This window comes from Andrena cerasifolii, chromosome 1 (assembly GCF_050908995.1).
Source record: "Andrena cerasifolii isolate SP2316 chromosome 1, iyAndCera1_principal, whole genome shotgun sequence".
Lineage (NCBI taxonomy): Eukaryota > Metazoa > Arthropoda > Insecta > Hymenoptera > Andrenidae > Andrena > Andrena cerasifolii.
This window is the reverse complement of record NC_135118.1, coordinates 9,133,406-9,277,584: the sequence shown is the minus strand read 5'-3', so window position 1 is coordinate 9,277,584 and position 144,179 is coordinate 9,133,406.

Below are 144,179 nucleotides of genomic sequence, written 5' to 3'. Positions count from 1 at the left end.
TTTTTCACATTTTATCTTTACTTTATGTGTAATGAACGTGGAAGGAAGACGAAAAGACAATTAAATTTAGAAAAACAGAAATAATATCTGCACCTATTTATTTTTCCAATTTTATTGTATTTTATAACTGTATAAATTAAAAAGATGATTCATTTTACTTTGCTTGTACTATTTTTTTTTAAATAAAAACTCAAAATTAACAAGTTTAAATGGAAAATTAAACGTTTCTCGAAATGCGGCACCACTCCCGCACGTGCGGCGTCTCTCCTAAAAACTGGATATTTTTAGTTTCAATTTTTGTAGGGTGCCAAATATTAAAATTTTGATTTTCTTTAACGCCAGTAGTAGGACAAGATATTTAACTAATACTATGTATCCTTGGAACAAATTTCCATTGCAAAATTTACACACGGTGACAATTTTGCATAAGGTGCGGCAACTGTCCCACAACTACCCTACCACTTTAGCGGTAATTTGTAATTTAATCGAACCACTTCGAAAACTTTCTGCATCGTATTTCAGAAATATGTGCTTGCTCCAGACGCTTAATTGCTTACAATGCCACTGTGCAGTCAAAACAACAAATACACGGTTAGTTAGTAAAAAAATAGCATCGCTATAACAATCAAGAGTTCTGTAGCAGAGTAAGCTGGGGTCTCATATATTAGGAGAGGTCGTCAAATTCGGTTACTACACCCCACCTATTGAACTTCAAATATTCTAAACTCAAACGCCCTTTCCCCGTGAAGACAATTTCAGCATTTTGAAGAAAAAAAATCACCAGCACTTGAAAGTATTTGTCCATCCAGTCTCTCAGGCTCTCTGGCCAGTATTCTCTAGCAGCCCGTTTAAACACAAATTCTCCCGAAATTCCTCGAGCCATCCGGAACACCATCATCGATCGTGCCGCCTAATTAATATTATTCCCCATGCTCGCCTTTGTTTCCGACGGAACCATTCCGTCGAACGCGATATTAAAACGAATAACGAGCTCTCCGGCGTGGGGCTCCACTGGATACCATCTGGGAAAATGATACGGAGAAAATTTTAACATCCGCCTTCGCCCGTGTCTGTATGCGCACGGCTACGCGGCTGGATAGCGTGTGGTACACGCGTGTGAGGCGGGTTTTTTTTTTGTTCACCTTTTGGTCCGAGAGAATAATTAAAGGCACAAAAGAGTACGCCTAGCGAATTACTCCCGGCCGCTGCGCCACGATTGGACGGTTATTCTCATTCCGAGATTCTCCCGGAACAGGGGGTCCACGTCAGACGCGGAAACGTTCAAAGGGTTTCCGCGGTGCGCGGGAGGAAAAAACTAATTAACTTTTCGGAATAATTAAGATAAGACCCGCTGGAGATCCGGGCCGAAAGCTCGCCGCTTCCTCTTTATTCTTCACGCCCGAGGAGTCCAGCCGAATCGGGCGGGAACGGCTGCTGGAAGCTGGCGATCGGTCGATTAAATCGTTTGCATGAGAAGCAACGCGGGGCTACCTCTCGTTCGACGGGATCCTGCCGCCGCCCTGAGATTCCACGATGTTGGCACAGTAAGGTAGTGGAGGGAAGGTAGCTAGGTATTTCAAAAACAATTGTAAACACTGGTTCTCTTCGGAACGACTGCGAAAGACTTTGACGTAAATATTCTTTGTTTGTGATTTTGCAATGACGCATTTGCAAATTTTACACTATTTTAACTACGTATTGACAATAGGGTCTATGTTTCTATAACACTTTTCACGCATTCTCAGAATGACCGTCGATATCAGAAGGGTAGTGTTTTCTCTTGTCCACTCTTTTGCCATCTTGACAGTGGTCAACACTCGCGACAAATTTCCGGAAAGACTTGAATGTGCCTACAGCCGTTCGCGACACGCAAGTTAACTCGTGCACAGGAGAGTATTTCCACTTTCGCGTATGCATGTAGAATGGCCGCTTTGCAAACCAGCTCGTAAGAATGCGAGTTAGAAATGGAGTTCAAATGTTTAAAGTGTTGATTTATTTATAATAAAAGAACGATTGAGCACAAAACATTGACAGCTTACTTCGTTTAGAAATTTTATCTGTTGTTAAGTTCAGTTTTAACCTGGGATCGAAAGAGTTCTGGAACTTTTTAATAGGTTCTATCGAAAGCATGTACCGCGGAACTTTGTTAAAAAATGTTCTCACATTATAAGTTCTCAGGAGTATCGATAAAGAAAAATTTTTGAAAAGAAATGTTTAAGTTGCAATAGAACTTATAAAGAAAAAAAGCATTTACAGATGCTCACGCATGCAACACTGACATAAAACCCCACACTTGATTCGCGCAAACGGACCGAGTGAGCTCCCAATCTATTACCTGAAGTTTGAGGCTAGAGACGTGTAGACGCACGCGACACTTCTTGCTGCCATTCGTTCTCGACACGAGTGTACGACACTGTTCTAGATTAAAAAATTGCGATACGTGTGGACACTGCTAGACATAAGTGCCTTGATCTAGACACAAAACTGTCGTCATGTATACGTACCTTTACACTTGTTCTGAATCACCCTGAATTAGAGCTGTTACTTTTTCACCCGTCGGGTACCCGGCTACCCGAAACAACTTCAAGCAATTGCATGTTTTATTGTCTGTGGTATTGTTGGATGTTAGCCAAAAATGATCGAACAATACGCGACGGGTCAAAAATTAATAGCTCTATCCTGAATATATGCAGGAATATGCATTTTATATAAACATAGGTTTACGAATGTTTTATGGGACATTTACAACAAAAATTATGAACTGATAACTGCCTAACTTATATCTCTCGCGGTGGGTATAACGTGAGAATAAGTTGACGATAATTATATAATCTTTTTTTTTCTGCGCGTAGAACACGCTGCCGTAGCTTCAGAGTTGGGCAAGATGTAATCTAATTACAAATTACGATTAAAATGTAATTGTGTAATTGATTACACCTTATTTTTGTAGCCGTCAATTTAGGTAGTTGACAAAATTGTGGTCACCTACCTAAATTAACAATTACCGACAATAATGTGCAATCGAATACTCAATTACATTTTAATCGTAATTTGTAATTCGTAATTAGACTGCATTTTGCCCAACTCTGCATAGCTTGGCGAGAAATACCCGAGACATCCTGTGTAATTATTGTAAATATTAGTTATTGGAATCATAGTATACGTTATTTTTGTGAAGGAATTAATGCTCTTTATTGAAGAGGAATGAAAGGGTGCCTAATGCTAAAGAATGAACTAAAGTCGCCTGGATACCGTAATACTATCTGTCTACTTAGAAAAAAATTCAAGTCCCGATTTTCAAGCTGCGCCTTAATATTCTCTAGCTTCTGTGTCAATGTTGAGATATTTTCCGACAAATTAGACTTCCCTTTCAGCTGCGAGCGGAAAGAACGGAAAAACGAGGGAGGAAGGGGCTCAGGCATAATATAACAGTTTCCGCGGGGCGGAAATGGCATGATTAAAATATTGAATTCGTGGAGGAACAGCGAGAAGCGTTCGAGTAAGAAAGTCTGGCGCGAATTTCAATAAAGGCCGCCATTACCGGTAGAATTCGCCTGGCGAGCAATTAAAGATATTGCTATTGACCAACTCTCGATGAAGTTAAATTAAAGTGAAATCAGAGCTAGCACGACAGCTATGGACTTTGCGATTTTTCTTCTCCAACTCTCCGGATAAGGTAAATCACCCCATTACTGCGAGCGAAAGATTACGATCATTTAGAGACAAATATGTTTTATTGATCCACAGGAAAGATTCGCGAGAAACTTGCCGTTACAGTTCTGAAATTGAATTCTTGGGTAATAAGTGAGTTACGAGCATTCTCTTTCATATTGGGTCTGCTAACGATTATCTTAGACTCTTATTACTTAATTTCTTAAATAATAATAAGAGGATATTCTATACAAGTTATAGATGTATGTCTCCGAAGAAGGTCCAAGACCAGATTAAAAATATGAATTTACTTCTTGTATTAACTATTCTATCCTTATTACTGGTTATGACAAGCGATGGTTTTAACTTCTTAATTGCATTTTCTTTTATTAATCTTGGTGAGCTGCTGCGTATTGTAATATTCCACAACATTGTCTATTCAAATCTGTCTGCTGTTGCGCTAATTAATATTAATAACTTCATGACCATATATATATATATATATTAATCAAGTGTTCATTCAGTATTCATGAGTTCTATACCACGTTCGATCATGAAATCTGGTATAATATTTCAATTTTCAGCCGGTCAGCTCGGGGCATTTAATTATTCGCCAGTTTCAAAGAAGACACGGGAACATTTTAGTCGATAACGGAGATCGAATAACTAATCAGGACTAACAATAAGTAAGACTGTACGTACAGCATTCCACCTAAGAGTAGACCTACGCCCCTACCGATTTGCAACCGATCTGCGCAGCCCCGACGGATCTGACCCGCGCGATTGGTCACAGCGCTTTCCCCGCCGGGTTTCTACCAATCAACAGTTACATCCCTGCGCGGAACGGGTCTACTCTTAAATGGAACGCAGTAGTTGGGAGTCCAACAGCTGTCGCGTGAATCTCCCCTGAATTTCAAATCCGCTGCGCGCATTTCCCCTCTCGTCTGAATAATTTCTAGCAGAACGCAGGGCCAATCTACGCGCTCTGCCGAAACTTATGCGTAAGATTGACACGTGATCTTCAGCAGTGTTGCGCCGCGCGAGGCCGAAAAGTGGCAGAAAATAGAAGTCTTATCCGCGGAGGAAGACGGCGCAGGAGGAGCGGATGGAGCCGGTAGCCGCGTTGAGGCTCGGTCCTCCGTTGATAATTAGCAAGCAAGCTGAACGTAGGACTGATAATTCTCAACAATGGTTCATTACCGTCGTTTAAATGTGCACGACAAGTGCATTCGAGTGGTTGTGCCTGGCGGCAGCGTCGTCGGAGGCACCGGATAGCTGCCTATCTGGCCATTTCCATACATCTTTCATTGTGTTCTTTGTCGCGCCTAACTACAGATCCGCGGACTGACATTTTTATGGTGGAACAATGGGGGGCGAGGCTAATGCCAGGGACAAGGAGAGAAGACGGCGGCTGGGAGCGTGACGGAACGGGAGAAAAAGGGGGTTGGAAGAGCGAAACTAAGGGAGATGAGAATATAGATAAAGATAGAGACGGGGAGGACACGGCGGGGAAGGGCAGGCGGGGTGGAGGCCGATTTGACGTCAACCAGAGCATCGTTATCCGAGTAAATAGGCTGTCAGTGTCGTCGACGGCCCCCGACGGCCCCCGAACATAATCCACGATTCCGTATTGTTGTACTTTATTCCCCGAGTGGTCGAGGACCGAGCACGAATGCCTACAATCCTCTGCGACCGGTAACCTGCCCCAATCCCCGCGTCACCGACGTCGGAACGGAGGAACTGCCTTAAATCCTCCGGAGGAATCGAAATTGATAATTCCGCAGCTGAAAGCTTGCGGGCCCCGCCCGCCGCTACGAGGAAATCGTCGTCCCGTGGCTTTTTCTCGTTCTCTTTCTTCCTTCGAATCCAAGATCCAATCAGCTTCAGGCGGAAGCGAATTGTTCTCTGGAAAATAAACGACAACTGTTAAAATCCCTGGACGTGGTGCGTAGAAGGGTGCGGTTTCGCAGTGCTACTGGGCATCGACTGATCTCCCGCGCTGTGTAGGCATCGTCTGAAATCTGGTACCGCCACGAAATATTGCTCCGGCGTTTTCGATCCGTCGCGCGAACAGGTAGGTAGCATCTGTTAAATGAATAAAAAGTTTCACGGAACGTCCGCCAGGATGCCGAATCAAGTCTCCGTGGAAGCGTGAAAGAGGAATTCAAGGACGGAGGCACGTGTTTCGTAAATAAATAATTAGAATCTCCCTTCGGCGTCAGCGCCACCTTCCTTTTTCCGCCCTCCCTTCAGAGATCCGTCTTCCCGAGCGGGTGAATGGCAGTGATTGGCAGTTAATGACGACGTTTCACGGGCAACCCTCTGCAGCCTCCGATATCCAGCGTCCCCGTGTCGGGCGAGTGTCCTGCGAGCGTAATTTCTAACGAGTCGCCCCGTGATTTTATTCTCAAGGATCTCAAAAACACGGTCCAATTTCGCCGCGGCCCGTCCTTCTGGGAATCGATCGAAGAGACGGCGAGATTGGGTCGTTGTGCGGACGTTGATTGCCGATATTGTAAGATGCCGAGGCGAACTCGATCATCCGTTTAGGGGAAAGATCAAGGAACTTTCATTTCATGTATTACTTTTTATTTCCCATCTTGTATAGAAATAGCGTTAAGGGGTTACACACGCTCTGGGCGCCTAATAATTGATCACTTTTGGGATTTTTTTTATCGAAATGTGCGATATAAGTCGAAAATTTTATAATTGTGTCTTGTTCTTGGGACCTTTATTCATATAAAAAAATTTATTTGACACACTTCTGTCATATATTTCCGTTTGTTTTCTGCGGTTGTATCAACCTCTGCACCAAGCAGGGGGCCTCCTTATCAGCATGATAACTTCGACAATTTACAACCTTTTTTTAATGAACTTTACGTTAATTTATGCAGAATGATATTCTCTAAGGGCCATCGGAACATTTTTTAAATTTTTATTGTTTATTTTTTTTTACCATTTAAAGATCGAAATTGTAGACGAAAAATCGACTGCTTTCTTCAAAATGGCATAATTTTCTTATTTTCTAAAAATTCAAAGATTTGGCCCGATGGCCCTTAGAGAATGTCATTCTGCATAGACGAACGTAAAGTTCATTAAAAAAGGCTGTAAATTGTCGAAGTTATCATGCTGATAAGGACGCCCCCTGCTTGGTGCAGAGGTTGCTGCAATTGCAGAAAACGAACGGAAATATATGACAGAAGTGTGTCAAATAATTTTTTTGATACGAATAAAGGTCCCAAGAACAAGATACAATTTTAAAATTTTCGATTTCTATCGCACATCTCGAGAAAAAAAATCCCAAAAGTGATGAATTATTAGGCGCCCAGAGGGTATGTAACCCCTTAACCCGCGAGAAAGCGCGTGACTAATTGGAACGCGAACAGGCGCACACGGAGGTTTCCTCCGGGTTTTAATTATGTTAACAATACAGCACAAAAAATAAACTCTATTCGCATTTATGTAAACAATAAGCTAAGGGAATACAATAATAACTATTTGCATGAAATAGTAAAATTTTTAGCTGTACTATATGTGTACATATAATATTACTGCATACATAACTACAGAGCTTGAATACAAAATTATCTCAACCAAAATTAAAGAACTAAATTATTAGTATAATCTGTAATTGTCATTGCTGCGTCGAACGGAACAAATCGTACCTAACTTTCTCAAGAATTTTATTACTCTAAGCTATGCCATAAACTGCCTGGAAATTGAAATAGTGCCAGCCAATTTAGTCTGGAAAACTATTTAAATTTAGCCGTAGAATATAAATAAATCTAGCGCACAGGCTGAGTCACACGCACTTGATGCGCGCGATCTGATAAAACATTCTGCAAAATTACCAATTCAACAGTGAGAACAATGAAACATGGTTCAATCTAAAGTAAATTAATAAAGAGGAAGGTAGAAAGTACCTCATAGCCTTACAGGTTGACAATCTATAGTTATTTAACGAAATGTCTGGCACCCGGAGGAAACCTCAGTGTGCGCCCTCTCGCGGGTTCAGCAATGTAGATGACAGTTGTGTAGGTTTTGAGCTACTAGAAAGGAACGGAACTACAGAATCTGACCACTTTTGAGTAACTAAAATTTGATGAACGTCTCTACATGGATCAAATTTCACATCTCCGCATCCCAATCAAGGAACGTTTTATTGTACGAGTATGTGTGTACAATTGCGAGTACACCTTGTACAAATAATAGATTTATTTCGCATAATGAAATAATGAAACAATATCCTCTGTACCTGCCATTCACTAGAATACCTACAGTGTACATTCACAACCAGATTCGTCACTCGCAATTGACAAGCCTAAGGGTGCATGCACTTCCCCAGCTACTTTCAATCATCCAAACACCCAACTTTACTGGCTCCTCCATATTCCCGCGTCTCATAGAAATGCAAAGACAGTGCCGGCGTTCAAAGGTCTCATACAAGTTACTCCGTGCTGATACTGACTGGCACTGCCTGTTTCTATTTACCTACTCAGAGTTTCTCATTTGATTTCCAGTATATCCAGCGCAACCTTTCAAGCTTTTTACCTGATTAACTCGATTCCATTGCGGAATTTGCATGGTAATAGCGTGTCGCTGAAAGTCGAAGCACCGAAGCTGTCCTATTTAAATTAAGAAACGATGAATCGCCGTGTGGGTCGATGCAATCGTCGAACGAGCGAAATGAGAACGGCTGCATCTCTTAATGGCGCCGCAGTGCATCGGCTATATTAGCTACGGCATAGTTAGGGTTTAATAGCGAGTGTTATTGATTATAATATCGCATGATTGGTACAATCACGTCGCATTGTGCCTATCAATGCACGACATGCAACCGGTTGGTTCGTTGTGGAGCAACCAACGCACGGAAACGAGGGGCATCAGGCTATTTCCTATTAAACCGTTTAGACCCGGTGGATTGCAATCGATAGTTGCCCACTTTGAACCGTCGATGCAGAAAATTAAAGGGGGATTACAGGGCGATATCGTTTTCTAATTTGACGCTTTGATTGCCCAGAAACGTTATCGTGAAGATGTCTGTGCAAGAGATGCTAAATTCTTGAATGAAGTGTTCGTTAGAAGTACATTTCTATCCCCACCGCCTTTCATGCGGCCACTAATAATCGCCTGTGAGCTGATAGGTGGTCAAGAGACACACAGGAACGCTCAGAATATGGCCCAAAAGCAGAGGAAAAAGGGGAAGGAAATAATGAACGATGGTAAGTACTTAGGTGCACGTATGGAGCACATAGGGCTTTTTGTTTCTCTCGCCTACCCCTCGTATCGACTGCCTCGGAAAGATCAGAAGAGACGAAAGGATGGTGCTATATCTTTGTCCCGCGTACATTTTTTTTGTATGGACGGCCATGTAATATACAGAGTGTTCTGATTTCGTGAGAGGGATCAAAGCGTTCGCCAAATTGAAGAGAATGACTCGGTATGAACTTCACCCCTTATTCGAAGAGTACCTAGGGGTCATCCTTAAATTACGTAAGGCTTTTTTGGGGGGCAGGGGGTCCCGAATTTCTTACGTTTTCTTACATGGGGGGGGGGGAGTCAGGTAGCGTCTTACGTAATATTTTTTAACCTAATTTTCAGTAAATACAAATTCCATCATTAATGTTCCGGAACAGTAGTTTTAGTTTAAATTTCCCGAAACTGAGTTCAACGAATCATGTAAAACTTTAAAAGAAATCTAATAACTGACAAAATTAAGTGTAAAAAATGTTACGTGAGGAGGGGGTTGGAATATCAAATCTTGCGAATTCTTATACTGGGGGAGGGAGGGGGTAAGAATGCGCCAAAATTACCCTTACGTAATTTAAGGACGGCCCCCTACCACACTAAACATCATTTCTTCTTACACTGTCGAAGAACTTTCATGTTCCTCAGCGTATAAAGTGAAGATAGCAGTAAACTTAAAAGAGTATCTTAATAGTAGAGTTACTATTGGGTTTCAATCTACGGAAATAGATGTGAGCGAAACAAAAGAGAAGTGACAAAGCAGAAGCTAGTTACGTAGGGCACCGCTTGGGAAACAGAAAATGATCTCCACTCCAAAAGAAGAGAAGTATTACACGCAACTCGTAGGACCCCCACTGAATTAAATTATTTATAGCAAAAGAAATTACACCGAATCCCACTAATGTTGGAAATAATCAACATGATCAGATTGTACAGGACACCCTGTATACATGTTCATCTACATGGTTCGATTGAATAATCTCCGCGCGAGTTCCTCTACCCGCAATATCGCGCCTGATTATTTATCACCCGCGAGACTTAGTCATCAAGCTGCCAACACGTAGAAAAAGGAGGAGAAGAAAATCGAAGGGAGAGGGTGCGGAGAATGGGACCGCAAATCGGGGTAGTGCTTTTCGTAAGGGTGCGGGCGGTACGTGACAACTGCCGAAGATATTCGCTCGCGAAAGAGTATAAGCTTAATCCTGCCGCGACAGCGGCAGAAATATGGGGCCATATAGTCTCCATATATCATTCGAGCCTTCTTCGACGTATCCTCCACCTCCCCGCTGTGTGCGGCAGACTTACATTAGACGAGAAAACAAGTGGTCGATGCTTGGTATTAGGGCAGAAAACTAGAGCTTTGTAGGCAGAAGGAACCTAGTGAATAACTTAGGGTACACTAAACCGATGCGTGAACGCGAAATGTACTGTTCGTGGCGACATCAGGTTGTAGATCCGTCTAAACATGCTCAGATCCTTCGCAAACCAGGGTCCAAAAACTGTACAGAATGCCGGATGGCATCCCCGGGCTTTTGATTCCCGATACTAAATTGTTCTCGCCCCTGTTGTCTTTGCAACTCTCGCTATGTCAGTCACTTGTTATTTCTCTTCTTGACTACGCCGATGTCGTGTATGGCCCCTGTCTCTCTACTCGTCTCTCGTCTATACTTCAACGTATCCAGAATTCGTGTCTTCGTTATTCCTATAATGTCCGTAAGTTTGACCATATTTCAGGGTTTTTCCTTCGCTCCATGCTGCATCGTACACAAGGCTCTGGAATCTGAGACACCTATCTATCTAAGTGAATTGCTATGCAGTAACTCTTCTCAGCACTCTGCTTATGCACCATCTACTAGGGGTGGTGCTGACCTATCTGTATCTGCTCAGCGTACAGTCACAGCATCTTTCTACTATTTATCCTGCTGTTACTATAATTCTTTTCCTTTGGAAATTCGTTCTATGTCCTCTATCCCCACTTTTAAATGTGCTGCCCATTCTTTTATTCTCGTCCACTATCCGTAACTCCCCTTGTCTAGTAGTTCTCTCTCTCTGGCGCTTCTGTTGTTTCGCTAGCTTTATTTCTGACAGATAATGTTTTGGGGTTAGGTTGCAAAGCAGCAGGTATGCTGAACCTCGCCCCTTTATCACATAATTTATGTAATTTGTGGTGAATAATGTCGATTTATTATTATTATTATTATTATTATTATTATATTTATTCCAGCCATAAAGGTGTTGGAGATTTAATTCCAATCATCGTTGAATCGTTAATTCTGCTTTCCAAAAAACTGCTTGGAACACGGGGATTCGTAAGTCTCGTTTTGAGCGGAGCACACGGCGGCCTTGTTTCGCGCAGTTGATCGCGACAAACGAACGTCGGGAACGTACTCAGCGTTTCCATCGACTGAATCTTAATTATTTGCAATTTTACGGACGGCAGAATATAATTATAATAGGAGCAAAGGCTCGTGTCGCCGTTGGGGTCGCGGCCGCAGTTACCTGCCCCCTGACCCCAACTCGTTTCCTGTTTCCACCCCCTTCCGGAGCCCCGATTCGCCGCGCTCTCCGCGCTTGCACTCAAACGTGCTCTCTCCTTTGCTCCATCCCTCTTTCTCTGCGTCGTCAACGACCCTCCTCAGGACCGACGGCGGCGGCGGCGGCAGCGGCGGCGGGCGCACTTGCCACAAGCATTTCATCAGAAGCGCCGTGTAGTTCCACAGACCACTTAACTCATAAATGAGGGATTATTTCATCGTGTAATCGCGTATGGGCCAAAAAGCATTACAATTAACGCTAACCAACTGCTCGGCGGCGACGTCTACCCGCGGCACGGCGACGTCAAATGGAAATGTGCCGCGGGGTTACCGTCAACGTGGACTGACTCCGCTGTTACTCGTTGCCTAGGATCGGAATGCTCCGAAAGGACTCATCTTTGTAAAGAATTACGCATCATAGAATCGATCGCCAGGAGACTTGTTGTCTGCGACACCGTGGGACTTAGGTAGCTTAGAAGGCCATTGCGAGGCTGCCAACTGATGTTTAAGATGTAACTATTGGGGAGAGAAAACTGGAGGCACTCGGAAGAAACTGGAGAAAAATGGAAAAAAAATTAAACATGCTAAAAACGAAGGTCCTTATATGAAAATGTTGAATATATCAATAGCTGAGCAGAAAAGTGCTTCCTCATCTTTTCAAGGGATCTTCTACTTAGGTATTCAGCAATGTTTGTCCTTCCTACAGGCATACAGATAATCACCACAGGTTTGCCTACTGTTCTTGACGATCGAAGATCGTTGAACCTATCAATATTCTTCTAATTAAGGGAAGTTCTGATCGCAGTGGTCCCGTATTCTAGTTCCTCGAAGACCACAATCTTCAAATTTACGTTTTTTAACTACCTCCAACTTTATCTGGGGATCTCAGAAGTGGATACTCATAGTGATTTCTCTACCTACAGTATTTATCGGTCGGGAAATTTGGAGATCACGTTCACACACGACCGACAGGGTACTCGCGGAAATATACGGGCATGGCACTCGAAAAAATTATTTCGTGTTGCTCGCTGGAGAGGCCGTTCCGCTTGGCAATCTCGCGAGAACGAGGGTCAAGATTAATCGACGGGACACGTCTGTATTCCCGGTTTGGCACGAGTCACGCCAAACGGAATCCTTTCCATCTTCCTCGAAGCGTATTGAGAGCCGTATGGCGCGCGCGCACGCACGCGGGCCTGCACGTGCACACAGGTATAGGCAGGTATACCGAAAGAACAACAGTCAAGCACAGGAGGGTCGAGCTAAAGGGTGTATGATTGATCGCGTCGTGGCATGCCAGATAATGCAATTTTATTTCATTTGATTCCGCGGGGGTAATTGCTATTTTGGCGCCGAACAGCCGACGGGGTGATGTATTGGACCGACTCGTCCTTTCTCATCGCCTCCTTCCTCGCGCGTACTTATCCTCTCCACCTTTCCTCGCCTTTTCTAGTCCCTCTTTCTATCTGCCATCGTTCCATTCGTGCGATATATTAACTCCGAGCGGGATTATTGCGCCAAGGGTGGCGAACAGCGGATCGATCAGGTGGAGGAAACGCGAAAGACAGCGAAATCGTCTGGTCGCCATCTCGTCGAGGAGATTATGGGGACTGATAAATCACGGGGCAAGTCTGCTTGCTGTCGAGTAATCCTCCTTGTCGTTTTGCTCGCTAGGGTCGCGCGGCTCGTTGCGTTTTCAGGCAGATTCGCTTCGCGCAAAGCCAATAGATGTGCAACAAAAAACGAAAAACACGCGCTCCGTGAATCTTTTCAGCCACGAAATCGGGTATGTAAATTACCAGAGACCCGGAGATACTTTACTCTCTTTTTGGAAGCGACTCGAGGGGGAGAGTTCAATTTCGAGCAACGCGATAAGTCCGTACTGGGGCCAGGAGGAGTGGCACGATTATTACTATTGCCATTATTGTTGCGGTTACATCGACCACGATCACTCAAACTCGTTAAAACTTTCGGTATTAGTACCGACTTCGGTCTGCATTTCACCCTCCTTTCCGTGCACTTCCAGTTTCTCTGTTCCCCGCCGCTCTCCACGCTACGGTCAACTTCCACGCACGCCCCACGTACGCCTGCAAGCCCGATCCTTCGAGCAGCAATCGCTGAGGATCTCGTGTAAATAGAAATGATAATTCGTTTATCGTATTTATGTTTACCTATCTAGATCGACGGAGGTTTATTTAAAAAATAATACTCTTTATTTCTACATTATCGGCTCGACAAAGGCAGGAAAAGTTGAAAAGTTGAAAAAGTTGAAAAAGTTGAAAAAGTTGAAAAGTTGAAAAAGTTGAAAAGTTGAAAAGTTGAGAGTTGAAAAGCTGAAAAGTTGAAAAGTTGAAAAGTTGAAAAGTTGAGAGTTGAAAAGTTGAAAAGTTGAGAGTTGAAGAGTTGAAGAGTTGAAGAGTTGAAGAGTTGAAGAGTTGCAGAGTTGCAGAGTTGCAGAGTTGCAGAGTTGAAGAGTTGAAGAGCTGAAGAGTTGAAGAGTTGAAGAGTTGAGTTGAAGAGTTGAAGAGTTGAAGAGTTGAAGAGTTGAAGAGTTGAAGAGTTGCAGAGTTGAAGAGTTGAAGAGTTGAAGAGTTGAAGAGTTGAAGAGTTGAAGAGTTGAAGAGTTGAAGAGTTGAAGAGTTGAAGAGTTGTAGAGTTGAAGAGTTGAAGAGTTGAAGAGTTGAAGAGTTGAAGAGTTGAAGAGTTGAAGAGTTGAAGAGTTGAAGAGTTGAAGAGTTGAAGAGTTGAAAAGTTGAAAAGAAAAAATACGTCACTGCTGAACCGTTGTCTGGGAAAAGACTCTAAATATTTTCGGTCGATAATTAGCGCTATGAGGGTAAGGCTCCGCAACCAGAGACAACTATGAGCTATTTCATTAACTGAACGTTTAACAATCTTTTATGGAGAAATGGTTCATTTATGGCACGTAATTTGTTTTAAAGGATTTATTCCTTTGTGAAGCAGAAGACGCAGAAACATGAATATTTGCCAGGGCTTGAAAACTGTTATAATGTCGATTTCGGTTCTCCAAACGGGTATAAAGCACCTTTATTCGGAATAACTGTTATGGAGAACTGAAATTTCCAACTATTATCTGTTTCGGTTACGGTTCCTATTTCCCTCCTCATATCGGTTCCATAACTGTTACTTTTTCGGTTCTATATCGGTTCCGAAACGGTTCCAGAATCAATTCTTGTATCAACTTTTCCCTAATTGATATCATTAATTATTATAGCTGCAGATTATTGTATGTGTGCATATTTTTTACAAAATGCTTATAGAAAAAGGAGAAACACCTATTCATATCATTGATTTCTAATAAAGCGTTGAAATAAATAAATCAGTTACATATTTTTTACATTCACAAACACACTATATTATTCAGAATAGGAAGTTAAAAGTTTCTCCTGCTCCTATAAGAATTTTGAAAAAATATGTTCATATACAGTGATCTGCACCTACAATAATTATTATTATTAATGACATCAACTAGGGAAAAGTCGATACAAGAACTGATTCTGGAACCGTTTCGGAAACGATACAGAACCGGAAAAATAAGGGTTACGGAACCGATATATGAGAAAGGAAATTGGAACCGTAACCGAAGCAGATAATAGTTGAAAATTTCGGTTCTTCATAACAGTTGTTTGGAATAAAGTTTCTCCATAACCATTTTAATCAGAACCTTTATATAACAGTGTTAAACACTAATTTTCGGAACCGTTCGAACCCCTGACATTTGTCGCTCTGGAAACGTGATAGCTTCTTTGTACTTAATGCATTTAAAAAAAATACCCTTCTATCCAGAGGACGACGCTTAAGAAGTATTTACGAAGCGGTAACTCGGTGGATGCCAGGAAAAAGATGAATCCTTCGTTCATCAATCGTACCGCAGGCACGTCGAGGGTAAAAACGACCGGACACTTGGATCGTGAACCGAATCTCCGTCCCGTGTTCGAGGACTCTTCCGCAGCGTTTAATTTCAGGTTCTTCGCGGATATATTGGACGCGCGTCCAATTCTTTCGCCGTTCTTCTCGAAGGACGGCGCTCGTAAACACACCGAGACTCGACGGGACCGTGAAGTATGAGGCTAGCGTGCGGACGTTAGAAAGTATCTAGGAATACGGAATTAATCGCCTGTTTCTCTGCCATTCCGCTTGCACTCGCGTACGCAGACACTCGTACACACACGTAGTGGCATACAAGCCCAAACCCCCGACGCGGAACAGTTTGCCCGTGGATAGAGCTGCGGGGCGTTACGTGTGGAGTGGAAGCCGCGAGCTCGTAGAAAGAAACGGCGATATAAAAATAGATACGAGTCGATGGCGACGGCGGAGGGGGAGGGGGTTGGGCAGAAAAAAGGGAGACGGAGGCTCGTGCAAAAAGATACGAGGAACGGAGAGGAGAGGAGAGAGAAACAGGCGGGGAATGTATGGAGATTCGGAGTCATGCGATTCAACTATAAAACTCGGCGAGTTTTGCAGCTGGCGAGGCGTCGTACCTACCGCCCTCCTCCACGCACCCCTGTAACCCCACCCCCACGTCCACACTGCTCACCCCTTTCCTTTCCTTTTCGCCGTTCCGCAGTTATTTACGGTTTGATTCGCCTTATCTTCCCTACCACCCCCGACCACGGCGTCCCCGTTCTCTCGTTTCTCTCTTCGCCCGGAAACTACCTGAAGGAAGATAGCTAAACCATCCCCACCCCTCCACATCACGGAGGTGTCTGGTGCAACACACTTATTAATTGCTGTACCGCCGGGCTCGATATTCGCCGTTCCCTTTCGTCCTGAAATCGGGACTCGAGCTCTTCCTACGGTGTGCCATTCAAGACACGGAGGGTTCTTTGCGTTGCGTATGAAACCGGGACGGGAACAGTTGATACCTGATAAGTGTTGCGGCCTGCTGCTGCGATGCTTGGTGAACAGGGTGTAGTAGAAGCTTATCCAGTTTAATTTACGAAGAAATTTTGGGGATCATGTCCCCACAACGAACTATGGCCTGAGCTTTGCGGGTATACGAGTGTACCCTGAAACAGTGTTCAGTTGATGTTGACTATAATTTGATGCAGACTCGTTCAATCATTCGCAGACACGAAATCTATGTACTGTACTAATTCCTTAACGCTGTAGGAATCGTACAGTGGATTACGCCTTTAAAGCAAATACTTGCGGCCTCGTTAAGGTAACAATGTTCAAACAGATGCTACGGTTTCTGTGTAACGTTCCCGAACCCAGCTTGCGTTTGTCTCGAGTAGGTATACTTTCTTCTGCTTTTACAAAGCGAATGCCGTGCATAAATAAAATGTATGTTCAGATGCTAGAAAGGATTAACTGGACTCCACTAATTGTTGCGGCAGACGAAACGGGGATAAGTAGGTACGAGGGTCACATAATTCACAGCAATTGATTGCGATCGTTGTATAAATTAACACACGTTTATGTAACAATACCCATGGTGTTCCTTCTTTCCTGCTGCAATCTTCTTGAAACTAAAGGTTTTACCAAGAACTGCAAGCTTCCGCCACGTTCCCTACAAGAATTCGCCAAATTACATGCAACATACGCTGGAATATTCAGTATGAAGAGTAATTTGCGCGTTTGCAGAGGCTACACCTCGCCATAGCTTAACTAAATCTGGATAATAACGTCAAAGCAGCGTGCCACGCGGAGGTAATTAGAGGCACGGATGCTCCGGTGAATGTCGGACAGATGTGTTCCGCGCGATTTATCCGCCCTATTGAGACGCCGACCTTTCGCTGATCCTCAGAAGGAGGATTCAGCTGTTGGTCCAAGAGGACACTGACCACTGGAGACGAGGGAACGGCGTTAAAGGGCTTTTGAAGGGGCTTGGGCAGGACGACTTCCGGTCGTGGGCCAAGACGCTTGTCCAAATTTCGGAATAGACGATAAACAGACAGGATAGGAGAACATCAGAGGGAAGCTCAATGGCTCCCGTTTCTAAGACACCGCGAGTCCTCCCAGCTCTCAGCGTGGATATGCTCGCGCGTGTATACACACAGTGTAATTGAATGCATACACACCAGTCGCTGAGACACCGGCTCACACCATGACGATGGATACATGGACCGAGAACGATCGTAGCCGGGGTATAAACGCGTCTAGCCCGGATCTCAATCTTGGCTAGAAATGTAATTACGCTCAATGGACAGACGGTATTCCTGGTAACGGATAAATTTGTATCGAATGGAATTTCCCCTGGATCGTCGCGCACTGCCGAGATCCTCGGGGCTGATAGTCGCGGGAGAGGCACGGAGACACACTCGGCCGGAGCGGAGACAGAGAAAAGAAAAGATTGGCTCGGCTCGAGTGGCGAGGCACGGCTCTAACGAGACCAATTACTGGTGGAAGTTTTAGAACAGCCTAAGGCCGCGGGGTTCGTCTTCGCGATCTTCGAAATAGAAAGATGGAGCGGCTGTGCGGGGTTGGAGAGGGGCGGGAGGGGGATGGGAGCCGGCTGGCGCAAACGCTTTCGTTATCAGTTGGCTCTGGCAGCGAAGCCTATCCATCCATACCACAATGCGGAGATATTAATTATGAGATATTACGATAAGACGCGAACAATACGCCCGTATTGAATGAGAGATCCTCCTTCTGCCGTTCTGTCGCGCGGAGCGGAGTGTCTTACCACCCTCTTCAATGCTGGTTCAAGGAATACACACCAGCAAAGGCTCTCAACACACGTACCCCGGGAGCCTGTGCGTGAGCCACCTGATAAGCGAGTGCGTGTAACTACAGCCGATTATAGATTTTCCGGAATCGCCTAAACCGAATGCGCCCCGCTGCACTCGACGGATTTATGGCGGCAATATTAATCGCGCGCTCCCCTGATCGCCGCGATAATCATTATCGGTAGTTACCCACTTGGCCAATGGACATTCAGATCCAAATAATTGCTAGTTAACACAACTATTACTGATTCCGTAGATGCCAAACTACGTAAATATGGCAGACAGAATGTTTAGGTTCTCGCCTGATCAACCGATTTCGATGATTTCATCAACATTCGATGCGTTCGTCCAGGGGTGTCGAAATGCGGAGTGCAATAATATTCGATACCCTGGTGGTTTCAGTTGAGGTCTTTAAATTGCCTAATCCGAATACATTTAGAACCTCTTAAAACACCCGCCCCACTCCCTGTCCCCAGTGGTGTCTTCAGGGGCGATTCGGAGGCTTACATTTACGATAGATAGCGGGGGATACTCGCCGTCGAAACTACGAAGCGGATCGATGGGGGCCTCGCCACGTGGGGTAAAGGGTTCGTGATTACGCGGGCTTCGGGATAAGGACGCACTTCGGTTCCTTTTACGACCTCTTCTACCATGGATTTACGACTTATCGCGCGGCGGTGAACGTCCGCGATCATCCGCGGGACGGCTCTTTAAGACTCAAGATTCCTGGATACGATGATGCGGCTCGGTCTGCCATGAAAGCTTTTCGTCTGTACCGACCGCGTGCCTTGCCGTCCCATGCGTTTGGATACCATTTATTGCAGCTGATATTCTTGGCTAACATCCCGTGTTGCAGCGTATTAGTGAAACGAAACCGTACAAGACCAGACGGACTCCTCGATTCTAGCAGAATTTGTAGTTTATGGTGGTGTCTTCACGTGAGGTCGATAGTAGGCTTGGCATTCCTGGATAAAAATTGCACGAGCGGTCTTAGGCGATGCTAAGAATGTACTAGGAGTCCGTGGAATATAGGTCGTAGCACATAACCTCCTAAGAATAACCTTTAGAGGTTAGGGTATAGGCCCATAATCGTCATGATAAGTGGTCATGTAATGCCCCAGTTTATACGTATCATATCTCAGACATCTATGCTGCACCCTTTCCAATATTTACTTGCACTTAGCTTGGTGGTATTAAAAAGTACCAGTCCTCTCGTAGCATCATCTACAACGGGATAATGGCTTGAGAAATAGAGCAGTGGCGCGGTAGAGGCTCCCAAATCACAAGTTCCAGAATTGACTTTTGTAAACAAGAGCCTTCCAGCGTGCGCCAAAAACTACTTGCCGACACGCGGGGCACACTTACTTCACCCTTTCTCACCCCTCTTACGAAAACGTCTGTTTATCGAGGACATTACGTATGCATCTTTTGGGGTAAGATTCCCGAGGCACGTGGCGAATCGAGGAAACTTCGGGTCCTCCTTCCTCGACAGTCACCGATATTCGCCTTCGATTCGCGGAGGGTGACATTCGCCTTAGCATTTAGGAATCTACAGATACCCCGCATTCCCCGATTCCGTTGGGGTCGAGAGGGAAACTTCTCTTCTTGTCATTCTCCATTGAGCTCTGTTTTCTCTGCCGCGGAATCGGTCGGATTCCTAAGACGTTGCACGTGCCCGATTTCATCCCTGATCCAACCCCAACAGCGGCAGACCCTCGTCTAAGAGAGAAATTCAAATTCTTCCGGCCGTCTCTCGGATTCCAAGACGGCTGGCACCGATTATTGACATGTTGCTCTCCCGTTATTGCATTACATCCTTTCCCCGAATCACGAATAAAAGAAACACAGTTGAAATACGCGTCATACGTACGCGATCCAAGTGGATACTTCGGACATTTTCTGAATGCAATTCGCGACGATTCCCGGGCATCCTCGATGACCGCTCGCAAATTCACGCAGGAAATTCAAATTCTTCCGACCGTCGTCCAGATTCCAGGCTACGGTCTATTGAAAATACCACTTTGACACGACCGGACAGTGGACACGCCGGCAGAATGTCAGCGGGCGAGCGGCGCCTGAATAGCACGAACGGTGGACTCCTTCATGCGCGCTCCGCCCGTTCGATTTTTGCGTTGTAGCGGCTCACCTTGCGTTTTATACGGATGCTTTATAAATCGTAATCGAATAAATCGTTATCGTTCTAAATGCTCGGTAAAAACACTCTTCTGCGTTGAAAGCAGTGGGCGATCTTTTCGACTAGAGCACTACACACGTAATTGGATGAAGGATGATATCCGCGCTGGCTGTAGTTGAGATAACAGAAGCCAAATGGCGGGAGACATCGACAGCGGCAGGAATTCGGATTCGACAGCAGTAAACCAGTACTAAATCTTGAACAATCAAACGTCCATTGTTTGCCTAGCTCCGTCAGTCGGCGGAATACCAATTCCCCGGTTTCGTGTATTGGCGTGTACACGCAGAGGAGCCTCGACTGCGTGGATGCTACAGCGCACCATACAAACCTCGCATCTCGCGCGTGCACACGCGGGCAAGTTCGAGGACGTGTATACATAAGCGACGGTTATATCGTGCGTCTCCAGCGTAGCTACGACCACCGCCATGGCACGTGGCGCGATCACAATGGAGAATTTGACTGCTTTTGATTTGAAGGGAAACAATGGAGGCAGACGCTACTTACTTGCGAGCGGTTATTTCGGCAACCCTGCTGCCTATAATCTTTGTAGATTACCGTCAACCCACGCTGGGGAAGAGTCGTTGCAGTTTTATTGTCCATGTGTATTTTCGTTCAATCTCTGCCGCGGAGTAACCCGCGAAATTTGCGCGTTCCGCACTTTACTGCCTGTATGCCGCGTTAGTAACCGTTCGGTGACTTCATCGACCGCCCGATTCGGTAGTTCGTAGATTATCCTTTCGATATTTCCCTGTCGACGACTTGATGCTGTACAGTCACGGAACGAACGTTTTACTGCGGCCAACTTTCAGCTGCTCGAGCGCTCTTTTAAGTTACCGAGCGACTTTCACACTTCTCAAATGGGTTAAGGAATTGAAACAACGATTCCTGCGCTCCTCCCTTTTGTCAGCCATTTCAGTTCTAAGGGAAGTGACGGTGTACCTGCTTATGTGTATGGTGATACCTTGCGTAGAATTTGTTTCTAGGTAGGGTAGTTCCGGGGGAGATGGCCATAGTTTCGTTGGGAGTCTCCTATAGTCTACCTATTTGAAATAAAGCAACGAGCGTGGCATAGAACAAAACTTTGACCTTTTGTCTATATATCCCTTAATAGCAATAACCGAGAAATTATTATTTAATGGATAAATTTCACAAATAAAAAAGAAGGGTTATTGGCCATCTCTCCCGCAGTGCCAGGGAAAGATGGCCATATGTAGCTTCCAGGCTAACCAGTTGAGGGCAGGACCTGGTTATCACCGATTTTGACAAATTTTCGTCCGCTTTCGTGTTCGACCGCTCAAGTCTTCTTTGGGCCTTTGTTATAAGTCTTTTAATTCACACGTATGGCAAATAGTGTGAAACACTGTGCCATTTTCGTGGATCCAATAAAACCTGTCCTTTTTTCGATTTGGCCTCATAGGGCGAGCAAAACCGTATGCACTACACGATTCTTCCCCCGTTCTAAAGTAACAATATTCACTTCTATCCACGACGTAACGAACCCCTCGGAACCAAACAACTTTTGTCTCAAACATTTCTTCCTATCTTAAATATTATAGAAGTTATTCAGATGACTTGTCTTAGGTGGCTGATCATGTATACACAAACATTATTTTCAACGTTATTTTCTCTACGTTTCTTTGGTTCGCATTTTTTGCATTTATGGATTTTCTATATTCAGAGTAAGTCTTGTCTTCTTCTTGTTGCTTGAAGGAGACGTAAGCACCCACACTTTTGGTTACAGCCGAATATGAAAATGATTACAATCAGCCACGATCTTCAAAATATAATAGAAACAGATACTGCTAATAGATATCTTCGTGCAACTTACATTCTAATTGCCAAAACACTATATAGTCCACTAAATCCTCTTTAAAGACAGTCGAAAATAAGATCAGAGCACTTAGAAACCGAATAAATTGAATAATCCGCTGGAGCGTAGTATTTCGTCACGAATCTCTGTTGACTAGCAGTTGAATGTGGCAGAAAATAATTGCTGCAATGTGTACGGTTTTGTACAGGTTTCCCCTGTGATATTTAACAGAATATGTCACGCCTAATGGAACGTTTCACATGTCGAAGCTGCCTGACGACATACTTCTCCTTCCTTTCGTGTTTATAATTGTGAGATTCAACTTATTAGACCGACATAACAGTTTTTCATAAAAGATGCGGACTTACAGGTGCCTCTCTGAATTTCTTAGACGATTGAACGGAGCAACCAGCCGCGAGTCGGCGCGAGAACTTATGAAAACAACGTTCCGGCGAATTGGCAGCGTTCATTTTTTCATCCGCTGAAACCTGCCAGGCTCTCGAATCCACGGAAATCAGGTTCGCGGGTCGCGGTAGCATACTCGAAGCCCGGCCTTTGTCTCGTTTCGGAACTGGTGCGGCGTGCAAGAAAAGGAGAAACGGTTGAAAGAGCGGCGGCGGGAGGGTAGGGGGGGGGGTGGTAGCAGAGAAAGAGCGGGGGAGGCTATTACGTAGACGTAATTCAAAAGCGGGAACGTATGCTTCATTTATTAAAGAGATTGCCTCGAAAGATTGCTGTTTCGCGCATGGCTACGTCTCTGGCGGTGGCTGGTGCTCTCTCCCTTCCGCCGCAGCCGTCATCATTATTGTGTCGGTGCCGCTGCGGCAGGCATTCCGAATTACGCCGCGTTTATATTCAATTTGTTTCTAGAAATTACAATTTGTCGGGAATTGGCGCGTAGACGACGCGAGAGGAGACGCGGAGCGTGAGCTCGGCGTGCCCCCCGGCTCTGTCGGCAATCGTCGAATTATTTTTCACGCTTGATTCCCCAGATCGGGAATTTAGACAAGCGAGGAGAGCGAAGCGCGCCTTTCCGCGCTGTAACAAGTTGATCGCGAGAGGTCAACGAGTCTATATGATCGTCAGAGAAGAGAATATTTTTTCGAGACATACCACTTCTGTATATGCATAGAGGTTAGGGGTCTCCTCGTGCGGAGCAAAGAGGATAAGATAGAGTGGAAGCAGAAATATGCGATGTAAGCGACACCTGTCTGTTCAGGCTCAATATTATTCAGTTTGCGGGTAGCAGAGTGGGAGGTGAAGCCAAGCCAAACATGACACCTGTTTGTAGCCATTGGTAGCCATTTGCAGCTGTTTGTAGGGGGCTTGGGATATTCGTTGATTTAAAAGTGAAGAAAGTGTAAAAAATGATCCGTTGTCACGTTAAAGGATGCCATAGATCACAAGCCAAAGACAAAAATCAAGACTTTTTCTCAGAACCTGCGAATTTATTGATGTACGTATAATGATTTCAAGCAATAACCTAACTGTCAATGTTATTAAGTAATGAAGTTTATGGAATTAGTATCAATAAAGAAATCTCTTTTCACCTTCAATTACTTCCTTATAGTTCTACTTTATGTGTAATTTTAAAAATTAATTTAACTTTATTTATTATGTATTATTTATATATGTATATGTAATGCGATGTATGTAATATGTTTGTAATGTTCATAATGTAATTCACCATTAATAAATTTTGACATTATATAAAATTTACAGTTCTTTTCATTATTTCTGCTTTAATTAATATTTTAATTAATTCACTTTTTACTTTAAAATTTTTAAATATTGCCTCTTTTATCGAAATTTCGAGGGCCTGAAACACCAGAGGGCGCTGAATCTAGTATATTACTTTTTAATACGGGCTCTTATGGGATGCTTCCACTCTATCTTATCCTCTTTGGTGCGGAGAATGGAGCGAGGATTTGATTCCAAAGAATAAACGAAACATCAAGAACGAAGAGTAAGATATGCACTACAGATTCAACTTGTATCGTACTTTTCTCATTGTATAGACAGATTTTTTTGTTTTTTATTATTCATAGCACTGTTAGTATCTGGGTAGGGAGACCGGGGCTAAACGTTCCGGGGGTAAGTTGTTCCGACGGTTATATCTTCAAAATGAAAAGAGCCTTGTACCTACTTTAAATTATTTTTTCCGTGTGAGTTGATCACGCCACTCTGTCGCCCGTTTTAATAGCGTCCGCGACAGCGAATCGTGTGGTTGTAAGCAGAGACCTATTAGTCGCGTACCAGATAAGTAAATATTTTTCTATCATTATTTTTTGGTCTATTCCGAATATTCAATGTCGATATTATTGATGGATTCGTCCTTATGGATCAAATGACATTTAAGAACATGTTGTAATAGTGTTTATCGTTTCAATATACGTATAAGCAAAATATTTTCTCAAATTGCTACACGTACCGATAGGGGCTAGTCGAGGCATTGAGAGCAAAAACGGACTAACCCACATAAAAGAAAAATGAATTTTTCCTATTTTATATGATTAGTATAGCCTATTGGAATACATTATTGCTACTAACTCAATTTCGGCAAAAGATGTGGGTTTGTCCGTTGTCGCTCTGAATGCCTCAGTTGTTACCGCGACTTGGGGCACGTTGTTTCGACCAGCCTCAAATAAATGACTTTCTATGAAAAACCTATTACAATATGTTAAATGCAAGCTTAAAATACTAAAATATAATAAATTTTTCAAGAAATTAGTCAATAGCGAAGAAAATAACTACACTATTTTCCAGTCATTTTTTATGTTTTCTCGAAATCGGAACTTTTAGCCCCGGTCTCCCTACTTTGATAGACTTTATAGTTTAGTTTACTGTCCAACTGATATAAAACTAAAATTTCTTGGTGAATCATATCATCAAAACCATAAAGGCCTATTTTTAGACGGGAAGCAATCTATAAACTGTTGAATGGAAACACGTTTGTCACTAACAATAGTAAATGTGTTGAATGTTTCCTTGATTCTGTTACAAAGAATTTGTCCATAATCTAGAAACGATATTAAGCCTTGCTACACCACGAAACTTGTAATACGACACAGAAAATTAGAAAGATTTGATACCCCTCTTCAACAAGTAGGTAGACGAAGGTAAAAGTTACGGATTTCTGTCGAACATGTTTCAAAATTTGATTACGTTTCTAAAGCACTCGTCTGATAACTTTTACTCGAAGAAATGTTCAGAGTAATCTCTCTAGCGGGAAGTTACACAGAGATGCGCCGCTAATACGTAGTCACATCGCATCGGCTCGCAAACTACGTCTGACCAATGGCGATCCTATATCACTTCCCCGCTTGCATTCCACTTCTCGCTCTGATGCCGGTCTTACGATCAATCATACTTCCAAAGTGTCCACTATTTTCAAACTGTCTAACAGTAATTAATCGATGATCCTATTAAAAATCCATACCCAATGCTAGTAATTGTTCTACCAAAGGGTTTTTAAAATTCCCATCTTCGTGTGAAACGAACAAATTCCTTCCTAGACTGGATTTTACCGGAATTAGCAAAATACCATGTACATTATATTAAGAGTGACTGCGAAGCACGTTACACGAAAATACGTTTGAAGGGAGAAAAACGAAAGTCGCTACACGGTGAAATGTATTTTAGTAGACGCGGGTCATTGAAATTAAGCTCGGTGGTCTCGGCAAGTGTGGAGGCAGCCATTACCCGGCAATTTGGGATCATCCTCGAGACGTCAGAAGAATGGCGAATATACTTAGTCGACGTGCACGGATAAACATAATCAGCGGTGGATGATCTCGAGGCCACTTGAGGGGTACACTCGGATCCGGCTACCCTTGCGTGAAAAAGAGGGAGGAACGGCGCGGGCGAACGGAACGTCGGGGTCTCGTTACAAGTCGAGGGGGATGGTAAAAGATACTCGATTCTTTCAATTACACATCGCGTGCGCGCGGATCGGTTACGAGCCCGATTCGAGTGCCAGTCGGGAAGCTGAAAAATTTCAGGACACATACACTAAACACGTGCTTCGCTCCTGAGCCTCCTCGTAGGCCCTGGTACGGTCGGGCCGGTAGAAGGGGAGGGGGGCAGAAAGTATTAAATAATTCCCGCGGAGACTTGATTTTTCGGTCGGTCGCGCGAAAGGAAGTGGCGCACAGTGGTGCCTTTTCCCGAAAAGCTGGCCAAAGTTAATTTCTGAAGTGAATAGCAGCTTGTTGGTAGTACGGCACATTTAATATATATATCAGTGCAACAAATGCCGCTTGAAATTTTAAAATATTCATTTTTAATTCATTTTTAAAAAATTCATATGTAAAACATTTTACCATTAAGATACGTGTTATAAACATACATTTTGCACATGAACAATGCAAAGTATCTTTGAACTTACTCTTGTACTTCCCTTCTCAAGATATCCTAAATCTTACTCATATTTTAGTACAACGGAAGGAAAATAGTTATTTTATTCACCGAACTTCACACAGTGACAAGTTTCTTGACTTAAAGTTACACGTGAAGTATGACATCCAACTGAATAATCTTGCACATATTTGCACTTTTTTAAGATATCCGCATTTAAAGTGCCTATTAGTATCTATCTGCGCTCTCCGTGAACGAACCCTTTCAAGTCTGCACTTTTTGGTTTGTGGGAATTTTCTTTATGGTCCTTCTGTTGTCAAAAACTGCGTCCTCCCAATAGGGTATTTTACAGAAGAGGTCCTGGAATCATGCCACAAACTGTGTAAACTGTACAGGAAGGGTTAGAGTCTTAAGCCATCACGAAAAAGAACGCATCAGGATATTTTCCAAAGATTATTGCTCCACTCTGACCCATATATTATGCTTTCTGCTGCCATTCCGAAACACACGAAAAAACAAATTCTCTGAAGGTTCTCGAAATGGTAACTCAGAAAGAAAGTGTAAATGAAAGCATAAAGAGTACAAGTACGATATCCGATTTATCAGAATCTAAATAAATGTACCCAGATATAGGCAATAATTTTTATTATATGAATAAAATAGCATATTCTCATTTCAAACAGCATTTATAATCCTGACTTTGTTTATTATTATTTTCAACAACATATTTGAACTATATAATCTTCTATAATCGTACGAATGCCGCATTTTTCATGAAAATCGAAAAAAATAAATGAAATTTTCACAGTAATTAATTTCAAAAATGTTTTAAAATTAAGATCCCTATACTAAATTCGACATTTTGATTATATAATTTTAGGCGAACATCGGAAAATTACCACAATTTCCGCAAAAATTAATTTAAAAACCAGGTTTATGCCAATGCTATTAGGTCTTCGATATTGAAATTTGCATTTCGGACAAGATATTCGTAATCAGCGACCCGAAGAACAATTTTCGTGCAGATCTATCAATTTTTTAATATGCACATCCGTCATATTGGATTCGCTATTTTATTTTAAAAAATTTGAAGTTCAGATTCGTAAACAGCGACCCCAAACCCCCCCGTGCACTGATTTCTGACTAAATTGAAGTACGTTTTGAGGGGTTTGCCGCTTTTCAGCGATTTGGAACCGCTGTGCGGCGCGGCTTTCCCCCGGTGAACTCCAGTTGCCTGGAACGAATCAAAAGTTGCGATGCACGAGCGAGGACCGGCTAAATTGCCCCGATTAAAAAGAAATGCTCAGCCTGATCTGCTGCGCCGTTTTCCACGGATCTCTTTGGAGGTTCCGCTATCGATCTCGCTTCACGTCTGGTGTCGGATCTTAACGCGCGCGCTTCGCGTTCTTTTAAATAGGAACTTGCGAAATATTCATGGACGATATTCAAGCCCCCATTCAAATACTCGGTTCCGCACATAGACGCTTAGACGCGCGTATCGCGCGCGCACACTGGTCCTGCAGACGGGCACACGTGCACACACTCGCCCCCTCCAGGCCTCGGAGGTCGACCGAGGCGTGGGTGTATTTAGGTTGGCGTACGTTCAGATAGACAGGGATGGCGTGTAAAGGGGGTGGAGCGGGCACGGGAGGGAGGGATGGGGTGGGTCGGCGCTGGACGGGGATGAGACGCACGTTAACGCGGTATCCGCGGGTTTCGCGCTCTGGCCCGCCATAAAAGAGCCCCCACCGTCTGCGCATCGGTGTATCTTTAGAAATATTGGTTAGATTTACATATTTTACCGTAAAGAGAAGTACCCGGGGCGAAGTAAAGGAGGACCGGTGTCTGGCGTGGAAGACGCGAGGGGCGAAGGGTGGTGCCGGCGATAGCGGCGGTGGCCGTGGCGGTTGCGGCGGTGGTGGATACTGGGGAGGAGTTAGACGGGAATCCAGCGGAGTTGCTTGAATGCGGGCGGCTTCAGAGATGCTAAATATTAATACCTACTAGTGTTCCTTTTATGCTCTGTCTACCCCCTCCACCGCTTCCCCCTGCTACCCACCACCTCCCGCGCCCAACCCCTATCGCTCTTTTCCACCGCGGCCACCCCCATCGCACGTAGATACGCGTGTACGCTCTCTCTGTATCTCTTTCAGCGGTGTCTTCCCTTCTCTTTCGCGGCGCATATCGTTGTCCCTTTGGACGGTGGCGAGGCAGCCGCGCGAGCGTTTTGCAGACGTTCGCCTCCGGGTTCTCTCATTCGATGGTCCGGTTTTCACGGCATCGTTTCAGGGTAATAACGAACGCACACTCGATAATACAAACGCCGGCTCGGACCGCTGAGCAATTTCGCTCTTTGTCGCGGACCGGACGGTTCTGCTTATGCCCGTCCCCTCCCTGCCCCCTTCCTCCCTTACCCTCACCATCATGCCCGCGTCTTTCTACGGCCGAGGGAGTGAATTTGAACGCTTCGGTTTCCCCGGGTCTGTTGGAAGAATTATATTGAACGAGCGCGGACAGTCGTAGGTACCTACTGTCCACTTGCAGCCTGTAAATTACCAATGAGTGATTAGCACTCTCGAAGCAGCGGCTGGACTTTCTAAATTCTCAGCGATCGCTCGGGGCTTAGAGTATTCAGAGCAATTTCAACTGTCACGCCGAGTTTCTAAACGGACAGAAGTGTTCTACTCGACGAATATCCCTATTTCGAGATAAGGTGAATGTCCCAATTTCTGCTCATTTCGTATTTTTCTTATTATTATAAACGTCACGTTTGTACTGTAGTTACAACAAAATAATTCTAGATTATTTGAACATTTACGCGAGTGTTGCACGAGCTTGGGGCTAATCGAACTGCAGCATAAGCAACGAAAAAACTTTTAAAATTGGAGACTCATGATTTTTCGACCGTGTTTTAGCTGGTTGTTGTAAGGAACTTGGTATCCGATAATTGGGCAGAAAATAGTTTTTGCAGTAGAAGTTCTTATTTATTAACAAAAACAGATACCGTATTGTGCTCTGGATGTAGATTTTTTACTACTATTAATTTTTTTAAGTAGAAAACAGGTGATTAGGTTTAGGGTCAAGCGAATCACCGTCGTGTCCGCATTTCTACTCACCGAAATTTTAGCAACATAATCTCACAATTCAGTATATGCTGTAACCTCTATTTCTACTCGAAGGCATTTTATTTTTTGTTCATCATTATTTTATGCTTTACTGTTGTGCTATAAAACATCTCTATAAAAGATGTAACTTATTTTAACCTGAAAAGGTAATTATGTGAGCAGAAATTGGTACAAATGGCGAGTAGAGATACGTACATCGCTATTTTTCGTGAGCAGAAATGCGGACATTTAGAGCACTATATTTAATTACAAATTACTAACAGTTAAACATCTCGAAATATCTTTCTTAAATAGTTTTTGAATTGGTTGACTTATTATTAAAGAATTAATCAATTACTCTGCAAATTTTGATCGCAAACAAATTTTTTACACCTTCTTTCCGACGAGTAACCTCTTAAATGAGCAGAAATTGAGACATTCATCTTACCTTCGAGAGGAGTGAACACTGCGAAGGTAAATAACGTAGAAACAGATGCTTCTTCATCTTCGACAGAGCTATCGTCAGCCTCTCAGGGAATAACGTGCAAAAAGTACGACACGAGAAAGGAATTTCGTTTCCATTAACCAAAGAATTCGATACGTTCGAGCGCCGCCCGTTTACACGTGCCCGACTTCAATAACGTGTCCTCATGCACGGAGGAGCACGCTGGCGCGTCAATAATATCTCCATATTTGACAGCAATTACTTTCTCCTCTCGCCCCGTCGGTGTCCGCCCGTGGTAATAACCGTCCAAGAGTGTGATAACGGGGCGAAAAGGCAATCGGTGGCGAGGCTTGTCTCTTTTTTTTCCCCCCAGCGAACGAAGGGACGATTTGAAAAAGGCGATCGCAACAAGTCACCGTCCCCTGCCCCTGCGCTGCTCACAAAGGGTTGCGCGGCTCGCGTCGAACCGCGGCGCCCCGCTCACGCGATTCAATTAATAAAATTCATTCGAATGCGTCCATTAATTTTTCTCCTTCAGCGGGGGAGAGCAGCACGGCGAAGGGCGGCCAAAGGGTTTCGAGGCGAGTCGAGCGGCAGCAGCCGCGTCGTTTAAAGGAACCCCGTTGACGGGCCGGGGGGGGGGGGGTGGAAGTGGGTTGGAAGAGGGTGTGGGCGCAAATAAGGCGGGTCTTCAGACCTCGAGTATAAATAAAAAACGAACGAACGAATAAATATCCAACAAGGAGCGACAAGTCGAGTGCCGGCGGTTCCCGCCTCGTTCTCGACCCTTTCCTCCTGCCTGTCGCAAGGGCTCGACGACGACTACGGGAGAAGAAAGAGCCACCACCGCGAAAGGACGTTTTAATTAATATTATTCACTTCTTAACTAACGATCAAAAGAAAGTGTGGCAGACGCGCAAGCCATACGAAGGAGAATGGTTAAACTAAAGGCCCTCTGAATCTTCGTAGTCGCTGTTGCGTCCCCGTGCCACATGTGGGCGGCAAGGGCGTGTATTTTGGCGAGAATTCTCGTTCGGTTTGTTCAGAGACACGAGAGTATCGGTCCGTTTTTTTTTTTTGTTTTTTTTTTAAGCAATCGAAGCTTATACAGGGAATGAAATGCACCATGTACGTAGATTGCAATATCTGGGGCAATCAGGGAATGGTAGAGGAAACTACGATGTGCCGTGAAACAATAGCGAAACAACGGACTCGATTTCCCGTTTCGAAGCGGACAAAAACTGTTCCGAAACGTTCATTACGTTCCGGCGTAACGATTCCCTGCGAAATTTCTGCCGCGGAATCGAATCATTCATCGCGTATGGGAGAAAATCCAATCCGCGCGGAAGCAATTTCGCCGGGCGCAGCTCCGCTGCATCAATTTGCGCGAGACACCGTCTACTTGACAAACGATCGAATTCCCTATGCAAAGAAATCTACCAGGGATATCCGTCCGGCTCCCGCCGCCTTTGCCTTCGAGTCGAAAGCATCCAGGCGCGCTCTGAATACATTTATACACCGCGGGCATGTTCGTTTCGCGTCACCTCGTATCCTCCGCGACGTTACGACGGCGCGAGGTAACGGGAACCGACGGATGATGCATGAACACGTCAAACGCGACGTTTCGCGGTGACGTTTCGAAAAGCCGGAGGTTTTCAGTTTAGTCGGAATCGATGAGACCCTGCGGAACATGCGAGCAAAGGGATGGAGATAGATGATGCAGAACTACTTGAACGATACTCGCCGAGGAACAGCCAACGTTCTGAATGTATCCATGTCAGTCAGAGTTATCCACTAAAATTTAACGCTCGGATTGGATCGGGGAGGACACTTTAATTTCCGTTGAAATAATTTAATTTACGACCGCGCTGCAATTGTTTCCTACTGTAAAATGATACAGAAACATTTGACAAATTTCGCAGCTGCGGTGAAGGCGGTAGCAACAGTCAAAGTTCTGCAGAATGTGGGTAGAGAATGTTTCAAGGTTGATGGGTTTATTTTCATATCCCTGGGATTGCATATTCCCGGTTCGAGGTTCCTTCAACAAGCAACGGCTCCAGTTTACCATTGAAGAAAAGGGTTGCCGAGTGTGCTTCTTCTAAGAAGCAGTAATCGCAAAAACAGCGTCGACTTCTTGCTCACGAAAGCGGAAATCAGCGGCGACAATTTGTTGCCCGCCCTCGAGCCCCGGCTGTTTCCCCCCCAACGAGGGCCCCTTCTTCCGCGATCCGATTTTGATCGGCAGGAAATCGCATTGAACGCGATAACTCGAGCCGCGGCGACCGTGGTAGGAGGGTAGGAAAACGAAAGGAAGAACGAAACGAGCGAGCAGCAGGGGTTGGTGGACTCCTTTCAGAGGGAGGTTGAACTGATTTTCCACTCGTGGGATATTCAATAAGGCAACACTGAAAGGAAAGGCCTGGATGAGGCTGGCGGAGGGACACCAGGGGGTAGGGGCGTCAGACACGGAACAGTCGAAGCCAAAAGACGAGGAGGATGAGCTGATGCGTACATACGAAAAGAGCCGTGCGTAGAAGCGTGATGGGAGCAAAGCCAGAAATCAGCGGGTGATGTGTATCCAACCACCCATCCATTCCCTATCGACTACCACCATTAACCGTGTGTACCTTCGTGAATCCTGAAGTGGCTCGAAGGGTTCCAGCGTCGCGTCGAGGGCACGACGCGGGTGAGATAGTCTTGCCCATGGTTGCCTTCAATTAATCGACGGGACTCGGTTCGTATTTCGAGTCCCGCGGAACAGCCAGCAACTCCTTGATCACGGCAAAGTTGCAGAATGGAACCGCTGCGTCCTTTTTAATGACGATCCAAGGAGGCAGTACCGCAGGTAGTGTCAATGGAACGTCAAAGTCTATCCGAATCAAACTGATACATGGCTGCATCCTACTTCCAAATCGCTTTGAACGTTTCTGTATTCCTGCATTGAACCGACCGACGAGGAGAAGCTTAACTGACTATCAGACGATACTCAGACCAGGGGTGGCCAGGAGATCTCCCCTAACGAGGATAACCTACGTGAATTGCCGCGCGTTTTCTGAGAAACAACCATTCAAGTACCACTGGGCACGTATCAATTTGCTGTCTTCCCAATTTCCCCAGAGTTTCACCTTCTTTGAGTTTTTCAAAAAGCTGACAGTGGGAGATGGCCAACGCTTCGACGACAACCTCCAATGGCAGAGATTTTCTTTTCGAATGAAGAGTAAATAAAATTTTAAGGCCTGGTACTGTCAAGACGGTGACAGTTATCGATCTACCGTCGAACGCAGAGCGCGCGCCGCTTCCTGGATACCCTTCTTTTCCCGTGCTTCGAGTGCATCATCAAGCGCTGAAGATGAAAGGTGGCTGCCGCATAAAAGCTATTCCCAAATGCCAAGCGAAGGCGAGCGGCCGCGCGCGCGGGCGCGCGCATGATGTCGGGCGAAGAGGAGCCGGCTGAAAGGGCTCGTCGTGCCGACGCCGACGACGCGCCGACGGTCAGCGGCCCGGTATCAGCGTATACTTCCCGTCGTCGTTGCACCGAAACACGATGCAGCCCCGATGCGGGGTGCGCACACACGCGATCCTATGCAGTCAATAGATAATACACCGCGGCGGTCGGGAGTTCTGTGAATGCCCGGCCCCGAAGATCAAACAGCAACCTAAACCGCTGTTTGTTTTTCATCACGCCCCTGATCTCTTATGCAACCCCCGTTTTATTCAGAATTTAGGTTAGGTTGGCCCGATATGTACGTACGTATGTATGTATACGCACATAGGCTCGCGCCTCTCATAGGCAGTGTCCGTGTGTCGGTGCATATCGACTCGTTTTGCCTCCGCGAATCCTCAACGTCTTTCCTTCTATCTTCCTCCGCCTTCTCCATGGCTTCTCTATTATTCCGTCTTCCACCCTCCCCCCGCCCTCTCCCCCCGGTCCATCCTCTAGCGGCGCTTCTACTTTTTCCCACTGTCAGGAAGAACTACCCGGGGATGCATCGAAAGTCACCTATACACGGGTGGCCGTGCACACGGTAAACAGTACCGATTCATCTTTGGGGATCTCTGTGGAACGAACGCGCATACCGCCGCCAAGAGGACGAGCCAGAGTATATGGGATGCGTCTCGGAGGGACTGTCGTTGCAAATTACTTTGTCTCGCCTGCCTACGGACGGCGACTTCAATTGGATACCGATGCGCGCAACGAAATTACGCCGATTTCTCATCCACGACGATTGGGATTCAACAAATTTTCTCTCAACGTGCTAAGGGTGGTCTTATGGATTACTATTCTCCTGATACAAAGGAGTATCTCAGAAGATGATAATTCTATCGGCATCCTACATATTGACGTCAAGAATAGGGAAGGTTGATTAGCGTATCTCAATATTTGTTTAGATTAGGATTAATTAGAAAGTAAGAAAAGTATGAAGTTGTAAAGATTTTACTTAATTCCTTATAAGGGTATTCGATATGTTTCATACCAGATCAGCATGGATGTAGGTGTATGGATTATAACTGGAAAATATGTAGATGCTTCAAGGTTGTTTCGCGTAGACATCAAGGTTAGGAAAAGGTCAGTGGAGGTATTTTTACTTCCATTAACCTCGTAGGTCTGACGTGAACTTTTACTTTTCTTTCCGTGGTGCAAATGAATATACGCTAAAATTGACATCTCGTTAAAATATCTTGGAAAACTGAAGCTCAACATAATACAAAGATTTTCAGGAAGTAAGGTAAATCCGGAGAGAATGAATTGTTCTGAACCTTAAGGGGTCATGCTCAGTCAGGAGGCCGAAAAAGGGTGGTCTTTTTGGAATTTTTTTTACTCAAAAGCTATAACATATTTCTTAATTTTTTTTTCATTTTAAGGATTGCATCTAGTACCGAGCATCGTATTTTTTTTATTTAAAAATATTTATCAATAACTAAGTTATTGTCCATCACTCGAAGGTTCTCCAAAAACAAGGCTTCTGCGGTGACCACCGCTGCTCGAAAGTCGATCATCTCAATTAAAAAATTCAAAAGAATTTACTTATTATATTATATTATCTAGTATTTGAACGAAGCATTTTTCGAAATATTGATTAGGGAAAAAATGGCTGATGTTTAAAGTAAAAGTTTCAATTCTTATCATAAATCTTGCCTGATTTTCGTCAATTAAAAGAAAACTAAGCATCGGATAAAAAAATCCTTCGTTCAAATACTGGATAATATAATATAATAAGTAAATTCTTTTGAATTTTTTATTTTAGATAATCGACTTTCAAGCAGCAGTGGTCACCGCAGAAGCCCTTTTTTTAGAGAACCTTCGAGTGATGGACAATAACTTAGTTATTGCTAAATATTTTTAAATAAAAAATTTACGATGCACGGTGCAAGATGCAATCCTTAAAAGGAAAAAAGATTTTTTGAGAAATGTGTTATAGCTTTTGAGTAAAAAATTTCCAAAGACCACCATTTTTTCGGCCTCCTGACTGACAATGAGCACGACCCCTTAATACACTTTTGCACATACACAGACGCAGAGTCTGAATATAGCGACTTGACCACCTCTCCATCCCGACCGCGTCTCCCGGATTTACCCTATGTCATCGTTATTCGATCACACAAGAATATAGGTAGTAAAGACGAAGCAGATACTTCAGTGACTGGTACAGGCATCGTGTTAACTGATTCAGATATTCCTCCGAAAGTGAGTTAGAGCAGCGTCGAATTTAACGTCTACCGCAAAGGCTGACCGAATATTGGGAAACCACCTGAGTCGACTACGCCCACCGATAAATGTCTCACTTTCACCTGAAGGTGGCGATCACGATCCTCGATGGCGCCTGGCAAAGCGCGTTACGTTCGCGCTTCGAGCCTCCCGCGTTATTCCCATACAGGCAAAGTATCCGAGGGCATTATCTTCGTGCATAATGCATCCGCGCACCGGCAGCAGAGGCAAACCTACCCCATTTACAGCGCGAGAGCCGGATTCTCCCTGCGAAAGGGGGAGGGTCTTCTACCGCTTTTTCTCCAAGCCAAGTATTTCACGTTATTTTATTGTGTTGCGACTCAATAGTAGCTTCCTCTGCTGGGTCTCGGGCGGGAGAGGACATACCGAAATGTATGACGGCGGGCGAGCACTGCACATACGCGCGAGAGGATCGCACGCGATGGAGCGGGCCGAGGAGGGTGCGCCCAGATATACCTGCCGAGTACTCAACATTAAGTATTCAACGCAAGGGGATCACGTATTATCGCGGACTCCCCGCGCACTGTGTTTATTTATCGCTATATCGCGGTGAAAAAAAAAACGATAATGCCCAGCCCCTAATGCCCCATCTTCGTTCCAGATATTCTATTCCTCGATTCTTGTCGATACCACGAGGGTTACCTCGTTTGGACTTTACAGTTTAGATTGATCCTAGGGAAACATAGAAATCACTCCTTTCCGAAGGTACTGTGGTCCGTGAAGCATGTATGCGTAGATAGTATTGAGTGAGCGTGATCGATAGATCGGCAAGAGAATATCGAACGAATTTGCATGCACTGTACAACGCCTATGTTGGCAACAAGGTTTCAGACTTTTGTATTTTATTTCAGTTTGTATCTTGTAAGAATTGTACATATTTACACAACATATCAGTGCCGTCTTATCCTTTTCGGGGTCCCTCAGGCGAGCTCCATATGTGGCCCTCTGAATTAAATAAAATCAAAAATACCACGCAAACACGCGAAGTGTATAAGTGTTAAAGCAAGTAGATAAATAAGATCAAACGTGGGGTCCATTTCACGAAAAAGGGCCTCATTTTAAAATGTAAATTTTGGTGTATTCGTTATTTTCTTTCCGTCACAGTTGAAGGGCCCACTTCCTATTTGTTTCTAGCTTCTACAACCCTATTTTTTTAATTTCTAAATTTTTCGGCGGCCCCCTGATCTCCGGGGCCCTGAGGCGGCGGCCTCTGTCGCCTCCGGGTTAAGACGGCACTCAGCATACCTTTTCGGCGAAAACAAACATTTTGTCTACAGCTCTATTTGTAGATTAAGGAATTCCTCAGAATCTTCTGCGTGTGAAAAAGGAAACCACCCCAAAGTGTCTTCAACGCGCGCGCTCCTGATTGACAAGCAACTATACATTGCTTGACCCGTCAATTTAAATTAGAATAGAATATTGATTAATCAGAAAAATAGCTGGATGCCTTCAGTTTGCTAGAATATTATTCGTACTTCCACGCGTTATTCACTATTTAATCAACACTAATGTGTTCGAATACGTGCGCACGCGCAACGGATACATCGTAAGTAATCAGAATGCAGTAACCAAAGCTTGCAAATTTTTCTGACCGTTCACCGGCCTCGCTTAATTCCCTCTCGAGCTTAAAACATAATTCTTACGGCCAGGTTAGATAAATCTTTCGTAAGATTAAAGCAAGGTCTTAAAGTTCTCCCTGATGGCGGTTCCGCTGGTCAGCTCCAAAGGTCGTCCATGTCCAGAACGTGGCCTCGCGAAAATAAGTTTCCCCGCGTGGAACAGTAAAAGGAGCACGCCGAATTGGGAAAAGGGTAGCGGAACGCGGCGCTTCCGCTGAACGGGGAAGCGAAAAACAGGCGGAGGGGAGTGAGAAAGGCAGAGGTTGTTTCGCAAACAGTTAGGAAACGGCTAACGCCGAGGATAAAGTGGTATCGGAACGAGACGATCGTCGAACAGATGCCGGGCCATAAAACAACCGGCTTCCTCTTTTCCACCCCCCAATTCGCCCTATCCACCCCCGCTGGAACAAGCCAACTAGCGTTTCTCCTAATGGGCCAAGACAAACTGCGCCCCCGCCGTTCGGTGTTTAGTGTCTGGCTGCAGGGGTTGCTCGGAGAATTTCTTCCAATACCCATTATCTCGAAGCTTCGTCTTTCTCCCCCTCCCCTTCCCCCCCCCACCGCCTGTCCCCACCACCAACCCCAAGAATCTCCGTTACCCCGTATTTCCTCGTGGTTTCTTTTATTTCGATGTGTTTCGAATGCGCGTCGAACGCGATAAGGGTTGCACGGGTGCTGTCGAGTGGCACAGGGATTCTTTAGAGATTTTGGTACGTAATATATGCGGCGGTACTTCGACCTCTGGAAAATGAGAAATTCCCCCTGTTCTGTTTTACTGGAAGCTTTGCAAAACTTGAAACAGTATAGTATTTCACTGCTATCATGTGAAATGCAGGGATACGTTCGTTGATAGGATTCACTGTAGCGTTGCACACAGCATTGAAGGATAAAGGAAGAGTGCTCGTTCTACGAATTTCTGATGTGTGATATTCCTTACTTAACCTTTAGCAGACTGGTATACAGTGAGGAGCATAACTGAACCAATAACCACTAATTTTGTATAAATCTTTATTTATTGCTAAGAGTGTAGAAGAATATTGAAAATGAACATTACAGTAAGTTTTATTACAGTTAGAAGTAACATGAGAAATTTTTTTAACAATTAATGTCTCCTCGTTTAGCACTGACAAAATGGATTGACTCGGTTTTGCACCGGTCCGTAAAAGGAATGTTTATGCGGAATGTTTCAGCAGTATGTTTACATCTAGCAGTTTGATATGTTTACTAAATATTAGTTTACGTCTCAGCACTCAGTTTCTAGTAATCAGTCGAACGGAAAAGTACGCAAGTGAATTACAGCAAATATGAAGAAAATTGCTTCAAATTGTTTAAAAAAAGTAATTTCTGTTTTGAATGACGGCTTGTCAACACGTCAGACGGCGAAAAATTGTAGTGTTAGTCAGTCGACAGTGCAGGGAATAAGAAAAAAATACTGTAAAAGTATGTTATTAAATGTTGGAGGAAGACCAAAAAAATTATCACCGCAGGATGAACGAAGAATTATACGGTTTGTCACATCTGGTGAAGCTTCAAGTGCAACCATGGCCGCAAAATTATTAAAAGAAGATACGGATATACAAGTAAGCAAGTGGACAGCACGAAGAACCCTCAAAGGAGCTGAGTTCAGAAGCATTAAGAAAAAAAAGAAGCCGATGTTATCGAAGAAAAATATAAAACTTCGTTTGGAATTTGCTAAAAAATATCAACACTGGACAACTACTGAATGGGAACGGGTTATTTGGTCAGACGAGACCAAAATTAATAGAATTTGTTCAGATGGCATGTCATGGTGCACAGAGCCCCGACCTCAACCCCATAGAGAATCTGTGGGGTTTACTAAAAAGGCGACTTCGGGATTCATATGACTCCCAACCAACTTCAATCACAAATTTGTACGATAGAATTCAAGAACAGTGGGGAAAAATATCTCCGGATTATTGCAAAAAATTAATAGAAAGTATGCGGAAGCAAATTAGTGCAGTTTTGCAAGCAAAAGGGTTGTGGATGAAATATTAAAAACAAATAATATATTAAATACTGCCAAATATTGGACGTGGTGCAAAACCGAGTCAATCCATTTTGTTTGTCAGTGCTAAACGAGGAGAGATTAATTATTGAAAAAATTTCTGATGTCACTTCTAACTGTAATAAACCTTACTATAATGTTCATTTTTTAATATTCTTCTACATTCTTAGCAATAAATAAAGATTTATACAAAACTAGTGGTTATTGGTTCAGTTATGCTCCTTACTGTATATTCTAATTAGTTTATGTGCATACTCTTTGCTACAGTTATACCTAGTCCACACCTGTTGTCCTTCTGTTCCTCTGTTCATCCCGCATATTTCTGTAGAGATTAGGTCCTACGCGAAAATCTTCTGAATTCTGTACAATTTTTCTTTCTGAAACTCAGAGTCAATTATGTCTCGAATGTTTCGTTCTTCCGTGTCAAACTTTTGTTTCATCTAACCTCGTGTATAATATTCTGCAAATACCTACCTGTCCGTAAGAAACTGTTCAGTTGAATTTTTCAGGCAAAATCTGAGGAATTTTCGCCAAAACACCTAATACGCGCGCATCGAATGAATACCCCAACTAACCCCAGCCTAAAATGTATCGAGGTCCCGCATACATGAATAATATTCCGAATGCTAATACAGGAATCGCATCGAACATCCACGAGAAGCATGAGTGCCAATCCCATCCCTTCCCTTCCTCTTCTCCTTCACCTTCATTACGGGAATCCGTAACTTGGTTAACAAATTCGACCTCCGCTTCGTCACCCTGGGCCGCGAGGCTCGAATCGATCAACTCTCACATACGTGGCCGTTGTTCCCTCGGCGTAGTCTCTAATGGCTAAGCCAGCCTGAGGATCTCGCATGATCCGTAGCAAACGCAGATCCGCGCGATTCAATTGGAAAGATCCTCCCAAAATGGTAGCTTCCCAATTACGCGTGACAGCGAGGCCCTTTCATCGGGCCAGCTTTTCATACCGAAAAATCATCATCATCGCCGTTTCCTCTAGGGTAGGGTGCGCGTGTCCGGAACGCCACCAGGGATAATGACACGGGGCAGCCGTTATTTCTCATTAAAAACAAGGGATTCATCGTTCGCCATTATCGCAGAAGTGGCGACACTGTCTGGCGTGGCTGGTTGTTCGTTCTTCAGGGCCGCGGATACGGGCCGAAGTGTCCCTCCCGTCAATACAGCGCCGCCTAACGGCGGGAACAAATGAGTGTCATTGAGAGGTGTCACTTCGTGGCATATTCGTTTGTATTTTACGCGTGCTCGTTACTATCTCTGCCATGCTGCCGCATTGTCGCGGAGCGTCGGCCGCACTCGAGTGCTTCAGCCCTGGCAAATTACAAATAATCAGCAGCCGGAGCGTGGTCCGACCCTTTCTCTCTGTTCCACGGTGCGTCTTCGTCTCCACCGTCGGCACTTGCACCTCTTCGCCCCTTCGCCCCCTAGGGGCGGGCGGGGTGAACGTTTCGATTCATTTTCCCGGCGATATAACGACTCGCGTCACTGATCGGCTCAGTGTTCCGTGCATCTACGCTCAATGGGACATCCTTGTCTGTGCGGGCGGAGGGAGGACGGGGCAAACGTTTCGAGAGGCCAGTTCGTCCTCGCGAGGAAACCACCCTCCGCGAATATAACACCCTCGAATCCACGGGATGAGCAACGGAACAAATGGATTAATAAGGAAAGAGTGGGGGGGAAAATTGGCGACTTCTTTGGCAGGTGTCCCTGTGCGTGCTGACACCTTTCTATTTCGCACATTTCATTGTTATTCTTCCGTTTCTGTTCGCTTCGCTAATGCCTGAAATTTAAGTGACCCTGCAATGACCAGAGAAGGCTTTCCATTCTAACCATTCAATCGTTTTACAATAACCGTCCGTTACATTGGAACTGTCCAGTGTCTGTTTACTCGCGTGTTGCGCCGTTCCGCAGGAAACACAGCTGTGAGCTATTGTTGCTGGCGTTTGCGTTAATTGGTAATTTGACGAACCCCACCCACGCTCCGTTTCGATGCTGCCCGTGGTAACGGTAGCCGAGAGCAAACGTGATTCCTCGCGAAATCGAGCAGATTGACCTGGTATTTCGGTGTTACGCGTAATTTCGATTTAGCGTTGACCCCGCCTTGCCAAGATTATACACCAAGTATCTCGTGGATGCAAATATGTTATAATTCTATCGATTCCCTTCTGTTTTGAATCCACTGGCATCGAAGTGAGAAAATGTTGCGTAACCGGGCCCACTGTTTGCTCTGATAACAACAATTGTGACGGGCAGAGCAAGTTACAATGTCCTCATCATAACGATCAAGGTATGTAGATTTTGAAATTCGGATAATTACACACGGTTATTTCCTGTCGTCAAAATAATCCGCAGCGCAAGATGGTCCATTTACGTATCATTAACACCGGGAATATTCTTTCCACTTACCAACATGTTGAATAATATGCTTTCAAGTGTACATTTGTAATCTATATATGTAAAATTCAATTCAAATACCACTGATAATCACGATTTCTCTGGAACCACTGATCCAATGACAATGAAATTTGGTAGGTAGGTTCCTCTTGGGCCCTAGGTGCTCGTTAAGAAATATTATTAAAAAACTCCCTTCCCTTCATCAAAAAACCATATATAATATAATGTATACATATATAGGTTATGTATACGTTATTGCGACAAACAGGAGCGTAGTTCACGCCTTGACCGCGGGGCGGCCACAAGCGCCGCGAGCGTACTCGCGGGTGAAAATTCGGCGGGACCAAGGTATTAAGGCCGCTGCGAACGGAATCGAGAGCTATCGTAGCACCAATCGCATATCTCAGGATTTTTACCTTCACCAATTTTTGGGTTTCCTGATGTTTTTGGAGTAAAACAAAACTGAAACGTTATGGCCTATACGTGTTTGTACGGCACTGAACTCGCGGGGGGCTCAGGTCCGCGCTGATAGTCTCTAATAGAGACGAAAAGAGATGGTGGTTCGTTCGCACCACGGCCGCGGAGCGCCCCTCAAAACCATAACAAAGCACGGATATTTTGCTAGTTGTAAATAATTTGTAAAATTAGAACCAACTAGGAATGAAATAAGAATAATTAACCCTCATCCGTTCCTCGTGTCAATTTAACACAGTTTTCCCGTAATAACTTATTCTGTTCTATTATTTGTAATTCATGTAAACAACGTCCTGCACATCATTTTAATTTATGCGAAAGTTTTGAAAAATCTAAGATGTAAATGTTAACTCCTCAATTTGAATAAAAGAAATATAGAAAAATAACTGTTTACCTTGTCATTATTCATCGATCTTACACCACTGTGCCAATTTAACACCGAGGGGCAGATTCAGTTCGTGAATTGAGGAACGGATGAGGGTTAAGCAATGGGAAATAGAAAGATTAGTGGTGGTGACATTTACGTCTGCATAGATTTTTTTTTTTAAATTTAGTGGAAGCAAAGGAGACACACAAAGCGGTCACAATGAATGGAACAGCCTGTACACGGTATAATCTTTGAAAACGTGCGGACAGTAAGGGACAGCGGTTCCATATGAAATTCTCGACGAACGACCTTTAGCAGATCGCGTAGCTCATAAACGTAACGTAGCCCAAAGCCATATCGACTACTAAGCTGTATGTAGCAGGAATATACCACGGTATATGCGGTGTATACGCCCGTAATTGCCTTTACCCTTAATTATCTATCCAATTAGCCTCGAGCTATTATGATTAAACCTATACTGTAAGTTTATAATAACAATTAGTTACTATCGACCGCCCTTGCGACATGATAATTCTCACTTTCCGCACTGAATCGTGACGAACCGATCCTTCCCCAGCTCCCTATCGTGCCCCCCACTGTAAAATACAAAACCGGCCTATTCGAGAATGGTTACAAGACGAATTTCAAATTATTTCCCAGGATCTGTTTAACTCGATATAAAATCACCCGTATTAGGTAATTCGGTAATTACCTATAATTCGAATATTCCCATATAACAACCCCCCGATGGCGAGGCAACAACTCCAGTCGTTAAGCTGAATTAAACATTTAGATTGCAAAATAAATATTGGCCACCGAAAATGGAGCGCGAAGTAATGACGATTGCTCATGTAATAAGCTGTTTGGAGAACTCTTCCATACAGCAATTGCTTCGGGATATCAAGCGCAAAGATATTTAATAATTGCATTATTTCAGGCGTGCATAATTGAAGATTGCACGGGAGACTTCCGTTTCGAACCCTCGTCGGGAAAACGCGCGCTGCGATTGCGTAATCGCGATATTTTCGAGTGGCAAGAAGTCGAATAAGAGGACTCTCGCGACAGAAATATGATGTTGGTTAATTTAGTGGTTCTCGCCACCCCCGTACGCTCCGCAGCAGTCATTATACCTTCGGATAATTAACTCGATTTTTCTTGCACGAAGGAGGAGATAATTGCACCGATGAGGTACAAACGTTTCAGCTCGTTAAACGTGTTATTCCTCGGTGGCGAAGCGTTCAAAGGCCAATTATCTTTGCCATGCGCGTGCACACGCAGAAAGGGATACATCTCCTTTCTTTCATTTTTTTTGTTCTTCCTCCAGAATTTCAGCAATCCACCAGCCGAAAAAACGTTGCGGCTAAGCGTGGCCCATAAATTCGCGCGGGCTAGGCGCCCGCGTTATCGATCTGGGGAATCGCCAGCCGATAATGATTTCCGTAGGAACGAATTATTAGTTCATTAGGTGGAAATAGCCCAGTGAGTGGAAAGTAACGACGCCGAGCTTTTTGCATAATGGTCCCCCATAAAGTCAGTGATGCGTTCTATCCTCGTACTTCGAGAAGTACGTAAAAAATCGCGGCTCTCTGGCGATGTTAATCAACTGGGAATTAGCACTCGCCGACTTTATGTTTCCTTTGTTTCACGGGCCATCGTGCGGACTTTATTGAATAGGAAAAACGGGAAGTGCATTGTACGCTAGGAGATCTTAAATCACATCCAAGTTGATACAGCAAGTCGTACAATGGCGCGCCCACGTGATTTCTCTGGGAACGTCTGAAATTTTAGCACTTTGAAAAATTTAACTTACTTCCGTAGTAAGATTAACTATTACGTGCATCGTGATAATTTCTATATGTAATTACATTTCTATGTATGCTTTCAATAGCTGCGGGGATAACATTTGAAGGGTTGGTTTATCGTTCAAGCTACAGTAACTGTAGTTTAAGGGTGAATTCTACGTGTTACAGCCCCCGAAATTTATGATTTTTTTTTAAAAACTGTTGTTAATATTGCATTAAACTCTATTGGGATATAAGGAGGCATCTTTAAACTGGCAGAAAATATTTTTTTTTGTGTCGATCCTTCTTATTATTTATTAATTATTGTGGAATATCTTCGACGATGTTGGACGACAGGTGTGGCACCTGTCACAGTCATTTGATTGCAAAAAGAAGAGAATTTTCTTAAAGTTAAATAATGTACGCTGGTATTGAAGCTAAAATTTTAATTTTAGTTTTTATTCATAATACTTTTTTCGTCGATATAAAGGATAATATGACAAACTTGTCTAAGGGAAAAACTTACTTTTCTTTCAAACGCTATAGCTCTTTGAATTTTTCATTTTTTTCCTTTAAAGTGGACCAATACCAGCGTAAATTATCTAGCTTTAAGAAACTTCTATTTATTTTGCAATCAGATGACTGTGGCAAATGCTGCACATCCTGTCAGCAGGAGTTACATCGTCGAAAAGGTGGACAAGATTCCACAATAATTAATAAATAATAAGAAGGATTGACATAAAAAAAATATTTTCTGCAAGTTTGAAGATACCTCCTTATATCCCAAAAGAGTTTAATCCAATATGACAAATAGTTTTTTATAAAAAAATTCTTAAATATCAGTTACTTTTGGGGCTGTTAGACGAGAATCCCCCCCTTAAAGAGTATGTGTCTTTTACTTTTGGTTGGTCCATACCACCGCATACTTTCATAAAAATTACTGAAGGCGCTTCTCGAATGCCCGCCTGTAAAGATCACTGGTGGTACCATGAATTCCGGTAGTCAACAATAGAAAATCTGTCAGCGTTCGCATCTGGCTTCGAGAAACTCGATATGCAAAGTGGAAAACAAAACTCTGCCCTCACTGACGGAAGAACCTTTGATTTCTCTCGAATGAAAGGGGTATGGAAATCACCAGCACGTTTGATCGAATGTACGTTAGACGTCTCGATTACGATCATCGAATTTCTCTATCACGTTTTTGGGGCGGGACCAGAACGTTAGAAGGAACCATCGCGCAGGAGAAAATTTTAAATTGTAAATTCTATCGACGACGCGAATATCTTTAAGATCCGTGAGAATTCAGAAGATTATGACCTACTGCCTAAAAACTACCTGGGATATGCACCTATACAGTACCTGTATAGATAAGTAATATATTTTTTCTATAAATACCAAGAAACAGTATCAGAATCCTCGAAGAATGTAAAAGTGCGAAAAATCTTACAATACCATTACTGAAAATAATTGAATCCTAACAATAAATCAATGTGTGACAAATCACAGACACGTTGGACTACATGTTTTAACCAAGTTTTTTTTATAGAATTGTGCTCAAAATACAAGAATCAATGAGTAATAACATATACTTGATTATTAGACACACGTAGATCTTTTCTACGAAAGAAGGATTTCAAACATTACACTTCCAAATTATCTGACGAATTTCGTTAGTACCTACTTAAGGAGTCTCCCTACTTTGAGGGACGAAAAATGATGCGAACTTTGGGAATTTTTTAAAACGAAACCATTAAATACATTTACTTCCAGCTTTCTGGCTTCATTTGTCAATGTTTACAAAAATTGTGTGTAAAAATAGTGGTTATATCCGGAGATATAGCGCGTCAAATGGAGCGCCTTACAAAAAACAGATGCGCATTGTTAGCATAAAATAAGCCGTTCTAGTTGCCTGAAATAGAACATTTTCAAATTTGTGTAATCTGTATGAGTGTGACTATCGCCGGAACTAGATTAAATGAGAAATACTGACTGCGTCTTTTTAAACAAAAAAAATGGCAGCATCTAAAACAGACATCGATTTCTGAAAAAAATCGCTGGCATTTTAAGTCGCAAAAGTCTAATTTGGCAAAAACCGACTTAGTTTTAATACCAGCAAGAATGGGACATCTACTGAAAATAGGTATATGTCAACTTTGAAGTAAATCGGGTGATTGGTTTTTAAATATCATCAAACTAATTACAAAAGCATCGTTTTGAGAAAAACGCGTTTAAAGTTTTAAGTACGGTTTTTTTTAATTAAATTTTGTTAAATGTTGCATAAATGTGTATAGGCATAAAGTTTTCGATTAACACAATTTGAGGGTTTCTCTTTAAAAAAATCCCAAGTGTCGCGCTCCTATTCTGGCCATCAAAGTAGGGAGCGCCCTTAAGTAATTTTCAAACAGCGCGAAAGCAGGAATCATTTATTGATTTTTACGTTTCGAAGTCAATTCCTTATCCTTGTTACACGTACTTATACCTACAGTTACAGCACAGCACAGTTTTCTTCGCGCAGCGTGCAAGCTGTCCCCGTCTGCCCGTAGGAATCATCTGGAACAGTGTCTCGAGGACCACGCGAGGATCACAAAGGTCCCAGGGCGTCCTTCTCTCCCAGTAACCATTAATCGAAGAGGACGCATCGCAGGGTTAGAAAATAGGGAGTCCGAACATTCTATCGAGGTTCAACGACCAAGCCTGGGTTCATAGAAGTAAAAAAAAAAAGGAAGAGAGGGCCGTATGCCCGTGCACCTTCGCTCCTTTCACCCCCTCACCTTTCACTCAGGCCACCTCTCCTTCGGTTACGTATTCAAATACGCTCGCGCCAGCGAGCGCACGTTTGGCGCGGTTGGATTTCAAGGTCTCGCCGCGCGGTCCATCCTGAATACGCCCACAAATTTATCATTGAGTATTATTCATTGAAGCGTCAATGGTGTGGCATTTGAATATGAAAAGAAGGAGCCGAGTGAATGGTCCTCGCGACCGTGTGAGAGCGCGGGCGCGCCCGCGCGCGCGGCCACGACGGACCGGCCGGGGGGGAAACTAGATGGCAGGCTTCGATTATTTAATCGATTCAGAATATTCAGGGAGCCAGCCCCCTCCCCCCCCCCTGCCCCGGGGGGATTTCTTTTTGTTTAACTTCCTGCAGATATTCGCCGGTGGGAGACCATCGCCTTCGAGATTGCCTGTGCGAGAAGGTGTGCGTGCGTGTGCCTCGGCCCTGACCCCGGGTAGGAAAGGGAAGCAAGACGGCGAGGCTCTCGTGAATCGTGCGCGTCGTCGCGTGACAACTTATGAAGGAAACGACGTGTCACGCGAGTAAATGGTCCTTCCACTGTGCCCCGGAACGCGCTGAAAGGAGTCGCGATCGACTTTGCCCGTTGAATGACTCACAAGCTGCGGATTCGGCTTCATTGTCTCTCGAGAACAGGCGTATGCATACTCCGCTCTCATAATTAAAAAGCGGCCGTAAAGTTTCGCTGCCGACGTTGCCGGCGGTAGGCTTCAGAAGAACTCTCGATTTCTGCAACGCGCAATGTTAAACTAAGATTTTCAGGATCCATCGACAAGAGTTTTGGATTTCTTGGTACGTAGCTACTTAGAGCCCTTCTTCGGTGCCAGATTCCTGCGGGAGAGCAGGGATCCAGATACTTATGTCCATTGTTGTACGTAGCCTGTGAAAACCGAGGGACAGAGATGATAGGCTGGGTAATATCTGCCCTACTGTCAGATGAATTAGTGTGAAAGTAATTTTTAAAGTAAGCAGTTTTTATTAATTCATAAAAAGGATCACCATTAAGGTGACATCAGACAGCTCGTGGCTCCGCGAGTCTGACTCGTGGATCGGCGATCCAAGCGCCGTCTGATCGGTCATGGTTCTAGACGAGCCGAGTCAGTTCGCGGAGCCACGAGCCGTCTGATTTCACCTGTAAATATAAATATTTCTGCTAGTGTGACCTACAAAACTGTATTCTACATACCGTACACTTTGGCGTGTACCTACTGGACCATAGAAGAATTTTTTTTTTATTAGTTATTTGCAAATTTACAATCTACTCTGCATTATTCATAAATAAGAGTAATGAGTAAATGCGTTGAATATTAAGTGGCTTGAGCCGGAAACCATCCATCGACGGTTTGACCGAGCTTATCTAGTGAGGTCTTCTGGCCGGGTCTTCTTGAGTCTTCTTTCGATATGCTGGATTGCTAAGTCATTGACTAGATGATTTTGGTGGTTTAAGTTTCGGTTTCTGTATTTTGTTGCGTGTGATTTGATTACATCTTGGACCAGAGGTACACATAGATCCTTGTGTAATGTTTGATTTTAAATATACCACGGTGCATTTGTTATTGTACGGAGAGTCTTTGATTGAAATGTCTGCAGGATTTTTGTGTTGGATGGCTTGGCGCATCCCTATAATTCAATTCCATATGTCCAGATTGGAAGTATTATTGTCTTGTATAGCAGTACTTTGTTTTCGATTGAGAGATGTGATTTCCTACATATTAGCCAATTCATTTGTTGTATTTTTAGTGCCAGCTGCTGCTTTTTAGCCTTAACGTGAGTTTTCCAAGTTAGTTTTTGATCTAGGTGGAGTCCAAGGTATTTAATTTCAGTTTTAATGGGAATAGGGGAGTTGTTTATTGTCACACATGTAATAAATGTGATCTGGGTGGATTTATCGCTGTTAATTTTGATTCTCCATTTCCTGAGCCATGCTTGCAGACCGTTTATGTGGTTTTGAAGATTTTCTGAGGCAGTGACTGAGTTTTTGTGTGGAGATAGTACAGCAGTGTCGCCTGCAAACGTTACAATAACAGTCTCTTCCGAGACTAGGATATCAGCTGTGTAAATGAGACATAAGTATGGTCCGAGAACGCTACCTTGAGGTACTCCAGACTTTATCCGACAATAGTTTGATAGAGAATTGTTTTGTTTCACTCGAAAGTATCTATCAGAGAGGTATGCTTTTACTAAAAAATAATAGCCCTTAGGAAGGTTTCTTTTTAACTTGTAAAGAAGTCCATCGTGCCATACCTTGTCGAAGGCTTGTTGAACATCCAGGAATACTGCAGCACACATTTCCTTGCTTTAAAGGCTGTCCATAATTTTATGAACAATTCTATGGCATTCTGCGCGGTAGAGTATTTTTCCCTAAATCCAAATTGTTGCTCTGGGATTAGATTCTCCAAGGAGTAGTAGAAGAACTAACAATGCAATTCGTGTTTGTATTCGTATTCTTCTGTTCATTCGACTAATTTTACTATTTCATTCTCACTCTTTAACCGAGCAAGCAGGTAGCGCAAATGAAAATGTCATCTAAAATCTCACGAAGGACCTCCATATTCTCTATTCATTCGAACTCCCAATGAAACTAATAATAAACCAAGCCACGAGTCAACTAATAGATACCTACATTATTTCCAGCTATAATCGTGAACAGCTGTTTCGCTAAACTGGAACAAGATTGATAAGACTAGGTAGATGGCGTCCTAGAGGGCGCGGTGGTCGAATGGCGTTTAACAAAACACCATTCACGAAGACAGGCACAGCATAATACTGTAGTTGACTGATCCGAGCATATGAGAATCTGTAAGGAAGACAAATGCTGCGCCGAACAACGGTATACCTAGCATGCTTGACCGCGGAAGGGACGCTTTATTATGAAAAGCGTTTAGTCTCGTTTCTTTTACACCAAGCATGCCAGACGTGCTCACGAGTGGAGCGCGAGTAAAGCGGCAAAGACGAAGCGCGTGATTTCGAAGAGCGTCGGGGATTCGAGATAGGATTGTCCGCACCATCGGCTAGGAATCCCATCAAGTATCGTGGTTACCCCCGATGGCAGGAGTGTATGGCGGCAGGGAGGCTTCAGCTAGTTAGAGTTTATAATAAGGATCGGCCCGTCGTGTATAACACACCGCTGCCGGGCCTACTATCTATTTATCGGGTGAAAATGTCTTCGGTTCAAATCCCCGTGAAATACGGCCCGCAGGAGGAAGCTTCCCTCGACCCTCCTTGATCCCCGCTCTCCCTCCCCCTACCCCCGCCGTTCGATCGGTTATTGTTTGGCGGTCGCGCGCGCGCGCGCGCGGCCTGAAAAAATCGAACGTTTTCGTCTTGAAAAGGGGATAACGACGGGAACGGAGGAATAGCAACGTCCCCGGGAGCTCTATTCACCACGGTCGCTTCGTCGAGGGTGGAAAAGGGGTTGACGAATTCGAGGGTATCCGGGTTGATTCTGTTTTACATGCCGTACTGGTCGAGAGTTTGGGATCCGTGTGCCGTTGTCTGAGAAATCAAGCTTCCGACGAGTTGCCTGTTTTGCGCGGGCGGATCTATCAGCTGAAGATCGTACAGGATTGCCTGCCAGCGATTTCATGCGGCAATATGCTTGAAAAAATACACTTTCCCCTTCCACCGAAGAACGTCGAAAAACTTTTGGAGTGTCTAACCCTCCCTTAATCTTCAGCTCCACCGTGACTTTGCGGCCGCGTGGAAAATATCTCGCGGACTTCTTCCGCTAGGTCTAGGCTAAAACAATTCTTAAAAATATTCTTTGTCCGCGTCCACTCGTCGCCCGGCACTCTAAATCGGCCGCGACTATTCTCTTCCGTTTCCGTTCCTACGGCCACGAGGATTACAATCCTAGGGGAGAGATCGTTTGCGGCCGCGACGCGAACGCGAAAACGCCGGCTGAACGAGAGCAGCACGCGCGCGACAAGAATTCGTCACGCGTCACGTAATTCCGAATGCTGGCGGGTGGGTGGAGGGGTGGCGGCAGCGGGGAGGGGGTGGCCGCGACAGACTCGAGGTGCATCCAGCTGGATATTAAAAATGCCGCACAATGAGCGTCTGTCGTACGCTCAAACGTCGGGACCACGGCTTTTTTCGCGTAAGAGTTAACGATTCCACGACGACAATTACGATTCCTCTGTGCGCGCCCTCTCGAGGCTTCGAGCTTACGAATTATTATTACTACGCGGCAACTGTAACCGGTCCGCGTGGTTCTTGGATTTCCTCTTGGCGGGCTGAAGCATACGGTTAATTGAGCGTGATAATTTAATGGTTCCTTCGGTATCGGGCCGGGGAAAAATGTGTGCATCGACTTCGCTCTGGCGAGACCCGCGAGCACGCGCGCGCGCGCGCGCGCCAACCATTACGATTCCATTATGCTCGGTTAGGCGCGTGAAACGGCGAACGCAGGAATTACTGTGTCGCGCACTGTGTGTTCGGTCATTAGACCAGATGATGTTTTTTTTTTGTTCGGTGAGTTGAAGCTTTTCCCCCCCGCCCCGATCTCCCGCTTCCGAGGGAGGTGGAATATTAACACTTAATCGTTGGTCGCTTCTTGCGCGCGGCCGTCGACGGTCGTGGACAATTTCAACTAACTGCAACGAAAAGGAAGGAATTGACACCCAGTTCGTAGATGTAATATTCGGTCAACTGTGCCTCACGTGTGAATTTGTAAATAATTTAAAGGAGGGTGGTAGAAAATGGTCAGTCTTGCCGCTGCTTGGAAACGAAAAATTCGTGCAGGACATTTAAAGAGTAGCTGCAACTTAAAGGGGGATCGCGCCTCGTTGTGCCGAAAAATAGGTAATTGTTTACGAATTCTTTGTAGAAAAACGGTTCGAGAAATTAATTCGATACTTGGCAGACTGTTTTATTGTATCTTGAATTTTTGTTCTGAATTTTTGTGTGACGGTGAGAAGAAAAACATGGCGGATACAGAGAGAGCGTTGAAAAATATTCGGGTGGCCCTGGCGTTGACGAAAAATACGGTAAGGGTTATCCGAATCACAAAAAGGGGAAACAGATTTTTAAACTGTATGAATGTGGCTATGGGTGGTAGTAGACTTATTGCCGTGTCTGTTACCGTTTCTTTTTTATTTAAAGAAGCTTTCCCGATTTTGAGGCAAAACCTTTCTCAGACTCAAACTAGGGCGCTTCATCTTCTTCAAAAGGCTGGCATTTTAACATTTTTTTTATTTTTCTTAATGGATCTACTATCACTCATAGCTACACTCATGTAGTTTAAGCATCTCTTTTCCTTCTTGTGTTTCGGATAACCCTTACGGTACTTGTCGTCAACGCCAGGACTACCCGATTGTTTTTCAACGCTCTCCCTGTATCTGCCATGTTTTTTTTCTCACTCTCACACAAAAATTCAGAACAATAGGTCAAGATACAATAAAACAGTCTGTGAAACCTCGAATTAATTTATCGAACAGTTTTTGTACCAAAAATTCACAAAGAATTACCTATTTTTCATCCCAACAAGGCGCAGTCTCCCTTTAAGGCCTTAAAGAATTAGGAAAGCACAATCGTTTATCCGAAATGTGAAATAGGATCTGTTCATAAGTATTAGGACACCTGCTACATTTCCACAGAATGTGATACATATTTGGTACAGATTAAATACTTTTCATACTTTTAATTTCTGGTTTTAATTTAAAATACCAAAGAAAATGAAATTTGTTAGAGTTCTTCAATAAATTTGCAATGCTTTTCACACTCATTCCACGCAGAATAGTTGTTCTAATACTTATGAACTGTATTGTAGATAGCTACTTCGGTTTTGCTCGATACCAATCTTCCACTGATTTATCCAGAGATTTTCTAGGTAAGGATAAGAGGTAACGCCTAGGTGAGTTCGATCTGTCACACTTTCACATTTGCATTAGTTTTTTTGTAACTTATCCATTTCATTTTCGATAAATGATTATGCTCTCCTGATTCCTTAGGACGTATTCCTACGAAATTATATATTTCTCAACCTCTCCTCTTGGATTTGCTTGCCTTTCAATCTCAGATTCTCAAATCACTTACCCTTGTTTCCGGATCCTCCAGTAAAGCAGTGCAGAAAGAATCACTAGCTGAAACCCTCGTCACTTTCACGCGCCAATATTTCGTTCGGTCTTATTTCCTTGTCACTCTTAATAAGAAAGTGAAACTACTTGACGTGAGCTGAATTATACAGTTAATAGTAAGACTAGCTAAATGGCATCCTTGAACTAAAGCTTTCTTCAATCCGAAAGCGGGTCTGCACCCTTCGTCGTTTGAACCGTTTCATCAAATCTGAAATCCATTTTACACCAATCAAAATCCAATCGAAACTTCTGCATCTCATTCGCGGATACGTAGGTATTATCTCAGGGGAAGTAAAATCTTCTTTCGCGACCCCGTGTATTACCATTTCAATTGAAAACGCGGAATATCCCGCGGCTCGGGAATAAGGCGTCAAGATTGGGGCTCAAGTACTTCGAGTCTTTCAATATTATTACAAAGCGATGCGATAACAAAAAAAAAGGGGCAAGTATGCGTCCGCAGCCATGGGTGGCCTTCGAGCCAGTGGCGTCACGAAAAGACGGTGGCGATTTTTTTGTCACCGATCAAGCCGTCAGTGGAGGAAAGGCAATTCCAGGACCACACGGAGTTTCGACGTGTCACCCAGGGATGAAAGAAAATGGCCAGCGATCATTAGCGACGGTGACTCGCCATCGGTGGACGGTCCTCGTTAAACACTCCACTCTCTTTTGACGTATCCATAATCACCGATAAGAACTTGTCGGGCTCCGTTGCCCTTCTTTCTCCCTTTCCTTTTATCATCCGCTCGAGAGCAGCAGCATTCACCGCATCACCGTCGCGACGATTTTAAAATTCAGTTTACGACGAGGACTACTCGTGTCGAGGGCGTCCGACTTGTTAAATCTTGACGAGGCATTAACAAGTTTAATTCCTGACACACCGTGGCTCTTCTGTTTCGCATTCGTCTCGCGATCAATCGTTCCGTCCGCGAGCCCGGCGCGGCACGCGAGAATCGCGCGGCGCGACAGTTTTCCGTAATTTTTATGGACGAAATTTATCGCGGCGGAAGCAGAGTGCGGCGGAATGCGATTCGGCCGGTGTTTACACGCGGATCAACGTTATTTCCCGACCAATACCGGGGCGCGTGGAAACGGCGGGTAATAACATTCGAGAATGGCGTTCCCTCTCTCAATTTTGAAGGTGCACATTTACCACGCTCCAGCGCACGGAGTTATTTCCGATAGATGTTGCGCGCGGCACGAGCTCTCATTTAACTCCGGGCCAGATGCTACAAAAGTTATCTCCTCTAAACTCTGCCTTCGATAAATCTCATTACTCGCTTCCAGGGCCCCGTATCGAAGCTGTATCCACTTTTCCGCCGCGCGCCCCCTCTTCTCGCCACCCTCCGCCCCCTGCCGCCCCTCCGGCGTTTCGTTTTTATAGTTCCGGTCCTACCGGCGCGCCCGTCAATTTCGCGGGAAAAAAAGTTCGACCGACAGGGGGACACGGTCGCTCGCGCGGAGCGCAACCGAATTAAAATCCGATCAAAGTTTACAAATTGACACTTCAATGTATGTAGGTACGAGGTAAACGAACTCGAAGCATGCTGCTTATTTCGTTGTTTCAACGGAGCACCATCTGCGATCGCGCCGGTTTAAGGTGGAGAAGCTTTGAATGGGCATGGACGCGTGAACAAACATCTTATTCAACCGCCAAACAGATAGCCACGTTCACATAGATTAAGAATCTCTGTTCTATTTCGTGTTTTAGATAACCCTTACAATACTTTCCGTCAACGCCAGGACTACCCGAATTTTTGCTTCGCTGCTCTCAGTCAGCACTCTGTATCTGCAATGCTTTCTTTCTTACACCGGCACGCAAAAATTCAGAACAGTAGCTCCAGATACAATAAAACACCCTGCCCAACCTCAAATTTATTTATTTATTTATTTATTATTGGTATAGACACAAAGAAGCATATAATTAAGTAAGAGACAGTCAGCTGTAGTTAGCCTGTATACCGGACAGAAATGTATATACACAGATTCAGAAAAAGAGAGAGGAAAAATAATAGTAATCGCAATGGTAGAGATAACAATAAGACTATGGTATTCTACGCTCTAGCTCAGAAATAACTTGCGCCTTGAGTCGTTGAGGCGACATATTAAAAAGGTCTAAATAAGAGAAGAAAGAGTTCGCCGTTTCGCAGCATCTATGAATGAATCCGAAAATATAACTTACGACGTATGTTACGCGACATCGCACACAAATTGATAGACCCCAGTAAATTAATTTGCCGTACGATTTTTGGACAGATATTCGCAAAGAATTACCTATTTTTCGGACCAACAAGGCGCAATCCCTCCTTAAAGTGTCCAAGAATTTGTACAGATTTATCAACTATTTTTCATGATAAGATAAACTACATAAATGCATTTAATTCTTCTCTTATGGTGGTAGAAATTGCATCAACACTCGGGTCTCAAGCATCAACGACAGCAACGCTTGAGGAACGCCAATAATGCGGCATTATCAGCTCTTAACCGGTCTTAAAACAAGAATACGCTTCTCTGTAATTAGTGGCAATTAATTAGTCCGCATCACAGGCACCACGCCAGTGACTCACGTGACTATCGGTTGTAAATACCATTCAGCGACCATGGGGAATCATAAAGCCACTTTCATTTATTAATTACATTTCGCGACGTTAGTTATTAAAAACTCGCGTAATCGATAGCCCGCCGTGGAACGCGTTGCTTCAGTTTTGACACAATCGCAGCCATGGTACACGAACTGGACATCCACACTTTTTGCCGCGTTGCATGATTTAACGTGGTAACAAAAGGGCGAATCTGCATGGAAAGATAAAGATACCTACCGTAAAGTGACAAATTTCGAGCTGTGAAAATGAGATTTGTAAAACTTTACTTTTCTACTTTGGCAGATACTTTTAAAGAAGAGAAGATACTCGGGACCGTCGCAGCTGTTTGGTCCCTTAATACGATGGCATGTTACGCTAAAAATGTAGATTGATAGTCGAAGATTCATTGGAAAATCATTATACAAGCAGAAAAGATAACTAGGGGATCCTGTAATGATCCACAGGTATCTCGGGCAATCCCAACTCTCTCTGAGTAATACTCACAAACATATCTACATGGGGGAAAGAATTTAACAGCAAGAACAGAAACAGAAACAGTAGACAGTCCGACGCCACGCGTAAAATTTAAAGGGGACGCAACGACTCACGAGTAAAGATTGAAGAAGGCCCAGTCGAGACAGCTGGGTCAACCTTGAAGCTCCAGGCCCATCAGCATCGACCTTCCTCTCCTCCTTTCAGAGATCTCGGGCGGTTCAAGGTCTTGAGCGGGAGCGTAACGATATTCCCATGCAGGCAACCCTTTGACGGTTTGATCGGCGCACGTTGCATTGTCCAAGGGTTTTATCGGGACACCGTGGGGTGGGAGGAGGATTGGAGGGGGCACCCAACAGAGAGAACAGAGGAGGAATCGAGATCCATGGAAGGGTGCACGTTTCCCGGTTGCGGAGAAAGCGGGGCCGTGGTGCACCTGCGAGTCCCGATCAATGGGACCTCTCGTAGGAGGCTAATATTTAAATGCAGGGGAGGTGGGAAGGGGCTCGAATGGCAGATCGGGCCCACGATCTGACCTCCTGCATTCAAATGGACCGATCGTTAGATAATACCAGTGATCGCGTAACCCACTGAGGCCCATTGTGAAGACGATACGCATATCCGTCTGCTCTGAACTGGTGGAACTCGGTTATCGAGCATCGCCCCAGACGCGTCTCCCTCGAAACTTTCCTCTGTAAATTCGTGCACCGAGAGAAGAAGGATATTTATTTGTCCGTTACAACGGACGGGATGCGTTTACAAACTGGACTAGCCCCTTAACCCTAGAACGACTTAAGCTGGGTTTATGCTATTGCTCCTAAGGTTATTTACAACTCCTGCTCAGCGTTCCATTCTATCTGCGACGGAATCACAGTGATATTCTTAAGAGAGTTTAGCGCAAACACTTGTGTCGTTCCTTTCAAAGGGTAGGTATAATCTATGCCAGTCAGTTTCAAATTCGAAATCAAGCAGTAGCAAAAGATAGCGCGAAAGACGAAGCTAAAGGTGGGATTCCCTACCCACGATCTGCCGGCGACGGTCCCACTAGTACAATGGAGAAGTATGCGTCTGTGTCTTCGTCGAGCAACTCCGAGCTCTCAGCCGTGACAAACTGAGCAGGATCGTAAAGAAGCCTGAACTGTTACGACTAAATTAAATACGACGTCCAGATCACGCGCGCCGATCGCGGACGAACGGTGCGGCGTCGCCTGACTCGCTATTCACCGGCCGCGGCGACCGACGCGGGCAGGGTGAATATTGCAAATCCGCCGGCAATTTCGCAATCTCCTCGTCTCCTTTCGTTCGAAAGCGCGCTAATTAATTAAAGCCCGAGTCGGCGGTGCGCGTCGATATCAAACGTTAGCGAGGACACCGGCTACGCGGACAGGAAACGGCAGGGGAAAAAAGGAACGGGGAGAGCAACAAGGAGGAAAATGAGAACGCGAACTCGGCGCGGTAGCAGCCGTGTTAACAGCAGCATCGAGAGCAGCAATGGCACACGCGACGGGCAACGGAAGAAATAAGCAACGCAACAGCGAAGGCAGCTCCCTGGCTGATTACGTATTAATACGTTCCTCTGGATTCCGCGCCGTCAGACCGACGGACAGACGGGGCAGATGGGGTGGAGGGACGAGGGGGGGGGGGGAAGGATATGACGAGCGTCCCAGTGCCCAGGGCGTCCCGTGGGACACTCGGCCGCCGGTGCTCTGATGAGAAAAATTACTAGAAATAAAAGGAGAGCAGGCAGCGCGATTATACAAAACGGATATTACAACGGACCAGCGGCCGCTGTCTCTTATTAAACCCTCCACCTCGCCGGCTGGTTTTCAGTCAGGATCGTGAATTCAATGAGACACGCGGCGATACGGGGGAAATCTCTCTGCCACATCCCTTTGTCGCGATGATGCTGATTGAATGGAGACGGGCGTCCAACTAAGTACTCTCAGATGTCTACTCAGCCGTATACTTTGGAAGATCATTGGAAATTGTTGTGGATGTTTTGGGACGTTTAATACTGTTGCTAAAAAAAAAAACAGAAACTTGGACGATCTGTTGGCAAGAGGGAGCATTCTTCGATCAACAGGCGGTGCATAACGTCCTGCAGCGTTAGGACACGGGAAGTTCTGTCGCTGAGGAGCAGCACGTGTAGTTTCACAGACACGAGTAAGAAGTGCAGCGTAAAACAGTCGAATCAATGTATTAATACTCGCATACAGGGTACACTGTCTTCAGCAGCCACAAGGCACCGACAGTAACCAATGATAAAGACATGAACACAGTGAAGGTACATACCTTCTAAGGCTGCCGGCCACTTTGATGCTCGCTACCAGGCCGAATTAGGCTAAGCAATCGGAAGGACAAGCCTTGCCTATCCTACAATTGCCCAAACTCCTGCCCGAAATCCCTCGGAGGTGTATGTACCCCTCGCTCCCCTGACGTTTCCTCTTTCCGTCCTTCCTAAGATGAAACATTCGCAGCCCGAGACGCCGCCTCCTACGGGGCAAGGGAGCCATTGAAGGGAAAGAGACGGGAACCGCGAAGCAAAAGGGTGGGAGAGCGCGTGGTAGTTGAGGAAAGTGTACCGGGTGGCAGGGAACCGTAGAAGGTCGACGAAGACGGGTATTTGTGTAATATTCCGTTTGTCTTGCCTTCAGAGCATCCGCTAATGTACACAACACTAGCACTGTAACGAAGACACTCGGCAGAGAGTAAGAGGCAGCCACGACGATGGCAACCAGCACCGCCACTAAGATTGTTATTGTACAATTTGCTACGTCTAAGGCACATCCAACGTCGAGTGTGAGGGCAGCACCTTTGGACATCAGCCCGGGTATCGCACGGGGCGTTTGGTCGGTGTTCCTTTTGTGCTGCACGCTGCCTGCTCCAGGAAATTCTATTGTCCCTGAGCGTGCCACTTGTGCGCCGCTATTACATCGATTGGCAACGAGCTGCGCCGGCTCTCGTCACAGAGAAGTTGAACCAAACACCGTTCGGTTAGCTTGCCTCGAATATCGTCCAGGGTTTAAGGAGAGACGCTGCCTCCTCAGCGAAGCCAGATGAGGATCGCGCGGACTAAAGTTTTACTGTTGATCAAGATCAAAGCGAAGGATCACTGTTCCTTGGATTCGGCAAAGGAATTCAGGGATACAGATCGGAAAGCTGGCTCGCATTGCGGGCAACAGGCAGAAGCATTTCCTGGAGACGGAATTAAAGATTCGCAAAAACCTGAGGCGCGAAACGGGATTAATAGTGGCTTTGAAGCAACACGCGGGGAATATCGGGATACCTAGGTGGAGGTACGCGACCTGAAGTGGCTTTCATTCGATCACGTTTACCGATCCCAAACCTCTCCTGCCATCACCAAATTCTCACCGTGCGAGTTACAGAATCCTTAACCATTTCGCCAGCGAATTAAGACTAACAGGATCCCCCCTGCTTGCGCTACGGCTAGTCTATCTACTACGCATAGAGGCAGAGCAATAAAGTGGCTGTTCTTACACAAATAAAACAGCACTTAGTATGAGCACATCCCTCCCTTTCTTCCTCCGTCCCACCGTCTCACCCTCACTCCCTCTCTGTTTGCGACAACATAGACAATGGGAATGTGACATGTGCCCGGAGTCCCCACAACAGCAGGTAACGCCGCGATACGAACTCGTATGCAAATCCACTTGAGTATGCACTTCAACTGAAGCCACGGAGGCATGAGTTTCAGCAAAACTCTCCGGTTAAATCAGAGGATGCTCGTAATCACTCGATTGTACGCGTCTTACTCGCGCTCTTGGGGTATTAAACGCGGCGCCACGAGCTTGACGAGGGCTGAGGGGGTAAAATCATTGAGCCCGCACCAAATACACGAAGAAGAAACTTTTTCCATTCCATTAGCGAAGAAACTTTTTTGAAAAACCGCTATGGAGAATGGCAAAAGCAAGAAATTCTGATAAAAATATAATGCGAACTGAATATTAGTCTACTTTAATTGATCCACCACTGTCAAGTGAACTGTACGGTTCTTTTAACATAAGTCTTTATACGGTACTTTTAACATAAATAAGGTAAGTTGTCAAAATTTTTTAAATAGGACACTGAATTATTGTCTCAATTAACAAGGTAAGTCGTCAAATTTTTTTAATAGACTTTTTATGTAGAGCTTGTAGAAACGAAGGGGACACACGGGCTTGGGTAGAAATGAAGGGGATGCACAGGCTTGGAGGTTGTCCGGAGAAGGTTAGATAGAGAAGCATCTTCTTTCCCACAAGTTTCTGAAAATTTGTCAAATAAGGTAAATCGACAAAATTTGTGAAAAGACATAGCATTAAGAATTAAGAAAATTATGGCGGAATACTTGCAATGTAGAGTAAGTCACAGTGAAGAAAGTACGCTGAAAACACATCTCCCTTAATTAATTCTTTTCAATCTTTTGTGAAAGACACTCGTAATACTTTCAAATCCACGGTGGTTGCCACTCTATTCATTAATTTTATTAGTTTCCCATTAATAATATTTTATTTCAGCAATAAACATACTAAATTAATTTTATTCCAACGCCAATAAATTGTGCGTCAAAAATATTGGATCTCTTTGTTCATTTTCGCTGAACTACCATTAGCATTTAAATTTCCTGCAACAAGACTTTCTACCATACGCTCTCACTTCCTTCGGACACATTTTATAGTCTCTACACTTATTATAGCAAAGGTCCACTCTATTTCTATATAAGTTCTACGTTAAGTTGTAAGTAAAATATGGATTTTATATATTTACAGATAATCGAAGCAGAAGATGATGTAGTGTGATCTACGTGAGAGAAAAAAATTTATTGTGACATAGTATTTTATTAATTAAGCGATTTTATTCAGCTTCGATCCTTCGTTTGCTTCTTGTATGATTGATTTATATCTGAAAACTGAAATTTAAATCAATTCCACCAATCCAATTATCTTGAAGCTTTACAGGTGTGCGTAGTTTCGATGACAATACAATATATTTAAAAAATAACCCCCAGGGGGTGTAAAAATTATCCAGTCATCAATAAACACTACAAAATGTGAGAAATCTCCACAAAATTACCTATTTTAAAAAAGGTACAAAAAAGTGCGAAAAAAACTGTCGTAAATTTATTAACGGGCTATATTTAGCTTTACAAAATTAACGATATATAAAAATTGCGCGATTTATAACAATGGCTATTTATACAAACAAGAAATGTATTAAATGATATTAAGCAGATATATTTTTATTTTATACAAATAATTATTTCAATAGCAATAAATATTTTATTCAAAATACTTGGCACTGCGCTCCGAATTGGTGTCGCTAAACTGAATAAATATGTATAAATTGCATTAATATTTTTCTTTCTTATCTCAGTGGTGTCTTGTCTTATTTTATTATGTATACCAAGACAATTAACATTTTTCGATTACGCAGCGCCAAGTATTTTGATTAAAATATTTATTCTTATTGAAATAATTATTTGTATAAAGTAAAAATATATCTGCTTAATATAATTTAATACATTTTCTGTTTGTATAAATAGCCATTGTTATAATCGGCGCAATTTTTGTATATCGTTAATTTTGTAAAGCTAAATACAGCACATTAATAAATTTACGACAGTTTTTCCTGTTCGTCTGCGCGCGCGCGTATACTTGGCGCACTTTTTTGTACCTTTTTTTTAAAAAAGAGGTAATTTTGTGGTTATCTATTTTACTGCGTAAGAAATATTTCGTGCAATACATTGTAATTATTACAATTATCGTTAAAAATTTGTATCGATACGTTTTGCAACACTGTAAGGTAGGCTCTGACAATTTCTGAGATGTTCAGGGTACGTTCGCGGATGGATAAGGGCGCAGGACGACGAAGAAGCGCCGTGGGCCGATTACTTGGGCCACCCTGAGTACAAACAGCGGATCTGCTTCGTAAATGCATGAAACACGATATGAAATGCACGAGTTCGGACGTTTTGGCATCCGGACAAGCAGACAATCAACTCATCGAGCCGTGTGGATGCATTTTTATTATATATTATAGACTGCCCGATGCTTTCCTCCATATCGTACGTCACTCACGGTGTCAGTCGCTAACGTACCGTCTCGAACGTATTTCATATACCGGGTGCTCCGTGAACAGATCGAAAAACATCATTCTAAGCGTGTGGCAACCATTGCATTTAAGCTGAATTTACGTCCCTTTTGGTATGCTTCTCTCCATCTGCCTCTTATTCTGCTTCTTTGCTTTCGTAATCTCCACGTCTCCCCAAAAATGAACCCTATTGTCTCCTACATTCCTCACCGTTCATCTTTCACCTCTGTTTTATACCCATCTCACGAATACTGTACATAAACTTTTATCGTGTTTTGCTATTTTTATATGAAAAGACTGCTACAGACACGTGCATTGGCATTGATCCCTGGGCGAATTTTAAAGATTACTCAACACCCAGTATAGATTTCGGATATAGGTGTATCGAGCCGTATCTGCCTGTATCAGCCCGTGCACATAATTACCATCTGATAGAGTCCGTTGTCTGTCGGGGAGCTGATTTCAGACTTGTTCTTGTTGCGGACCCGTCAAACGCATCCCCGTGGCGGTAGGACGGTCGATTCCCGAGACAGAGGCCCAAAGGGCCGTATGGGCTCCTTCTGGGCCCCGTCTCGACCAATCACCGACCCCTACACTCTCCACCGTACCCGTCGAGCAATCGCAAAAGAGAAAAAACGCCACTCGATTAGCCTCTCGCTCGACGATGGATGCATCGGCCAGCTCCGAAGGCCCTGGACCGCTTCGATGGCCGATCGAAACTCGATCAGTCAGCTGGGCGACTGAGACATCTTCAAAATGGGGACTTAGGCACCCTCGCCGGCCATAATTTCGCCATGCTTCTTAACATTTAGCTTAGTACAGCGCTGATTTCCAGACAAATCGCGATGTCTACTTCCGATTTCGTCTCTCTGACCTGTAGCAGCCTATGGAAGTTAACAAAAATGATATAGTTTAAGGAAAAGGAATGGAGGTATAATCTATGTTGCACAGACTAAGAATATTCCGTAGAATTATTAAAATTATTAAATTTCTTTCTACATTATTCCATGTAAAAATTTCAGCAACATTTCTACAGGGAAGTAAATCCCAAAGAATAATAAAACCTAAGTAATTACCACTTGCTCGCTACAAGTTTCGGTAACTAATAAAACGAACCTTTTGATACTCCTTAAGGAGTTCTACTATCACCATTAAGACACTCGATGAACACTACCGAAAATGGAAAGGAACGTTCGCCAGGTAAGTCGAAACTTCCATAGAAATTTGAAACTTTGCACTTGTATCTAACCATTTCTTGTTTCGGCAATGAAATGGTCCTAGGGGTGAAAATATCTCGTCAAAGAAACTATGAGTTTCGTGTTATCGTGAATATCTGCGAAACCGTAAAAAATATTGAAAGAAAGTATAATTCAAAGTTTTATGTTTTTGATATCCTGCAACATGACGATAAAGAATATCCGAAAAAAATAATTTTGCAAGATTTATCCCCACCACCTCTTTTCCTGAAAAGTCTTTATCGCTATATCGCAAGATATCAAAAACCATAAAACTTCGAATGAAATGTTTTATATTCACGATAATATAAAAAGAAAACTCACAATTTCTTTGAGTGGGGTGTTCTCACCCCTAGCACCGTTTCATTGCCGTAACAAAAAATGGCTACGTTACTGGCACCACTGAAACTACGCTGTTGCAAAGTTTCAAATTGTTTTGAGCCATGATTACATGTACCTATCAGTTAGAGGTTCTCTAACTTATTGTTAGGTAAAGTTTGCGTTCGGGGAATAAATTCAGACAGTCAAAAGAGGTGCATCGAAAGACGAATGGGGGAGAAATGAAAAGAGTTCCGGGGGCCAATAAAATTAGCAAATCAATAACGAAACCTTCGTTAGGAGCAGTTTTATGAGAATGAAGCCTCATCGTTCCCACGACGGTAGACGAGACTCTGAAGGGCGTACCCTTCATTGAAGTCGTCGATGTAATGCAATCGACGCAACACCTGTTGAAAATGCAGATTTGCGGTGCAGCTGCTTCCGCCGTGGCGCGGACAAGCAATAATTCCCGGGTAGACGAGGAACTCGTCCAGAATTTCGTCGCTTCTTCTATTCCCTCGGACGGCGTCCTCCCTCTAGAAGACAAGCTCTCCCGCTCCCTTCTGCGCGCTTTCTACTTAAGAAAGCTATCGTTCGTTTTATTGGAGTACTCCATTTAACAGAACAGCATAGTCTGTTACTATACAGAATTTAGAGAAAAAACATCTACTCGGATGGGGGAGGGGGATTTCCAAACGCGTGAACGTCTTCACCGCGACATTTTCCCCTTTATTAGATTTTTTTGTTGTTGAAAGAAAGTACACCCTTTGAACTCCTGTCACCAATGGGAGCACATTCTCTATATATACCTTCAGAATCGACACCACCACCACCATCACCCACCGTGAAAAGTCGGTCAAGTGAATCCAGAGTTCGAGGCATTCGACGGAGGAAGGATACTTTCCGCTCGGAGGAGTCGAAATAAATTTCGATCTCGTTCTTTTTTTCTCTTTCTTCTCCTTCATCTCGCCACCTCGTCCGGTTGATGGAAGAAGAAGAAAACAGGTTCCATGGGTGTTACGCGTGGGAGACTCGGTCCCATCGAAGCGAACACGGGCCCGTGAATGGCTCGACAAAGTCATAATAACAAAAGAACTGGTGCGTGTGACGTATCTTTGTCTCGATGGGTCTGCGGGCTTCAAGCCGGTGCTCGCGTACGCGTGGCTGAGCGTCGCTGTAATGTTCCAAGGAAGAATATACATTCGATCCTATAAATAACCGGATATGTCTCTCTGCGAGTAAGTTTCGCAAGGCTTTATTAAAAGATTGTCATTTTGAAGGCTCAAATTTCATTTGGCTTGATGGAGCTGAAGAATGCAGAGTAACAAAGAAGAGCAGACCATGTGGAGCAGTAATTCAATTAGATTCGTTTAATTTGAAAGAAAATATACTGTTCGGGTTTGGTGTCTACTTGTGCAGTTACCTCGTCGAAGACTTGACACTACGAAACGTCGGAACGAACCACTGGAATGCAACTCTCCTTACATTATGGAATTTCTTCGTCGTTGCGTATCTTTCTTCCTCGCCGAAATACGATTAGAGCCTCTTTGCACTGTGGACAGCAACAGGATGGTTTTCATTTCATTGAAGCACTTGTGCTTCATTCTCCACTAAGTAACGTTTGCAGCAAGACTTTCGATGGATCCAGAAGGATGCCAAAATACAGAAATCCCTTCGTCGATTTATCGTCACAGTGGACGAAAACTAGAGGATGTAAATTGTTGTCGCCAAGACGAGCAGCAGGTTCATCAGGAGCAAGATGAAGTGACAATAAGTCACAAGTACGAATAAGCAGATCCTTTGGAACTGGTTCGTTCTGAGTGACTCCTCCCTGGATCACCTGTCGCTCGATGACGATCAGGAGAAGGCGTAGGGGGCCATTGTCGAGCACGTCCGGTCCCATATGAACCCCATTGTCCGTGACTTATATTTATTCATTAACAATTACCGGGTACTCGCGATACTGGTCTGGGCATTGTGCACCCTGATCGCTGCCGTTTGTCAGAGGGCATCGCGATCCGGCCGTGAAAATTGAAATAAATTAGGCGCCGAGGGCCCAGCTGGAAGATTGAACGCGGGCAACTGGCGTCTGCGATCGAATTATCGACTGCATTGTTTGTAACGTTCCAAGAAGCAATGCAAGCAACGGGGGAGGTTCCCCTCGACAGGGTTGAAAGCTGAAAGCAGTGGATTTGTGCTGTTGATATGTGATTTCTTCGAATCTGGAGCTAAGCCGCCCGTGAAAGGACAGATCAAGGTGGAATCTTCCAGAAAAATAATCTCTCGAGGACTCGATCTCGGATTGGTACTCCCTCGAGGGATCCCTTTGTCACAAGTTTCCTTCGTTGTCCCATTCTGCCGACATGCTTTGTAGGAAACCCGTGAGAAGTCTTTCCTTGCTTCGCGACACCTACGAAACTGTATCATCCTGGGCATCTTTCGGAAACAGACTTCCATCGACCGATATCAAATCATTTAGATCTGTGCGAGGCGAGAAGAATTGACCTGACCTCGTCGTCAGTACACCAGGCAGTTGGAGGCTGGTACACAGTATATGTGCTGGATGAGTGTATTTATATTTTAAATTTATTCGACGACACAGTTCCCTTTCTTTCTGACTGTGTCAGTTTCCAGTCTCAGCTCTGTACAGTACCTCGCGCTGACAAAGAGCGATACAACCGAGAATGAAGCGATTCAGGTGGGTGTACAAAGTATTTGCACACTGATTAATTTCAACTAAAACGTTATATCATTAGGGTTACTAAACATTGTTCGTGCAAGAAACATGCTGTGTACATTTTGTCAGTGGTGGATTCAGGAGCCTTCCTTGGAGGGGGCGAAATATGTAAAAGTACATAAGTACATTTTTTAATCTTATTTTACAAGATTTAAAATTTGCTTGAAATTTATATTTTAATATCTCTATCTGAAACTATAACCTAAATAATTACATTCACATTAATTATTTATACAGAATAGTACACAGTGTCATAATATTTCTCTATTTTATTACTCTTGGGGGAGGGGACGCCCCTATCGCCCCACTCTGAATCCGCCCTTGCATTCTGTCAAGTCTCTAAAAAAATATCAGACAAAGGAACAGAAGATACTCGCATTGTCTACATAAGTATCAAGGAAAAGTCACAAAGTAACAGAAATGGACGCGTTATAAGTATTAATAATAATATTTATTAATGGGCGCTACACTTTGGTACAGATGTAGAAAAAATAGTATTCGTATGCATCTTAAATTGCAAAGAAATATACAAATATTTGAAACATTGAACATAAAAAGCATCGACAGAAACCTGCGTCTGTCAGAGTTCCAGACAGTCGAAACTGAAAGCTACTACAAACTCACTTTTCTCGAAAACCAAGTCTCGTGGTAAAAACTTTCTTCTACATTTTCGATGTTTTCGTATGTATTATAAAATAACTCCAATCTGCATAATACGACTCATCCGTTGTACCCCAAATTGCATGGGCGCATAGTAGTTTCATATAACAAGTGTGAGATATTGACGATTCTCAAAAAGAAAGGTCCGCTTGCAATCATTTCATTCAACACATTTTTAGCTCATCCTTTCATGAAGAATTACTTCACTGTTCTATATGTATATCTACTAGCAACAAACTATCCTTGTATTTACTTATAATTCAGAATGATAACTGATCAATTCAAGATATCACGGCTACACTCTTCAATAGAAGATCATTCCTAATTTAAAAAAAGTACAGAATGCATTCCTTTGATTGGTGGCTTAGTTCTTGAGAAAAATGATGTTAAACACATATCTTCTTTGCGTCTAATTAACTGCGCGTTAAACGTTCCTTACTCGCAGCTTTGATCGTTACTTAACCGTCGGTTTTTACTTATGAATACGGCAATCTTACGATACGAAGCTGTTTAAAACTTCCAAGAAGATGACAATTACTATTACTCCTGAACAATGAAACATTGTTAGAATTACGCTAGAAACGTACTAGAATTAATTAATAATTCTTTAATACAGCTGTGCTAACAACATGTACAAAATTATCAATCGTTTTTATAAGAAATATTACTACGAACTATATATTACTGTACCGCAGCATTGTTCTGTCCAGGTCACCCACTATGAATTTTATTCCGACGAATTTATTTAACCAAATCCATAATATATTGGTTCCATGTTCGTAGCTACTTTCCCCGAAACTCAACAACCAACCGCAGAACCTTATACATCTTTTACTTGCTTTCCATGGGCTTGCATGTCCTCCTCAGTTGTGCCACGATTTATCAGACACCTTCTACAACAGATAAGCCTAAATTAGCACAGGTGAGCGTATTCCTTTCGAAACTCACCGATCCGCTCGTCATCCTCAGTGTCCGTCATTAGCCACGTCTATCCGTCGCTAGAATTGACGGATGAACACGCGTGGGAATTCAGTTTCGGTGCAACTTGAGCCGATCCGCTCTGCAGAGCCGCCGACGGGTGCCATCAATTAACTAATGATCGCTAATTAACATTCCCCCAGGACGCTAATACCCGATAACGCGCCAGCCTTACGTTAACCATCGTTCGCGAAGCCGGAACAATCTTGGCGGAGGCCTTAGTTTGAGTTTAACCGTGGCTCAGCGCCGTGCTGAGTAATCAAACAATTACGAGAGGGGGTGGGAGGGCGAAAGGTGGGCACAGCTAGGCCGTTGGTGGGGGAATTCCATGGATGAGCTGAAACCTTCCTGAAATTCAGGGAGAATGGACGAAACGAAGGGCGAAATCGGAAGCTGGAGGGAGGGGGCGTGGGGGGGGGGGGGCGCGAGGTGAATTCGAAACCACGCTTGGAAGACGGCGATTTCAGCAAAATAACGCTTGCCAGTCGATATTATCGCTGTCTGCAAGCCGGCAACTCGCGAATCGCCGCCTAATTGACTGTTAAATTATCGTGGCGGAGGAGTCTATCGCCTTCCCTCTCCATAGCTCCTACCTTTCGCTTCGGATTGACTACTTTGTTCCATTTAGAAGGGGTGAAAACGACCGGGTATGGGTTCAGAGTACACATTATTGGAAATCCTCTACGCTTGTAATTGCGATACAATTTCACACCGTGCCAACTTGCTCCTCTGCTTGAAGGAGGCTACAGATTCGTTATAATTCGCTGTCTGTCGCGAAAGCTTCCGACAAAAAGTCCCAGCGTCGCCGCTCGAAGGACATTCTGAAATTCTGAAGCGTCAGCGTGGAATCGACTGAAATCCCATCGCGGAATATCTTCCAACCTTGATAGTTTCAAATTCGGACTGCACTTCGGTAGACTGTAAACTGGCGTAGATCCCTTCGTCACAAGATTCGCCAATACGTACGTATGTGTGCCGCACAATAAGGGAAAGGTGAAGCTAATAAGCTGCGAAGTTCGCTTCACGGCTAAACCAAGGACAGAAACGACCATCGTTCACTTTACGGCTCGTAAAACTCTTCCGAAAGAGAGGCAGGAAGGAAAGCGGCAGCATCCAAGAAAGTTCGCACGAAATTGAAAACTCGATGGCATGCATATTCATGGTGGTAGCTTTAATATATGTTTTATGGCCTCCGCCGTCTAGTACTCCATTCTCTGTTTTTCACCTCCTCTCGTATGACCCCTTATGATCCTTTTTTTCAGAACCGGAGAATGCACGCCGACTGATACTCGCTGTTTCGATGCACAACTTCCAGTTGATCTTGTTCTGACTGGAGGACTCTCTGTACATAGAGGCTATATGTATAGCTCCGAATATTCGTATCCATAGGCAGCCCCAAAGACACATAACTAAACATTTTTGCGGGGTAGATATTATAGGTTATACTTACAATTAGGACACTGTGTGGTAGACACCGATTTTTATGAGCCTTGGCACGCTGGATCTTTCATAGTTGCTGTGGGGTTTTAATGGGTAACAATCCCACACTACCCCGGCGCGCTCGGGGGATTCCCCTGTGAAGGAGTCGGGGTGCCTTTTGAAGATTTCCCCAAGTTAAAAAAATATTTATAGAAAAATTTATAAAGTTTTTTTTAACGTGGAGAGATCTGTAAAAGGCACCCCGACGCCTCCAGAAAGGAATCTCCCGTGGACGCCAGGGTAGTGTGGGATTTTTACCCACTAAAACCCCAACTTTTTAATAATTTACATGTAAATATTATTAAGGCCTATTGGCTGAAACGCTCGGACACCTATTTAGTTATTTTCGACATAGATCCATCGTGCCAAGGCTCATCAAAATCGGTGTCTACCACATGGTGCCCTCCCCTTCTTACAATATAAGTTTCCACCATAATATGACTTGGTTCGTATCAAATGTTGCAAACATTTGCTGCCTATAAGTCAGAGATGAACAAAAAATTATCCCCCTTACATGATTCCAAAATTATTTGCTGGATTCTTCTATGGTAAAATGTGAGATTCCATTGGAATAATTATTCAATTTGCTTTGCGTTTATTTTTGTAAAAATTCTTAAAGATTTATCAAAGAGTCAAAAGCCCGAGCTTTTTCAGTATTTGCAAGTACAGTATTAAATTTATTGTTTGTACAGTGTGCCGTGTCTTTTCAAATGTGTCAGAAAATAAGAATTTGAATAAATAGAGATTCGCGAGAAGAGGTGGCCATGCAACGGTGGAGTCTCCACTAGATCTCTGCAAAGCTCTGTGTTCTAACAAGAAACATTATCCAATTGACAACCCCTGAATTTGATTAAATTTTCGCACATGGGTAGGGTACTAAAAACTCTGTTTTCATCGATTGGTATTCATATACAAGCTTGCCCCCAAACTTGAGAATGGAAACCCTAATCAATTAAACTGGTTTAATTCTTGCTTGGGCTATGCTGTTCCTCATTCAGTATCAAGCGTGTTTCGTATTTAACATTTCCTCCTACCTCCATTAGTGTCTGAGAAATTTACTAAATAGTTTTACCATCCACAAATCTGAATGCAGTTTTCAGTATTTTCATCCCTTCAACAAAAATATCAGCCGAAAAGAATACGTGTTGAATATATAATATTATATCCGTGTGCGAATTTTCATGGAAATCGGTAATTATCAATAATTGAGCCAAACTGATCAGAGAGGAAATTGATAGTATAAGTATTAATTATGCCCTTAAGTACCTACCACAAGCGCAAAATTTATATAAAGTAGAGTTGTTCAGTTTGACTTCTGCGAGGCTCAATGAAGCGATGATCCTTGCAAGTCAAACGAATTAATTAGTGTCGTTTTGAAATCGCGTTTAAGGAAGTTATTAGCCTGAAATAAATGATTTTTTATTCTATATTTACTGAGACCTTCGGCGCCTGTTTTATTCAGTACATACGTTTAAAGTCTGACCCTAAATTTCAGCGCTGTGTATAATATTTACCGAAGTCAATGTATGTTGATAGGCATACGTACAATCCCGTAATCCCGTTCTCTTCGAGATTATCGAGTGAATCGCATCGATAGTGCTGGAAAGGTAGTGAAAATGTAAGACGGGAGGAGGGGTATCTCTCGAAAGGAGATTTTAATCGAGCGTCAAGCCGAGACAACGAATTTACGATCCGGGCATGGCTCTTTAGCGACTCGATTTAAGGCCGTTCGACGAGCCAAACGATACGGTAATTAACATAAAGTATTAATAACGATTCTATCGCCGACGGTCCTCTTTTTTATGCCAAAGCGCTTTTTCCTCGGTTTATGCGCCCATTAGATTTTACGATCGAACCGAAAAATAGCCGAACGACGGCGCGCAGGGGGCCCCTTCAACTTCCATCCTTCTTTGCATCTTTTCTACCTTTTCCCACTGCCTGTCGTCTTTCCGCTCTGTTTACAGTTATTCGTTAATGATGTAATAGACACAATTGTAAGGGGTGCGTACAATCCGATTAACGTACCTTAGCACCACAAAATTAAGTCTAGGGGTAGAGTCGATCAAAGATTCAACTAGGACTGTGGTGAAACCGAAATAGCAAGAATTGTAATTTCTATTGGATTGATACTGAACTAATAATGAACTGCAGCTGGAACTGAAGTGAGTATTAAAACTGGACTGAGATTAGATAAGACGTTGCAGTAGGTTTTCAGGATCTTTTAAACTTTTAAAGCAAACGCGAGGCTCACAAAATAGTTTAAACCTTAGGGAATTGTTTTTCAGTCTATGAAACAGAATTGCTCACGCACAGTATAGGAAATAGAAGAATGCAGGTGACGTGGAAATATGCATATTGAGTGATACCGGAGTGGGTGCATTGCAATAATATAAACAGTTACAGAGAATAACACAGTAGTAACGCACACCCTAAAATTGTTTTCCTTTGGGATAGCGTATAGCTTTTTATTTAACTTCTCACACTAGCTCATTTGTAGTCTCACAATTTCGTAAATAAATTTCATGCGAATAGACACGAGATATCGCCACGCGTATAAAGAAGTATTAAAAAAAAGAAGCTAGAAGCCATCGAGTGTCGCCCTGTAAGAAAGCACGAAAGCGGAAAAGGGGTGTGGTACGCGCAGAGATATTTCACTATTTTCTACCGACGAATCCCGGGAGCTGAGTTATAGGATGGACGCTCTAGGTGGTCCCTGGCAAGATAATCGAAGCTCGAATAAATAAAACTATTCTTCCACGTTCAGAAGCTACGCTTCCTTAGGCGATTCAATGCACTCTTTCCCGCTGTACGCCGCGACGTTACGAAAACGACAGGCAGGGTAGTTAGCTCGCTCGTTTTAATCACCAATCACAGGTACATACGATTATAAAAAATCAATTTCGTAGCAGAAGGGTAAAGAATTCTGTTTTGCTACAAATAAAGGATCTGCTTCGTCCAAGTGCGTATGTATAAGTGTATAACTGCTAGTCAAGGTAACTGCATCGCACTGTATATGGTTTTTATAGCTGTATAAATCGAATGTCTAATCTAGCTAACAGTGTGCACCTGAATACAGATTTATTTGGGCAATCCCTTGCATCTTTAAGATGCTCCCTTGAAGGTATTCTATAATTTGTTATTATTCATTCATTTCTTTAATTTCTATACATAAGGTGAATGTCCCAATTTCTGCTCATTTAAGAGGTAACTCGTCATAAAGAAGGTGTACAAAATTTGTTTGTGATCAAAATTTGCAGAGTAATTGATTAATTCTTTAATAATAAATCAACCAATTCAAAAACTATTTAAGAAAAATATTTCAAAATGTTCAACTGTTAGTAATTTGTAATTAAATATAGTGCTCTAAATGTCCGCATTTCTGCTCACGAAAAATAGCGATGTACGTATTTCTACTCACCATTTGTACCGATTTCTGCTCACATGATTACCTTTTCAGGTTAAAATAAGTTACATCTTTTATAGAGATGTTTTATAACGCAACAGTAAAGCATAAAATAATGATGAACAAAAAATAAAATGCCTTCTAGTAGAAATAGAGGTTACAGCATATATTGAATTGAGAGATTGTGTTGCTAAAATTTCGGTGAGTAGAAATGCGGACACGACGGTGATTCACTTGACCCTAAACCTAATCACCTGTTTTCTACTTAGAAAAATTAAAAGTAGTAAAAAATCTACATCCAGAGCACAATACGGTATCTGTTTTTGTTATTAAATAAGAACTTTTACTGCAAAAACTATTCTCTGCCCAATTATCGAATAGCAATAGTGACGCTGTTCCTTACCACAACCAGCTAAAACACGGTCGAAAAATCATGAGTCTCTAATTTTAAAAGTTTTTCGTTGCTTATGCTGCACTTTGATTAGCCCTAAGCTCGTGCAACACTCGCGTAAATGTTCAAATAATTTAGAATTATTTTGTTGCAACTATAGTGCAAACGTAATGCATATAATAATAAGAAAAATACGAAATGAGCAGAAATTGAGACATTCATCTTACTCTCTTTTGTTCTTTTCGGTTTGTATATTTGTCATATATGTATTATGTCCACCCGCATTATATCTATATTGTAACAAAGGGTTTATCCCGTGAATAATAATATTAAAATAAAATAAAATAAAATCTGCCTCGTTGAAATCTATTTTCTTATCCGTCAAGGTGTCTGCTTCATCAAGATAGCTAGGCTTGGTCGTAGGCAATAGAAGTTAATTAAAAAGATACCCGAATGCGTATTCGAACAACTGGCATGTCGTCTGAACGACTATGCAGCAGGTATCGATAGATTTTCTGTAAACATTCACGTTCGATTTAATCCCGTTGGAGTCTGGATGCAGTGGTATCCACGGGCCACTGGTCCAGGATTGCTGTCCACTTCGTTCTCGATTCCAAATATCAGCAGGTGGGCATACCTGGCAGCTGTGCCACTCGACATCGTGTTCACGGTATTATTAGTCGTTCAACAAAAATACGAGCAGCCGTGATCGACACGAAATTAGCTGTCCGATATTAATTATCCTTCAATCTAATTGCGACGTCGAACGGTCGAACTGTAAGTCCAAAAGTGTATCGTCCCACGGGGCATTATTAATGGTTGCGTCCGGTTGGTGAGTCATTTGTGGCAGGTCCCAAATAGACATGTAGGAGAAACTGTCAGCTGTATCTCGAAATGCCGAAAGACCGAATCCAGAAACCACGAAGAAGGATCAACAATGATACCACCGTAAGGTACCTGCCATTAATCTGTATCTAGCTTCTAATTTTTACAAATAATTTTCACTATCCTGACTTATTCGATTACCAGCTAACACTACATCGTTCCGTCAACACTGTGTCATCTGTACTCCACGAATCCTGAATCACCCTGGCTTCCGTATCCTTCATCGAAACTTCTTAAATCTTGCACTAAAGACTTGTTGTATCATCTCTCTCCTACTTCTAAAAGTCTTAAAGAGACACTGCATTTCCTCAGTTCCAATTCATTACTATCTCAACAGCCAGGTCAGACTTGATCTAGCATTACTTCAGTTACAATTTCTACCAGTTCCTATGCTAAGGGCCTTTTCACGCGAGATATTTCGGATATATTCGCTTGGTAAAGGCACAGCTGGTTTCAGAAGGAGAAACAAGGATAGGTGAAGCGGTTTTTAAGAAATCGTGGTCACCGGTCTAAAAACAGCTTCCGGGAAATCAGTTGTTATTTTGCAATAGCTAAATATTTTTATACCAAAACATAATATAAAAACCTGTTAAAGTGTCCCTCATCTAAACACAAAAACCACCACATAAAAACATGCATCTACTTTCTGAAATAAATTAGTAGGTAACCCCTTAAGGTGGGTCCTCACCAGCGAACGGTTCGCGAACAGGAAATTCAATTCTCATACCGTTCGTGAACAGTTCGCGAACGCCGGTGGAGACGCCCCTTTACACTCGTGTTGTAATAAACGTTTGTTAAGCAAATCAGTGGTTCACCCTTTTCTTGCGTCCATTACGCGATCTTCCCTAGCGTGCGTCGAGCAGATAATTCGTGCCGTTTCCAAGCATTCCGCCGGCGTAATTCGGTCTGGAAACCTCTTCGAAATTTCGAGATACACATCCGCGGGCACGAGTATCGGCGTTTGCAAATCGGCAGGAACGTGCGCGCTGAATTATTCAAGGGGGACCGGCTTTGATATCGCGGGTAGAACGCAGTAGCGGTGTTCGACGTCTTCTCGGTACGCTACGGCGAAGAGAAGGGGTGCGGTCAGGGGCAAGCAGAGGGGAGGGAGTGAACAGCAGGCAGGAGAGGAGAGGTCAAGATTGTCGCGAGCCTTCTGGTTCTTGCGCAACGCGACAGAGGAACGAGAAATCCACGATTTACATATTTATTCCACGAGGAAGATTCGACGGATAGACGGAAAACGTCGTGACGCATTATCGAGTTACTTTCGTGGGAGAAATTTCCGATCGACCACCCCGTGACCGAGCTGTGACGGTCTACATATCGGTTCATCGTATTGGATGGGATTCACCCGACGGCCCGAGGAAAGGCAATCAGATGCGAATTTGCGGGAGGTAACGGCGAATTTGTGGCACTGAGGAAGCGTCGGTGAATAGTGAACGAAAGCAGAGAAAAAAAATGCACGAAATTTCACTGGCACAGTTGGGATGTTCTCGAAAATTAACACTGGGATGAAAATATTGTATTCTAAGCTCTTCATTTATTTTTGCATAACCATTGTGGTGCATCTGCGTACCATCCCCTTGGCCGCGCCCTGTATAACATTCCGTGGATCACGAAGGAATCCTTTTGATATGGGCTGTCCAGCAACTTCCGTCAAAACTCGTTACCGCGCTCGTTTTCCATTTCAACGTTCAAATTCATGCGTGCGTAGTCCGACTTGCTTATTTTATTACTAAGGGCTATGATCGTACGCACTCCGGGAAACACTTCAGCTATATAATACTAGCTCTACTAGGGTAGATGCACCATTTGTGGCCACTTTAAGGTATTGTAACAGTTTTGGCCACTTCTTAAAAAATATAATATTTTTCCGGGTAAACAATGAATGTTTAAATCAATAAACCTTATGTTTCTGGCGATATACTAAACAAAATATTTATGATGTGAAATTCTCCACAAAATAATGATCTGCAAGCAGTTTAAAAATAAGGTAATTATGCACATGGCCAAAAACAGTGCAATGACCACAAAAGGTACATCTACCCTGCTCGGCAAAATTTAGATTCCGATTTTATAAAAAAAATTTTTTTTTTTAGTTTTTTTTTTTGAAAATTGTCACATTCATCTGGATTAGTCAGACATAATCAGCTGATGCACATTTCGTGATCCCAGAGTTTATCGTTCGAAAGTTTTTAGGCGACAGACAACCACACAAACGTGTAGAATCCTTTCTGCTTTATATACATTAAGATTCATTTTTGGAGAGTGCTCAGTCTTGAACTGCGACGTACTTGGCTACGATTCGATGACACTCATAAATATAATTGGTTCCTAAGTTACGTCCCCGAGTTTCCAACAGAACATTCAAGTTTGTCGGGGTACTATCTTTGAGGCTAGTTGCTTGATCCTTACGAGAGGGTATGCTTTTCTTCAAATTGTCGCAACAGGTTCTTATTTAACTATCGTTATACGATAGGTACTTCAATTGCCAGGTTATCGTGAGTTGGAAGGAAATACAGTGAGGCGCAACTTTATTCATAGATCTGTGGTTGTAAGGAAAAACGACCCATGTCACAATTTCAAAAAATTGGAGCTTATGCATTAATTTAGCTGTGCAGAGCAGGATTTATGTATTTATTAGAAAAAAATGCATGGAAACAAATTTTATGTGTTCAAAAGAATAATGCAATTTAGCCGAAGTTCAACATTCAATTCATACGCATTTGGCAAAACAACGTAAGTCCACAAAATTTGGAGAATACGAAGATCCTGTTTTTATGGTCACTTTTTATATATATATATAAAGAGAGAGAGAGAGAGAGAGCGTAAGCTGAGGGGGGTGTAAGATTCGCGTTAAGGGGAGGGATACAGGCAAATCGGGTAACGCGGTGGATATGCATGCCGAATGCTTCCGAAGCTAACCCGACGTGCCTGCATCTGACTTCTGCCTTTTCCCCTCCAAGCCTACTGTTCCCCTCGCCGTTAGTCCCAGCTACTGCTCCGTCTATATATGTCTATGGCGTGCGATGCTCGCGTCTCGCGTAAAATCCTCGCGTCTTGCGTACAAAAACTACTTTACTGCGACACGATCGAGCAGAATAACACGAGTCCAGTGGACTTGCGTCGTTCTGCTTGAAGTGTCCGCAAGCCTCGTTGCGCACTTGCGACAAGAGACCCGAAGCCGTTGATTTGTGCGTAAGTGGAATTCGCCGTGTGCAATATAAAAAGTCTCTCGAAATATCAGAAACGTGATCTTGCAACGTCGCCATACGTACTATTTCCTTAATTCCTGCGCCATTTCCCGCCTAATAAATTTAATTTCACACTCGAGAAAAATTACCGCGACATGAAGAGGGGAGGGGGGTGAAATATCCACCGAAGGAGCAGCGTGGTATCGCTTATCAGGGCAGACAAGGCTTGTCGTGTCCTGAATATATCGCGTTTCTTCGGGATCGCGCGTCTCCGTGTAGCTCGTGGCGGTTTCGCGAACCTCGCTACTTAACAAACTTACCCCCTTCAGCCCCTTGCCGTCTGGAAATTCTTAACGCTGTTAAGATATGTTAATTTTGTTTACCTATAAGCTATTAAAGGGGCCCTAACGTGCTTAAACCTAAACCAGTTTAGTTTTCGCCGGATGTGTTCACCGGAATACAACGGGCGCGACCTCGAGAAAGGGCTTTTGCAAGCACGGAGGGCGTGGGGAGATGGGGGACTCTCGCGACAGAATTTACCGTGACGCGGACACTAGATCTTATCGATGCCTCGACGATGACGACGAATTTCGAGATTCGATACCCCGTCGAAAAGGATTACCCCGGTTTCCCGATGTAACTGCGCTGGGGCATTTCAGCCGAGTTCGCGAACCGAAACGAGGAACTCTTTGGCGGTGAGACACTGTTCTACAGCTACTTGCAGATAATAGAAAAAGTGGCGAAGAGGATTATGTGCAACGTAGTTGTAGTACGTAAAGGTTAAAGAATTCGAACAGATTTTAGGAAATAAGTAATTAAGTATCATACACATACATACAATACACATATTGTAGGTACATATATCGAATTTTACGCACGTATCGATGTATTTGCTGGAATACATGGATTAACGCTTTGAGCTCAATGATGCTATGTAAATGTTCTTGTAGCCGTTTAAGGGGCTGTTCTGGCCTAGAGCCCATAAAAATAGGTGGTCTTTAGGAATTAATTAAAGGAAAACTAGTACATATAATTTAATGGGACTTTTTGTATTCCATTAAGGATGTCTTAAGCTATAGAAATGTATTTTTTGTTTTATAATTAATCATTGCAGACGGCAATGAGGAGTCTTTAAAGTCGAGGCGTCAGAAAAATCATCCAAATCGGTGGAACCTGTAACACCTAAACCATTGGTCTGAAATAAAAAGCAATGCCAGATTATTAAAGGGTATAAAACTCGCTCGTGGACTAGACCAGAAAAAATTACAAAAGTGACATTTTCTGAGAAAATAACGACACTTGAAGTTTGAAATCATTTTTTCCCTACATATTTGGTCCTTTCAACCTCCGTTAAAAGTGATAAATATTCAATTTATTAAATTTTAATTGTCTATCTACGAGCCAGAAGTATATTCTTCGGAATAAAAAAAAGGTTCATTCGAATCGGATAATAACTTTTGGAATTACAGGTTCCACCGATTTTGAGAACACTGTTTCGAGAAAAACGCATTTAAAGTTTTACGTGAGTGCCGAGTGGCAGGGTGTTACCCATGCATTTGCCGCTACTCAAATGCCTATAACTTCGGGAATTTTACGAATTTCAAAAAATCTTTTTAAACATGTGTTCCTAAAAGATTGAACGTTCTAAAAATGAAATGAAAAAAAAAACGATTTTTAGACCGGAACCTCCCCTTAAAGTGGGTTTCGAATGATTTGATAGAGACAAATGTTGCAGCTGTATTTTTTTAAAAGAAAATTCAAAGAACAATTCAACACTTTAAACCCACTCATGCTGCTTAAGTGCTCAAGCAGCTGTTGTTATTAGTTCCAGCGTCATCATTACCAACCCTTAAATGACTCAAATACTACGCTAGTAGTATTAAAGTGATAAAATTATATTCCCATTACTTACGATATCCTGTATAAAAAGTTATCGATGTAAATTGACCGACGAAACGAGATTCGATGGTCAAGAAAAGCCTCGCACGACTAAAGCTTCGCAGCTGCGCTTATTACTAATCCACGGCGGAACAATTTAGGTGTTTGCCATTACTAATAACCCCGGCGAGCAAACGCAGCATTATTAACAGGTTCGCAAACATCTTCTGTATTAGTGATCCCGTCCCCTCCCTATAACCTACATAGTCTTTCCGTGCACCGATTTTCCACCATCACCAGCCAGCCAGCACGCCAACCCTTATTCCGATCTCTTGTACAGATATTTGCCGTGTCTACACCGTCCAAATTATCTCTGGCGATTTGAAGATAAAGGATTTTCACCGAGCCACTCAGATATACACGACACTCGTGGTAGGATGGAGCTTGAGAATCGAGGGCTGATAAGTCCGTTATCAAACCTATGAAACCCTTGCAGCATGTACTCTCAAACTAAGGGCGCCTTGACATCGTGTCGATACAATTATTGTGCAAGAAGAATAACTCTAACTTGTGACAAATTCTGTGCAGGAAGAGACCATCCATCGGTCACCAGAACTCCAAACTGTATTGTGGTACTCAGTTTTCTACTGTATCTTAATATATAAAGCAGAAAGTGTTTGTGTTTGCCTGTCGCCAAGAAACTTTCGAACGGTAAACTCTCGGGTCGCGAAATGTGTTCCAGCTCATAATGCCTAGCTAATCCAGATGAATGCGACTATTATCACAAATAAATAAATAAATAAAACTTTTTTTTTTATAAAATCACAGTCTAAATTTCGGGCGAAGCCGAGTAGTGAAGCCAGTACTATATAGTTCCTTGATCTAAAAAATAACTGAGGACCCCAATGGCACAACGATTTTGCAAGAAGAATAATTCCAGTGTCTATCAAATTTGAAATTAAGAAATTTTCGAGGTATGTATATCTATATGTATATCTAGACCTCTTTTTCAAATCACTTGTGCATCGGAGCAAGCGAATCATTATGAACCGTGTTGGCAGTTTGATGTGACGTCGCAGCGCGACTTTAACGGTGGATGAAACTTGGTGGAGACACATTTTACCCCTAATTTCGGCGAATTGGAAACGGAAAACGGGATCGTCCCACCAGTGGCGCAGCGTTTTGGCGTCTTCGAAATGCCCGTGAAAGCTCATCAAGCATTAAAGTAGGATCATACCTGTCTGACGTAAGCGCGGGATTACGAAATATTCGGACGACCAAGGGGATTGGCTAAGGTTCTTTTAGCGCAGCGCAGTTGGCTTCGAGTGGTCGAACAACGGGTTGCATTAATATTCCCGAAGCATCGTCGAACGGAGCTGTTATAACCCATTCCCCGTGATTCTTGATCTCGTTGCTTGGCTCGCAACAGAGGCGGCCTTCCCTTTGCCTTGCAAATCTTTCCGCGAATCGTCCGAGCGCTTTTTGGGACACGCGAGCCACTCGTTCGATCGTTATTTCGCGCAAGGACAACGGAGTTCGCAGGTTTATCCGAGAATTCGTTACCCCTGCCAGCTACTGGAATAGACCAGTCCGTCATCGTTTGTAAATCGAGGTTCTACTTCAGCCGGACAGTTTTGAAAGAGCGTTCGAACGGTAGAATTTTCATCAGAGAAATTGTGCGCGGCACTCTTCGGCCAGCATTAGGAGGCAAAGACTCGAACCAGAGGTATTCATATTCATGTCGAGTCTCTGTGTTTGACGTTTCATGAAAGCTTCCGTGCGATGAAGATAACGAGCGGAGTATCTGGGATTCTGTACTTGCCTATGAAGCGGGATCAATAGGTTTCAAGTTTTTGTAGTGTCTACACGCACGAACCTACACGCATGCCTGCAGGATGTTCAAGCCGAAGGAACACAAATGCGTCGCGATGAAATACCCAATGACAACGTATTCACGATGAACTGTTACGGTGGCTCTTTATACTCGCGACAAAGCATAAATATGGCTGATTCGCCTGAGGCCACCTTTGTACGGGTCTGTACAGGCCGATCCACCCGAGAGATACCCGCGTGGGACGCGTATTTATGGACCGTATCAACCGCGATAAAATACGAACTCTCGTACGAAAATGAGGAAAAACCGTGGAAAAAAGTAGATGCCAAGATATCGATGATCCTCGGATAAAGGATAAAAGGAACACGGCAGAGGCATTCGCTACTCGCCGATGCATTTTCTATTCCGTCGGGCGATTCTTATCCCGGCAATACTGCGCTGAAACCAGATAGAGTGCAGCTTATCATACTCGTAGCAGCGCGCCCGTTGTCGCCGTTTCCGCGGCCCAAGAAGACCGCGATGCGCGACATGGTGCGCAGTGTTTCCTTACCGAATAAACCGATGCTCGAAGTGGAGGTGGCAGGCTGAATGATCATCGAGCGTGTACGCGTATTTCGGGTTCCATGAGTCACGGAAGATGACGGTGTCGTTGAATCGTACGCCGTGCTGGGAGTCAATGCCAGAAATAATGTCGGTAGACCCGGGCTTCGTCATAGACGGAGGTGATGTCCGAACATCATCGGTGAGCGCATTATATTTAACCCTTAACTGGTATCCTGGGGTCAGTCATGACCCCAAGCACGCAAGGTTCGCTGCAAAATATTTGGTTGTCTAAGTTTGTGAACTGAATTTCTAATTAATTTGATCATAATAGTTTAACTTTCTACGTATCTATTATTTTATACATTACCTACGAACAAAATAGGTATTCATAGAGGTTGATCTAATGTCGACTTTACAAATTTCTGTGTCCTTTTTTATTTGGGGTCTGCCACGACCCCAAGATAACAGTTACGTTTGAAAAGACAGTATACCAGTTAAGGGTTAACCAACATCTTCTTGCTTCTTGCTCCCCTCCACTTTTCCATCTTTCGCGAATCTTCTGATACGCTGCTAATCCTCTCTGATCTTAGTGTTTGGCGACAATTTCGGATACTTTGCGCGATGTTACGCTAGCAGTTGTCTCCGAGATGCAAGCCAACGTGGTAACAAACTGGTGGCACAAGAGGAAGAGGAGCGATTTTCCCTGCAAAAACGAGCGGAAGACTAAGCGTGAATTTTGGTCTCATTTTTCCGCGAGGTATCGCTCCTTTTCCGGTGCTACTGCCAATTTGTCCTGCAGCCCTGTGCGCTGCGTTAAGAGTTCATGTGGAATCGCGGCAAGTACTCGAACTGGACCAGATACACGTGGACTTGAAGAACTGGATATGGCGTATACGGATTTGTTATCCCCCGATCACCAGCAGACTCGAGACAAATGCGCCTCGCCCTCCCCCCCCCCCCTTCTACCCAGGGGGTAGGGGGCCGTACGGGGGTCGGTGATAAACAGTGTCGCTCATTCACAATGGCCGGCAAACACGCATTAAAACCGACTAATATGAAGTGTATTAATGCGAGCGGCATTGTCTAACCCACAGTGTACACGGCTACTGTCGTGGAGGCTGGCTTTATCCCGCCGTGGGGGGTCTTACGATCCTTACGTACGTATATAGGGCCCCCTCGATATACCCAGTGACTTTTTAAAAGCCGCCCTTGGAAAACGTATCCTGTACTGGCTGTTCGATGCCTCGGCAACGGGTCCACCGCCTCCGGACAAACGAACGAGTTCGTCGGTCCAACGGATGATTCTTCGGAGTCTCGAGGAGAACTGTTGTGATAGGTTCGAGCGACTAGAGCCTCGGGAAACGGTGGATTGTCTAATGCGGCATTAGCACTGCGGGCACACAAGCTACTTAGTGCATGGAATTCTGTCGGCAAATGAGATGATAAGCAAGTGAACTCACTGCACGTATCGATGGGGTTAAGTGGAAGAGTTCCGCGGAACACTATACACTATTTAGCAGTGCCGAGGGCTCTAGAGTTGAATAGATTTACTAATGCTGAAGGCTTGAACAGAGAATCCTAATCAAGCCGTCGTAGGATATCAATATGGGTTTACCTTGCCCCAGAGTGATTTGCAGCGTTTAGGGTCCTCGTAGCTGGGTAACGACCGTTCGAAAAGAATCAGTGAACGGATAGGAGAGTGAAGTATGCTTGGAGAGGCGTTCAAGTACAAGGTTACGGAGGTACACCCCGTATGGGACCAATCGCAGGGTAGTGCTGCAGGCTAGTTCTGCCCACTGGTCTAAATTATGGGGTCGCTGTCCAGCGCGCCACGCATAAATGATTGCCCGTGTTATGTTAAACATCCAACAACGGAGAGCCCCGAGAGCTCACCCACACGAAACACCCGACGGAGGTGGGAGAGCGCTTGGACGATGGAAGAGGAGGAGGAGGTGGACGAGGATGGGGAGGGGAAGATGGGGGAAGAGGAGGAAGCAAACGTTATTTATCTCGGGCAGTCGCACGAGGAAGGATTTTGAATAATTCCTGGTCGGCGGAAGAGGTCGAGTATCTTGTAGCTCCGGATTGTCCATAAATATCCCTGAAAGTCTGTTGGAACCGTTTGAACGCGTGGGACATCGCGTTCCCAGAGACCAATTTGTACTCCGACCAGTCGCCCATGATCTCTGTCATCGATTTGCCGCTTTCTTCGCGGTTAGCAGCTTGCGCACAAGTTTTCCCATCTTCCAGCGCCTCGAGTCAGTAGCACTCTCCCACCCGAAGCCTCGAGATCGATCCTACTCCCCACGTTTTCCCGACTTCGATGACTCATCAACGATCAGCTGGACATCCAAGTGCACCAGGAACTATGTGATCGGCTGGGAGATGGGCCGGCCAGTGGCCAGCGCGGAAAAAGACATATTAGAGACATCATAATGCCAGGGCGAAGCTGTGTTCCAATTTATAACCGGATGATATCGCGATAGAGTCTCAGGTTCGAGGCATTGTGTTCGGTAGAGAGAGTTTCGTTCCTGACGTTACATCGGGCATCAGCTGGGTGGGGTCCTGGTGCCTTGGTGGCCTGGCTCGGGCTATCCTTTTGATATCTTGTTAACTAATGCCGGCTATTCGTTACAGGCCAACAACTCCACAGACGTATACGTTTACCCGCGTAAAGAATACTGCCGCGTTCATGAGTGATTCGACACAGTGTAGGGTCTTGATTCGAGGCCTCCCCGGAATCTATCGGAGTAACGTCTTCCTGGGCTAATATTGCTCGGCCATGGCGTAGGATAAAAGAAACCCGGCATCCGTGGAGTAAAATCTCAATCCTGGACTTATCTTCCAAGTGTAGCCGGACGGGACGTCGAACGTGTCGATGCGTTTCTGGCAGCCACAAAGAGATGGAATTCTCTATGTACCTAGCAGTCCAGTGACTTGCCAGTTTCAATTGCAATGCAGTGGAGTTAAGAGTAAAATATTTCCATCATGAGCCAAGCTTAACTTTGTTTTCGCCTGCGCGAGTATAATCACACAAATGACCGCCTATACAAAAGGGGCAGAGAGCAAGGAAACTGCGAGAAGAACAAAGTGATACGTGCGATGCGGAGCAGGGAGCGGGTCGCTGCACAAAAGGGTAGCGCAGACGGTGGACGAAGGGAAAAATCGTGGTTATGGGGCACGGGAAAAAAAGAGGACAACGGGATAAAGGCTGTGAGCTGAACTTGTGATTCTCATTCTTGAAAGTGGTCTTCGGGTGACCTCGTGGAACGCGTGCTCCACACAGAAAACGAGAAATGTACGCGCTGTCGAGAATATTATGTCTGCCGTGACAAAATCGTTGATATCATTTGGACAAAATATCGAGAGACTCGCTTTATTCAAACAAGTACAATTCTCAGCGATACATATGGAAGACGAAGTTTAAATCTGGAGTATTTGGTTGTGGTAGAGAGAAGATATGTATGTTCCCTTCTATGAAACGAATTTACAAGATAAATGGGTAGTACTAAAAATTGCAGCAACATTAAGGGTGCCTTTGGTCGCTCTAAAACGTTCCAACTTCGACCAAAATTGGAACAGAGCTAGATACATTAATAACTGACCTTCCGTACACATTCTATTCATTCTTTGCGTTACTCTCCGGAGATTAAATACGTGGAAGACTACAATCTTGGTTCGTAAAAGCGGATGGTTGGACGTATAAATCTTCAGGTTCCCGGATGACCAATCAATCTTAACGAAACAATTACACCTGCATCAATCAGTAAAGGGAACTGGGTTTAATAACGTCGTTAGGAGCAACGCAGTGTAGTCCAGACTTCGGGGAAGATTTAGCGTAACGCCTCGTGTGTTCAACTTTACTAATCTCCAAAACGCTGCATGCTCCTGACGACAGGTGAATCAACTAGTACGGTTAAAGGAATTAACAGTGGAACCACGAGGTGGAAGTCACTGGCGCGAAGCGGTGTCCAGGAGCAGAGGGTCGTTGGTGGGGCAGGACAAGGATGGTCAAGTCCTTTCACGTCGGGATCATTCTGGTAGGCGGTACCAACGTGGCCAGGCCTACCTCTCCTCTGACTCGAGTCTAACAATGGATCTGCAACAATGCAAGCACCTCGTTCTCGGACCTAGCCTCGGCTCTTCGTGTGTGCCCTTCCTCTGACGCGCGTACGTGGACACTGATACATGACGAGTGGCCCAGACGACCGAATATAGAGATTCCAACTGGCACTGTCCTTAAACATCCACGGGTTACAACCTTACGAGCTGCCTGAAGGTTTCGCACACACACGCGTAACCAACTATAGACGCGCGATACGTTGTCTCAGGATAAAAAGGATTTGAATGACGTGGAACAGGGATCCTAAATATGTGTACACATACATGGTTCGTTATCGCGTCGAAGAAGCCTTAGGGAATCGATATGGTACTTGGTATTGTGGGTGGAAGTGTACTATAGACGGAGGAAGACAGAGTTGCTGTTCAAGAGCACAGAGTGAACCTACCACCAGCAAGAAATGAGTGCATTCACGCTTATTTACGTACGTAATGTAAGTATGGGACTCGTATCTGGCGGTAAAGAAACTGGTCTCGCGCAGACAATTGCTTCTCGACCTAACATGAGAATTAATAACGGTTGAGTTGTTGAAATTGAAAGAGCGATATCTGGTAAAGCAACCAGCGAAAATTCAGGAAATTCATCACAGTTTGAAATCGAATTGCAAATGTGTGAAACAACGGCGAACAAGTGTGTTGCGAACGAAAAAAGTAGAAGGATACGTCATGAGTCAGCCATAAGATCGTGGCCCCTTTATTTCGTACCGTCATAGCCGTCGTGGTACCTTGCAATTGCGAAATTAATTAAAGCCTAGTCCAACTGCGTCCATGTATTTCTCTCAGACGTTGAATTAAAAAGACTCGTGTTACGCGGTGTTTATAACCGAGCCACGAATATATTACGGGAATATTTGTACGGTTTTGTCCATTTACGCTTCATTAAATGAACAGCCCGCGAGTTGTAGAATTTCTCTGCCCTTCTAGCTGAGGATTAAGTTCTGCACTCGCGGTGCTGGGCGTGTTTCACGTTGAAAAATATTATAAGTAACCCAGCAGCGGATATGAACAGTCATTCGGGTATAATCACTGCGAACCTGTGGCTCCGTGGACTACGAAAGGAAGTGGAAATGGATTTAAGGCAACAATTCTTATAACAGACTTAGGAAATAATTTTTAAAAGCTTTTTTTAGCTAACAACTGGTTCGCTCGAGGGGTTTGCGATAACAGAAGAAATCTTCGAGTAATTATTGCGACTTGCCTACCGGGGATTAAAATCTAAGCTGGTTTAGTGTACCGCTGGATCAGGTTAAATGTATTTAAAACAGAGACACCAGTTTGTTGCAGAAATGAGTGTCTACAGGGAACGACGATCCCCGCAAAATGATCCGCTGATGACGTTGACGGTCACGACGATTCCCGTTCAACTGGCTCGCTAACAAGCTTCATTGCCACTTCAGTATCGCGACCATATCGGCCGGGACTAGCCACAAATCACGCAGAGAACTGGTTATCCTGCCGCGTCATACGTTAACCTACGTTAGCGTACATCCCGTCAGCATTGCCTATGGGGAATACACTTGAACCAGTTTTCCTGCATGAAGCTCCGCGTGAAATATCTCCAAGATGGCACACAAAACGGTTAACGAGGTCCCCCTAAAAGTCTTCTCTCAACACACGAATCACGTGCGCGCCCCAAAGACATCACTCCCAAATTTCCTCGCTATCTCGATAATTTAATTCAGGCATTTGATAGAAAAAGGGCACATACCCCAAAACGCCATTCCAAGAAAATCGATTTCAAAGTTTTCATTGTAGTATAACTTAATAAAAAGTAATGCAATTAAATCCGATTCTTTTATGGATGCAGTTACCGTGTCCTCCAAACGTTCTGAAAGCAGAAGTCATGATTTGAAAATGAAATGTGTCTTTATTTATGAGTTTCAAGCAAGTGAATTTTTGTAAATGTGGTAAATTCGTAATAATGTTGCTTATTTGTTTAGTTACTTAAATATAACTCTATTTACTTACTTCGTTACACATTTTTTATACATTGCATAAATAAAAAATACAGCACGAAGCATAACAAATAACCAAAAAATGTAATGTTTTAAGTAAGTATTAGTTTCATGATTTTTTTGCAGCTGTCTTACAAATCAATATGTTATGCATTTACCCGAGTCGATTTAAAGAAAAAGGGCGCGTAAGCCTATTTCCATCAAATGCCTCGATTACAAGATAACAACCCCCGAGATTCATACATAAATTATAGAGAACGAGAACACTTGTCGAAATACATCCAACTCAAGTATCATCACAAATATTATCAAAACGTCATTGAGCACCCCCATAACAAGCTGAAATGCATGTCGTTATCCCAATTCGCACTAAAAAAACCCACGTAAACAACGAAAATTCTGTCTTCAGCCTGCCGTTCCAACATCCCCCGAAAATAGTTATCGAAGACGTGAAAATATTCGTGTCGTAAACGCTCCCTGCGTTTTTCCAATGTCAGGCCGACCACACGGTCGATATCCCCGAAGGCGGGCAGATCAATGCTCGACGGCCGGCCCTAAATCACTCCTTATGACAAGAACAGATGTACGCGAGGCTGTCCTGTCGCGGCTAGTCAGCGCAATAAGGCGGCATGCAAGCGCGGAACACGGCATATTCCGGTAGTCTCGTTCGTTCGGCTGCCTACATATCGGATCTATGAGAGCGGCGTTATCGTATTGTGGGCTACGGAGGCGCTCCGCGCGCCTCTCTCGCCCTGTTACGCCGGGGCTCTGTGCAACCGCAGCAAGAATAACGCAACGCGTATATAAAGACGATGGTATATCTGTATCAATTGTATGCATATGTGGCTCCCTCCCTCCAGCCACTTCCTCCTATGCCCCCGCCACCCCTCCGCGCCGCACTCGACTGACTTGAAGCAACGAGCGAAGGGACCACGCGGGCCCTAGAGCTGCCTATGTGTATTTGTCGCGTTTAACCGTTCTATGGTTTATCGTTTATTGTTCGTCACCGGCGAGCATCCCTCCGCGCGCCACGGACGGCGGGGGTACGCGCTCAAGGAGGGAGGAGAACGGCGGGGTAAGCCGCGTTAAAAAGGGCATACCATACGCGATCTTCATTTGAATACGATTATGGATAACGCGATACGAAAGAGCTATGCCGCGGCATCAAATTTGATATTCAAATGGACGATACGCGTCTTTTGTTCCCCCGCTGGAGACCGTGAACGCGATCTGGACCGATCGGAGATTCGACGAACAACGAGATCGGTTACAGGGGGGAGTCGTACCCGCTTCGGCTCGCTTGCTCGCGAAAGACGCAGGATAGAACTGGACGATTCCAGGAGCTTGGTAGATTAATGCAAATGTTCCGTGTACTTCCGCGGGCTTTGGTAGAACAGTATATCCTTGGGGATCCGTATTACAGGAATGGTCAATTTTATTCCCATCGGATTGGGGAGAGAAAAAATTGCAAGCATTCCAACGGGTAGATCTTCCGCGCTCGCTTAATGTATCGTCCCATGTATCGTGTGATGTTAGAAAAGTTCTATATCTTTTCTCGTATGTGTGGAAAGTGAAGAGCGTTCCATCAGTTTTTCACCGAGCAATCCGCCAAGGAAATAAAGCACGATCGCGATCTCCCCGCTCGAGAGTAAGATACGCGATCGGTGACATTTCTATACCAAATATATCGCACAAAGCGGCGCCGCTTCTCTCTCTGTCATATTAAATATTATTTATGTTCGCTCGCATAAAGACCACGGCTGCCTGCGGCCACGGTTTCGCGGACAACTTTCTGTACACGTGTACCTTGCGGACGCATGCACACACGCACAAAGGAAAGGATGAAACGTTCGGTGCATACGGTGCAAGCACGTGAGCACAAAGAACAGGCCAATCGAAAAACAATATCGATCCATTGTTCTGGTCAGCCAATAAATATCATAAATATCGGTCCACTGAATTACAAGGCCCAATCTCGTGCGCAGATCGGTCGACCCGCGGCTGTTACATCGCAAACTCGATTCAACTCGCTGGGGTTTTGCTCACTGATGCAGTAGCTGCATACGCGCAGCAATCGATAGAATGGAATCTGTATGGAATTGTGCTTTTGCACTGGGGCTCGCGGAAATTCTATTCCGCTAGACATTGGGCATCGATGAATGGTAAAACGGAGATACAGCCGGCTCGCAAGGAGTCTAAAAAGCTAACAGTACGATCCTACCCCGGATTGTGGCCGTTCCAAGAATCCGCCGTGCTGCCAGCGGCGTTATTTAACGCTTCGTTATTAGCTATCCTTTTCAATCGGCTGTCAGAGACACGATCGCAACCTGAGACATAATCAGAAAGCGTTTACGAGCATTGAAATCTGCATTATCACCATGCCATTCAATAGCATCCCCCTCCACAAATGTAAGTGATACGTATCTCCGTGATTCTAGTGCAAATGGAGGATGGATATTGTGCCGCATCGCGTATTGCGTCAATACAGGTGCACAGACGATCCCGATAGAAGGAACTTCCTGGACCGTGTATAAAAATTTCTGCATTGTAGAGAGCCACCGCGTAGAGTAACATTATATCACGTTTGTTCTCGTCTACCGAACTGAGACACGCGTCCCTACTCACGTTTCGGCGTCTCTTTGTGCGTCACTCCCTTCAGGAACTATGCTACGAACATCCACGGCTAAATAACAACATCGCTTCCATTTGCTTTGGTTGAAAACCATTTTTCATTGCGTGGGGAAATGAAACGGTGTTTCCTGGAAATTTTTGCTCGGAAAAGTGTACTGTATGAGTTGCGAACAGCGATCAGTATTTTCCATGCGTCGCGTTGAAGATGTTTGACGTCCGCATATGCAAGAGAATAATGAAATCGGGTTATATTGAAATTGTAGAGTAAAACTGAGCTGACCGTGAAATTGGCAATACTTTTGAAAGATGGATTTAAAAATATTACACTTGATTCCTGAAATTCTACGTTAACCCGCTGTGGGCTGACTTATTTTCGCACCTTCCGTGAGCACACTGGGTTAGGTTATGTCGATGGTTGTTTCTTTTACTGTTTTCGCCTTTCAAAAAATCTGAAAAAATTGTGGAATATTTATTCAAGTCTCTACGTTAATGTGCGATCCTGTTTTGAGGCAAATGTTTAAAAGACTAATTAAGGAAAATAAAAATTCGGAAGGAAGTTTAAGAAAAGGGGCAATTTGCTCAGGACATAAACGACCCAGTGCGCTCACAGCGGGTTAACAATGGAGAAAAAATTCCATTCACTAGAAGTTTATAAAATCAGTGGTTCAGACGTTATTTCACATTTATTTGGAGGCACCTTATACAGGCATAGTAAGACAAGGAATGTTCTCAATTGTTAATTTAATTAATGCAATAATTGTACTGTGTATACAGCTGTATGCTACTGTACAATAAACGCATTTTTTTTTCACTTCAGGCGACGATTACAGTGCAACTATTGTGAATGTATGTCTCGTGTTAGCTACGTTATAAATATTTTAAATGCGAGAAAAGATAATTCGTGTTACAAATTGCATTAAATTTGTGAACAGATTTCCAATCTGGACCGAGTGCATTAGCTGCACTTGGTAGTACTAGCAGCGCCATCTCTTGACGAGTATTTGTAACCACGATGGACCGCCAGTGATACCCAACTCGTAGATCCTATATTTTACAATAACAGTACGTATCTACATTGTTCCTTTACGTTGGCGGACATACACTATTGCTGTCATTAGCTGAAGGCTCAGTGTTCGGAAAATTTTTATTTTGCATTCGTAAGTATTAGAGTAATGCACATGAAGCCTCGTTTTAGCATAAAATTTTCTGCAGTGTTTAAAGAGTGCTGTAAATAATGGAGAAAAATTTGTAAAGAGTAGCTTGCTACATGTAGTCTCGCTGATTGTAGATTGGTACACGATATCGGTTGAAATTATCTCGGAGTGAGACTACATTTAATTGGAATAAGTCTTTGTTTTAGTTTTCCTTTGTATTTTCGCGTCGAAAATGTTGATTAAAGATACACCTACAACAATTCTCAAGCACAGTGACTTGTTCTAAAATTCTTTGGTATCCTCGCGAGAGGAAAAATGTGTTACCAACAGTCCTACTAATCGTTGCATCTTTTTTATGCGCCAAATACGATCTGAAATCTGGGGAGTCGGTATGTCGCGAAGATTCTGAAAAATCTGAAACGAGTTGGACATATGTAGACGGACCACTTGGATCCGCGAATTTTCCGCGAGTATCCAGCCGCGGTATAATCTCGCATCGAGTGGTTGGATAGACCCGGAGGAAAGAGTACGGCGCGGCCGCGGGAAGAGCACGGGCGTAGAAGCACACACGCTCAGGGGTAAGTAGAAAGAGGGGGGAGGGAGGGGAAGTTAAAGAGGATTGCCGATCCATCCATGAGGGACGATGCAGTCTCTGAATGCGAGATAAAACCTCGCTGATGCCCAGCAGAGCGATCTGAGTGGTGCGAGTGAGAAAGCAAATCAACAGGGTGGCGGGGGAGAAAGAAAAAAATAGCGGGTTAAAGAGAACTGGCGGGGCAAAGAGAGGGAGATAGAGAGTAGGAGGGAGAGAGGGGCTTCGGGGGTGAGGAGACCCATTGAATACGGCGGAAGGTAAAACTCGAGGCACCAGATCCGAAGAGACACTGAAGACTCTTCCCAAATCCATATAAATTGTCGTATTGTTAGAAGGCCGTACCGCATACCGATTCTAGATGACACGAAAAAAAACCCTCGGGAAGGGAGCACTGATGTTTCGCCACTGGTCTCGTTGCGATGTATTTCGAGGCCGATACATTTTGTGAAATATTTAGCGAACAGTTCGTTCTACGGTGGATACATCAGCTCTGCAGACTCTGCTGGACGATATGTATCACCCTCTACAAATTGTTAGGGACTCCGTACAGGTATCAGTTGAGGAACCGTACGAGACAATGCAGACCGATGCGGAAAGTTACTAGCCACGAATCCCTGGCGCCTCTTTTGTTCAATAAAGGACACCAAGGGCAACCAACATGGATTGTCCAGGTCCTGATACGGGGAAACCGGAGACCAGGCGGCATGGAGGCTCTGCGCGAGGATCGAAGAAGAATCGAGGAGACGATTATCGCGGGCAAGCGTTTACTGAGACACGGGCCCTGCCACTGAAAATAGCCAGGCGCGAGTGGCAAAATTAAAAAGGACCAGGAGAAGTGCCTTTAATCTCCCGGACTATAAAGACTGTTCCACGGGGAGAGGATCGGGAAGAAGGAGACGCGAGGCAGGATTTCGCGGGATTCGGCAGCAGCAGACGGTTTCGAAGGCATCGGCAGAAAGGAAATCGGCTTACCCGGGGCAAAAATATACTGATATTTATGAGGGTCGCGACATCAAGCTAATCTTCGGGAGATAATAATTTATCGGCCACCGCCGCGCCAAGGAGGTGTATTTTGACTGAAATCCCCTTTTGCCCCTTCTTTCTTGGAGCGTCTTTCCACGCCAACCCCCCCACCCACCACTGGACGATTTCGATGCTCCCGAGCAACGACTCGTATTTCAGTCGACTTCAAAGACCTGGTTGACAGTGCAACGTGCCGAGGGCTCTCTCTTCGGTGGCAAAGGGAGGAAAAAAGCGCGGATGTCGACGGGGACCGATGATGCTTATTGATAGCCTTCGCGAATTCCCACTACAGGAGACAAATTTACCTAGAGAGAGAATCTTATTTGCTCGTAGAAGTGTAATCTTGTTGCAATATATACCAACAAGGTTGCTGGAGAATTGAAGAATATCTATAATGTATATATATAGACGTTGTCCATACATATTCTGGTACCACAAGCTTCGAATGCTTTTGCAACTATGTAGTATCTTCAGTAGGGTGCTTGGGTGCACCTCAACCTTTCACTCAGATATCAGTTGCAATCGTTTCTGGCTAACAACCTGACTGTAAACCATAACCAAGTGCGAAGATGGAACAGATCCCTAAACGAAAGAAATTCCTGAAAGTCCCCCTAAATTGACCATCTCCTCACGCGTTTCCTTTCAAAGAATAGAGGATCACGCGAGTCTGGCGCAATGAAAAGCTACGCGTCACGGGAGTCGTGCACGCCCGCGCGCGAAGGGCCAACAGACGGTGTACCAGATCGAGACACAGCCAGAATAATAATGGGATCTGAATTCCACGGTTGATACATCGACCGACGTTTCGTTATTTACGACAGCTCCCCTTAATCCACGCTAGAAACGGCGAATCGCATTAACGGGAATGGTGAATCCGAAAATCTGTCCCCGCACGGGAGCCGCCTCCGACGCCGCGTACGAATCCTGATCACGAATCGGATTACCCTTCCTCAAAAGCAAGAGAATGTTAATACGAGCAGGAATGCTTCCTCACGGTGCGAGGTTTTATCTGATCCGATCAGACCACAGTTCTGGCCCATTTCTGTGACTCGAATGCGTCTCCTTGTCACGATTATTGACTCGCGAGTTCTTTACACACCACTTGGACTAATTTCAACGGGAAATAATAGTGACACGGAGGTTTTTGAAGAAGAAGTCAGAGTTCAACGAAATCAACTAAAAGAACGAAGACGCGATGAGAAGTAAAAGAAAAAAGTTGTAAATTTTAGGTTAGGCTTCCAAGGTTGGACATGTGATATTGTCACGGTTATTGACTCACCAGTTCTTTACACACCACTTGGACTAATTTCAACGGGAAATAATAGTGACACGGAGGTTTTTGAAGAAGAAGTCAGAGTTGAACGAAATCAACTAAAAGAACGAAGACGCGATGAGAAGTAAAAGAAAAGAGTTGTAAATTTTAGGTTAGACTTCCAAGGTTGGACATGTGATATTGTCACGATTATTGACTCACGAGTTCTTTACATAGGGTAAAGGACCCAATTACTGACACCTAACCAATTACTGTCACCTTAAGCTATTTTACTTAAAATAACAAATAAATAAACTATAGTATATAATCTATAGTATAGATTATACGTTGAATTACATAATTCTTTTTGTGTATGACTTTACAACGTTTATTTATTCGTTATTTTAAGTAAAATACCTTAAGGTGACAGTAATTGGTTAGGTGTCAGTAATTGGGTCCTTTACCCTATCACTTGGACTAATTTGAACGGAAATAATCGTGACACGGAGGTGTTTGAAGAAGAAGTCAGAGTTCAACGAAATCAACTAAAAGAACGAAGACGAGATGAGAAGTAAAAGAAAAGATTGTAAATTTTAGGTTACACTTCCAAGGTTAGACATGCGATATTAACATCGACACTTCATTGATAGTTAATTGTAACTAGCGGTGAGATTCTGATAATGTTGCCTTCGTTTCACGATATGCCTCTCACAAATTGTTCACCTCTTACAGAAGATCCCGCAAGAATCCGAAACGTATTTTGTAAATCCTTCGTCATTCATCACGCGACAATACTCGCGACTCCCCCTTCGCGAGTAGACACCTTTCCATTCCATCAGCCTTACTGATTCATTCCTTGCTCTTTTCCAAAGAAGATATTTCCACAGATTGTTCGAGGGTATGTAGTATACACTGTAATTTAAATTTCAGACAAATTTTTTATACAACTTGTTTCATCAACTGATGACAGAGTACGAGGGCGATATAGGTATATTTTAAAAACTGGTCTCCCATGTCGAAAATATTTGGAAATGTTGTACACCTATAAACATATCGTTTTAAACATCGATAGTTTTATAAATTACAAGATGCATAGAGAAATTTTAGCAGATTTCCTCTGCAATTTTCTATCATAGTTCCTGTATTTTCTGTCAACGCTCGAAACCATCCCATTACTACCCCCGTACCATTGTCGCAAATCGATTATTTGCCACAGGGAGTAACGCGAAAGATCGCGTGTCGCGGTAGATAACGGGGCCGTTTGTAAAATGGTAAAATTCGTAATGCATCGCCGCGAAAGTGGAATAAGCCAAGACATACGGGGGTGTGGGTGGAGTCTAGCGGCGAATGCTGGTGGTGGTGCGGCAGCAACGGTGGCACAAAAGGGGGGTGGCGAAACGAGGGGGGAGGGGGATCTCTCCTACGTGTACGTTTATGTGTCTCATTTATCAGCACAGATATTATTATGGCTCTACGCGGTCGGAGCTAGGAATTTTACATACGTACGGACATTTGTACCTTCGCGATATAATATAAGGACGTAATAATGCACGGGCATACAAACGAGCCCGGCGTACCAGCACTTTCAGCGACGTCCTGATGCCTCTGGCCTACGTATTTCTACTTCAACGGGTTGTTCGGCGAGCTCAGAATTAAGTAATTCCCGTTTGCAATAATTGAATTCCAGACTGCTCATGGTTTGACTTTCTTGATAACGTATTCGAAGGTTGATCAATATTTCACTAATACAAGGAAATGCATTGTTTTGAAACGAAAGAATGCAAATTGAAAAGTTAAAACTCAACATTATTATATTCATAATCTTTAAACTGATATTTCCTTAGCTAGTTGAATAAGAGAGATGCAGTGAAGTGCGTAAATTACTAATCATTGGAAACTGTGACTGGATCATTAGTTATATGAGAATGTTATTGAATGATAAAATTCGTGTTTTGAAGTTAGTAATGTTAGTAGAGTTGCAGTAACTAACAAGGGGAGAACACCATGTGGTAGACACCGATTTTGATGAGCCTTTGCACGATGGATCTATGTCGAAAATAAGTAAATAGGTGTCCGAGCGTTTCAGTCAATAGGCCTTAATAATAGAGATATTTACACGTAAATTATTAAAAATTTCATAGTGGCCGTGGGGTTTTAGTGGGTAAAAATCCCATACTACCCTGGCGCTCGCGGGAGATTCCCTTCTGGAGGCGTCGGGGTTCCTTTTGAAGATGTCTCCACGTTAAAATTTTTTTTTATAAATTATTTTTTTATAATTTTTTTTTAACTTGGGGTAATCTTCAAAAGGCACCCCGACTCCTTCAGAGGGGACTCCCCTTGGGCGCCAGGGTACTGTGGGATTTTTAACCATTAAAACCCCACGGCCACTATGAATTTTTTAATAATTTCCATGTAAATATCTCTATTATTAAGCCCCATTGGCTAAAACGCTCGGACACCTATTTCCTTATTTTCGACATAGATCCATCGTGCCAAGGCTCATCAAAATCGGTGTCTACCACATGGTGCCCTCCCCTTGTAAAGCTCAATGAAAACATAACATTCTGATGTAGTCCTGTCAGAACGTCTGTTAAGAGGCGGGAGATAATGAAGGAGAGGAAGATGAACAGGAAGAAGAAGATGGAAATAAGGAAGAAAAGGAGGGAGAGTAGGAAAAGAAAGAAATGAAAGAAGTAGTGGTATGCGGAAACAATAACGAGATCAACATTCAAAATGATACCAATTCATTTTTCATTTTCATTTACCACCTATCCTGTAATTTATGGGTACTAACATGCCTACAAGGGTGACAAGTTCCTCCAATAATCGCAACGAAAATCACAATCAATTTGCTTTATCAACAAAATGAACAAAACCTTCGTTTATTTAAAAAATAGTTGACTATGAACGTCGTTCATCCATCGGAAGCACGGGACCAAAATATATAAGGGAGAAACAGCCAACACGGTAGATCCTCGAGGATCTTCCAAGCTCTTCCCAAAGATACATATATCCCAAACGAAGCGATCTTGCGCCTCTGTCCAGGGGAACTTCCATGCGTGCAGCACGTATGGGCAAGGCACGAGAGATATCCAGGCCACCCCCGCGCGCCCCCTTGGCCCAGAAGGATCCCTCCACGGTCGTCAAAGCTTAATACATTTACAGCTCACGAGAGCACTCGGTGCTGCCGTGAGCGGCAGTCTTGGATATTCGCCGTTGGATCTCTCTATAGAGTGTATCACGTTTGCGCATGTGAATATCACACGTATAAGTGGAAGAAAGATGGCCCGGGCCGTCCGTCCCCAGCGGCTAACCCCCTGATATATCGTTTACGTGTCTCGGCGTGCATACGTCGTTTGGGACACACGACTATCCCCTTCCCTCCTATCTCTTCGACTCCTCTGGCTTCTTTTCACCGTCTTCCTTCTCTGCACACTGCTGCTCCGCCGAATGCCTCGAGGATACCGCGAATCCTCGTTTTACGAATTCACGGGACGACTAGAGGACGGAGGTTTGAGAACTGCGCTCGATACTCACTCCCCTTCTGCCTCCCTACGAGCCTGGCCCGTTTCTTCGGACGAGACTCTGTCGAGCGAGAGATCGCGTGGCTCGAGTGATGGCTCGCATCTTTGCGATGAGGTGGCTTGATATTTTCGATTGACACGGTCAGCTGGAGAACGGAAGCCTTCGGAAGGAAGCGAGCTCTGTCTCACTGTATGCCAACCAAGAGCGGTGGTTCCAATCTTCAGTGCATTGCATAGTCTTCTTAGCGGGGGCCTAGGTGTTAGTGACCTTTGCATGCTGAAGAATAGTATAGCTCTTCTAAATATTGCAGGAAAGGTCGCCAGATAGTTTGGCTTGAAGATGAGTCTAGTGTTCGCGACGTACACGGCCAGCACCGCATCGATCCAGTGTTATCATAAAAGATCTCGACAGAGGGGGCTGTAGATGCACTTCTGATGTTGGTCTGGTTCCACCCAGTCGGGAAGAAGTATACCGCGAAGGGGAGTCTTCTGAGCCGAGCGACCAGGACTTAGCCATAATCTGAAATATATTGGTACCCGGTGTTTGTCCACATCTCGTTGACCGGCATTATAAATCGGCGAAGCGTAGGCATTCGTTCGAGGACATTAGTCAAAGCCTGGGTAATGTCGTACGCGATAATGCGGCTGATATCGCGAATCCCTGCGCGCGAGCTGCGTATGTGTGCGCGTGTAGAGCAGAGGACGACGCTTGCAGGTAACCCGAAGAATCAGAAGGTCGTCGGGAATCGGCAATGACCTCTTGGCTGACTGTTCACGATCCTGGTCAGCGGAACGATGATGGTCTACAAACTAAATAGGATTCTATGAACCGAGTGTTCCTGTAGCGAAGACGACGAGCTCACATCCTAAACAGACAAGAACTGAGAGTGCGAAAAATGTTTGAACAACTTGGTACAGGATGTATAAGAGAAGCAATGAGCGGCGCAATAGCCGAATAACGATCAAAATAAACTTAAGCCTGAGAGGCACAGTAGATATTGGCGGTGTATCGAAATTAGCTTCCTCTTCGCAGACCAAAGGTATTCTCTCTTCTAATCGACAATCAACGAATTTCACTAGGTGAAATCTACAAAACTTGCCTTATTGAAAGTGAAAGACGTGTTCTGCAGAAACATTCCAGCAGAACAAAATCACCAGCTCAATAGCAGCGACAAATACAGCTGAAGAGGAGCCACGGTAGCATCATAAATATCGACATGAGTCACCGTGATCTACGACCCCTGGCCGCTGAGGTATCTCGAATCTCGAGCGGCAACCTGGAAGGTCCGCGGAACCGATAGAATACGAATAGAGATCGTCTTTCCTCCCCCTGCGCCCCCTTTCTCCTTTCTCCCCCTCCCACGGGGGTACGGAGTAATGCACTTATATAAATCAGGTTCAACCGCGGACCACCATAAAGCATTGCGATGTTTCGATGTCCGTAAAGCATTCCTGGGCGGGTTCGCGTTTGATTCACGCTGGTCGGTGTGTGGGGCAGGCCCTTGAAGGTCCCATCGGCGGTCCACGGTGTTCCATACCCGTCCATTGGATCCATGTACACACCATGAGAGACCGTTCCACCACCATGAAACAGGCGTGAGAGAACTTGTCGCCGGCGATAATAGTTTATTTGTCGCCAGGTTCGCCGGGGCCGAGATATGTTCCGGTTACTCGTCCCGTTCCTCCTGCGGAGGATTGTTTATTATGCGAATTGAACGAGCCGAAGGCGATAAAGATCCCGTCCGTTCCTTTTCGCCGATCCATCCGCTTTCCCCCCCTCCCGCTCTTTCGCACCTACACCCCAACCCCCTTTGATATTTCTTCCCGCGTCACAGTGTCCCTTTCGCCTCGGCCCACGCCCACCTCCTTAATTGCTGATAGTATCGATCTTCGAACGATCGCTGAACTGGTGTAATGGATGGCTCTCGCGCGGAAATTACCACCGAAGAAGGATTTGCCAAGTAAACCTTATACCGTTGACACACTAAGATTGCAGGCTGACTTTTGCTGGCAGAGTTTGTCCTTGTACGGAATTCGAACTGGACTAGAGTGAGATTGAGACTGAGCTGGTTTCACGGGCGGGATTTTAAGGGATCCTTGGGCAGCAGCGAGGGGTGGTAGCGTGGAGCAAAGGATGAAGAGATTACATTTCCCTGGGTTATGTTGCACGCGCGTGTTTTATTCTATATAGTTGCTATAGAACACGCGCTTAAAGAAGATATCAATGACACACAGGCGTTGTTTAGACCTCAATCGTGCTGATGCGTGACTTTGGCATACGCCGACAGGCAGGGACGCTAACGAAGCAACAGGACGAATTAAGTGCAACGATATTTCTCTTCTAGCCTCATATTACTTCATCGTATCCGAGTTTCCTCATTATAGAGCGTGTCGTGGGCACCGCGTTCGACCATCAGGATAAAACACAACACGTTGCCGGTTGCCGGGCTTCTTTCCTCTCTGCCTCGTGTTCTCCTTTGTCTCTCCTCTGTCCCTCGATCGCGTTGTGGTTCTCACTTTCGACCGTGCCTGCTCGAAAGTGAAATGGAGGCATGGCGCTGCTGGCCCCCGATGACAAACGCGACGACCTCGCGGCCAATTTTTTAATACCATTTTTGGCGACCGATCGCCGCGGGGAAAATTATGGCCGTAGTTGAGGACCGTTTGTTCTGGCGCGAGGAATCTACCTGCTTGCGTTTAATCGCGGCTCGTAATTTTAAAACGACCCATGCTCCACGGGTCCCACGAGGACGCGTGGTAACGTTGGCGGTGCCTGAGACATCTGCTCACCGAACAGTTCAATTTCTTTCGAGGTTGAAGAGATAACGATGGTAACTTCGTGGCGATGCAAGTCTCATGCGATCAAGCGGGGAAGATTCAATGACTAAAATTATCCTGCGCTATGGTTCTAAAGAACCTCGCGAGCCATCTTGAAAGATTCTAATGTATATACACGTCTGAAATTGCTACATAAATAAAGTTATAGTTAAGTTGCCACTCCAATGTAATTACTGATCTGTGTCTACATACAAGTGCATGTATTAGGAGTCTGTAAAAAGCAGAAGCTTCAAGCATGAACCTAATTCGCTTCAAATTTGTTCAATAATGCACCCTGTGCGTTTGATACCTACATTATTATACAAGCTATGCACGAACCATGTACGGAACACCTGTCCATTACAATATTAATTCCCGATGATTTATACCGGAAGATAAAAAAGTACACACATACTTCTTGCATTAGGAATCATTGTATTATGTAGCTGGTCCACAAAGGCGGTAGATGTCGTGGATAAAACATTCCAAGGAGTGCGTAGCGATTTTTGTCCCGAGGACGTTCGACGAGGCATCTGGAAAATGCTATTAGCCCCATAGATATGGGCCAATTTGTCTCCGAGGCTTGTACAGTGATCAGTGCACGGACATGGCCAAGAGGAATGAAGGAGGAGGTCGGAACTATTCTTGGTCAAGGAAGCGACAAATCGTTTGTCAACGATCCGGTGCTAATAACTGAGACCCTCGCTTTATCGGTGGCTAAGTAATAGCTACCAATAATCGAGGTCTCGGCTGGCTTATCGAGTCCATTAAAGGGTACACTGTTCTTGGTGGTTTTGAAGCATTAGCACGATGCGCTGGTATCTCTAGCCATTCGTCATTCCTGAAATTTCTTTTCGATCCGATGACAGGTCAAAGGGACCGACCTTGAAACCGGCTGCTCTTGGATTATTCTTTTTTCATGATGGACTTATGGGCTCGAAAGGTGGATTTCCTACTTCTACAGTATCTCCCCACGTTTTTCACTCCATTAAGGGGATTAGGGACTAGGCAGTCGAAAAATCGATTTTTTTTATTGCATTTTCTGAAAGTACTATCTTCCCTCAATAAATTGCCGCTTGGTTTATAGTAAAATTTGCAAAATTGTAGTTTTGGCAGCTAAAAATTTTAAGCAGCAACATATAGCGTCGCCTTTGCCCAGAAACTTTAAACGCGTTTTTCTCGAATATTTTTTTCTCGAAAATTTTTTCCCGATCGCGCACGAATTGAGGTTAAGATCGACTTGGAAAAAATTACAGGATGTGTACAACATGTGCCATTTCGGCGCAAACCTCTGATATGGACCGTAAAAATTCGAGATTTTCATAAAAAAATTAAGAAGTCACCGGATTTTGGTAGCGCACCATCGTCGTTTTTTAGCTGTCAAATCTACAATTTTGTGAATTTTACTATAAACCAAGCGGCATTTTATTCAGAGAAGGTAGTACTTTCGGAAAATGCAATAAAATAATCGATTTTTCCACTGCCTAGTCCGCTTAAAGGGGTAGTGGGCTATTTCAGTTTCAAAAAATCGTTTTTTTTCTGATTCTGAAAGTTTTATCCTTTATGAACATTTTGAACAAAATTTCATGAAAAAATAAAATAACTGTTGAAGTTATAGTAGCGAACGTAATTGAGTGCACTGTCAAGTAACGGCCTTGCAGAGCGGAATTAACTAGGGAATAGGGTGTTTCAATTTTCCAAAGGTACTATTTTCTTGTAACTTTGCTCACCCCCTTGGTTCTATTCATCTAAGTGAATTAAATGATAAAATCAAATTTTAGACAAATTTAATAATATTTAGGGGTTGCACAGTTTTATTACTAGCCCCCTCCCCCAACCAGAAGTATATTTTTCAAAATAAAAAATGTTTCAATCGAATCGGATAATAACTTTTGGAAATACAGGTCCCACCGATTTTGTGAACACTGTTTCAAGAAAAACGCGTTTTAAGTTTTACTTGAGCGCCGGTTGTTACCGATGCAATTGCCGCTACTCAAATGCCTATAACTTCTGGAATTTTGCAAATTTCAATAAATCCTTTTAAACAAGCATTCCTAAAAGCTTGAACATTCGAAAAATTAAATAAAAAGAAATCGATTTTTAGACCGGAACCTCCCCTTAAGAGGTGAGACACTTCTGAATAACAAAAAAGGCCATCAATCTTGGAATTTTTTCTCGATTATACCAGTAACTTTTATTGATCCGAATTGTTTCCGTTTCATAATGCATATACATGTCGAAGGATTACGAAGTTACATTTCATGGAAAGAATTTCTTAAAATGTCGAAAATGTAACCATTACTCTCGAGCGCGCTTCCCTAGTGCAGTAATTAATCTATAATATAAAACAAAATGAATTTGTAAGCTAAAACGTTGTATCTACAAGTGGCCAAAAATGAATGTTGTTTTACTAAGTAAAATTGTAGATGTTGAAATCGAAAATACCAATTATTACATATCATTCGATGGTTGTCTAACAAAAAAATACACATACTTGTTTAAAATATTAATACAGTTAACTCTTGACAGTCTCTTTAAATATTCCCCGAAAATTGCAGCTAACTAAGTCGGTTCAATACATCTCGGCATAATCCCGTTCATCATCTTCAGAAACGTGGTTTTGAAAAATCAGAAGTTTCAGATCCAAAGACGATAGTTTGCAGCACTACGTTAATGTATTTTATCGTAATCGTTGATTCATGCTAAAAAGATGCTAAGAATGTACTGCACGTACAAGAGCAAAAGAAAGCGAACCACACACAAATACAGTAAAATTCAAAATCCTTCTGGGATTAAAAAACTGACAATTGATCTGTATAGCAAAGAATGTGATGCGTTCAGATGCTTGTCCACTTAGAATTGCATAAGTTCATTAATGATGTAGATTTAAATCTTATTATTGTGAGATTAATTTCACTCACAATTCTCACAAATGTACAATATTTACTGATAAATTCCGCGTATTTTTAGTCAGCTGCGTGTACCTATACCTCAGAAATTTACAGAATCTATTTTCTCGCAAACGGAAGCTCATATAAAAAAATGCTATCCTACATCTTCGATTTATTTTTGTCCAGGGAATTACCATACGCCCGGTCGCACCACCCGCCCTAACTCACCCTGTGTAATCAACGATTTTCGGTATGATACCACGGTCTGTTCAAACAGTTTTCGGATGGCAGAACCGCCGACATTCTGCTTTTCGCGTCATCGCGAAATAAAGACCGTCTATCAAGGGAAGTCCTGAGTCCGCGTGTGGTTTTATCGTGCATTCCTGTTACGTACATCGCGCAAGTATCTTTAAAGCGAGGCTCCTTGTATTGTACTTGTTCTTCGAGGTTATCGTACCTCATCTCGCAGTACGTGACGAGGGACATAATAACGATCGTGCGTGCGTTCAGCCTTCGTAACTGGTTTTCTCGGTTTCTGTAAACCCATCGGTCCGAGTCACTTTAACATTCGTTCCTCTCGCGAAAATTGCGGATTGTGTCCATCAAGGCACCATTCTGCTGAAGCAGTATAGGGTGGATGCAGCATTTGTGGCCACTTTAAGATATTGTGCCAGTTTTGGCCACTTCTTAAAAAATATAATACTCTTCCGTGCAAGCAATAAATGTAACCTTATATCTCCGGCGGTACATTAAACGAAATACTTATGATGTGAAATTTTCCACATAATAATGATCCGCGATTGGAGGTTTTCGAGTTTTTCTCGAAATCGTACACGGCGACCGCGGTCGAACCATTAGAGTAACACTGGGAATGGAACGAGGAAAACTGATCAATAGTTGCATTCGAAGATTTGTCGATTTTCGTCGCTTTCGGACGACGGTGTGCCGACCGACTTCGAAACCTGTCGGGACTTTGAAATCTTTCGGAGCGATTGGAGTTTTTCGAGTTTTTCTCTGATCCGCGAGCAATTTAAAAGTGAGATAATTAAGCACATGGCCAAAAGCAGTGCAATGGCCACAAACGGTACATCTACCCTACCAGTGCCTTAATAGCCTCTAGTATCTAACTAGTCCTGATGGTACGTAACTTGACTAGCTCCCTCTTCTCGAATCCTCAGTTACAGCACGACGCATTTCGGTTCCCAGGAACGGAAGTATGAGCACGGAGACCCTGGAATCGACGCACAAGACGTAAATCGCTCAGTCGCGTCGCATTAATTGATATTTATTATCGAGCCGCGGTCTAATTGCAATTAATAAGAGACTTTGTCGGCGTCTTCAGGTCCGCATGTTGCGGTTACGCGCCAGCACCGACGAACAGACCTGCGGTCCTCGCGAACTGTGGCGTTCATTACTCGCCTTTCGTCGCGGCGACGCAACTGCGGCTACCTCATCTCTGCCGGCATTTCCACGACCATTGTTAACATCACGCATCGTAGGCATCCAAGAATTATTCAAACGACCAGATTTCCAGCTGGGAATCAAGAAAGCCGTTGAAGCTTCGGAAAGTTAGCCATTTCGATCATTCGGACTCGTGGGCTTCTGATTCTAGAGAGTATTTTGAAAGCAGGTGATCAAACTTTTGCGGATGTGTGAATGTACTGACCCTTTACTTATCGTTTTATCTCTGCAAACGTGAATCAGGCTAACTACCCAAATGCTACGTGAACCTAAATACTGCGTCATCCCTGCTACCCATCGTCATCCTAGCTAATGCGTCAGCTATCAAAAATCCTGCATTTCTGCCGTATACCGTCAACCCCTTTCTTACATTCCGAGACCTTTAAAACCCCATCGCATCCCCTTATCCAAGAGCATTACTATTCCAAAAGCCACCAGTCTCAGTCACGCAGTCCAATCCAAAACAGTTGAACCTCCAATATTCTTAATTAAGTTGAATAAATATCTTCATATATATTATTCATATAAGTGGAAGTTCAATTATCCTTGTGGTCATTACAGATGTACCCTACTTTTCTGGGAAACGAAGACCTCCACGGGTGGGCAAAGTTCGTGGCAACGGCAACTCTTGCGATTTAACGCAACAGAGTTAACTTGTTATCGCTCTATGTTCCTTGCTCATTAATATTATACAATTGCACAGCTATTGTTAAGGCAAAGTATCAATGACATTAAAGAATTATAAAAAAAAATACCATATCCGTATGAATTCAGACTGTTATGAAAATAAACGATGACGATGAATCTGGAGAACCATTAAACCTTCAGACAAGTTAGCTAGGTGGACAGCTAATTCCTAGAGTTGCTTGCTTTTGATTCTACAAGATACTTTTAAAATCGATGAACAAATGTTGCAAAAAAAATTCTACCTTAGTTACAGGCGCACATAAAGCTTTATCCCGGCTGGATGAAGCTTTTAGACAGGGTGTAGTCAGGAAGCAGCCTTTGGTATCTTAGAAGGGGAGGACACCATGTGATAGACATCGATTTTGATGAGCCTTGGCACGATGGATCTATGTCGAAAATAAGTAAATAGGTGTCCGAGCGTTTTAGCCAATAGGCCTTAATAATAGAGATATTTACATGGAAATTATTAAAAATTTCATAGTGGCCGTGAGGTTTTAGTGGGTAAAAATCCCACACTGCCCTGGCGCCCGCGGGAAATTCAATTCTAGAAGCGACGGGGTGCCTTTTGAAGATATCCCCACGTTAAAAAAATTTATAAACTTTTTTATAAATTTATTTTATATTTTTTTTTTAATTTGGGGAAATTTTCAAAAGCCACCCCGACTCCTCTAGAGGGGAATCCCCCGGGGGCGCCAGGTAGTGTGGAATTTTTGCTGACTAAAACACCACGGCCACTATGGAATTTTTAATAATTTCCATGTAAATATCTCTATTATTAAGGCCTATTGGCTAAAATGCTCGGACGCCTATTTACTTATTTTCGACATAGATCCATCGTGCCAAGGCTCATCGAAATCGATGTCCATCACATGGTGTCCTCCCCTTGTTAGCTACCAAATCTAAATATTTTACGTAAGAGAGTTTACTTGTTCCTGGTACTGTTGATTGACCAGCTTTCTGCTAGCATTCCGTTAGTCATTGGGTACCTACTCGAATAGGGCTTTGTAGCAATTCTCTCCAAAACAACTTACATACTCGTCAGACTTTCCATTCTTAAGGGTAGTAGGCAGTCGAAAAATCAATTTTTTTATTGCATTTTCTGAAAATACTATCTTTTCTCAATAAAATGCCGCTTGGTTTATAGTAAAATTTGCAAAATTGCAGATTTGGCAGCTAAAAACGTCAAGCGGCAATCTATAGCGTCGCCTTTGCCCAGAAACTTTAAATGCCTTTTTCTCAAATATTTTTTCCCCTTCATTTTTTCCTGATTGCGAGCGAATTGGGGTTCAAAGCGACTTGGAAAAAATGACAGGATGTAGTAGAACATGTGTCCTTTCGGCGCAAACCTCTGATATGGTCTGTAAAAATTCGAAATTTTCATAAAAAAATTAAGAAGTCACCGGATTTTTGTAGCGCACCATCATTGTTTGTGTGCTACCAAAATCCGGTGACTTCTTAATTTTTTTATGAAAATCTCGAATATATAATATTGATAAACTTCATGCCAAAGAACAAGTCTTAGTTTCGATTTACTTCTTGACAATTAATTGAAACAAAAATGCTTCACATTAAACAGGAACAACAACCTAGTACCCTTAACGTAGAAGATAGCATTTTCACGTAACTTTTGCAAAGACTATTCCCATGCATCCATTTGTCATCTGCAGCGAGTGCAGTGCATTTAAGCTGTACTCCAATTATACTTATTGCTAGATAATTTACGATTCGCCAGATCGATTCAACTTACACACTATCCATTAAGTTGCAACCGGCGTTGCAACCATAGAAAAGTTACTGAAATATATTACATCGTCGAAGTACAATCGGTCAATGACGTTTCACTCCTCGCTTTCTAACCGTCCATATCCGCTGTCGATTAATTTCTCACAGCTGTTACAGACAAAAGAAATTATACCACTGCGCGATAGGATAACGTAACCAATAAAAAACTCTCCTAATTGTAATCTTCGATTGGCAATTTTGGAAAGCCCGTTCGTATCGCATTTAGCGCCAGATCCTAGCTCGTAAATCCCTCGATAACGGTTCGCGGGCGTCGATCGATAGTCACCGTCCCGTTGTTTTTCGATTCACCCCCTCCCGCTCGGGGCCCCCTCGACATTTCTTCGCGGTGTCGTTTCTACCCACTCGCGATAACTCGGCGCCGTGTTGCGACTCAATCGCGCGGCTCTTCCGCATAAATCTTGCTGCTGGTATAAATCAACATGCCTCCAGCAGCGTGATACCCCGAAGAGAGCTCGATATATACACTGCTGAAGGACCCTTCGATCCGAGGACCGAGGAAGAAGACACACGAGCTCCCACTTGGACTGTTCCTCGCATCGTAGATCTCGGCGATGCGTCACCTGCATCTCCACTCCATGGAAAGGCATCGGGAGCGCGCTTCTTACTCGTTTCTGTCGAACTCCCTTCTAGATCGCTCTTATTTCATACGCGTCGCACTGTGTACGTTCGAATCGGTCGCAGGTACCTATTTGACTCGAATTCTGTGGTTTTATCGCGCAAGACAATTTTGTGGTTCGCGATAGTAACAATTTTGGATATGTCCATATTGCAAGGTGGCTGATAAGGGAGGTGCACGAGGTTTGGGTTACCGATTTCGTCCAAATTTTGTATATAGTTAGTGCACAATATTTATAATAATATATTAACCGGGCAGGATACACTACGCGAAATTTTTCGAGACAATCCAGTTCTAAGTTGCTCCTTTTTTGAACCCGCAGTAGGGGAGACCGAGGCTAGTTGTGATAATTTTCAGTTTTTTATTTTTAATTATTTTTTTTAATTTCATATTCAATACTATTAACCTTCACTCTGTGTACTAATAGTTTAACGTTAACCGTGTACAGGGGTGTAACCACACCCCACGCATTTTCAGTCCCACATGTACAGAAAAAACTGTAGCTGCGTAAGTATTTGTGAAGTTTTATTAATTTTTAAGGAGATAAGTGTAGAAATAATTATAACATTTAATTTAAAATAGAAAAATTTAAAAGTTGTATATAAATAATGAAAAATAAGTTTAAGATGCATCGTCAGAATCGGTGTGCATTATTTCTTCATCATCATGAACTTCGGTGTTCATGCATTTATCGCAAATATTGTTGCTATGGTTTTTACACGCTGCTTTCTGACAAATATGTTCAGTGAGAACCGAAGGATCCCGGTAGCCTATTGATCTCTTTCCTTCTTTGGTCGTTCACGAAGCAGTGAGAATAGAGGTCCGGGGCTCTCGAAGTTATTTACGGCTGCTGATTTATCAGATGAAAGGAAGTGGCTCAGAGGCCTTTCGCTCAATCCTCCGCGACAATATAGGGAAGAATCCTTCATTTTACCACCCCCTTAAATCCATCTGTATCACTCCATCAGTTATAAGAAGCTTTTCTCGATAATGAAATATAGCAAATATCGTAATCATTGTCAGAAATTTGTATGCACAGTAACGAGGGGAAGAAATTCAGAAACAGTTTCCTAATCAAGCTAATTTTAAATCCATTCAAAACCCAAATTTGATAGTGTTTTACCAGGGAAACGCAAAAGAATCATGTCTTTGTTAGTTTTATGGGGTCCCACTTCACACGGACGAACGTTTTAAAAAATAAATTATCACATCAAAATATTGGCAGATAACGAAAGAGATCATTAGTAGCATTGTAATGCTCGCAAAATGTTAGACTTAAGAGTTTGGGACCATGGAACAGTTTCGAGGCTCTTCCTCCGAAACATGGAGCTGTTAAAGCGTTGAGAAGATTCTAAGTAGTTCAATCGACAAATGACCTCCCCGTTTCTATTTGCACAGTGTAGAATTCTTTTGTATAGGGTGGCAGAAAATGCAGGATGGCTCGTACCAAAGGCGGATCCATCAACGAAACGCAACAGATTGCATAATTCAAGGCCGGGTACCGCGTGACAAGGCACGCGCGCGGCTCAGCCTTTGACGGCGGGAACATAAAAATAATTTCGAAACCGCAGCGACTGATATACGGGCGAGAGAAAAAAGAAATGGAAGAAAAGGAAAAGGCCCCGGGGAGATATGGAGAGGCGCTCGTAAAGTTTTCTGCCTGTGGCAGCCGCGGCCCTTACAACCGCGAACAAACCACCCAGCGCGGAGCACCGGCCCTTTTCATTCATGCCTTAAACCTTCCGCTAATGTACTCCGCGGCTGACCCTTAAGGGTTACACGCAAACTGAGTTCAACGTGGGCGACGCCTCGCGCGCGCCGCAGATAAGCGCCTTCCCTACCGATGGTGATCTTCCACATCGAAAGTGCTGGATCGCCTTTAGAATTTTGCATGATCGCGAAATCTAACGGGGACTGGAGTTCCCGGGTGTAAAGCAGTCGATTCTCTTCTGGGGGATGAAAGTCGTATCAGCGGGTGCATAGTAGACGACCCATTCAATGATCACGAATTTAGCGGCAGAATCTAAAGCACAAGGGTAACGAGAAGAATTGGATATTATCGAATAATCTCGTGTTTAACAGTAAAGATGTAATATAAGCGTATCTAAGATGATATAAGCATATCAGAGGTGGATTTTTTTAATTAATATTGACAAGGGGAGGACATCATGAGGCACCCATCGATTTTGATGAGCTTTGACACGAGGAATCTATGTCGAAAATACGTAAATAGGTGTCCGAGCGTTTATGACAATGGACTAAAAGAAGCAAATTTTGTCTTGAACCTTTTTTTCTATCTCTTACACTTCGCGAATTATAACACAAAATCGGAAAATAGCCGAATCTTCAAGGGTTAATTTCACCCCCTTCGAGTGAATTTGGGCAGCAAACAAAAATTCCGTTGTAATCAGGAGGAAGTCCCCTACATATTCACGAAGTTTCAGAATTTTTTGAATTCTCGGGTTCGGGATCTCTCCCTGTCAGTTTACCCCGGTCACTTTACCCCGAATATATACTCAGTGGAAAATTAATTATTTAATAATGTTGGGATTACTGTTTTCTTAAAGCCGTGCACATGTATGTCTATAAGGTTGTTTTAAACACGTAGAAAAATTTTTGAGTTAAAACAACAGATTTATGACTCACTTATCCAAAAAGCTAAATTGCAAAAAAAAAACAATCGGACGTCTCTAAAAATTCATTTTTAAGTTTTTAAATGAATTTACATTTTTCGATGTGTGAATATACATAATTATCATTGTTATATTACATACATTTATTACGTCACCAAAATTTGTAAATATATTCTATTTTTAAAGAACAAATTAAGAAAGCTCATTTTACCCCGGTCTCCCCTACTGTAATCATAGAATAAAACTGATTTCGAATCGATAAGTACCATCGTCGAGGAATCCTGTGTTGCGAGGCAAGCCTGCATCTCGTCGAGTTAAAAGCGATTCGCGATAAGATTCGAGTTCGAGACGTATTCTTCTGTCGCTTTTAGTCCCGCCTGGGATTCGTTATTTTAGCGAGCATGTGTCCCTGATAACGGTCGATGTCCCGCGAATCGCTTGGCGATAATCCGTGGAGATTAAAGCCGCGATATTGCATGGTTATCAGAGTCAGAAATTGTTGTCCTGCTTCGTCAGAGGAATGAAAAGCAGCTCGTTCCTCTCTACACTTATATAGCGTCCGAATTCTAGAACGGAAAGCAGAGTCAACGATACTTCTGCGGCCCGACCGGATACAATTCCATTGAATTTTTCTGCCGAATTATAGAAAACATAAGTGTGGCCGGTAAATACGTAATCGGATGCAACGATATGGGAGGGAGGATCGCGACTAATATCTTGCCCCGGAAGAAAAATCCTGATTTGCATAATACTATCCTCAAGTCCACTCAATTCTAGGCTATTGTTACGAAGCTAAAGACACAGCTAGCGGCGCTCGTTTCATTCTGATTAAATTAATTCCGGGAAGAGCGCCGGCACTCCTCTCCTTTTTGTCACGTATGGTTTTAGTTGATTTTATAATGGAGGAAAACTACCCTATTTCCCCTGCCGGTCGCGGTTATGAGGGTGGGGGAAGGCAAGGAGCGCGCTCCCAAATCCCTAGAAAATTCTAATTCAATTATCTTCCCTTGCATAATCACGAACCATATGATTGCCGCCTGTTTTTCGCGGCGCGGGGCTGGCCGATTTAATCGCTGGACTCTCCTTCGGCGAGGAAATCCGGCGAACGAATGTTTCAGCACGGTTGGCGGGAAAACCGCCAGCCTTGCCGGCAAAAGACAAATATAAAATTATTAAATCACGCGGGAAGGAATGGTGATTTCACTTTAGTGGCACTGCACGTTATAATATGTAATCGTAGGTTAGGGTGAATATGGAATTCGATATTCCAGCAAAACTGATGTCAATGCGGGGGTTTTTCTCTGAAACCAATGGTAAATAAGAAAATTTTTATCAACATTTGTGTCATTAATCGGATTCTTTTATATCAGGTCGTCGAGGATGAAATTTGTAGAAAAACAGGCAAAGTTGGTTGGTAACTTACAGATATAAGGAATTATTTTATTCATCAAAGTATGCACCCATATTGTCTATACTACAAATTTGATCCTTGCCAGCCTAATAGTTCGCAAAGATGGCGTGAAGTCTTTGCAGAAAGTGTACGATATAGTGTGGAAACTAATGTCGCGGGTGGTATTGGTATTGCGTTTTGTATTATACTTTTAAATTATAGAAGTCCCTGGGAGAGGATGCCTGTTGAGAACCACTGCCGGTAACGAAACATGCCATAAAATCCGAGAACTGATATCACCGTGGCGTATTCCAGCGGTCAATTCCGGGTGCCCAGTGGATAGGGTTCAGATCTACCTAGGTAACTCTCCTCTGCCTTCCAGGCTTTCTGTCTTTGATCCTTCCTCCCCTATCTTTCTTCCTTCTCCTTTCCCACCTTTTTTCATTAGCAATGCACCCAACATCGTTGGGTTCAGATAGTAATGATAATAACAAATCTCTAAAAGACAAGTTCGGTTCAACATCGAGACAGTACAAAGTTTCAAACAAGCTCGAGGAACGTAAAAAATTGCTCAACAACATACAATGAGTAAGTACCTACTGCAGTCAGTACACAAGTAAACATCTGACTACGTTTTGAAGGAACGGAGGATAATTTAGAAAACTCCTGCAGATGGGAAAATCATTATGCATAATATTAAACAAGAAGGGGATTATTACAAAATTTATTCATTAAATGAAACAAATACTGGGTTCATTCAGTAAATGCAAAAAATACTGGGCTAAAAAATTGGAAGATGTGTAATAAGAGAAAGAAACTCCACCTACAACATTTTTGTATCACCGAATCATCCTTCATACATACTGACAGTGTTAAGGAGTTGCTCACACGTTAACATCCTTCAAGGGAACATCGACAAGCTTGAAAATGAACAGAACAAAAGAATTTTCAAGAACACACAATTTTTCTTTCATCTCCCCGAAAACGAGGCGAGGGGATGCACGGATGAAAATTTTGCAAACACTTCCATATGACCCACTGTCCCGAATCAGCTCTATTTCTACCGCTTGAATCGTAGGGTTGCTCGGGAGATAGTAACTCGCGATCAGGTGGCCGGATGCCTCCACACAGTTTTCCCTTATAAATCTCCGTAGCACGCGATGATCGAAAAATATTACCAGAATATATCAGAGCCGTCGACACCCTCTGGTAGCCTTTCCTACGCCTCCGCCGCCTCCTCCTCGCTCCTCGGTATCGTCTCCGCCCTCCAGGCCGATGTTCCCGCGCGTCAGATCGAGTGAAGTTATATGGAGGCGCGAGCTTGCGACGTCTATATCCTCAGACAATGATATGTGACCGGAGCAATATCAATAATTTTCGCATTTTTCTACCGCGCTTATTTTCACCCCCCGAGTGACGGGCCCCAACCGAGTGTCAGGCTCCCGCGATAACCGATTTCGCGTCTCCTTGCTGCCCTCCCAATTTCACCGGGGATTTTTCTTTCTCGGGAACGGCGTACCAACTTGTGTCCCACTTGGTACATTTCACGGTTGCAAATTGGAGCAGGGAAATTCTCTAATTTCTCCTGTTTTAGGCTTCCATTTAATTCGACTTCCCTCACCATGAAATCTTCCCCTGGGAATCTCGGTGAAGCTTTGGATCGCCCGTGGTGTTCCGATGGTCACGTTTCTGCGTCGTGGAGTCTTTTCTCTGTATGCGCGTCATCGTGATTTGATTTTGAGGAACAAGGAGATGTCTGGTGTGGGCAAAATTAGTAAAACGTGCGAGGTAATTAATTTAAATCTGCGTTTCTTATGAAGGTCTTATGCAGCGAATTTTTTTAAATAAATGGGCCATTATTGACGCATAATATTCCTTGTTCTGGTAACACTATTTAGGTTCGAACATATCCCTATTGTATGTATTTTTATATACGTGAAATGATCTTACAAGGGATGATCCCGAACCCGAAAATTCAAAAAATTCTGAAACTGTATGAATATGTGGGGGATTTCCTCCTGATTACAACGCAATTTTTGTTTGCTGCCCAGATTCACTCGAAGGGGGTGAAATTAAGCCTTAAAAATTCGGCTATTTTCCGATTTTGTGTTATAGCTCGCGAAGTGTAAGTGATAGAAAAAAAGTTTCAAGACAAAAGTTACTTCTTTTAATTAGGTCTAGCATTTGGCGAAAAAATTATTTTACAGTTCACGAGTTATAACGCAAAATCGGTAAATAACCGGATTTTCAGAGGTCAATCACACCCCCTTAGAGTGAATTTGGGCAGCAGACAAAAATTGCGTTGTAATCAGGAGGAAATTCTCTACATATTCACAATGTTTCAGAATTTTTCGAATTTCCGGGTTCGGGATGTTCGCCCTTGTTAGTCGCGGAGTTTAATTTTCAAACCCTGCATGTTAGTGGTTGTTACGCTTGCGTTAGCTTCGTCCAGTAGAGGAAACATTCAACGTTTCACGTTCCTAATCAGGGGTTAGCGTCCGTAACACAAGATGACACGCCAAAAACCTTGGAAAGAGCATCAGCTGAAAATGTTCGTCGCCAGGCAGTTAACCCTTGGCACGTAACCGTTTAATCGTCCAAATACGAAGGATGATCACGCAATACGTTTCAGCGGGGACACGCGATCTCGTAGCCGCCATTCGAAGATCGTTTCGTTTACAGGGCGGGGAGCGGCCGTTAATGAGGGAGAATAATAGTTCGATACCAATTAGCGAGGAACTGCCCCCTGTAGCGGTGGCCCAGGACCATAAAAAGAAACTGCCGTAGGTAAGTTGGTATGCCTCTAGCATTAACTACCCCTGTTGGCCAGTGTGGTACAGCAGGACCACGTCGACCACCGTTAATTGAACGCACCGCTCGTAACAACCCTCCTCCAGGTCCTGCCACACCGACCACCCCTCCCCGCGCCTTTTGTTTCTCTACGTGGCGTCCAACCTCGCCATTTCAAATCTATACCACTTACTTTTATGGTTTCTAAGCCTAGTCGAGTGTGCACCTCGCTCCCTTTCCACCAGGGGTGGAATAAAATTCCATGGTCCCGTTAAGGGAAGGCCTACCCCGCCCAATTTAGCCGGCCCACGCATCGTCTTGCTGCTCTTAAGGGCGTCTCGTGCTCTCCTTTTTATTTCCTCCACCGTTTGGCTGTAACTGCTTTAACGGTTTCCAGCACATAGTGCCTTGCACGTTGCGATCGATGATTGCTATTCTTCTTCTTTGGCGTCTCTTTAAAATTAAAGGCTTCGAAGGTGGGTACGATGCTTAAGAATGTCTGTGATATGGATATACTTCAGTTATTGGGATATTTAAGTATTCGCATTCGAAGGAAATTTATGTTTGACGATGTTACTTGAGCTTCGTGGAATTTAATAGTTTTAGTATCAACAGTTGGCTGTATTCGTTGCCGCTGGGTCTCTAAAAAGTTATAATCAGTTCTCTATGCTTTAGACGGCTATCGGATTGACATATGCTTCGCCAAATTCTTGCAATACTTCTAGTGGAACTGATGTCAACCAAACTGACTGTCATGAATGCTGCCGTTGCAGGTAGGTATGTAGTCCATTAGGGGATGATTTATTTTTTTAGATAATTCAAATGCTTAGACTAATAAAGGTATATTAGAAGTGCAAAACAAAAATGGTACATAATATAATGGAAATGCTTGGGAGAGTGAAAGTTTATTGGGGGAAGATCAGAGTAATATGGAGACCCAGGTAAAATTACACGTTCTCAGCCTTACTATTCATGTGTTGGCGCGTGTGGATTCTATCCATTGTAAACGCATATTTGCAATTTATTTGCGATATTCCTCCCCTGTGATTGGCAATACACTAGTGAAGCAAGTACAAACAAATAAGTCCTGCGTTCAATTTACTCGTTCTTCCATATTTATTCAGCTGAGTTCACTGTTCCAGTTTCACTCTGTCTTTCTCGACTACTAATTTCCAATCGCACATCAGCAGCTTCCAATTTCGCAAAACTAATCATCAAGATAGTTATTGCTAAACTGCGTTCCAAATAAGAGCCCACCGACGCCCCTACCGATTTCCGACCGATCTGCGCAGCTCCCACGGATCTGACACACGCGATTGATTGCACTTTCCCTGCCGGTCAGTAAACCAATCAACAGTGTATCCCTGCGCGAAACGAGTATGCTCTAATGTGGAACGCAGCGTAGTCATATTATCGGCTTGAAACGGTATTTACCGTGAGTTTGGTTTGGTGGATAAATATATAAATCACAGGGCACAGTTTCGAGGTAGAAGGTCCGTAGATCGTAAGAACAAACGAGCCTCCGGGTAATGGCTGACCAAACGATCGGGCTCACTGCCCTCGCGTTTAAAGGATCGTTCGATTAAGCGTGCAACATCCTGATACAACCTTTGGGACACTCTATCCTGCGGTTGAGATTGGCCCAATAGAACTGCAGGGATTCTCATGCTCGTTCGATGTACCATCTTCAAGGTCGAGCAACTGACAAGTTTATACCGTGCTATTCAGAATATCTCTGATCACCACTATGCTCTTATTCGTGGCTTCAACGGTAGAAGCTAAAATAACCAAATTTTTTATTGCAATCAAGTTGTATGTTCCCTGTCCTATGCACATCAATCGCATAGGAACGCACTTGAATGTTCCTGCAAATGATCGAAGAACGATGGAACATGTGTGATACCTGTCGTCAAGCTCGAGGCTTGCGAGTCATAGTAATAGTCTGCGGCATTGTGACTTCCGTCACAATTGCGCAAACACTATCGCCGCTGTTGTGGAGCTTGTACTCGAGCTTACCGATCTCATCGACTTTGTGCTTGTAGCCTATAAACCACGTTACAGTAAAGTGAATTCCAGTAACAGGAAGATGAACGTGCCTATTTCAGATACACCAACGTAAATTCACCGGGTCGAGCTATTGTCCGAAGATACTTCCCCTTTCCCGTGGAACGATCACAGCGACGAGGAAACTAGCCAGCAGTTCAGTGAAGCAATATTCAAGGGTGGAGTAGTAACGTTACGATAGGAGCGAAGGTCAGTTAAACTGTTCGGAAACTCCCTTGGCTTTCCAATTAAGTAAAGATCCTGACTGGCTGGGGTCAGGCTACGCAGTTGACCGCGCGTTTAACACTACATAAATCGCGGCCCCGTCTTATTAGTCCTTGATCTAATTACCTTCCGATGTCTGACCACCTAGGCAGCTGATCTCGACCTACTTCGAGGGGTCCCGGTGATTATTTCGGGTCGTGGCACGTGACGGTGGTCGCGTGAGTTGATCCCTTTGATCTTCGGCGGCCAGCTGGGTCATCGTTTAAAATTGTCCACCGATTAGTGGCGAATTAAACGTTAACCAATTGGGCACACTCTGTCGAGAATTCTACATTCAACGGAACGATTTACGTATCGTGGAATTTCAAAAGTACCCAAGCACCGCGAAATTCAAGCGCCCCGTACAGGGCCAGGGAAACAGTTTCAATGTAACCCATTACGCGGAACACCGGCAACTAATTACTACGATTACATGCAGAATGGGGATGACGTGAAGTTAACTTCGGCATTATTCAATAGTTTCGTTTGCGCAAGGAGCATTTGTATTCGACGGATGGCAATTGTTCCGTGCTTGCTGGTTTATCAATGGGGACAATGATCGAATAAAACGTATCGATTATAGGTGCAAGGGAGGGGCTGTGTTTCAGGACAGTGATCAGCGAATCCAGCTGAAAACACAGAAAGCTTCTCCCCGAAATCTGGCTGCCAGAATCGGCCAGCTAATGCCAGGGCATCGATAAACGTCCAGCTGTCCCGGCAAACACATAAACAAACATTTACATTTAATTGGTGGACCGCGTGACTGACTGATGGCCGGTCGTCTGAGTTTCGAAGCGTTTCGATGCGGTCGTCACTCTTCCGCGGTTCATGATCCTCGCCACGGAGGAAAAATTTGCCTCCGCATTGGAATCGTGACGGATGCTCCGGCAACTCAGTCGCCGAATGATTAATCGCGCCCAAACGACCGTGAGGCGGTTTCAAATGGCGATCCAAAGCCATTTTTCTCGGCGATGAGCGGCTTCAAAGCGATTCCATTCGAAGGAAACGCGTGAAATAGGAAAATCTGCTTAGCGCTTCGAGTGGCGCAAGCTTTGAAGAGTAGGCTTCAAGCCCCTTCCGCGCGATCGCTTCTGCCGCGAAAGGTTCATCCATCTTGCCCCACGGTTGCAACACGTGCCGACGCTACAGAAAACTCGAACTTTTATATCGACTGTCAATCTGCACGAGAGATCTACCGATGGATGGGGAAATGAGTCCAAAAGCGAGTTTAAGCGAGCTAGTTTTAATTATACATAGGTCATTCGAATCGCTTCTAAATTCTATGAACCTATTTCATTACATCGCTTAAACTTATAAAATATCAAACCTTTTCATTTGAGTATAATAATTTGGCCAACAACTGTACATTGCTAGCCTTGTTCAAATGAAAATGAAAGTGATGAACTTGAAATATCCAAACTAAATAAATCAGGGGTGGGTTCAAACTTTCGAAACTGATTTTTAAATTCTTGAAATGCGAATCCGAAACTTTGTAAGGCTTCGAAACTCCCAAAACTGTTGAAAATCGAAACATGAAGCACTGATTCTGTTTTGTAAGTGAAATATATCTTGCTTTGAGAACTGAAGCCAACAACATTTTTGCATAAATCTCTATTGATCGTTATTAAACAAAATACAAACAAAAATGTAAAAACATAGAAATTCTGGAGGCACGTTGCCAACGATTAGTTTCGAACCCTGGAAAAAGAGCAAAGTTTCTTAAGTATTTTTATGGTGGGACAATACCCTAAACCTCGAGATTCATGAAACACTGTAGAAATGTTCGCGAAGAAAAAGGCCAATCTGATTTGATGAGAATGGCGGTATTAATGGATCGGAATTTGTAGAAACTTACGAATCACATTGGAAATGTAAAATTCACGCCCACGTTAACGCGTTCGTTACTTGCGGGGAGTAAAGTGCTCTATAAATCCCGATCGCAGGCGAAAATTGAGTTTATGAAACAGGTTCAATCCAGAGTTATCGGGTCCTCGCGACGAATCGTGTTAGAAGGGCGACTCTAATTGGTTTTATTGATACGTTAATTGCTTATTGCCTGGCAGCGATCGTAAAGGAACGGTTACAGCTTGAAAGAAAACGCACGATCCAATAAAACAATTCGCCCGCTGCACGATTTACGATCAACGGTTCCCTTCTGTCCTGGATCTTTTCAACTCCCTCGAACTGTTATCCTTGATTAACGTGCGAACGCGTCCTTCTACTGCGAAACAATTTTATCCATCACAAACTTGTGCTGGAATGAACTTTAAGGGCAATTGGAGGTAATTACGAACGAAAGTTGTATCTGCCATAGGTTCGAATAAATTTCTGTTTTTCAGCTTCTTTAGCTTTCAAAATCTTAAAGATGTTCCAAGGATTAGGGCGTGTTTGCGAATTGAGGGACTCGCGTGGGATGTAAGTAATCACCTTGTACACATGGATATGTATGTAGGGGAGACCGGGGCTAGATGTTACAGGGGCAGGTTGTTACAAAGCTGTTTAAATTTTTTTCGTTTGGATTATCACTTCGACGATGAAGTGGCTGATGTGTTTCGATCATACACAGTTGTGTATGGTGTTTTTTTGTAGCCGGTTCACGCGTTGCCACGTTATTACAGGTTTCTGTGTTTTCGGTACTAATAGTAACTTTTCCCGTTCTACTTCAATCTTTTCTACCGAACAGACAGATAAATGTATGGAAATTAATATCGCCACGTTTGAATCAGTGTTCCTTTAGCTACAGATTCGTACTGGTCATATTTTTTTATCTCCAAATCCATTTGAAATATAAACTACTGTAAGAGAGGCTGTAACAGACACTGTTAAAAGTTGCAATATACAAAGTACCTACCTCAAACAGATAATGATTACTTACTCTCAAGTATAGAGAAGAATTAAATTCATAATTTTAATTAAGCATTGATTAGTGGCTGTGTTTCCGTTTTCATTTTAGAATTACGATTGACAAACTATCTATCCATCCCATTTCGGAATTAATTAATTTCTTATTGTACGAAGTCAAAGTCGTCTCGTGGCTCTTGGAACCTAATTAAATTACCTCTGGGTAGTGTCAACTTGAACTCCACAATGTCGCAGATCGAGATCAATAGTATTCATGGAACAGCATAATTCAAATAGATAATCAAGCATAAGCAAAGAATTGAAGCAGACATTACATACGTATAGTTTCAAATTTGCTCGACTAAAAACCATCGCCTTCAATATCTTTTTTCACCCCAGGCCAACAGATAAAATCCCGCTGATAAAATAAACGATAATAATAGTAATGATAGTAATATGTGACCACGCTGTGCCCCAGGCAATAGTACAACGATATTTCACGCGAAGATCGCGTTCGTAGGTGGAAGAAAAATGACGGTCACCGGTAACTCCCAAGCGAAATTCATTTTGACAGATTTCATACATTGAATTGACGTTTATACGTCGCGTTCGCCAAGATAAGCCCGCTGGGAAAGTGTATTCGGCGCGAGCCACGCCGTAGCAACGGCATGCCTCGACAAAACTTCCGCTGTCCCATCGTCCACGATACGTATAATCCGTCCGAGGGATCAAATTCTTATAAAGGACCAGATCGGGGGCAGAGACAGTCCTTGGCAGGGCAACTTTAAGGGGTTTTCATCCCTTCCTGGTGGAGCAGCGTGATTCCCCTACGAATATCGGTCTTCTTACAGGAGTAACCTACCCTTTGTCATACTCTATCGGTCCTCGTCAAGAAATGAAACACTTAACTCTCCTTTGGCGCGGTTTAATACGCAACAGGGACATCGATGGATCGAAGATTCGCCGGTACAACGTAAAATGGGCATTTATCAAATCTCTGACCGTGATCGGTTGACGATAAATTAAGTAACGCTCGACGAAACCTCGGTCAACATCTATTACATGTATTATCTAGGATTACACCACTCTATATGACACCACGCGATCGAAAGTGACATTCAACGATTTTTAGCCCATTATTCCCACCGCTCACGATTTCTAACTCCAGCCGAGTCTTAAGAGGCGAACACGCACGGGGGCCCTAATTCATTCAGCCGTTCAATTACGATCCCCTGCCGCGAAGGCAGGCCGACATTATTCAGATCAAAATATATTTTCACCGTGTTCCCGGCTCACTTTCCCAAAGTTCATTTCCGCCCGCGGCTCCGAATTAGACGCTAACGAATCTTTACGTCCCACCTTTCGTCGTGCGAGCTGTGTCAACGCTGCTGGGCAGATTTCTAGCGTTGCCAGCCTCTCTCTCTCTCTCTCTCTCTCTCTCTCTCTCTCTCTCTTTCTCTCACACACTCTTTGCCCCAACACGGCCGCGCGAAAATGAGAAGCGTTTTCGTGGCTGCCGTGAACTACCCACCCCCGCCTCCTCCCCCTAACCCTACGCCCAACCCCCATCACGCGCTACTACGAATTATTGCGTTAAACCGCGTAACTAGGGGGCGAACGTGTACGGTAACTCGGAGCGTATTAACGCGAGGCAGTTTCTTGCCGAGAACTTTGGAATCAATCAGCGCCCGGCACGGATATATGCATTCGAGAGAATTAATATCAGCGTCGTCGCGGGCGACATCCGCGTCGCGGCGTAATCCGTTTAGCGGCAGCCTGCTCCGCTCCGCTCGGGCCCGTTCGGAAAAGGAAAAGCGATGCGGGGATCGTCGCGTCGTCCGCTCGCAAGGGGAGGTCACGGCTCGTCGCGGGTGTTCGAGTCTCGATTTCCAAACGATTCCAAGTCACGCGATTCTTCAAAGTCTCGGGGAATCTTGGAGTTTTTGAAAGCATTGAATCCTATGATCCAATCGCAGTGGCATTAATGTAAGATGGTAAGATATCAAAGTAGAAGTGGAAAATTTGAAATATTACAGATACGCGTGGGGAAGACCTGGGCTAAAAGTTCCGATAAAGCATAAAAGATGACTGGAAATTAGGCAGTTCTTCTCTTCACTATAGACTAATTTCTTGTTAAAATTATACTTTCTGATTTAAAGCTTGCATTTAATATATTGTAATAGGTTTTTCATAGATAGTAATTTATTTGTGGCTGGTCGAAGCGGAACTTCTTACCCCTATATGGGACAAGTTGTTATCGCATTGGGGCAAGTTGTTACTGAGATATAAGAGTTGCATTTTAATGAAATATTTCATTTTCTAATGAAATAAAACAGAATTTTATTAATAATGTTTATTTATGAAGGTTCGGACCAACAAAAATGTATTATCTTTAAAAGAAAACCAGAACGATATAATAACCGTAAACATTATCTTTGGTATAAAAACTATAATCTACTAATCAGTCTTACATTCAACTGTATGTAGGTACCTACTTATTCAGATTTCTACTTGTAGCCTACTGTGGCCTCTTGTCCACATTATAGTATTTTAATAAATCTCGATAGAATCACGTGGCAGATATTGAATTCTCTACCGACTGTTTTTATCTTTACGCATAACTTTGATCGAAGTCGTGCCCCTTTCCGCCTTTCATTCATATGTTCGCATCTTAAAGCACAGCAGGAAGAATTTGTACATCGATACCTGACACAGGAGGAATTAAATAAATTCTGTATCGATTTCTGATACTACCATTGATTATAGCTCATTTACCCACATAAAATATTTCCCTGTAAAGCTTGATTGCTGGCTTTCCCTCCGCCAAAGTTCCTGATGCCTTTTCATTCCACTTAACTTGAAAGAAAATTCATGTTCTAACGTTAAATGCAGTAGATTCTCCATTCGATTACACTTTATCGACCTGTGGTAAAAGGTTGAGTTAGAATTAGTGAATTTGATTTGTGGGAAAGCTTCGTTCCAAGAAAATGTGGCCCATAAAAACGGCCTGAAGAAGGTAACCGCCCGTACAAACAGTAAAATATTTCACATGGCCGTTATAATAAGTGGCATATCTGTTTGTTTTCTATAAAGTCAACCTTTTTCGGACGAACCACGGCCCTGTGGTTCAATTAGCACCCATACTCTGGTCCATTTCACACTTTTGGACAAGTTTTTCGGGAAATATTAATAGAGTAAACAGAAAGTTCGCTATGAAGTGCTTTCCCAGGAATCCCCTCTATTGTGTTCGATCAAACAGACGTAAAAGTATGTGTAAAAATTTGGACAAAATACAGGTGGTAAAATATTGGAGTTGTTCCTCGAAATTCCACGCTCCGAACATTCTCGATCCCAAAGGTGAATATTGCTCGAATCGCTTTGTCTCCTTTGGCACCCAGTACTGCCATCAGCAATTCTCTGTTACTGGAGGTACAAAGGGTGCAAGGGACGACGGGACGTTGAGAAATAAATGTAGCTGCTGGAGGGAATGAAAATTGACAGAATGCTAGTCAGAAAATACCAAGTGACATCGAGGGGAACGGTGAAAGTTCCCCTTTAAGCAATCAGAATTTATATAAAATTGCATGATTGAATCATCCGCAGCGTAAAAAAAAAATTTATACATTTTTGAGTAGGTGCTTTTCGTATTGTCATAATTATTTATTATTTATTTATTATTTACTTGTTATTTATTTGTTATTTATTTGTTATTTACTTGTTATCTACTTGTTATCTACTTGTTATCTACTTGTTATCTACTTGGTATCTACTTGTTTTCTACTTGGTATCTACTTGTTATCTACTTGTTATCTACTTGTTATCTACTTGTTATCTACTTGTTATCTACTTGTTATCTACTTGTTATCTACTTGTTATCTACTTGTTATCTACTTGTTATCTACTTGTTATCTACTTGTTATCTACTTGTTATCTACTTGTTATCTACTTGTTATCTACTTGTTATCTACTTGTTATCTACTTGTTATCTACTTGTTATCTACTTGTTATTTATTTGTTATTTATTTGTTATTTATTTGTTATTTATTTACTATTTATTTATTTATTTAAACGGAAGCCCTTTGATAAATCAATATACAGCAGTGTATACACTGAGAAATGAAGCACAGATTAGAAAATTACATACATAATACGCAATATGGTGGCAGAATAAGTCACATAGGGATAAGCACATAAAAGCCAATGTAAAACGAAATAACAACTAGTTACATATATGATTAATAACTCTAGTTCTAAATGTATGAAATGAGCAGTCGAAGAAATCGAACACGTTAGATACGGTGTTAACATTCATACACATATGGTTTATCGGATTGTATTTACCCATTAGAGTACGATGATGTTCTACATATAAGAGTGAATGTGTAATATGTAATCTAAAGAGTTGTTGAATTTCAGGGCACTTAATAAGGTGATTAATAATACACACATTTTTTTCTATTTACAGTTTGTTTATCCAATTATTACTATTCGAGCTATCCGTTAATATTTACTCAAGTCATCGCCATTTATGTTTAAAGAAATAATGATTATTTGGACGATGAAAAATTTGTTGTTTATAATTTTTAGCTCGAATAGTACTGATTGGATAAACAAACTGTAAAAGAAAAAATGTGTGTCGCGACGAGCTTTACGACACTATTTTTTTTTTTTAAATTCATTTTAACATTTAATTTTCCAATCTTTCTTAGCGTTTGGACAATAATTTTTCCCATTTTCGAGCGCTAGTCCCCTTATTGCATCCGGCCCTTCAATTCTTCAACTTGGACTGAAAATCCTCAGCACAATGTAACGTGGATAACAGAGAGGAACAATAAAAAAAAATAGAGAAAACCCTTAATTTATACGCGCTTTCACTTTGAATGCAATACAGCTCGGCGACCCTGCGTGCTTACGATTTTTCCGTCGTTGGAATTATCGCGAGTCGCGCGGCGGAAAAATCGTTCCAGTGGAACATCAAAAGAAAAAGCCCACGCTGTTACATCGATGTAATGGCCGTCCAGAGAGCGCGCGACACTCACTCGACAGAAATTGTGTGTACGCCGTGTGGCAATAACTAATAATACCCGTGAAGCCAATTTCGAGGTGTCACGAGAAATGGCTTCTATATCATTCGACCGCCGCGGTGTACACTTCCAATTTCCAATTTCATTGCCACGGTACGCGCGGTTCAGCGTGTACCTACATACGTACTACCCTGGCCGCGTGGTGCGAATTCGTGAACGCCTGCTAAATGATCGCCGCGCGTCAACGCGGCCCGATAAATATTTAATTGAGCGTCGCGGCTACGGCCGAATGAACCGTTCGCGTGTAAACCGCGCTAATTCAATCAACCACCGACGGGGCAGATTTTTCCTCGGATTCGATGAATACTAAAAAATCACTTTCTCTGCGTCCTAGGGATAAATAATCGACGCGGCATGCTTGCAGATATTACTGTGTGGCTGATCAATCAGTTGCAACCCTGACGCGGGGAATAAGGCGGGGGTAAACTTCCTGAGTGACTTTCAGCAGTCGGTGGAATTTGCTCTGGCTGTTCTGGAATGATTGTTACTACGGGGCCACTGCAATGACTACAGTTGTGGAAGACTGAAATGGATAGGCATATGTATGTATATTTGAAAAAAAGACTCAGTTCTGCTCAGGGTTTGCCAGATCTTCGGCATTCAGTCTCAGGTTTCGAACCGTTGCCTCCGGCCTCAGGCAGGCACAATAAAAATCTCCGGCAGAATACAGAATATTAGCGAATTCGGCAGGCACGCACTTGCACTGGTGTAGCATGCCATAAAAAAACTAAAAACAACTATTCAAATCTGTAACAAATTCGAATAAATATTCATAATACTTTTATTATTATTATTATTACTCCTTTATAAGAAGTCATTATTAAAATGAATTTTAGATGTCTGTTTTCTCATTGGCCTTTTTTTCTCTCCCCCCCCCCTCCCCCCCCCCTGCCCGACTGCAATCCTCAACGAAATTTGAAATCTCCGGCAAAAGATCGGGCCTGATCTGGCAACCCTAGTTCTGCTGGTCACACAACAGCGGCTAGGCGACTAGTGTCGTGCCGCCTCGAAGTTTTCTGTTGCCAGGCCGTCCCTACGGTCGACACGGCGTACGCTTCGCAACGTTGCCGCGTTGCTGATGGGATACGTATAATCCCATCGTTGTCGTACAAATGGGGGTCGAAGTTTGAGCCATTTGCCCTACAGGTGTCATTTGTGGTGATCCGTTTTTTTTGGATGACGGTAAAAATATATACGATTAAGCATTTCTTTCAGCAAATACGGAGAAATTATTTTACAAACCAAAATAATTGAATTGCATATTGGGCTTAGTGGTGTGCTAATAACTAATAAATAATAGGCGATTAATTGAACCGATTTAACTTCCGTTCACTTGCAAACGAACGACGGGGGTTGGTTGCAGTGTCTCCTTTTCAATGAGTAGCCTGAGTAGCCATTTGATTCTGTTGCTACTCAGGCCAAGTATTCTTCAAATGTCAATTGTAAATTAGTTTAGGTTACAGAAATTGCTCCTTGAAATACATCCCTTGCAATACCGACTAGAACGCAATTTCTTAAGCAGCGTTTGAAAGTGAAAACGGTCGAAACAAGAATCCAAAAGATCTGACCGGTTGGTCTCTACCCAAAAGTAGCTCGTATCTATGGTATTCAAAATAACCTTCCTCGAACACTGTGTATTCCCCCCACAAATATCCTCGCGCAGAGGGGACAAATAGTGGTTGACGTTTTAGAAAAGGGTCGCGGTCGCGCAGTCCTTCCGTAGGCGTGTTCTTTCAATGGACTCACCAGGTCAATCCGCGATTGATATAAAAGAGTTCGGTAGCCGCATCGAGGCCCTCAAAGCCCCCGGAAAACCCCGCTAAATCACCCGTGCCGAGGGTAAACCGAGCCAGAGATTTGTGCGCTTGTAAGCCGAGCTACCCCCGATGTATCGCAAACGATTGGGCGGGATAAAAGGGATGCTGCACACTCGTTCTACCCCGGAGTCGATATCATTCTTCCAGTGATCGAGCCATCTCGACTTGCCGCGCGATCCTGTGGCCGGCCCGACTCGATTGACGGAAGATAAAACCGACCAAGGGAGGTGGAGAATAAAGTTAGGGGTAAACAAGGAGTAGTTTCATCCTGGCCTTGCTTAGAATAGGGTGCGTTTTTCTGCGTATAAAAAGTGTAAATTGGAGGGACGAGGACTTGGATCGTTAGTATTCTGCCTTGAAGAGATATTGATTAACCCGAGACCCACTCATCGAGTAGTGTGCGAAGCAATATTCTTGAGGGTGCAAGCCTGCGAATGTGTTCCTGGACGCTAACAACAGGGCTGCTTTAGATGATTACGTTCTTAAAAAATCCTGGATCTTAAATCACTAATCTCCAAATAGGATGTTGAAATCGTTCCTGGGATCATGAGATCTCTGTAAAATACTAAAGGGTGCTACCGACTTCACCATTTACTGTTTCTGCACTGCGTTCCACATTAGAGTATACTCGTTTCGCGTCTGTCAGATCCGTGGGAGCTGCGCAGATCGGTCGCAAATCGGTAGGGGCGTTGGTACGCTCTTATATGGAACGCAGTGTATAATACATCATTCCACAAGCCGCGATACACTCTCAGCTTACAGTAATCGCCGTATCAGTTTCCACTGGAAAAATAGTTAAGCCGTTCGAGGGTACATCATCTAACCTGCCCCAATGGAACAGGCGTGCTTCGTTCTTCTACGTACGTTTCTAGCAACCAAATGATAAAAAATGAATTAGCCTAACAGAGAAACGAGATTTGAAACAAGCTGTAATACATTATTCTAATCAGTTCTTTCATCAAAAGTCTGAAGGCCGCATCTAAAAATCAAACTATCAATTAAGCGCCGTGAACCGCTGTTACGTAGCTTCGTCTTAGCGATCGAAGAATTTCCCCGCTTCGCGAGACGAAAGACGCGAGGGAGGAGGAAGTGGATTCGCGGTTCCGCGGCCAAAGATTATCCCCTGACTGCCTCGGTCTAAAAGGCCTGGTAATCCTTCGGCGTCTGGAACGAATTTATCGGGGGCAGGGGGTATCTGTACTTCGGTCGGCGGAACGAGAAACGCCAAAGATTTGCTTTTCCGATTGAACCTGCCAGCGTTCGTCGAGCGACAGGGACGACAGGCTGTTAAAGGGAGCGAGAGCTGGGCGATCGCAAGCAAAGCTGGTAGAAGGCAAAGCGTCTGCCGACGCCTGAACGATCAAAGTCGAAGGAGCTCGTAATCACCAAGAGGATGCTCCCTTATGGATTTCTTATTCGGATTGAATTTGAAGCCAGCGGGCTGCGTGATCCGCGAAAGGGAATTGGCATTATTGCGGACAATCGGGTTTCCCGATCATCGCGGGGTAATTAGAAGCTCCCTCATGCTTGGATCTCGTTGGATTCACTCTTTCCTTCGACTCGGTTCCCTGAAAGCTTCCTGCCCGCTGAAACTTCCGCCTCTACATAGATCGGCGTTTGGTATGCTGGGGGAAACGAGTAGTTTGCATTTACGACTCTGGTCGGTCGTAAAGGCTTTACCTCGCGGCAAATTTTGGCAAATGGCACCGTCTAAGAGGGGAAATTTTCAAACTCGACGGTCTGAAGTTCAATGTGTTGCTTCATTATTGGAGAAGTTAAAACACAGCGTTAAGGTTTTCGTGTCAGCTATGGGAAAGATTTCAGATCGAAATATCAACGTCTGCGTCAGAGTACATCCCGCCTGAATTCGAGGAACAACAGGGAACTAAGTCGATCCCCGGCTCGATACCTTCCATGTCTCCATTTCTCATCAGGAGCAACACAACGCAGCCACGAAGTAATCAAAGCGTTAGTACCAGAAACTCCCTCTCACCCAAACGCGGATCATCAAATTCCGCTGGAACGATGAACTATTGGATTCCTGCCTGCGTGTGTGAAAGGAGGGTGATAAAGTTTGATGCAGGCAGCCATGAGATCAGAAAACCCCAGGAAACAGGGAACATTGTCACGCCACTCTCCTGGAGACGTTTTCGTCGAGTGGGAAGAGGACAGGCGAGTAGTCGAGATGGCCTTCCGCGAGGCAGGGTAATATCCACACCGGCGCCATATTGCTGATTAACATATGCATCCAATACTCTACGGCTCGCTCGAATGCAAACACGTCAGACGGGCGTAGCTATCTCTCCCCATAACAGTGTATAAAGCTACGATTCAAACGGGCATATTAAAGGTCGACTTAGCCGGCCGTGAACCATTCCGCGAAACTATCGTCCCCTACGGCAACCACCGCCCCGGAATCACCCCCCATAAACGATAGATAAGGTCCAGGACTTGGCCGAGTAGCACGAGCTTGAATTGATGGCGGTTATTACAATGGGAGATCTTTCGACGGGCACCCTACTGTTTCCTTCGGTTTTTTTTCGCCCCCTTTATCGAATCAGGATTTTACTTCTTTGGGAGATGGGAAGACGGATGCCGAAGTAAATTTATAATTTTTTAACTACTTTTAGCTAAAAAAAACCTGGTTTGTGGTTGTTGAGAAGTGTGTATTAGGTGAAGTGTGGGGTTACGTAGTGTTTTAATCGAAAATAAAGAAAGGGAGGAAGAGGGATTTCACACTTTCGAATTTATGAATTTCTTGATATATCCATCAAGTCTGGAAAATTCATTTACATATGTGATCAAATCCTGAAATGATAAAAGGAAGAATGTCATTCTACAAAACTCCACTATTCATTTTTAATTTTTTTTTTTTATTAAAGCATATGAAGCCTTAAGGCTTATTTAGTTGTACAGAGATTTATACATATTGAGCAGCGGATTCATACACGTAATTTACATTTTTCCAAATAGTTACATAAGTATTCACAAGCTCGTATATTCGGTTTAGCAATTATCATTTCTATATTAAGAGTTAATTGCAATCGGATTCGTCGTAGGTTAACAATCAGTTCCACTCTCTCAGCATCATATAACGGGCATTGCCATATCACGCGATTTAAGTCCTGATCGTAATTGCCACAGGAACATTTAGGATCTTTGACGATCCCTACCCTTGCCAATGATGCCGACAGATTTCACTGTAGCAAGTTTCGAAGTATATTTTTCCTTTTGTTAAAAATTGTTCTTTAACAATAAGATTGGTTTGCTCTTTCGCACTCCTCTTAAATGTTTCATGATAGTCCGTAAACGGAACGGTTAAAGGCTCAGATACCTGCCCCTTGGTAGCTTCTTTAGCTAGTGTGTCCGCCGTTTCATTTCCTTGTATGCCAATATGTGACGGGATCCAGAAAAATTGGATGTGCCTATTTTCGTTATTGTAGTGAAGCTGATTGTACTTCCTTTTTATCTCCAAAATATGTGGGTTGGTTTTTATCTTGAATTTAGTTGATTTGAGACTACTTAGGACACTTAAAGAGTCAGTAAATATAAGAAAATGGCAGCCTGAGTTGTCTAGCGCAATGTCTAGAGCTTTTGATATAGCTATGCATTCGGCTGTGCATACTGTTGCATTATTTCCTAATGTCTTTTTCATTTCGACGTGCACTTTAGGACAGACACAGGCTGCTCCCACAAAATCTGAGTTTAGCATATTGCTGCCATCAGTATACACGGCGTATGCATCTTGAGAGCTCAGAAATTCGCTCGTGTCATCATTAGGATTTGGTGAGCTTTTTAAATTGCTTCCGAGTTCCGTCTCAAATTCTATACTTGTAAGTATAGCTCTGTAATCGTGGGCATACAGGTCATGCGGGAAAATTTGTTTACAGCTATTGTCTATGATTTCTTCCAGACAAAAATTTATTCATTTCACTATTCATTTCACTTGTCTCTCGACAAAGTGCAACGTCCCCAGCTTGTTCAAAAGCTTGTCGATCGTCCGCGTACTTGAAGATTCGATACGACGACTGACCACAAATCATTAAAATCGAACATCGTACACGTCCCGGAACCACTGAATTGCGTAACGCCAAAATAAAGGCACATACTCCCTTGCACAATTATCAGAAGCAACAATAATTTCCATTGGATTCAGGGCAGAGCAAGAACCTCTCGCGACGTATCACGGAGAACCTAGCAAAAGGAGCAAAAGTTTAGGTACGATGAGATGGAACCGTATTTAGTCCTCGCACCCACTTTGAACCAACTTCGTAGCTAGCTTTGACGCCCTGCTAATCCAGGCGTCCAGCCTGCATAGAAGGCTCCCTCGGGGTAGCTTGCTTGGTTCAGCGAAAAGAGAGGCACAGAGAACGACTGAGAAAAAGGAAAGAGACGAAAGACAGAACGAGAGAACGAGAGGGAGGCCGGGAGGGAGAGAGGAGGAGGGAGATAGAGAGAAAGAGAGAGAGAGAGAGGGGGAGAGAGATGGTAGGTATGGACGAAAGGCAAATGAACGAGTCGCTCCATGAAAGGAACTCGTACAGAATCCGGGAAACCCCATACGAGGTCCCCCACGACATGGGCCACCCGGCGACTAATTGGAATTCGTCTGTGGCAGCCGAAGCAAGGCTTTCTATAATTGAGACGTGGCCAGACCGGCAAAAAATCCAGAAAGGGGGAAAGGATGCGCCAGGCCGCTGTCTCGCGGAGAATCCTTTTCCTCTCTTTTCAACGGAAGTCAAAACTTTCCGGGGGATGATCCGGCCTGGACCGTGCATTCGTTACTACCTGGCCATATACGCGGTATCTCTCAATATCGCCTCGGATGGGAAACGGGGCCGGTTTCAGAGAAATTTCACCCTCGGCGAATTAAATACGCAAAACCTGATCCCTGGACGAGAGATTTAAAAGCTTCCTCGCGGTTTATTAGCCGATGTTAATTGGCTGCCGCATCTACCGATGGAGCGGTTTCTGCCAAAGGAGAATGGACACCTGAGATGTTCCGAGGTGGATAGACGACTTCTAAATCTGTATTCGTGCTCGAGAGTGAAAAAAAGGAACGTTGCCCCCTGAACGTCCAGTGGCGAGGAAAAATAAACAAACGCGTTGAATATTCAGACTGTGAACGCCCACAAATACGAGGTAACAGGGAAAGCCTCTAACTCTTTCCTTCCTCGGCGCTTCATCCCTCTAGCAACCCTTTCTCGCGCTGTTCTTGGTCCGTACATCGAGGAAAGACCGCGATAACAACGCGAGAGGCGAGAGAGACACAGGAGCAATTGTAAAATTAATTAAGAGACTCGGGAAAATAATTAATTTTTCTAATAATTCTTGCCGCTCCGCTGTTATTTTCCCAACGCTCTGGGCGCCCGCCCTTGTCGGGTGGGGGTGGGTCGAAATAATTTCATAAGGGGCGGCCTGAGAACCGCACCTACATTTGCGAAAACATATCCCCCTTTCCGCCGCTTCCTCGCCTCTGACCACGTCCGACCGCAACAAAGATCCCCCGACTCCTCGTGATCCGCCCCCCTGACACCCTGTATCACCCTCCTGCGCGTGGAAAATTTCTGCATCGTTTAATTCGAGGCCTACACTGCTCGCCTCGTGGTAAAAAGTTTTCGTTGCCCACGGACCGCTGGAACGGTAGATAGTTGTGTTACGGAAGATTTGCAGAAATAATTTTTGCAGAGTACTAAGGTCGGTATACACAGGGCACCTACAGTGTCGCAAGATTTACTAGCGAGAAAATTAAATCGCTTCGTCCTTTCGATCACTTCAAGTTGCCCACGTGCATAAATTTCGCGCTCCGTTCGAATTAAGTTTATAAATCCAATATTAACGCAAGCAGCAAAAACGTAACAGATTCCAATCGCATGATTCTCTAACAATCCTGCTGATCGACGGAGCAGGTTGTTGCGCGCGGAGAACCAAATACTGTTCGTCCAGCTGCTCTACACGTACGCACGGGAGTGGAGCGTTTTACGAGCGGATCATCCCTCGACCGGCGACTTTGGACAACCCCTACGGAGCATCCCTTGCTCGCATACAAATTCAATAAGCGATAATCAATGCCAGGCGGCGCGTAGTCGGGCGAGCAAAAGTCGTTCAAACAGTCAATCAAAAGGCCTCACCTCTAGCCTATTTTTTTCCCTCTTCCCGCTCCACGGGGCGCTTCCTCTTTACCTCTTTTTTCCGCCCCGTTCGCGCAGCCAGTTTCACGTAACCGGGGGTGTCAAAGAACGACAGAACAGTGACGCTCTCCCGATGAAAAAGGAGGAAGGCGGATCGTTCGCCTGGGCGAGGGGTGGTTCGACGCGTGAAAACGTAGAATCAGACGCGCACGGGTCGCGGGGTCGTCGTTTCCTCGTGCCTGGATCTTCTCTGCGGTGCATCCGACGTGTAAACAACAAATTTACGCGCGTGTCGCTACTTCGGATCGCGTTTAACGATTTACTTTGAGATTCGGGGAGCCCTGACAGATCCCACCCCTGCCGCAGACGTTTCTAAAGCAGATGGACTGAACGGTCCGAAACGGCCACTGACGCGTGTATCTCTCGACCCCGATGCCACGCGCCGTCGGTTGGATTCGATTTTACGGCTGTCTCCGAACACCTCTCGAACCGGAGCAATTTACAGCACCCGTCAACGTTCTTCCACCCTTTCGATGCGACAGTTTCGAAAAATCAGCCGAAACCGCAGCTGCGCCCCACCCCGCGCAAACGAGATTCATCCTGACGGCAAAGAACCACAGCAGAGTCCAAGTGTGCGCGCGTCTGAAAACCTCCGGGGGGTCTGGTAATAAAGGGAGACATGCGGGTCGTGCGCAAATTAACCCAGGTAATGAAAACACAATGAAATTATAATAAACCAATTGCCAGGTTGATTCGCAGCCCCGGGAAGGAGGCCATTCAATAATAAAACACGTACCTACCTACGGCTCGCGTTCGCGGTCCACACCTACGCGGCCCTCCGCGTGTGTCCACCTGGTTACGCGCCGGTGTGTGTATGCCTACGTGTCTGCAAGAGAATTAATTTCTCGAGAGCCTTTATGCTCTCTGACTGACCAAACTACGGGCTTCTACGGTTCCGTCTACACCTGCAGCTCGTTCCCGTACACGTACGGGGTAGGTACGCGTGCGTGCGCGCACGCACTCACGCACACCTTGAGGAACGCCCCCCCCTACGACGGCGGCGCGGCGCGCTGCGAAAATACGCTCTCGTCGCCGGGGTGTAGGCGGGCTCTCCTGCCCGCCGCCGGAAGATTATTACAACGAGCGAAATTTCAAAATACACTTACGGCAAGTGTGCACCAGGGGAACCGTATAACACAATGATCAAACACGCGGAGGGCTGGACACGTCCCGGTGCACTCGACCGATGCCACGGTCGAATCGCATCGAAATACGTTAATATCTCAGCCGTTTCTCTTCATTTTCCAGAGCCAGGCTCCTGGAAATTGAGTCCCTAGTTTCACGATTAAATTTCATAAGTGATTTCAGTAGAGGCGTTTAAAAATGTGAAAACTTCCTTTCATCCGGACTAGTTTAATTGGCTGTTCCATTATGGTCCTTTTAAAAGGTCAGACACTTTTCTTTCGTCGGGATGGATAAGAAAAAACGACCAAGGGGAGTGCACGGGTTAAGAGGAGAAGATCGTATTAAACGGACGAAAAATAGAAACTAATATTTTTGCATAAATCGCTTCTAAAACATTTCGAGAAATATATTCTCAAAGTTGTAGGCTGAAATTCAGTATCTGTATCGATACTGTAGCCTGGTGAGTTAGCGCGCCTCCGAGCGCCGCGGCTGAGGACATTTAAAACGCACTTTTAACGCGTTTTTTTCGAAACCATGTCGTCAAAATTAGCGCCGGAGATAACTCAAAAATTATTTGACCAATCAACTTCAAATTTTGCACAGTTTTAGTTTATAATATTCCTCAGAACATGAGCCTAAATATTTAACCACATGTTTAATTTTAACTACTTTTTTTAGACCAATAAAGTGCAGACTTTTTGCGAAAATCAGACTTAATTGTTTGAATCGCCGCAATTTTTAAAATATGCAAAATTTTTACACTATATTAGGTTCATATTCTTACAATTGTTAAATAAATTGTAAAAAAATTATTGGTTTGTCTCACATAAGTACCAGAGACGCTACAACCGGCGCAGTTTTGAACCTCGAAAAAACCTATTTAAGATACTGCTCTATATTTTTTGTATTTATCTTAATTTTACTGTCATCAAATTTTGTTTTACTTGTTATAATGTTAAATAAAGTACTCATACAGTTTCAAAGGGATTAGCGCATTGGCATCTTTGCACAAAATTCCTAAAAATTGATAAAAATAGAAGCCGTTTAAACGGACTTCTCCCCTTAAGGGTCACCGATTTCATTCAAATTATATTATAGTTAGCGCACAATGTGCGTAAGAATATGTTCAGAAACGTATGGGGTGCATTACTCAAAAGTGTGCGAGACAGTTCAGGGTCCCAATGTGTACTCGTACGTAAAAAGGAAACTGCAATAAACTCAACTGTTATTTATACAGTAATCCGAGGTAGGTATATGTATTAAGTTTGACCAGCTTTCAATTATTTCTACGATTAGTTATTTTAATCGACTTCATTCTTACACATTCATACATAAGGTGAATGCCCCAATTTCTGCTCATTTAAGAGGCAACTCGTCATAAAGAAGGTGGAAAAAATTTGTTTGTGATGAAAATTTGCAGAGTAATTGATTAATTCTTTAATAATAAATCAACCAATTCAAAAACTATTTAAGAAAGATATTTCAAGATTTACCTATTAGTAATTTTTAATTAAATATATAATGCTTTAAATTCCGTATTTCTGCTCATGAAAAATAGCGATGTATGTATTGACAACACTCGCGTAAATGTTTAAATAATTTAGAATTATTTTGTTGCAACTATAGAACAAACGTAACGCGTATAATAATAAGAAAAATACGAAATGATGAGAAACGGGGACATGAGCAGAATTTGGGACATTCACCATACGTAGAATCTGCACCAGACAGAACATTGAAACTAATTTTTCCATAAAATTTTCAGTGTTGCGCCATGTGCGTAAAATGTTACTTCATTTTTAAGTTTTTTTACGATCTTAAGATAGCTGTACGATGGTACAGAACCACGGGATAAAATAAGACTCTTTTTGTGTAAACATAGTATTTGAAAATGCTTCTTAAAATAATTGTTATGTAACATTCCGGTAAGGTTTTTATAAATAACACCGGTTACAACTTAATATTAGGCTGAATCGGTCTGACGAAACGCACATCATCTAACAGTAAGTACTTACGACTGGAATAGAAGGTTGTCTACTTTACAGGAGAGAAATGGATCTGTGGAAACGTTCTTTGGAAATATGCATAAAAATGCTGTGCCCTACCTAGGTCTTGAATTGCTGATCTATTTGGTGTTTTGGGGGTTTTAACAGAAAGTGTGGTGACGAGTATGTTGTTTTGAGTGGAATTGATTATTGCAAAGCTCTTATCGGACAGATACCTAATGACTAACAGAATGCTAACAAAATGCTAGCAGAAAGCTAGTCCTCCATCGCTATTGGTTTCCTCATATTTAATATTTCTGTTACATCTGTGCGAGGAAACATTTTTGTTCATATAACATTTATTTCCTATTTCTACTCATAGAGCATACCGGCGCAGCCTTGGTCGTTTAATTTGAAGACAGAATAGGTAACATAGTGTTCGAGACGGGCGTAATGCTTTTATCTGATATTAAAATATGATTATCCGTGCGATGTTCACCGCGAAGTCGTGCATCGTTCGCAGAGATGATTATTTTTTGGAACATTGAAAATGGAGGAAATATGTCGGGTGATACAGTTTGCCGGGGCGCCCTGTATATCTTCATTCGAAGGATGGATGGACATTTCGTTTCGAAACGAACACCCTTCCGTTCGTGTGTTTTTTTCGCCGCCGGAAAGCCCGAAAATATTTATAGAGGGAATCAATATCGTAGTTTGCGACGCGTGACGAAAAATCAAGATGGATAGGACGGCGGGAGGAATCGCTCCGCGGCCGTCACGCGCACTTTCCGCCAATTTGACCGGCAATATGCAATAATATTAAAATTAATGGCACGGGCCTTCGTAAAAACAGCGGCCTCGGTCGCTGCACGCGCTTGTACAGCGATACCACACGGCCCGGGAAGAGAGACCGCGACAGCGCAGCCCTCGCGTCGGCCAGAGGAAGAGAAGCGGACGGCTGCAAGAGGGCGCGACGAGAGGTAGCACGGGACCGCAGAAAGAGATGGACAATCGCACAGGTGGAATCGAGAGGGTGATAGCACCGCGAGAGCCCACTCGCAATAATCTCCACTAATTTAGCTTCTGGAATACGGTAACTGTATCGTTAATATTCTGAACCCGGTTAATAATAGATGTTGATGCGCCATTTGGGCCGATGAGATTTCGGGGGCTGGAGTTCGAGGCTTAACCAGGCCCAAACCGTTGCCCTTTGGTTCCCAGTCCGGCTGACGCTGTCTCCGCGATATATATCCGGCGCGAACTCTGTCGTCTATAAATATTCCATCGACGGCTGCCCGCTGATGCTCGTCTGGTCGAACAGATCTCGGACGGTTCTTCGGGGATTGATTTCGGTCGACGTGGAAGTTGAGCTTCAACGGCTCTGTACCGCGAACCAAGATGAGCGCATCTCCCGCCTCTCCAGTGTTACCATGTTGGCGTGAGTCTGCAGCGTTTGCGTCAGTGCTGGATATCCGAATGCTTTCAACTTTTCACGTCGAACAAGCCTCCCAAGCGTCTCAGTCCGCGGATCGAATAGAGAGTTCAATCCACGACCACCCGAGTGCCTAAATCCCTAATTTTTGAGCCAGTGATTGACGTTATTCCGCGGAATTCAGTGGCTGCGAGGCTGGAGAGAGGCGTTGCCTCGCGCAGAGACCCGTTTCGAGATCCGCGCTTGATCCCTGTGCCGTTCAATAATTCAGGGATACGTCGCGAGCTGGACGAGGCATGTAAGCATAAACGCGAGAGGGTCCGACGGTGCCTTTGGTTGAAGGAAGAGGGAGCAGGGACGGGAAAGGGGTTCGAGGAACAAGGAATGAGAGAGGAGGATAGGGGCCACACGGGTTACCTCTTTGGTCAGGCAAAATATTTCTCTGTGCGATTGTGCCGCTGAGCCTCTCGAGGGATCAGCCTGGAGCGGCGCAATTTTCCGAAGAGTACTGTTCTGTTGAACGGTGAGCAAATGGGACATTTATTGGCACAATGATGCCCTGCTCGATTAAAGAATAAGCATTGTTCGTTTGCTGTATGCAGGCTTTGGTCCATGCATCAGATTTCTTCGGTGAACATAGGCCATGCTCCCTTCAGTGATCACACGGTTTTATTTTCATATTGTGATAAACAGATTTTTAAAATAATAGCTGAACTCATTTGAAAATTCATAATTGTAATTCATCGTGATGTGATGTATGGTTGGCGATAAATATACAGTAGCAATGTTAAGTGGTTCCTGCGACTGCTTTAAGATTACTTAACAGAGTGCTGTACCTCGATGTGGATGTACCTCAAAGACGAAATATTCCCGAAAAGATTCCTCCCAATTTTGAAACATAGAACGAGTTTCTAAATTTTCTGGCGTCTCTTTCGAATCACCGCGTACATACATGGAACAGTGCCGCCCAAAAAAATTAAAGAAAAGTGTAATTGAATCCCGTTTCTAAGTCAGGTGTAGTAAACCTCCTGAGTATTTGCACAAGTTATTGGACACACCAGAATTGGTCTTTATTAAGGCTAGCACTAGAATTTGAACTTTCTCGAGGTAGCCTATCTTTTTGCTTTATCAAGAACTAGGTTATTCGACGAAGGAGGGGTGAAATCGCTAATGGTTAAATGTATCTTAACTCTCTATCAGATTTCTGTTTTGTACACTTAAAGGAAGTCCCATTGGAGCTTTCTAATCGGTGGATCCGAAATATCTACCAATATCCTCGGAACGATTTCACACAGGACCACCCTACAAAGTATTCCCAGGCAAATCTAACAAGACGTATATTTTTCTCCCCGCGGCAGTCGGCGGCGATAGCCACCAAGTGCCTTTTTATCGAGTCAATGCGCCATCCCCCGGCCAGTTTTATTGGACCAGGGGGCTGGCGTCGCTTTTCCCGCGTCGACTTCGGCTTTTTCATACGGGGGAGGAAGTCTCTGCCGGCCGTATGGGGGATGCTAGGAAGTGGGAAAGGAGGACAGACGGTTCCAAGCCCCCGAGACCCCGGAAGACCAATTCCACGATACGAATACGAGCACGAGAAATATGGATAGTCCGCTTTAAAGGGCATAAAATGACCCGGAGATGGTGGCCTTTATAGACACGTCGGGACGCGGCACCTCTGGCGGTCCATAAATGTGATGTACGCCCGCAGATTTTGTCCTGGTATCGAGATTGGACGCCAACGAACTGGGGGGTGGTAAGAGTGTACGTCCCCAAGGACAGGATGTTTCAGTCGAAAAAACAAGAAGATGAGGTACAAAGGCGCGTCGCTTCTATGGAACAGATTGGGTCTCCTAGACCTGAGCTTGCATTCTTTGGTGATTCGGGATACGGATAGGAATTTTTTAGCGGATAGCCAATTGGAGATTCATCTGGAACACTCTCCTTTCATGTTTTCTCAATAATCAGCACACCTTGAGCGATTAGTAATCAATGACACTCAGTCGTCAAGGGATGTTTTTCATTTCTGGCAGCGGACAGTCGCCAACCCTTGATTTTTAACGTCCCGCTGGGAGACCAAGAGAGAAAGAGAGTTGAGATTTATTCCCCGTGGTTGCCTCTGGAGGCCCTCCGCCTCGCTCAGACTTCTTCACCCCCGTCGACGACTGCTTCTCCTCCTACGTCGGGGGCTTTATTGACCCTTTATACATCTATTTGTTATGCCGTGGCCCTTTGTGCGACGGTAGACACGAATGGAGGCAGCAGCCCCACCACCTCCCCCCGGGCGCACTCGCTCAGAGCCCTCTCCTCTCCCCTGGCTATATTTGACCAGTATTATAAAAATCAACCGACCGATTTCCTACGTAAAATATTACCCCCGTGCGTCCCTGAATATTTTATCGCTGTCCACCCGGGCGATCCCTCGACTGGATGCTTCCTTCCACCCCGTTCTCGCGGGGACAAAAGGGGGAGCCGGAAGGAGGAGGCTGGAGGGGGCGACGCGCGATTCGCTTTTACTTCATCGCGCGCCCCTTCGAAACGTTCGGGAGGGTGGGATTCCTTGCGGTTGACGTGGAATTTTCGTGCGATTCCTGCAACTCGGATGCAACTAATAGGATAATAGAAAAGCTTATTTCCAACTATTTCTTTGGAACTTACATTTTCCCGAATTACTAGTTCCCCTTAAGGGGTAATGCGCAGTCAGGAGGCCGAAAAAAATGGTCGTCTTTGGAAATTTTTTACTCAAAAGCTATAACACATTTCTCAATAAATCTTTTTTCCTTTTAAGGATTGCATCTAGTACCGTGCATCGTATTTTTTTCATTTAAAAATATTTATCAATAACTAAGTTATTGTCCATCACTCGAAGGTTCTCTAAAAAAAGGCTTCTGCGGTGATCACTGTGCTGCTCGAAAATCGATCATCTGAAATAAAAAATTCAAAAGAATTTCCTTATTATATTATATTATCCAGTATTTGAACGAAGGATTCTTTTATCCTATGCTTAGTTTTCTTTTAATAGACGAAAATCAGGCAAGATTTATGATAAAAATTGAAACTTTTACTTTAAACATCAGCCATTTTTTCCCAAATCAATATTTCGAGAAAAAAAACCTTCGTTCAAATACTAGACAATAAAATATAATAAGTAAATTCTTTTGAATTTTTTATTTTAGATGATCGACTTTCGAGCAGCAGTGGTCACCGCAGAAGCCTTTTTTTGGAGAACCTTCGAGTGATGGACAATAACTTAGTTATAGCTAAATATTTTTAAATAAAAAAATTACGATGCACGGTACTAGATGCAATCCTTAAAAGGAAAAAAGATTTTTTGAGAAATGTGCTATAGCTTCTGAGTAAAAAATTTCCAAAGACCACCCTTTTTTCGGCCTCCGGACTGAGCATGACCCCTTAACTGCCCTACTAATTCTCGCGATATAGTCTGAAAAGCTGCGCGCGGGAGGTTCTCACTTTCCACCCGAAGGAACCCTTGGTGGTTCAGGTAATCGCGTATCGAGATTCCAAACTACGGTGTGTGCTTGCCCGTTTCAGGGAGAACAACGACGCGAACTCTCGCGCGGAGGAGCAGTATTCCTGCAGGACACCGGGGCTACTAATCTAACAGAATTATAGACGGTGACGGTGGCTAATTGTCTATCTATATCTGGCCTGACGTAGGTGTGTCTCAATGTTCCCTCTCTCGTATATGGGTAGACATTGTATTGTGGCGGAGGCCGAGCGCGGCTAGGACCGTCCGTCAGCTCTCTCGGAGCTACTCCCTCGCTGGCATAATGGCCGGCCCGCGTACGTGCATTCCTAATAATGAAGACAACGATAAATCAACGCGGAGAATACGGCCGCGGATGTGCGCCGAATATCCTATGCATAATATCGCGTCATTATCTGCGGCCAGTGTGCTCCCTGTACCACGCGTCCTCCTCTCTGCTCTCACTTCGTCCGCGCTTCTGACAATCGGATTACGCGGCAGCACCGTCGGGCCGCGATATACATATGTAAGTACCAGCGATGCGCTTCCTTCGAGAACGCGCTATCGTCCACGCGTCACCTTCGACTCTTACTCGCTTTCAAAGAAACCCTTCGTTATCGTATCGTTTGATTTTAGAAGGGTGTTCACTGTGCGATGTTATTATCGAGTAATGAAATTGCTATTCGAAGACTGACGTGTGGACAAAGGTACAGTAAGAGGAGTTGCGTGAGACGTAACGAAACGGAGAAGAGGGGTGGAAGAAGGAGAAAAAGTAAGAGGGAAAAGCGCACGAAGTGGGGGATGAATGGTGAGTTCACTATTCACTTAAAACTAACTACGTATGTATAGGTACTAGGGAATACAATCCCGGTCATTATTTACCTACTATCCTGGGATTGCGGGATTTTTTAAAATCTATCTGGGCATTCCAGGACTAATCCCGGGATTGGGAAATAGAAAATTTCAGTAATTAAAATGATTTATTATGTGTTGAAATTCTAAATTTTTATTTAAAGTAAACAAACTTACTTTCTGTCATCAGTCTGAAACATAAGCTAAAATCATGTTTAACTATAAAAATAGTAGAACAATGAAGAATAATTAAGTCTCAATGCGTACCTAGATAATATCAGTACACCATTATGAAGATTTTTGGAAATACGAATGAAGAAACAGCAAAGCTCCTAAGGTACATAATATCTACAATGTTTCGAATTTACGTGATCAGACAAGTTGCGAGTTGCAACTCGCGCGATTTCGAAATAGCGGAACGTAAGAATATCATTGTAAAAATAAATATAGTTTAGTTAGTGCGACTTAATATTATTATTTAAATAAAATCTGAAACTTTGTGGATATGTAGGGAATTTCCTTCTGATTACAACGCAATTTTTTTGCTGCCCAGAATCACACTAAGGGGGTGAAATTAACCCCTGAAGATTCGGCTATTTTTCGATTTTATTTTCTAACTCGCAATCTGTAAGAGATAGAAAAGAAATTTCAGGACACAAGTTACTTCTTTTAATTAGATCTATCAAATGGGAAAAGTGTTATCAATTGTTGAAACAATTAGAAAAAAGTTATAAACAAAAATATTAATGATGTTTCCTAAAATTCGTTGTTTCGCGTGAAATCTCAACTGGATGTTTTAATAATTATGAAACAGCATAATCCATATTCTTTTCCATACAATTTCAACTTTTATTGTATCGCGGAAATATGCTCCTCGACAATCGAATAACTTTTGGATCCCATTGTAACGTACCTTAAGGGGGAACACCACTATGCTGGCCGGAAAAGTAAGGCATTTTTAAGAATTTTTTTCAGGAATAATTTACAGTTTTCATACAAAAATTGTATTACCTATCTTTAGTACGCTGCCTTAAGAGACTATATTTAAAAAAAAAATAGAAAAACATCCATAACTTTTAATATATTAATTAATCTTCTAGACCCCCCCAAGCGAGCTTGTCGAATGTGTAACTATGGAACAGCAGGTCCGAAATCAAATTTTTTTTTATGGACTATGTGAGTGTAGCTTCCGTTGTACGTACAGAAATATATATATATATATACGTATAGTTCGTCTGGTTTGAATTCGAAAACTATACGAAGAGCGCTCGAGAAGTTACAAGTTCTGAACTTTCAGTAGTTCCTAAGGAATTGGTTCCCTGTCTGTGAACGTTAAACATAACTATGTCTATGTCCTTACGTAATGAAGGTTTATGGCTTCGGACCGATTAGTTTTCTCCAACTGCTGTGTCCATTTCGACGTAGAACCGGTTGTGTAATAATTATTTGGGAGAAAGCATTTGACCAGGCATTAATTCCAGCGGTGGCCAGTGACACAGAGCATCGATCGACGAAAGCTTGGAATAGGCCATCCGTGATGCCAATAATGATCTGTCATCCTGCCGGTGTAACGACACAGATCGATCTTGGCTGATTGACGGACGGTAGGGTTCGCCGAAAAGACCTGCCACTTCGAGGCGAAATGCATTGCGGACCAGCACACAAACGCGATTCTAACTGCTCCTCGATTGTGTTACTTTTATGAAAAAGGAGAAAGGA